This window comes from Argopecten irradians, chromosome 14 (genome assembly GCF_041381155.1).
Source record: "Argopecten irradians isolate NY chromosome 14, Ai_NY, whole genome shotgun sequence".
NCBI classification, from domain to species: Eukaryota; Metazoa; Mollusca; class Bivalvia; order Pectinida; family Pectinidae; genus Argopecten; species Argopecten irradians.
Window position 1 is genome coordinate 18,198,076 of NC_091147.1, and position 144,179 is coordinate 18,342,254.

The window sequence follows — 144,179 nt, forward strand, 5'->3', positions numbered from 1 at the left end:
TGTTGTTCGGCATCAATTAAAACCCCTATAGACCAATTTTCATTGAGATCGGAGACTGAAACCTTAAAACAGGAAGTGGGACAGCGACCATCTTGGAATACCAAAATCTTTACGAAAATGTTTGCATGTTGTTCGGCATCAATTAAAACCATTATAGACCAATTTTCATTGAGATCGGAGACTGAAACCTTAAAACAGGAAGTGGGCCAGCTGCCATCTTGGAATACCAAAATCTTTACGAAAATGTTTGCATGTTGTTCGGCATCAATTAAAACCCCTATAGACCAATTTTCATTGTGATCGGAGACTGATACCTTAAAACAGGAAGTGAGCCAGCTAAAATTAAGAAAATTTGCCCTTTTGGGGCCCCACCCCTCAGTTCCTAGGGTTCAGACCAGACTCATTTATATAAAATATAATTGTGTTTCCCCAATGATGTTTCACACCAAGTATGGATAAAATTCATCCAAGGATGGAGGAGGAGTAGGATTTTAAAGCTAAAATTAAGAAAATTTCCCCATTTGGGGCCCCACCCCTCAGCCCCTAGGGGTCGGACCAGGCTCATTTGTAATATGATTGTCCGTCTCAAATAATGTTTCACACCAAATATGGATGAAATCCATCCAAGGATGAAGGAGAAGTAGGATTTTAAAGCTAAAATTAAGAAAATTTGCCTTTTTGGGGCCCTACTCCTCAGCCCCTAGGGGTCGGACCAGGCTCATTTATACAAAATATTATTGTCCTTCATCAATAATGTTTCACACCAAATATGGATGAAATCCATCCAAGGATGAAGGAGGAGTAGGATTTTAAAGCTAAAAAAAAGAAAATTCCGCCCTTTTGGGGCCCTACCCCTCAGCCCCTAGGGGTCTGACCAGGCTCATTTATATAAAATATGATTGTCCTCCCCCAATGATGTTACAAACCAAATATGGATGAAATCCATCCAAGGATGAAGGAGGAGTAGGATTTTAAAGCTAAAATTAAGAAAATTTGCTCTTTTGTGGCCCCGCCCCTCTGACCCTAGGGGTCGGACCAGGCTCATTTATATAAAATATGATTGTCCTTCCCTAATGAAGTTTCACACCAAATATGGATGAAATCCATCCAAGGATGAAGGAGGAGTAGGATTTTAAAGCTTAAAATAAGAAAATTTGCCCTTTTGGTGCCCCACCCCTCAGCCCCTAGGGGTGGGACCAGGCTCATTTATATAAAATATGATTGTCCTTCCCTAATGATGCTTCAAACCAAATATGGATGAAATTCATCAAAGGATGAAGGAGGAGTAGGCTTTTGTATAAATAGTCTTACGCACGACGCACGGCGCACGGCGCACGGCGGACGGCGGACGGCGGACGGCGCACGGCGCGCGACGACGGACGAAACACGATGACAATAGGTCATCCTGACCTTCGGTCAGATGACCTAAAAAGAATGTGGATTAAGAAGTAGGTGTATTACGACTTCATTATTTTCTATTGTTGATCGAGGTCACCTTTGAAAGGCAATTGTATCATATTTTTATTCGAGCTATGTATTTAGATATGTATCAGGTTTTAATTGTAAATAGTAATACGGTTGCAATCTAGATTCGAGCTACGAGAAACTTCCCTTTAGCTCAGCTGGTAGAGTGGCGGACCAGTAAGTTCAGTGGCCTGTTTTACTAAGCTTCGTAGGTTACGATAACAACTTACGATTGGTTCTCGGGTTCGAGCGCAACTTGCGGCACACTACTCTAGCCCTTATACAGATAGTATATCACGAATTTTAGTTTATTAAGGGACGGCTATATGTTTGCACAGCGTTCGTCCGACCTTGTCCGGGTTGTATCTCCTATATGCTATATTTGAACTCCATACTAGGTATGAGGGTCCATCAAGCTTTGAGACTATTTGTCGCGTACCAAAAATACGCATCACGTCACTGTGACTTTTAAGTTACCCTTTGACGTTAGTCAACGACACATCTTGTCCGGGCTGTGTCTCATATATACTAAACGGCAATGGAACTTTATAACTGGCATTTAGGCCCTCAGGTAAGATCGATATCGTGTACTAAGACTAGGTCATTGTGACCCACGCTTTGACCTCACTTTAAAAACAAACAACTTGTGCAGTTTTATGACAATGACAATTATTTTATTCTCGTAAACACACAAACAGGTACACTCGTAACTCATTTTTCAATTTTCCGTGTGATTTCAAAAAGTCTTCCAATTCGTTATGTGAACCACGGTGTGAGACTCGTCAAGTAGCCTGTGTTGGATTAGGTAATAATTTGAGTAACTCTAGTAGGTAAAAATGGCTAAGTATTGTATCTGCGTTGATCTTTTTATAATTAAGAAACGTTTTGCAGAAAACAAAACCCGGCTGTTAATCATACAGAAATAACTTGCATTTACTTTGTTGATTTTTTAAAAGTTCAGTTTTACGTCCTATTAAACACCAAAGTCATTTAAGGACGGCCTCCCAAGTCTTCCGTCCTGCAACAGTGAAACTATTTGGTATAATGATACTATTTTTGATGCATGCCGTCGATTTGTTTGTTTTATTAATTAACGTCCTATTAACAGCCATAGTCATGTAAGGACGGTCTCCCATGTTGCAGTGTGTATAGTGTGTTAATAGCAGGATGCGTGTTTTGGGAGACTGCGGTATGATCGTGTTGTGCCTTCTTGTATAGTGGAACTGCTGCCCTCTTTATAGTGCTATATCACTGAAACATGCTATCGATGATACCAAGTAACACATCCCATCCTGTCACATTATACTGACAACGGACGAACCAGTCATTCCGTCGAAGACGTGAAGAAACCGAACAAGTGCTTCATTTACACAAGCTGTAAACGGCATAAGGGGTTAGTAGTACAGTTTACATATATATTACAATACCTACAGGTAAGCAATTTTGGCTTGGAGGACACGACGTGACACAAGAGGGTAAATGGATATGGGAAGACGATGAACCTATAGATAGTGACGTCATGGACTGGGCCCCGGGAGAACCAAATAATTATGGCGGAGGGCAGGATTGTCTCGGAATAGGACACGGTAGACGTCTTCAGTGGGACGACAAATCGTGCAGTAGCAAGTTGGAGTTTGTCTGCCAAACTGCAGCCGTGAGGAATTAGTAATTAGATGTATGTATGTTTGGCTTGTACCCTGAAGGTAAAACTCATATTCTCAAGGTTATCAGACCGGAAGGTATGTATGGTAAGGTTTCCATATTGTTTTGATATGGATGCGATTACTTAAGTGCTGGTACCACTGATTATTACCCAATATGCCTGAGCTGATTTTGCTCCGTGAGTCACATATGTTTACAAAGGATCATGAATTTTCATACTGTTCACCGTTTTATAGCACGAGATACATTTGTTATCGTTTAATCTCTTATATTATTATTCTATTTCATTGTTCAAATCTTAGTCCAAGTGTTTTGTTGTAAAAACGCAATTTGGACCGTCTACAGAACAGTATTAAAAATAAACTTATCGCAATACAGGTAGTTTTACAACGTGTTTAAAAAAAACCAATTGAACAAGCAAGAAGATGTTATTTAAATGTGAAATTACCGCAATCGTGATAAAAGCAGTAGCAAATAACATACATATGTATTTGGAATGAGTTTTATTCATAAAGCGATGATCCTTTTCTTTTTAGGTTGCTAATTCCATGAGATAGACCAATGGATTGATTCTGCTGTTCCTTGAATGGTCCGACACCGTTACCAATACTACGATTCCACAAAGGATCGTTCATTCATTAGCATACACAGACATTTCTATCTATATATATATGTTAATGTTAAACATGTTTACTTAACGATGCTCCACCTCCGACAGAGCATAAATGATATTCCTCAGTTGAACAATAATTGGTGTTTGATCGTGTATATATATGTCTAATTAACACAAAAAATAATATAAAATAATTTATTTCGCCTTTGGTGCATGCGCAATCAGTACTTCCTTCCATATAGGATATAGTGACACGGAATTTTTTCGGGATGCAATTAATTATTTGTCATATTTTTAACTTGAAGTAAAATTAGAAGCTCAAACTTTTCAATGGTGGTAATGGTGTAAAGTAAGTAACTTTTGTAACTGAAGAAAAATACTAAATCGCCTGCTCCTGTTTTTGATAGTGAAAAAATACCATTTGTCAGCGGTGGAGCATCTTTAATAAAATGCATTATCACTGTTTTTGCAAAAGAGGAAAAATTCTGTCAAACCCTTTTATCATTTCAATCACAAAAAGCATAGCTGTGAATAAAATATACTAGTATATGAAGTATTAGTATGTAACCTATATTTTGACTTGTACAATTGGATAATAATCAGGTATCTAAGAGAAAAGTTTTAGATATTTTATTATCAGTGTATTTTCATAGTGGCTGTTGTTGCAAAATAACGGTAGTGAATACGCCATATGATAAATGTGTATATACAATTGAAGTAGAATGAGAAATTATGATTTTAGATATTTAGAACCTACGATAGCAGTGTTTAATTTTGCTGTACGCTCTGTAAAAACACATCTTGTTTATTTTATTTTGAAACAAATATTGCCGAAAAAAACATTTGTACTTAGGTCTATAAAGCATTCCTCCTTCACGTATAGATTCTCATCTTATACAAAAGCATGGTGTTATCACCCTGATACCAACAAAGACAGGACAATGTATGGTTTGGACCGCCTTTGGCCCCCAAATTTGTCAAATTTTTAAACCTCTTATTTAGGGATTAAATTATTACTTTTAATATGAGAACATCTCTCTTAAAGAATTATTACGATAGTTGTGTATTATTGCAGATGCCGTTACCATGGTAACCATCCAAATTATGCATAAGGTAGCAAATTAGAAACTTTTTTTTTGTCTACATTTTTTCTTCTAGAGCACATTCTTGAACATTTCTTTTGTATTTTAGTGCCTACATATTCTTAAAAAATATTACGTTTGTTCATTATTTATCTTAAGAAAAAAACCTATCGAAAATGGACCAAAAAGACCAAATTGTTAAAATTCGATTAATTTATGCAAAGTTTGGATGGTTAACATGGCAAGTGGACTTGCAATAAAAAGAAACAAGCACCAGAGATGTATCAGGGGTGTACTAAATACTTCAAATACAACAGCTTAATTCCGTGACACTTAGTTAGAAAATTGATGGATTTGGGTGACAATAAAGGCCTAAACCATACAACGTCCTTTGTTGATAAGCTGAAGGCAGATATCTCTCCGGAACATTAAGCGGTATACGTAACTGGATGTATAACAAACAAAATAAAACGTTCCTTGCATAATGCATGAAAATCAAACCGGATTCCTAAAGAATAAATTTATAGGGGAAGGACTATGGGACAAGAAAATAAGAAATTCGGTCCTGCACTGTATGGATTTTGAACAGGTAATTTGAATCGGTATTATGGAGGTTTACTTTGAGCCTAACATACAATGTACATATTTCAAATTATGTGTCATTTAAAGCCACACTATACGTAACTATCAACAAAAATTTCAAGTTAAATTCGACTCCGATATTTTTAGTATTTGTAGATGTAGTTGAAATTTAGGTATATTAAAAAATATTTATAATGTATTTTTAATAACTTTGGTACAGCAGTTGTTGAAAGTGATACATGTAAACATGCCTTCATTTTAAACTGGTCGCCATAGAAGTTACGATTATTGTCGAACGGAAGTCGGAAAGTTCATGACCCGTTTTCGGAAGAGTTCGGACAGACGTTACGTAGTTACGGTATTCACATGACATTCTCTGCAACGAAAGTGACCCTGGCTATTTACATATGATTGAAAGTTTACTCTCTCTGTAGATATGTATAAATGCATTATATGTATTAATTAGTTATTATGTGTTTTCACATATATATAATACTCGACTGGATTATATCAAATCTGAAAAGGAAAAAAAAAACATTTGCCGTGTAGACAAAGTGGTTTACAGTACCAGGTATTCTCTATACAATATATTAATTTTCTTGAGTTTCAATTGAACGATTAATGACAGAATTTGCAAGTTGCATCCTTTTAGAAAAGCAAAAGAAGAGATTAAGAAAAAAAGAAGAATAGTAGAAAGAACTGAGAGAAGGAAGAAGTGGCAATGGACTGACAAGGCTCATTATTCTCAATGAGATTTATAAAATCATATGTAAAAAGATTAGATACCACACCAAGATCATGCAAAAAAGAAATTAAAGTATATTAAGAGAAAAAGTTTAAAAAGTGACATCATTCTAAATTTTTTTTCCATTTTCTCCATTCATTGACAAATTTCATAATATGTGTTTCACCTTGGTGGTTACAATGTATTTTTCAATCCTGTACATATCCTTCAAAAGATTTTTAAACGCATTCATTGATAAACCAATTTGGAGACATCTAGCACTATAAATATATTGCTTTAGTACTAAAATGACAACATTATCTGTAGAATTTTTACAATTAGAGAGTCCAAAAATGAAAGATTCCTTATTAAACGAAAATGGAATTAAAAGCATCTCTAATATGGATTCAAAATTTGATAGGAATAACTGAATATTTTCACAGTCCCATAATGTATGAACTATAGTCTCAATTTCAGTTTTACACTGATGACAGTAAGGAGTGTCTACAAGGTCTATTTTAAACAGATATGGATTTGTGGTTAAAATATACTGATTAATTCTAAACTGAAGCCACTGCAATTTTGTGCTTCTGGTACTGATAAAAGGAATAATGTATTTTTGTCTCCATTTTTTATTGTCAAAACCAAAAATATCATCTGTGGCTATCAATTAATAGGACGTTAAACAAACAAATATTTTGAATATGTGCCTTTAAGATCATAAGCTGGTCTACAGACACATGAATTATTTAATTATTTTGCATCCATCTTTTTTCCACTGTATGTTAAATTGTACCTGATGCCACTACTGCAAAATATCATCAAATGCGACTAAATATAGGATATCCCCGCCACTTGCTTGTTTCTGACGGGTCTTGAGTTCAGCGCTCGCCCTGGTAAGGCATGGTGTGGGTTCTGTCCCCTGGCCAAGACACACCATAGTCTATAAAGGTGATGGTATCTGATTTGACCATCGTCGGTATATAATGCAACCGGGTGTGGTGTGCTTGTTTCTTGGTGTCTTCGACGGCAAAGTTCGGTCAGATAGCAATGTGAAAGAGTCAGACACAGCAGCCTCCGAGAACATAGACATATACACACCGGTACACATGGAAGGAAGTCTTTAAATGGCACAGGTTGTTAATGGGACGTTTATTTAATAAACTTATTAGATCCAAACCAAGTCGTAATAATGATAGTATGCCAAAAACATGCCCTTGATGCGGATCACACCTAGGTCACTGTGTTCAACACGATTTCTCGCTGCGGCGTCTATTTCCGTAATTCGTATAGCGCAGTTCGACCACTATATGGATGAGAATCACAAAATGTTTATCAAATATCAATAAATACAAAATATCACAATGTTCCTTGGTTCAATGGCTTCCAATCAAAACATTTCAATAAAGAGGCTTTACAAGCCGATTTTTTATAAAACTGCGAGACTCATGCGAACTGGTAGACTGCGGTATGTTCGTGTTGTGTCCGTCTTGTATAGTGGGACTCTTATCCTTTTTACCTTTTTCAAAGACACGAAGAGAAGACACCAAGCAACACATCTCATCTGGTCACATTATACTGAAAACGGACAAACCAGTTGTCCCACTCCTTTTATGCTGAACACTATTTGATAGTGGTATTTCACCAAAGCTAATGATACTGACGACCATAGACCTCACAATTACATTGCACACCCAAAAGGGGGAGCAGATACCTATATAGACTATGACGGGTTTCAACTGAGATAGAAACCATGCAAAACCTTAATAACAATTGTAAATGTTGAGCTCAGTGTAAAAATAATGTCATTGGTTGGTTGGTTGTTTTTTTTAGTCCTATTAACAGCAAGGGCATCGACACGGAGAATATCCTGTGTAATCTCTAACCATACCATGGGGACAATGCGCAACTTCAATCATATTTCTTTAAATAATCTTACCTAATATTTCGAACTCTTCACATTCATGCATTACGTACATGTAGTCAAAAATACCTGTATGACACTTTTTTTAAGAAAATCCAGAATCTAATAAAAAAAAATCCTCGGTTTAGTTGACCTGTCTTTATTCAAATAATTATGTGATATGAAAACAAACTATCTTTTTAAATGCACTCTTTCTCTGAAAAGAGGTATTGAATGTTTTAAATGGTGGTCAGTTTGAGGTACATTTAGAGGTTTAGATGATACATTTATGGACATTTGGAGTTTTAACATTAAAAGCTGGATAAAAAAGTCAAATTGTATTATCAATAACGACTATCAAGTTAGTTTAACTTAAGGATATATAATATTCCAATGAAGTGTGTTAATTGCCTGTTATTTTTTTTTAAATACCTATATATCATTTATATAAAGTAATTTCACATGTCACATATTTATGTATTTTTGTATGCTTTTGTCATGCGTGTTATAATTTTATTGTTTATGTAATTTATTCAGTTAAATCTTTGTATTTTTGGAAACATAGTAATAATAATGATTCGCATAATGTCAAACCTCTTCTATGCTTCAGTGCTATTTGTAGGTATGCCTTTGAGGACTGCATCGCAGTCCAGCAAATGGTAAAAATAAATATTTGTACAAATTACGCAGACATAACGCTATCAGCCATTTGATTCTCAATCAGCAACAGACCAGAGCGCATTCGAACTAAGCGCATTAAAGACCTATTTAGCCAAACATGCCTTCGAACTATTTAAAGCGCACTGACGACCTAGATAGGCCTAACACACACAGACAAAACAAACACATACATTAGTACACACGTGTGGTATAGACTGCCCTGTACAGAAGATAAACACGCCGGGACATTGTCTACTGGTCGGTAAGAACGCCTAGGTTGTATGAAAATATGTATGTCTATTTGTGTGTTGTGCTCTTCTAAATTAGCTTGGTTTACTGTCCTAATGTAGCCTGATTGTACATTATTGAGGTCAAAGTGAGAGTGTTACAATGTAGTGATATAAACAGCTGATATTTCACACGTGTACGTACACCATGTATGTAGTAGTTCTATTGTAGATGATATACAGAAGCCTGGACTATATTTTATCTATATATGATCAGCTACTGTACATAAAAAATATACAGTATCATTACGTTTGATACATCATGTGTACATAATGTATGTCAACGTGCGGATATATGTGCAAAGGACTGGATCAGCGCTACATGTTTTGCCACCACAGATGCTATTTCAAACATGACCCACATACGAATGCACTTACATGAATAGGTGTATTATGACAATTGTCAATGACTCAGGTAATCACACGTACATCACTCACTTGCTAGTTGGACATTATTGCAGTCTCCGTCAAACTTGATACCCCTTTAAGAAAATATAGTTCTTTGTTATGAATCGAAAAGTTCTAATTTCCTCACTAATTCAAATGATGAACACATATACAAACAGTAAATCATCGCGTATGTCAAACACTTTCAATCACATTAATAATGGAATTCATTACTATCAAATGCCGAATCATCATATTATGAAATGAATTATTGCTTAATACGGTCGCTCTAAATCAGATATATAAATATATATTATAAATGATTGGCTTGATCGAGAAACCGTACACACGTTAAGTGTCCCCGTGCACGTGATTGAAGCGTAAATACAGTCATTGATTTTGTCCTGAAATACCACATACATTTGTTCAGAGAGGACATTTATTGAAACAGAGAATATCGATCCCATCCATGGGTGTTGACATTGAGAAATGACCGAAAGATGAATTATTTAGTTGGTGTCCAGCGATATGTAGATATGGCTGAATCTTACATTATATATAATTAATTAGGACATGGAAACATGTCAAATGTCTCGGTATAAATATGCTTGGTCACTAGTCTCGACTGAGGTATATCTCGATGTGTTCTCTTGTGGTAGCGGAGACGATAGAGCTAGTCTAATATCTAAATGTAATTACAATGTACGGCCGATGGGAAAGTAATATGAGCCGTCCTGGTTGTTTGGGATCTAGATCCGTACATTTTGATAAACATTGTACCAACAACTCAGGTTATTCAGTGATGATATGTAAGCTAAATCGTATATGAAAATACCACATTCGCCGTAATTACCGCCCGTCCCCTCTTCTAGAGAAACAATTGAAGATATGAAACGCACTATCCCATTGACCAAGCGATGCTTTTCATCTAGGTGATGTTTATAACATTGACATTGTATCCCATATTACCTGAAATATATACATAGAGATTGGAAACTCCTTATTTGTCTTCGTTGTCAGGCTGCGGGACCTCCGGTTTATAGGCATTTTTCCTTCGTTAACTACTTTTACATGTATTCTTTTAAACATGTTATATCTGCATTGATACAACGTTTAAACATCATATCATGGTTTGATGTGACCAATCGATTAAAACGATTAATTATGATTTTTGAAAGCATTAAAATCACCAATTTTATCTGTTTTTTCGAAAATCTGACATTTAAAAAACGGAAGTCCATTTTGTTTTATGAAGTTAAAAATTATCTATTCTTTCCAAAATCGTACTCAAACCATCTGAAAATTACTGAACTTTTATAACATATCAATGCTATAATCCTGTATTAACTGTATCAACTACAGTTGTGTTTAAGAGTACATCTAAAAAAACCAAACCACATTCAGAAGTACATCTGCCGATAATAAAAATGGCGGAGTTGCCAATCTTTCTAATACATACATGTAATTCATGTTATTGCATGTATTGTTACATGTGAATCATGACGTAATGATGTGTTTCAAAGGAAATAAGGCATATACTATGTATATTTACGATGACATATTGCGATTAATGTGTCATGCGTAAAAGTTCAAATATACATGTAGTGTTTCAATTTTTAAACGCCCTGGGCCTTTACTACGATGAACATGGTAGCATGTGTCATGTCTGTTGCTTTACTGTGACGTCACTTTGTTGTTTTCGTTCATTTTGGAAGGTCATTTAGTGTTTTTGCCAGTTCGCTTTAGACTAATTTCATAATGGTTGTTTGGAATAAGTATAATAGCTTTAATGTAAATCGATCTCTTCGTTAGCCACAAGAGTTAGAATTATACCTGCAGCATTCTTGCGTATTGTGGAAGACTGGTATACAAATTAGTGTTGTGTCCTCTTGTATAGAGGACTCTTGGCCTTTTATAGTGCAACATCACTGAAGCAATCTGCCGAAGACACCAAACAACACAACCTACCACTTTACACCATTATACTGACAACGGGCGAACCAGTCGCCCTACTCCCTTTATGCCGAGTGCTAAGCAGGAGCAGAAACTACCACTTTTATAGACTTTGGTGTGTCTCGGCCAAAGAACAGAACCCAGAGCCTACCTCACAGGGATGCATGCTCAACAGAGGGCCAAAAGTGAGGTGGTGTCAAGGGAGACGTTAGAAAGAAAAGGAAAGATAAGATCCCAAATGCCGCATCCTCTCAAATTATACAAACACTCACACATACACAACATATACAGATGAAACCGTCCATAAATTATCCTAGCTGATAATATGAACAAAGAAAAGAAATGTACAGCATTCGGTTTGTTTGGATTGGTTTCTCAGGACCGACTTATTATTCTTGAAAAAAACCCATAAAAAACAGCCAGGTGCATACTTTTAAAACTCTAAAACTCTAGAGTGTCATATAATTTGAAATATTGAAATAAAACGATTTCCAATGGTATTTAAAACCTAAATGATAAATTTTAGATAAAAAGGAGTAACGCTATGAATATATGCAATATATTCGTATTGTATCGTATTCGTATTGCAAGCTCCGACAAACCGTTTCTACATGGCATGATCAATTGATGAGTTAGAGAGAAGAACAGTAGAATTGAAAATCCACCACTAACGCATCCTTTATAAAACAGTTTTTATCACATAACTGGCCCGTCCAGCTGTTATAAATATAGCAAGACGCATACGTAATAGCACTATTATGACGTCACATGTAGTTTTGAGGTCATAATCTATATATGACGTCGCATGATTGTCTCAGTAGATGGAAACATCGCATCCGAGCTTGATTTCTGCTGTTTTATATAGAGACGAAATTTAAATAATATTTTCTATTAATAAAAGTTATGTGATTAATAGAATCTTAAACTCGTGACTATGTGATATGAAATTCGTCAAACTCAATGGTTTTTTACTTGGTGAGTATAATCTATACATGTATCTGAACATATAAAATTTCATTATCTATTTGATCGACACGTTATTATACATTGTATTTTGATGAAATATAAAATAAGTTTGCATTGAAGTCTATATTCGTTTTAATGCACCAATAATATATACGACAAATAAAACAAAGGACGCCAGATGTACATTTTTTAAATATCATGCATTGACTTCATTACCGAAACACTTTTGATCTTTTGCAGTGACATGCCTTTCTTCCCGCGACATGACATTATGAAATACTAGAAGGGGCGACAGCGATATGGAAGAAGGATCCACACAAAGGCAGCCCCCGCCAGACGGTGGTTGGGGATGGATCGTGGTACTAGGTTAGTAAAGTTGTTGGCTGACCCCGGATAACGGGGTCTGGGATGGATCATGGTACTAGGTTAGTAAAGTTGTTGGCTGACCCCGGGTAACGGAGTCTGGGGTGGATCGTGGTACTAGGTTTGTAAAGTTTTTGGCTGATCCGGGTAACGGGGGGAGGGGTGGATCGTGGTACTAGGTTAGTAAATTTGTTGGCTGACCCTGGGTAACGGGGGCTAGGGTGGATCGTGGTACTAAGTTTGTAACGATGTGGGCTAATTGAGGCTGGGATGGGTCGTGTTACTAGGTTTGCAACGTTGTGGGCTGACCCCGGGCAACGGGGGCTAGGGTGGATCGTGGTACTAGGTTGCAATGTTGTGGGCTGACGGGGGCTGGGGTGGATCGTGGTACTAGCTTTGCAACGTTGTGGGCTGCCCTCCCCTGACGGTGCTTTGGATGGATCGTTGCACTAGGTTTGTAACGTTATTTGTAGGCTGTCGTCGCCTCACAGGGGCTGGAGGCGGATCGTGGTACGTTTTAAGCTGCCCCAGCTTGACGGGTCGTAAGAATTTTTGGTTGGTTAGTTGATTATATCTACGCCCTATTAACAAATAGGGTCACTGGTCGTGGTACCAGGTTTGTTACGCAAACTGATTGAAATACAGATCCTTATTATCACTACGTTGGATAATAGGATCTGAGAACATCCCATTAGGGGTCACGTCAAGATGACCTTCATAAATTGCCAATCAAATTGGCACTGACAGAATCTTGACTTGGGACAAAATAGTTTGAAAAAGCTGTCCAAATTATTTCGTTTATGTAGTCATCTCGCTCGAAATGGACAACAAAGCTAATTGTATATGTAAACTGGGGCGACAAGACGTTTTCAATTGATATTGTAAGGTGTAGAAACTACATTTGCTCTGAATTACACGTGGTATAAAGGTCATCTGGACGTGACCCCTTATGGGATATTGTCAGATCCTCTATTCAACGGAGTTGTTATAAGGGTCTGTGTTTTAATCAGATTGGTTTGTTACCTTAACTATCCAAGCTAACGGTGGCTGGGATGGATAATGGTACTATACTAGCAGTCTAGGCTGCTCCCAGCTAAGATGAATGGACGTAGATATTGGTACATTCTAACCCGACGGTAGCCAAGGTTGGATATTGATACTATTGATTAACGTTACATTAACAGTCAAACTCATTTAAGGAAGGTGTTCCGTGTGTGCCATGCGTGGTTTGGGTAACAGTAGTCTGTTCGTGTTTTGATTTGTTTGTAATACTGGAACTTTTCCCCTTTTTATTGTGCTATCTCGGTGAAGTATGCCTCAAAGACAATGATTTTTTAACAGCCAGAGTCGTTTAAGGACAGCCTCTCATACGTACAAAGAGTTTTTATACTATTATCTCAATGAAGTATGCCACACACCACCCAGTTACACCATACCGACAAAAGACAAACTAGAGCGTTAAATAGGAGCAAAAACTACCACTTTTATAGACTATGGTTTGTCTCAGCCAGGGGACAAAACGCAAAGTGAAATAGGAGGAGAAAAGAATAGATACTAAAGTAAGTCGTTTTTTACAATAATGTACTATGGGCAGCAGGCACAATTCTAATATTTTACCTGTAAAGCAGGCGTGTTTATTTATAAAGAATTCTCGCTTGACAAAACACTTGAAAGAGTAGTGATTTCGATTATTTCAAAGACGGTTTTCTTTTGATTCTATTGTGCTATCAACAACTAAATTTTATGTGATAAAGAATTGTGCCAACAGAATTTTGATATGTGAAAACATCCCATAGTCGTGTTTCAGCTACCAATAATTTTGTCTGACAAACTATAAGGTAAAATCCATATGTAAAATCAGAGAACCTATCAGATACAACGTACCTATAAATATAATATAATGAATACTTTTATGTACCATAGGTGTATGACAGGGTGACTGTTTGATCCACAACTAGTATACATATACATGTAGTGTTTGCTTCGAAAACCTATGTAGTATACTCATTATTATCATTTATTTGTTACACGCTTCCAGTCAAAACTTGCAAAACACATATCTATGAGTTTAATGTTTTAAATGATATCGAGAAATAGTAATCAAGAAGATTGAAAATGGGTTTTAAGGTAATATTTTTAAGTTCGAAATGTTTGATTTTAATAATTCTTATTTCGGTATGTAATATGATTGTTAAAACAATACAGATGTACAATAAAACAGTCGTACGGAATCCTCATCGTGCAAAACGACAAATTGTGAAATATATATATTTTAAGAGAGTAGAGTGTTAATTATAGTTTTGATATAAGATAAGATAAGTTTTATTATAGTGTCACAGATATTAAACAGTAATACATCACATTAAATATGTACATATGAAATAATTTCAAATGTCCAGCCTAAAAAGACTTACGAGACACTGATTAAAAAAGTGCATTAAATAAGACAACATACCAATATTGCTATAAGTATCATCATTATCATAAAAAGGAACTGTCGGTATAATCTGGTCATTTATAATCTAAAATTAACACATATATAATTTCAAGTTACACTGTAATCAAATTCATAATAAACATGTCCTTCTACGACTGACCATATCAAAAATGACTACAATTTTTCATCATTGATATCAATTTATCGATATTACCTAAAGTGTTATTTTTTTGTAGAAATTTTGCGTAAGATAAAACAATTTATGACGTAGGTCAGAATAAAAGTCACATTCGATTAAAAGGTGAGTCTCATCTTCTATTTGGTGCGTAGTATTTATACAATATTTACATGTTCTGTCTGCCAGTAGTGGAAGCGACGATTTGGCGATTTCCCTGTCTCAATGGCGAGGGGAATAGGGACAATATACGTGATTTGTACATTACCTTCGTTTAATCTGTGTTCCAGGGTTTTTTGGTAGTACCTTTGTGATGGTAGGGATAGCCAAGTCCTTTGGTATCCTTCTTCAGGAACTCGTGGTGTACTTCGACACAAACGTTGCCATGGTAGCCTTAATAATGGGGGTAGAAGGCATCGTCTTTACGATAACAGGTAAATAAGTGAGCTGTCTAAGAGAACAATAAATTTACAATATTTAATTTTGTGTCAGAGAAATGTGAATTCTCTCACTTGCACATTTTTGCAATAATTGCTATCGCGAATTAATGCACTTGCATAAGTTCATGTTGCCATAGTAAACATCGTATTTTTCGGTTAACAAGTGAGCTACACGTTCTATGTTTCCTATTGGTATGTGTGAAAGTTAAACATACTTTATATTTGCTAATATACTTTATATTTGCTAATATTCGCTAGGAAGTTTTTGATTTCGCAAAACTGGCGGATTGTTCCAAATTCGCGAAAATTTATTTCGCAAAATTTATCAAAATCATTGTTTTTCGTGTTAATGACGATTTCAAAGCTTATAAATATGATGCCTGAAAAAGTTCTTACTTACAGTAAATCGCGAATTTTCCACACTCGGCATTTAACAATTACACAGTCGTCATTAAAACATCATAAATTCATAATTATCTTCAAAGCAGCGGACGGAACCGCATTTTGTCATTATCGATCTTGAGTGTGTCTTGATAAGTGAAAGACTGTCTTGAAAATTTGACTATATATTTTATCTACGCGAATGGGATTACTTCCTTGTCCATTTGAATTTGCCTTGCCCCAATAGTACTTTATAGAAAGACTGTTTATACACATAAGAATCTTACAAAGTATGCTTATTCAGCGATTCATAAACTTTCATTTCCATCAGCTCCTTTTTGTCTGGCGTTCGGACAGCACTTCTCACAGAGGTTGGTAGTGATGGTGGGCGGAGTCGTAGGAGGAGTGGGCGTGGCTCTGTGCTACTTCATGGTCAGCATAGAGTACATCATATGTATGTTTGGCATCACTGTTGGTAGGTTACCTGATATATTCTGTATTAACATATTATAGTTATATGTACTTACGGTCAGGTATTGATTGTGATATCGTGTGTTTACAAGCGTATCGTCGTATTTGAAAGCAACGCGAATTTCCCTCACAAAATACATGTAATGACGCCACAATGGATAAATACCCGCAAGAGAGGTAATTGTAATATACCATTACCGTATATATGAAAAACAAAACAGGATGAAATAATATAAAATAGAGTTGTGAAAATGCTGACAAGGTGCAGTACTGCCAACTAACTCGATGTCTTCGGGTTGACCCGTTCTAAAGACATTTTAGAATATTCAAATAACCCTGTTTTCAGCACCAGTACCAAATTGTCAAATTAGTATTCCTTGCAAGTGAAATCAGTTGTTGTTTATATAATTTTTATCATCTCAGCTTATTACACCGATTTGATAATTTTTATAGTAGAATTGTTTTCGTTCGGATAAAACGAGAAAATCATATTAGCCATATCGCTTGATCAGATAATTAAATAACGACATGTTGCTTATTTCAGGTTTTGCTAACGCTTGTCTTTTCGGCAATGGTCTAGTGATTGTAGGATTGTACTTTGAGAAGCGTCGGTCGCTGGCCACCGCTCTAGCTCTGACAGGAGCCAGTGTTGGCCACTTCGCCATCCCTCCAATCCTACAAATACTACTGGACAATTACGGACTACATGGGGCATTTCTTCTTCAGGGCGGATTCTACCTAAATATCGCATTCTTTGGCTCGCTGTACAGACCAATTACAGACATACATAGAGGCAGTGCGCCACAGAATGATGGGTCAGAAGAAGAGACGATGTTATCAAACAAGTCACCAGATTCTCCTCGTAAAAGATTCCTTAAAGACCCGGCCGATTTTTCTCAGTCACATCATATGTTAAATACCTTACCTGAAACATTAAAGAAGCCGAGGATGTCTTTAAGTACGAATGATATTAGACTTGACCTCAAACTGGACGTTAGCAAGAAAGCGAACCGGTTCGCCTACCTATCGTCAGCAGGAAGTCAGATGATGGGCTCCGTTGATAGTTTGGCAGTCGTGTTGATGGCACAACCTACCGAACCGGTTCAAAGTGACAACGATACTCAGGGAAGCAAGAAACCGGCTAGGAAATTCGTGTTTCCGAAGGTGTTTCATTGGACAGTGTTTAAGATGCCCGTGGTAATCATGTATACTGTTGTGATGTTTGTGACGTTTTATGGATACTTTAGTTTTGTTATATTTATGCCGGCGGATGCAGTGTCACGTGGCGTGTCGAAATTTGAGAAAACCTGGTTGGTGTCTTTTTCCGGCATAGGGGACTTTCTTGGTCGGGTTCTAATAGGGTTGATCGGTGATCTCGGCATAATGAAGAGGTACAAAATGATGTCTTTAGTATGTGCCTTGTGCGGAGTGAACATCATCCTGTTTGATTTTGCCACTTCGTTCTGGTGGATGGGAACCCACGTGTTTCTGTATGGTGTATTTGGAGGAGCATACGTGGCCATTAATGCTGTGGTGCTAATAGATTTGGTGGGTCTGGAGACGCTACCCAAGGCTCTGTCGACTGTACTCTTGTTCCAGGGAGCAGGAGCAGCGGTCGGCCAACCGATTGAAGGTACGGAGATAGATGATATGAAATTGCATGCATCTTCAATCTCCAGAGATTTATACTATTTACTGTCGTTATATCTATCCCTCGTATCAAAACTGGAAGCTCTGAGTGCGATACCTTATCTATAATATGAGACGCAGTAAATGTGTACATACGAAATTTGTGCATTGAATAACGGGATTGAAGCTGGCCTTTTACATGTATGTTATCTCTTTAAAAGAAGTATCTGTAGGTCTGTAATTGGTCATTTTTTTATTCTCCTGAAATGCCTTCAATGCTACTTTGTCGTACATATATATTCCAGAGATGAATATTATGACAGTGATAGTAACTATATGGTCATATAGTTTCATATTTTTCTTTGTCTCTAATCAATTCACACAACTAATCAGAGTTAGTTCCCTTTTTTCTGTTCACATGGCTTACTGTAAAGAACATCGCAGTACATGTATCACGGTACTTGTTTACATTTGTCATATAAAGAGACGTAACTGTTAATTACTGATACTATGATTTTTTGTTTAATTCAGGTGTCATCCGGGATTGGACTCTGTCCTACCACGCTATAAACTACATGAATGGTGCATTCCTACTGATGGGAGGCCTTCTTCTCATCAGCCATACTTTACTCCTCAAGGCGTGCAACTCATCTAAATCCTCACAGAACGGCAACATTCCAATGATAGATGTAACTGTTACTAAGGGGGATGAATGACGACATATACCTCCGATAAAGGAGTGGGGAGGATTGCATCAGTTCCTAACTGAAAAACAAGGGATGCCAGCCGAGTTCAACAGCTGAAGAATGGTGTTAGTCATGACAATGGCAAAAGGGTAACAGCAGACATCACCTTAAAAAGATAAGATAACTTAAGACAACATCTGTAAAAGGCGGCGAATAGGGACAAACAATCAAAAAGGAAAGGAAACTTGAAACAATGTGAACAAATTAGGAAGGCGGACACATGACAAAGGATGACGAGGAAAAAGAAGATTTATGACGGGGAGAAAGTAGTGCGAGAAGGAGTGATATTTTATAACTAAGCATGGCGAATGATGTAAATTGGTTTATTGGGGAACATGTTATGCTATTGTTTTTAAGAAAATAATTGTATTTTCTTTCATACCTACACGTGTAATACTGGCTGGTCTAGGGCAATACACTCATGTCGCCTGAGGCTGTATTGCATGGCTACCCATGCAATAAAGCCTCGTGACGTCACGGCGTCAACAAAATCTCTATTTCCTCGGTAAAATTTTAACATTTTTTTCACAAAATTGACTGGTTTTACTATAAAAGATGCAAGCAACGGAATTTGTGTTGAAAATATCACGTAATTTTTCATGTATGGAAATTGACTTCCAGTCGTGGATTTCTTCGAATTTATTTCAAAATGGCGGGATATTATAGTTGTAAAATTGCAGTAAAACGTCGTGGTTAAAAGAAAAATACTCTTTCATAAGTGGATATGAAGGATAGGGATATTCTACCCTCGGGATCACAAAATGTTGCAAAACCCTCGGCAAGCCTCGGGTTTTACTACATTTTGTGACCCTCGGGTAGAATATCCCTATCCTTCATATCCACATATGAAAGAGTCTTATAGTATGTTATACTTTGAAGATATGTAATAATGTGAAAACAATATGTATGACACATGTGTAATTGAGGATAATTATTACTACCTTTAGTACACGATGTTAAAATCATATTATGTCATTGCAATATAAATTGAGAGTTGATTCTCTAAAGTACCAAAACTGCCAAGGAATATATTTATTTTTCAATGTTTTAGTTACTAGAAATATAATGAATGCATTTTATTGTATCTAGTATTACGGATATAGTTGTTTAAATTACTACATTTTTTTTTCATCTATTTCGTTATAATTATAACATATTGTTAAGCCAACTTACTTTCAATTGCAATTAAGTTTGGTGTATTACGCGTACGCTTAAAATCCGTGAAAATGAAATCCGCTTCAAGTGCAAAAGAGAGTTTTACATCTAAATCGCCGTGAAAAAAGTTTTTGGAAACGACAACCCGAAATCAAGTTGGTTTGCATTAGTCTAATACAATTTAAGTTCATATTGTATATTGTTTATATTCATATAGGTTAACGATGTGATAAGTCCGTATTTTATGTGATATACTGTATCTGTATGCATATGCGACTTTATAGAATAATTTCAACATAGGATATGTGAGAGACATATGTTTCTTATGGCGTAATATCCATAAGTGATGCATTGTGGTATTTGATTACAAAACATGCTTTGTAAGTCCAATGTATAACAATATATCAGGGTAAAATGTAATTTTTATATGAGAAAATGACAATTCCTTTACCTTATGCTTTGTTCACATGAATAATGGTGCTTTAAGTAATTTATTGTACTTGATTATCGTTGTTTTAAAATAATGCAGTATTCATCTATTTGTCCCTAAACCTTTTTCAGAGTATTCCGCTATTAGAAATGTTTAACTTTTTAACGTTTTTCTTGGTTATGTTTGGAATACCCATTAGGGATTTCTGTTGTTACCTGTTAGTGTCATCATTGTTTTATATGACTTACCTTCCAAATACTTGTTCCATCATCCCTGATACTCCAGAGGTTATTATCACTTTCGTTGTACCCAACCCCGGATGATGTCAGCAAAACTGAAGATAGTTGGGAGGAGGTTTAAAAAGAATAAAAAAAGAGACAGTCTGATTTGATGTAGCACGCAGGGCCTTCAGTTTTAAAATGCTTTAGCATAGTCTAGGTGTGGATATAATGACAGTGATAGTAACCCCTGGAAAATAGAGTTTGGATCGCTATTTCCCGGTTTTCTACGATGCTGATATGCACATCACTATTTCATTGTTTCGTTGTATGCTGGTTCTTCATGTTTACATCACAAAAGGATGTTAATTGTATTATCTTCATGATGCTAGTCCAATATCCTCTGTTCAGGTACGATACTAGACAATCTTATTAAACCACTGGCTCATGTTATTACTTTTAACCAATATGTTGATCATTTCACGATATCTCTATTCACGTTACAAATTTTCAATTTCACAGTTTAATCTTACCATGACGTTAGTTATTTCTTAACGATGCGTCAGTCCAGTATGTCTTGCATAAATACATGCTTATAAGTAATTCCTTTTGACATTTTCTATGGGCTTTCTCTTCAATGTTTTATTCATGTTACCTCCTTTATATGACAATATATTCTATTGTATATTATTTATGATTTTGAGTTTTCTTTTTATTATGCATATTATTAGCCATACTTTTATAATTTACCAGTAATTTTCATACCAGTAGGAAATCGAAGGTTTGCTCAGCTGTATCTCTTATTTTCCGTTTTTCAATTTTGTACAGCTAGTCACACATCTGTCGTATCGCGATAAATACTGCTGTGTTCAAAGAATATTTTTACTTAGTCTTATATTTTGTCATTAAGGTAATATTCTTAATTCTGTTTAGCAAATAGCCACCATATAGGTCCCTCTTATATTACACTTAAAATACCAACTACATGTTCTACTATTTCCATGCCTTCTAATAACTGGTTTTGTTTCATTGGTTTATAAGCCAATTCAATAGATACGCATTCTCTCCTCACAACTGATTTTATTCATTTTCCACACATCCTTATCTTTAAATGTCAAAATACACTTTATTAAACTCATTTCCCTCATGCTTTACTATTCATTACGTTCCTCAACATCCTATATATTCCAGGGGTTACTCTCACTGACTTTATATCCCACCCTGGACTAACTCATAGTAAAACTGAAGGTGCATCAAAGGAATTGTATAACGGTACACTATGGTTTACTGTATACGTGGTGCTTTGAAGTTGGACGTCGCTCGCTCTCTCTGTAGTCTTCAGCTGAAGTCATTGTAGGCCTGTAATTGTTAGTTTTCCACTGAACTTACTCCACTTTTAGTGTAAGATAGCCCAGGGGTGGAGATAACATCAGTGATACTTACCCTTGGAGTATCGAGGACGGTTCTTCAAATGCTCTGTATTTAATCTGATTAAAATACAGATCCTTATAACCACTCCGTTCAATATAGGATCTGACAATATCCCATATGGGGTCAAGCTCGGATGACCTTTTACCACGTGTACTTTTCTTCGTCAATTGATAACGCTATTTCGTCCCAGTAAGCATATACATTTAGCATTGTTATGCACTTTGGGCGAGATGACTACGTGCACGAAAATAATTCGGACAGCTTTTTCAAACTAGTTCGTCCCCAGTCAAGATTCTGACAGTGCCAATTTGATTGGTCATTTCCAAAGGTCATCCTGACGTGACCCCTAATGGGATGTTGTCAGATCCTCATATCAAACGTAGTGATAATAAGGATCTGTATTTTAATCAGATTGCTTTTTATTGGTATTATATTTTTGATAGTTTGCATAATTGTCTCTCTTTATAGGGCAAAAACTTCATTCTTATCATATAATACTTTAAAGTCGTGTCATAATATACAAACTGACTTTCTATTAAGATGTAGAAAGTATCTGTTTAAGGCCTAAGTATTAATAACAAATTGTTCTTGTTCGTTTTGTTGCTATATGAAATATACAAATAAATATATATTCGTGACAAAATGTTTTTTGTTCTTTATTTATCATAAAGTAAGATAGGAAATAATCGCCGTGGTCGATTGAGAGGCACGTATAATCGCTTTCATTACTTAACTACCATCTAATATTGTTTAACGTAGACCGTCCCTTCTGTGACATCATACGTTTGTAACGTCGCTATCCGGATCCTGGCAAACGTATTTTATTTATCCGTACTCATCTATTATAACTCGTTATTCTGACATTCGAGCAAATACTCCGTCTGGAACCTTTCTACGTGTTTACATGAAGTGTATCAATCTAAAGGTGTGGCAATTGGTAAAAATAGTACAATTTTGAAGATTCCGTGCATGAACTAAAATCCAAGAATCACAATAGTCGCTAAACAGTCAGATGGAATACTGTACACATGGACTTACGGGACCCAAAATGAAAAACTTCACGTCATTAGTAACAAATGAATGACCGTTATCGTTATAACTGTATACCTATCTTTTTTGCAGAACAGAAATAAATTTACACAGTAGATGGATGCCGAAGGAGTTAAGGAATAGTGTGGTGTTGAATGGAAACATAAGAGTTTCGAGCTTCAATAGGCACTCTTCGTAAGATACCGGTATGCTAATTATCGTCCGGAAACGGACAAACAAAATACGGAAATAAATTGCTTGAAAATATTTTCATTTCATTTTATCAAAATATTCACTTATAATTTGAAAGAGCTAGTAGCTTGAAAACTGGTTTGTTATATTTTGTATACTAAATAAATAAAATCATTAAGATATGTAATTATTGTTTTATCTTGTATTCTCCAATAACATAATAAATATAGAAAATTAACCAGGGTAAATGAATAACATAAAACATTGAACATTGCTACGGATTTGCCTATGCTAAGGTTTTCAGGCCAAAAATTAAGGGTATTAGAAAGCAAATCGGTCATATTTTGAAAAATAATACGGTGAGTTATACTTTTTATTGGTTTTTGTTATTGCAATAAGTCAATCTTCATGGAAATTATAAAAAAAAAACGATTTTTCCTGAGATCATTCTTTCAGAAAAAAAGAAAACATGACTATTTTGAAGCAATTTTTCACTAAAATTGGGCCCGGATCTTATTTTAAAATAATGATATATCACCTACTGAAGGTATGAAAATGTTACGGGCATATTCTTTATGTGTTAAGGGATGTTACAGGGAGGGAATATTATTTATTTTGAAATCCGGAATTTTGTGTCATTAGTACATATCTTTAAGCAGCCCTGGAAGAAAAAATAACCCGGTGACATATGATTTTTATGTGTTTTTTGTGATCAGGATATACCTAAAATCAAAAGATAAAAAAATAAACGAAATCCCTGAGAGGAAGCCAGAAGGGACTGTCTATCTTAAGTTACATGTACATTGTACTTAAAATATATAATTTCGATTCAGTTTAGCACAAAGTTTAACCATGGTGTTTTTAGATTTCGTTTAGGTACATGTAGCTGTCAATCGAAAGACACGTATCCCTTGTAAATACCTGATCCATCCATGTACATAGAGAAATATAGAGGATATACACTCATTGCTAAGTAATATTAAATTTATTAAATGACGTCAATATGTTTGTTCAAAATATTAAAAAAATAATAATTACGTACTCGTAGTTAAGAGTGTAAGATTCTGTTGCTTATATAACTACTAATTAAATTTTGCTTGCTACGGGCATTTTCATTGGCTTAAAATTTTAATTTATCAGCCCATAAAGGAAAAAATATGGCATCGCTGTTTGTAACGACGCTTCTGACTGGCTGAGATTACGGTGTGATGATTTCATTGACAAAAGAGTCCCGAAATGAATTTTGAATATTGAAGAGGTTATCTTTAGTAAATTGACTTATAAGGATTAATTTTGAATATATTTTTATGTTATGGAGATTTAACACAAACATCTGAGTGTACTCGCATCATAAGTTAACCCGCTTCGCGGTTAATTTAGAGTACACTCAATTTTTGTGTTATATCTCCATAACATAAAAATGTATTCAAGATAATCCTTAAATATGTATGTAAATGCAGAGAATCATTCTATATTGTATATATGAATGGCGATATTTGGTTTAGATGTGACGTTACCGTGTTCTTTTAGAGACGTACTATTTTGATCATGGTATCATTATTACCTTATATGACGTCACAATAGTGTTATTACACGCATGGACTTACAATAGTTATAACCTGGCGGAACAGGGCAGATATGAAATAATCTATTGTTACTGACAATATTACTTCCGTAGTTCATAATTAAGAAGTATATATCGTCTACTTGTGCGGTGAAGATAAAGCTCTGACTCCAATTTGTAATTAGTGACCGGACCACACCGCTGCTTCCTTGTTAAAACACAAAGGCTGCATTATATTGTCTCTTTATCGATTTCACGATACTACATCTAGACACAAGACCTGGTCTCGTAGAAACAACATTTAATTGTAGTATGCATAATCTATGAACGGCAGTTAATAGCCGCCATTACAGCTGTACCAGTATCTATATATTAAATCTTTCACACGTCCTCACACAGTCATTACTTAAATTTCTGGTAATTATCTATTACAAAAAATAACAAATGAAATAACCCAAAACCAAAATTGTTAATAAATATAAACTTATCGCTAACATTAAATAGTCTTGTGACGAACATAACTTAAATTAATTCGTGCATAAAAAGAATAAAACTATCTCAGTTATTGCTCGCATAATCGCGATAAAATAAAAACATTTCAGTCACAGCTACATTTATGTGTGTAACTATGTAGTACTTGGTAGAACAACTACAGTTATTTCAACTGATGGAATTATTGAAATATAAGTTATACACTAATCATACTATGGACTCTTCATCAACGTATACATCATAATCGAAAATAGGAATTTAAATATATTACATAGCGCTTCATTTCATGGCGAAATGCTCATTTGTGAGGACTGGACTAGGAAAATTGCATCACTTTAAAATAAACTATGATGATGCAAGTCTTCTATTCGTAATAAGATAACAACTGATTTATTTGATGAACGGAAACATGAAGTAATTTCCTATAAAATGACTGAAGATTGCCTTGGAATCTTCGCCCTCTAAAATATCGACTTAATATCTTAAATATTGCACACAAGTATTGATTAGAGTCCAGAGTCTGCCTCACATAGCGTGCCAGGATCTTGTTTATAAGTCGGGACCTGTCACCAGACACGAAGATAAAATGTGTAGTAAACAACTCCAAGCATGTATTGTTCGACAAGCAGGACTGCCGAGTACAATGGCTGTTAAGGCTACCGGTGGCTTTAAAACTTAATTTAATTTTTTCCCCCAAATATAACTACAGTAATGAATCTACAGCTATAAAGTAGATATAAATGCTTTGTCGTAATCTTTCCTCCATCACATACTCCTACATGCGATAGATTAAGTATATATGATTGCTTTGTCGTAATCTGTCACCATCACATACTCCTATTTACAATAGATTCCACACCCCATTACACGATCTTACATGTACACGACAAATGTGTTTCAATGCTGATTTGATATAATTGTATTCAATAGTTTAAAATAACAATAACCAAAACCAATTATGAAATCATAGAAATCTTGCACATATCACTTAAAAAATTGTAGATATCCCTTTCGCCATGCATGATTAATATTTTGTGTTTTTTTATACAAACGACATTCTTTATTTCAATTAAAGACAAACAAAAACAATATTTCTGTATTTTGAAACTATTTTACTCGCCGAGGCTACGACCATGAAAGTCCACTGGTACATGTATGTACAGTACATCATTCAGACCACTCATTTCCCGGCGTCGACGATACATCACCGCAATTGGTTCTGTCATTCAGAATTAAAATAGAACCATTTCACATTTAAAACCAATTAGGTTGTTGTCAAAATGTCGCAACAAAATATTTAAATAACATTTATACGGATAGAAAGTTTAAAGTTCGCATAGCATGCCTGTTTGAACGGCCATTCATACGTAGTTCACCTATTAAATACAGCGAATTACGTATAGGGTAATTGTCAATTACAGTTACTCGGGATAATTCAGAAACACAGAACCTTTATTTATCGGTGAACTAACTACCACTGACGACTCAGCAAGGTTTCATCAAAAGGCGAAAACAACTTTAATTTCAGGCGACTGGGTTTTAATGGGAACAACTTTAATTTCCTTCAAACGTTTTACTTGACAACATCACAGTGCTGATAACAAGAATCTAGATTGGCATGCTTTCTTTGCGTTCTAAATAACTCAGAAGCCATTTTGTTCAAATTAGATTCGAAAGAAAATAACGTCTTAAACATGTAATTTACCAAACACGCAAACATTCAGCGGAGAACAACAATACAAATCATTACTTTCAGCTGGTCGTGTTGTCCTCAAAAGCCTTTTCTGATAAATGTTTTTTTTATATATATTTCAAAGAAGAATAGTTTTCCTATCTCGACTTATCCATCATTTTAACGTAATATAAAATATATCAACACATCCACGTCAAGCAAATGCAGATTGTATCATATAAGAAAATAAAACCACAATCTCCAGGGACATCTTACAGAAGTCTTCTGTAGATCAAAGAGTTCCGCTGAACTGGATAGTCATATATATCTACCGATAGTAGATAAAGTTTTCGCATGCGTTCACTTAGATTTATTGCACTGCACGACGCGTCTTTATATATACAATGCGCTATATGATACATGTATATATGTTTAACGTTATCGAAGGTCTAGAATATTAAACTATGACTTTGGATACATAATCAGCTATGCTAGGTAACCTCAGATATCAAAATGTCTCCGACTTTTTCAAGATATGTCAAGATGGTGATAATATTACTGAGTATGTTCTTGTCTTTTACTGGATATAATTAGTTAATGCGTTGTGTGATCTGATCTGACCATGACCTTCCACGAGCAGGACGAAGTACCGTGTATCCTAGACAACCGACACAGGAGGACCAGTGACCTGATCTTTATTGACCTTTTGTCTCACGCATCGTGCTGTGCACAATCCCAAATCTCTGGCCTCTATGACAAGGGTTATACATCACAGAAGTTGTAATTGATATAGGACCGAACAAACAAAGCCGAAATGGACGCCGATACTTTACCAACCAGACGAGTAATTAAAAGTCGGGAGGTAATTTTCCCAAACAAAGGAAAATCAATACGCTCGCTGTACTGGGATGACTTGGTTTAGGTATCTGTGTCCGTACCGCGGCCCTGCTTCACACTGTCCATGACGGACTGTCACATCTAACTTCCATCCCACAGACATTGGATTTCGACATGATGAATCCTGCCCTACTGTAACACCAGTAACCTCTCCGTAGCACCAATGTAGTACAAACACTGCTCACCAGTGGCGTCATTGTTCTGATGAACAAGATAATTTCTCTAATTTGAACGAGACGATAACTTTTACATGTCGATGTTGTTGATCCTAATTGGCACTCGGGAGAAGCTTCCGCTCACCATGGTAACAGAAAGAACGCCCTCCTTTAAATTGTCATGAACAAGAACTTACTCACTCTTATATTTTTTACTCTGGAATCTTGATACGCGTCTGTGCCACAATATGATAAAGTTTAAAGTAAGCCTAAGATGTATTGCTCCCCATGGTCAGAGAGGAGGCACAATTTTATATTTCCATTCTTATAGGAAGGAAAATGTGATCCATGTAAGCCTCCTTATAAACGAATATATATATTGTACCACATGTGACAATTACATTTGATTTAATATCACATCATTTTACGCAAAACATTTCAGGTCCACTTGGTCCCATATAGCACAAAAGCTAATGCCTGAGCGATTGGCAATGCAGGGGGAAACGGGTTGTGCTGCAAAGGTTTCGATATCGCACTATATGATCGGTGGGCACTGTATCATGAGTTGTAAGATTGTGTTAGAGTGCTAGTGCAGATCGGGTTGATCACATATCAGCATAAGAAGTATGACCAAATTTCCGTTTACTGGCGTGGCAAGACATCGCCGACCCAATCAACGTTACGGCTGCTCCAGCGGCTGTTAGGTAAAACGACCAGAACAGAGTGCAGTCCCCTGAAACATAAATCGAATGAATTAGTGTCATTCAACAAATATTGTATCATCTTTAGTATAACAGTATGGGGCAAAGCAGTAATATCAATGGCAATGCCAATATAATTTGTCAAAATGAAAGAGCAGTCATCTTATCATAATCGAGGCATAAAAGTATGGGATTAAGAATTGTTGTTATTTTCACAGTAAACTCATCTCCTTTTACTTCTGATAGTGTTTATAATGCACATTTTGTATGAATATACTTGTTTGTTTGTTTGATTAATTAACGTCCTATTAACAGCTATGGTCATGTAAGGACGGCCTCCCATGTACGCGGTGTGTTGTGTGTATGTTGTGCGAGGTGAGTGTTTTGAGAGACTGCGGTATATTCATGTTGTGTCTTCTTGTATAGTGGAACTGTTGCCGTTTTTATAGTGCTATATCACTGAAACATGTCACCGAAGACACGTGTGTTTTGCCTGATCATAGAAGCGCATAGTTTTGCAAACTTTGGTTTGGTTTGATTTAAGGACGGCCTCTCATATGAGCATGTGTGGACGTCTGTATGGTTTGGGAGGCTGAGGTATATTGTGTTGTGTCCACTTGTAATAGAGGAACTGTTGACCTTTGTATTGTGTTATCTCATATAAGCATGCCACAGAAAACACTGATCAATCACACTCCTCTTGGTCACATATCGACAACGGATAAAATGACAAATAAGAAAGTCTGTTGGAACGACGTTTCGCCATTTTTCATTTCTAAACTTTGAATCATAATCACAATCAAACGTTTGTAAGTATCAGTTTGTTGTTTTTACAAGTTACACAATACAAGTAATCATTAAAAGTCTTCAAATATACTTTGTGCATGTACACTGTTATCGACATTGAAAATCGCCTACAAATGTATGAATTCTTCGAAATATCAAAATGTTTGAGTCAATTTCAGAGTATACCAATAACGCCTTAAATCCTATGTTCCTGACTGACATTTTCTCATAAGATGTATCATACATGTACATGTTTGATGTTATAATACTGTATCTAATGTAACGGCCTGGTCTCGCAGACACTGTAGCCCTGTTACACTGTACAAACCCTAGATTAACACTACATACAACATCCTGTGGATCGCACAAGATAAACCCGACAGTAATACCTACACATTAACCAGGACTACAATAATCATTACAGATGTTAGGCAAAACCTATTAAAATCTCGTTTAATCGCGTTCCAGGTCACGTATTACGCCATTACTAGTTACATTGTGATACTAACTAGCTGGTTTACGATACAACATTTTGAACAAACTGACCATTCTCTAAATTGTACACACTCTATACATGTAGTTTTATTTCCTCCCTTATTTGGTCATTTACTGGGTCAAATCATGGTAAACAGTACGTTAGGCAAAACAATTCAATAGTATCACGCATTTCATTAAAACAGCGATCGCCAGGAAAAGAGTTAGGTAAGGGGAAGTTTGAAGAGGTATTTTACTAATATCAAAATCAATCTGATTAAAATACATATCCTTTTATATAATGACACCGTTCGAAAACGATGTGATTATAAGGATCAGGGTTTAAATCAGAATCAAGATGGTATGTTGTACCAATATGTCATTTGGCAGATATAATGAACTAAACCATGATACTTTAATCCTGAATTAATTTTCAGTTTAGGCTGTGTTAGTTTCCTCTGTGAAGTTGAACGTCATTTCATTGGTGTGTATACCTATTTATATAACATAAGCATAGAGATGTCTGGTACATAGCCGGAATATCTACAGGTGGTTAGATACAAACGATTCTGAGATATACCAGGTTCATCTACGTGATATGACGTGACAGGCATGTGAGCAACGTTGCTGAGAGTCTGATGAACGCTTGTCAGTATGCTACTTCCTGTATTAGCACAGCCTGTCACCGAAATGTTTGTAACATGGACCGATAAATCGGATTGGGAAATCAGTCAGAAAAGTCGTGTTTTTGCAATTCTCATGAATTCTCAAATCAGGCTAGATAGTGAAGTGCAAGTATTGTTCCAAATTTGACTTTGAAGTACGCAGATTTGTCTACAGATAGTTATGCCGAATGCATTCCACGCCTATGTTGCGTCTCGGAGGATACGTGGTATCGAGGGAGTGACTTCAGATAGCAGGCGAAGATAGGAAGCCTTGTATCTGCAGGGAAACTCCATAACATTGGCTCATAAAAGTAATGTATCGGATTCCTTCACATAGATACTTTTTTCCGCATTGAGCATCTGTGTTTCAACTTCCCAAGTAAACATACTGCTCATAGTGTCGAACTCGTCCTTTCAGAAAAGGATACCGGGATATGCGAAATACATGGCGTTGACGTTTATTTATGCTTTGAACGCGGAAACGTTTATGTTTGAATCAGGAAGGGTTAAGCAATGAATCAAGCGGTACGCCAAAACCATATGGTGGAAAGTGAAAAACCAACACTGCTAAGGTTATCATAGTGGACAAGCTCTGAAAGTGTTTCACATTCGTCTACTACACATCTGGGTTGCGAAACCGATGATTTTGGCTTGGACATGGCCTTGATGTTGTTGAGGAAATCCGACTTTCCTTCAAACCAAAATATAATTCTTTTGATTAATAATAGATATCTAAAATAAATAAAAGCGAAACTTTACAATATCTCATTATCGACAATTTTGTAAGTATGTTCGTTGTATAGAGAATGTTTTTATCACGATACTTCCTTTCATGTCGTTCCTTATGACGGAATTTCACAAGTTTCATCGATAGATCGTGCAATGCAAGTCATGTGTATTTAAAAAAGCGTCAAACTGTGAACATTTATTGGAAATCGGGGTACGTTTATCATTATTCATTACTTATAATCCTGCACTGATTCGTTCTATTTATTTTGTGGTAGATATTTACTCGCTGATCCTAGGACAGTAAACTGGGGTGATTAGAGGGTGAAATATAGTCGGTTACACGGTGGCTGGTTTTTTAGTCCATATCGATCTTCCATGTATCCTCTACGACCGAACTGTTAGAACGCCGATGCGAGTATTCGGTGGCACGTTACGACGCCATTACCTAATCTGCACGGACACTGGGCCAGGATGATTTGTTAGGCGGACGGAATATCGATTTCGGTTTCGGAGGACTATAATTGTACAACAGTACATCATTACGTCAGAACAGACCAATTCCCCCTAGTACATATATCTTTCCACGTTACAAAAGGTCAAATGGTCCTGCGTTATAAGTCGCCAAATGGTAATTGCCTGCGTGAACAGTCTGGCCAACAAAATTACATTTGTATGTTTACCATAAGCTTACTGAATGCCATCTCGGAGATTACGTAGCCACAGTGGTAGTTATACCTTACATTAACTCAGAGAAAGCAATGGTAGTCAATATAATTTATATCACAGTCTAACACGAGATCTACACAACGGGGAAAAACGCTGACTAATTGGTAGGTATATTCTGCATGGTACTGATTTCTTGAAGCAAAAAACCCGCTGACTTATTAGGTTAAGACTTACGTGATCTCCTTAATTATTTATGTCTAAGGTTTGACTTGAGTCTGTTTTGAAATACATTATGTCGGGGCATTTGAACTAGTCGTCGTTTATATGGGGCAAATGCTGTTTAACAGAGTATATTATGAAGCTTACCCATGTAATAAGGTTGTGACGTATATCCACACGCTTGTTGTACCTCGGAACTGTCCCATCCGTTCGGGTAGATCCCCACGCCGGCTCCAATCAGAAGGCCTGTAACGAAAAATAAACGTATTTAACTTAATAATCGTCTAAGCAGGTACAGAGCGTTGACACATTAATACTGTGGCAGCTGATTCAATTTCATCTATGAAACGCAGATGGAATAGGGATACGTACTATATTTCATTAATATTTTTCATGGTTTGTTGCCTGTCGATGATAGCGGCTAATGACTGATATGTAGGCAGGGACGAGATTACGTTTCTTTACCTTAGATATGTCAATAACATTAAGAAGATAGTGGAAATGCCTTAAAAATAGTACCCCGATGTGCCCCTGGAGTATCGAGGATGACTTACAGATTGAGGTCGCCAACAACTTCACATTACTTTCATGAACGCTTAATATAAAGATTTATATTTTGGATTTATTGTTGACTAAATGGAAAAACTACATATTATAGCTCCAAATAATTCCAAAGGGATGGCCTTCAATAGCATCAAAAACGGAACTATTTTGGTCCTTTTCAAACAATATTTCCAATGAGGGACTTCAATGCTTTTAAAAAAATATCACACTTTGTTTGGATCAAGTAGAAGTTGTCTTCATAAATATCGGAACATTTCAAGTAGTCCAATAAGAATATTGTAACAGTGTATTCGACCATTACTTATCTTCTCTAGCTCCTGTTTTTAAAGTCATAACAATACCGATACGGATACTTAAAACGGCACCGCCAACCGCCTACAGATATATTTACAGTGGACATTTACTGTCAGTTGTTTTGTTTTTATTGCATATAAACAAAGATGTAACGTTCGCGTTACGATATACAAACATACCATTGAATCACTTCACAGCGAACTTTAACGATTATAAGACTACTCAAACCCTTGTTTAAATATCGGAAGCCACTATTCGCCACGACTGGGAGAGTTGATCGAGCTCTCCAAGACAGGTAGGGTTTCACGCAAATGTGTCTCGTGGCGAATGTTAAAACATAAAACGGAAGCTTATCGAAGACATTTATTGCATCTAGTGTAAAAATTTAAAATTATTGTATAAATTTTGTGAAATTTCTGGATAAACTAGTTTTAGATCTAATACTTAATGACCAATGATGGATCCCACTTGCTTCCACAATCTTCTTAGGTAGCCTTTCTATATGGACACAGATTAAAAACAATTTTTGGAAGAAACAGAATTTCATTAATAACTGTAACACCGGATATATGGTAACTTTCACACCGGTGATAGTTTCACGATATCGCGGAACATCAACTTGAGTCCGATAATTCGGCGAAATATTCAATCTGGGTAAATTATATTTGTAAGTAGGTTTGTAGTAGAATTGCGAAGGTTTAATTCGTCAAAATAGAATGCTCGTTTTCAGACAATATCGCGAAGTTTTTGACCCGCGAGACATTTGTGTATTAGGTTCATATTTATATGGCGGGTTGCTGGGTGTCAACCTAATAGTTTTCGCCCAAATCAATGGTCAACCTAATAGTTTTCGCCCAAATCAATGGTCATCGTAGTTATGACCCTTGACCATTACCTAAACACCGTAACAACATACCCTACATGGATGTCTGACCACACATAATAATCCTTTAAGCCTAGGGTTTATCTCCCTATCTCTTGGACAAATCTCCTAACAGATAACAGGTTTGGTAAAATGTGACGTCAGATTCCTGCTATGAAATCTCCGAGATATTACATAGACCGCTATTCTTACCATATATATATAGACCCTTCACAAACACCGAAAACTTAATATCACAATCCAAACGAGTGGGGGTGTTGTTATTGTTTTTGAAAACGTTATTTACTTGCACGTATTTGGTATACCGAAACATTATACCGGACATCATATCGGAACTAGAAATGGGTATAAAACACATGTCACGTGAAAACACTAAAAAAAGTGCCTGTACACCAAACAGGACCCTGGTAAGGTGTTACAACGATCGGGGAATGCCAACTTTCTCAGAACCTCAAAATATGATATCAACCTATGCTTTATGTAAGGCACCGACTTCGCTTCCTAGAGAATATTACAGTGAGAACATAGCAAGGATAACAACTAGCTGAAAATATTGGTACATGTAGATATTGGTTGGTTTATCTTATATAATTGTCACGGTTAACAATCACAAAGATATAGGGAACAGAGTCTACATAAACAGTGTAATAAAATGAAGTGTTATGCTTGTCAGAATCTAAACTAAAGAATCACCCATTTTCACAAAACGCTTTACATTGGCCTTGTCGCTTTATAAACAGTTTGGGTGTGTCAAATATACTAACACAAAACAAATTGGGCGTTTGTTAAGATTTAAACACCGATTGACCTCCGAACATGTATTGAACTTTATATATTCCAACATTCTTTACAATTATATACGGTGCCGACGATCACCTCCTGTTTTGGTAGCTCGTCCATCAAGTTAAAAGTTGTCAGTCATATTTGACATGTTTAATGTGGTAGAATTAAACAGTTAACATAAACGTCAGTAAAACGGTTATGTGTATACAGGAGATCGCTGAGTCAGATGAACCATTAGATGACAAATCGTAACCATATAGATTACATTTTATATAGAAAAACATCGTTTAGTATAAATGACTTTCGAATCATAATTTATATAGAAAATACATTTTAGCTTGAATGCTTTTAGATTCGTAATTATATAGAAAATACATTTTAGTTTGATTTTAGTGTAAATGACTTTTGATTCGTAATCATATAGAAAATACATTTTAGTATGAAAAACTTTCGATTCAAAATTATATAGAAAACACATTTTATAATGAATTACGTTCGATTCGTAATTTGATATAAATTATATATTATATCAAGGAAACTGTTGAAGTAGAACATTCATATTTATAAATGAACTTATTACAGCTTCGTCGTGTTTTAGCAGTTGAAATGGATGTGATTTAACATTGCTATGCAAGAATGTGTGCCGGCTGTTGTTAATGGAAGTCTGGTTTATGAAACTAGCAGATATATACCACATTTTTCAAGAATTTTAGATTACGGGCATATCTGTCTGATTAACCTGGTCTATGCTTTCCAGCATTGAAATCCAACTCTGGAATACAATAATCATAGCTAAGTATATCGCAGTATTATTTGATTCGCTTTCTAACCATCTAAGAGTGTTTCACTGTTTGATAATAGTTCTCGATATACTGTTAGTGTTGTATAATTTCACAAACATTTGATTGGTTGATATTTTTAGCCTTGATTCAAACTTTATTTCTCTATCGGTCATTTCTTTAATATCACAATGACAAGTGGCTTTGGAAATAATGTCATAAATGTCACTCTTTCCGTATAACAAATTACAGGTATTAGTGACTTTTATGCTAAATCTGATAAGATATATTTAATATGTAAACTCGCGGTTTCAAGATGCATGCCACCCTTGAGAAAAGAAACAAAGGCGTCACGGGTTTTTGAATTGAACCCTTAGCTATTTCTTCCTCAAATGTTGTAACTTAGCAATTTCTTCCTCAAATGTTGTAACTCATAACGCATTTAAATTAAATATATCAAGATACTACTCGCATTTTGCTTAAATCGTGACACGTGCATTTGTTGATATTACAAAATGAAGACAAAATCCTTGCTAGTTTATTTGGCAGCCAACTTTTAATTCCCTAGCTGTCGAAACTTGGATTAGGAAGGTAGAGATGTTTAGATGAGATGCAAGCACAAGGCTAATGCAGACACAGAAAAAAAGGTGTGCGAAGTGTGTATGAGTCATTTTAATCTACTCGTATGATGCTAAATCGATTAAAATCATCTTAACAGAAATAGACATAAAGCGAGAAGTTGGCATCCGACTTCACAACGAGGTTGTAATGTTAATAGTGTTATTATGAGAGAATGTTTATATGTCGAGCATTCATAATTGACTACCAGGTCTGTTCAGTGAAATGTGTCATATCAACGTTATACAACACTATACAAGCACTGTAGGTAAATGTTATAACAGGAAGGTTAATTCAATGCATCAAGTTTAACGTTCAATCTAAAAGTACACTGTAACATGACAATTAAGTTAATTTAAGTCCACATATAATATACACAGTTCATCAGAAAAGTCATGATCGTAAATTCATAAGGATATCAAATAATATTTCTTTTGTGACATGTGTTCTTTTCTTTGATGTGAATGATATGATATACAGTTGCACAAATGTTTCGATTTATCTGTCAAATTTTGACAACTAAATCTGCACTTGCATCATATGTAATGGTGTACTGGCAATCTATAGTAGCACCTGCTGCTCTCGCCACCTGTCTATCAATGTAAATACAGTCCAGAAATCCATAACTTTGAATTGAATAAAATCTGGATATGTCTATTTGGGAACCCATGTAGCTAGTGATCACAGCGTCGATGGTTGGGTGACCGGTTGATTTTAAAAGCGTTAAGGTCATATAAGGACGGCCTCCCCTGTGTGTGTTGCGTGTGTCGAAGTCTACAAGTTATTGGTGGCTGGTTTAAAAATAGGAATCCTTTTATGTTTATAATGCTATCTCACTGAACTATACCTAACAGCACACAACCAACCCGGTCACATTTCACTGACAACAGTTAAACCAGTCGTCCATCTCCATTTATGCTGTGCGCTAAGCAGAAACTACTACTTTCACAGACTATCGCGTGTCTCCGTCAGGGGACGTTGTAAAGCAGCCAGTGTAGGCGAATTATTCTTGTTTAATTTGCTCTATGTTGTAATGTTTCTCAAGTATTCTATTCTTGCAAACGGACTTTTGACTTTGTGTTATTCCAGCGATAATATTATCTTCAAACGAGACTGTAATAATCTTTTGTACACGATGCATATTATTTTAAAAACTGATGTACTTTTTACATCAATGAAACAACAATGGATTTTCATTTTTAATAATCACTCAAATACCATAATGATAATGATCACACATTGTTGTTGTTCTCTATTGTATAAACGAAAATACGAGTTTGTGTTTTTCTCTCTTCTTTCTAAATATTTCAATCTGTTTGGGTTATGTTGTTCGATACCTTTTGTAGAATGCTTCACGGAGATATTACAATACATGTATCCTCTATTACACGGGGAAACACTATGACATACAACAGCCTTCTAAAACAGACGACCCCAGCACTCACTACGTGCTTAGACCGTCCTAAACTGACCAAACATGTTGGAAGGCAATATAAAAGCAAATCATTCAAACTATTTTGGTAGAGCATAACTAAGTATTGGTGAAAACATGACAGACTATCATCGATAGCCTTGCAATATATGTATAAAACTAACTATATTTTGAGGAAGTAGAGGCCAATTTATGTCACATCAAAGGTTCGTGTGCACTGCATGATAAATCCCATGGTTTTACTAATGAACTACAATGAAATTTTCACGAATTTAAATCAACTAATATGCACAAAACAAAGACTTTAACTTATGCACATGACCACACAAGAAAACGTAGAAGCTTGTTAAGGAAGTCTTGTCGGCAAGAATCCATACATTTTCTATCGTGGCGTTGTGTAAGAGGTATCGATTTTGTGGAAGTGAATGTTGAGGACATCTGTTACATTTTTATTAAAAGCTAAATTAAATACGTTTTCACAGAAAGTTTGCCTGATCAGATTGTATATATGGCCATGCCCGCACTCAATCTCCTCGTTGTTTGATGAATCACATCGCCCTGGGCAGGATGAGCCCTCATAGAAATAAGGAAATGTTGTCTTTCCAAATATAGAGAATCCGACAATGTTACGGAGAGTTGCATATATATAGGACGCTTTAAAAGATGTAAAATTTTATTGTATTAGTATTTGTCTTAGGACGGTCATGTTTTCAAAATGCTGTCAATGCCTCCTGCATTATCTGTCGAAGCCTACTCTCATTATTTCACACACACAAGTGGATAAGTTGTATAACTTAAAACTGTGGTTGTGAAGAAATGTTCGTTGTTTAAAGCAACTACAAACAGTAAATAACGAATACTGATTTCTACATTAATGTAAGCATTGTTACTAGACTACCAACAAATATCTATACATGTTTTAAAACATCATACTATGAAATAATATGCAGAATATTTCACGACATAGTATGTGTTTTGCGATCAAACGCGGTATATCCAAACACGGTAAAATTCTCACACTTCTTTCCTATGGAAATTTTGGCGATGTCGTCTATTCAATTATTAACCAACGGTTTTTATTCCATTAAGTCTATTCCATTAAGATTTCCTTTATTTTGTATCTACTCTACGTATCCTACAGACACACGAGTAAATGATAGCGGACAGTATACCTGTACTGACCTACATACACAAACATAGGCCTACAACAAACTCCCTGTAATCACAATTCTAATCAATGCCTTCAACCCAAATCAATTAACTTAAAAACGCAATGAATATTAAATGTTATTTACTGATTTTATCAGATCTATCTGTCCAATTCGATGATAAATATATATTAAATGACATGGTTTTTTTTCTCGGGAGTGAATATTCCATTAGTTTACTAACGTATAATCATTGGCAGTTTAATGGCAAATCTATGTTTACTGCCTATGAATTCGGTGGGTTTTTTTCTGGAACACTCCCGTCCGTTTGTGTTACATACATACAAGTAACATTACGTGGCAATATAGTTTGGTTGAATACGAAATTCACATAATGGTTACAGCTAATATCAGGCCTGTTCATGCTTGTATGTTGTTGTAAAGTACTTGTTTTGAATGCACATGCATCTTACATTTATTAACAGTAATTACTCTTGTTCAGAGCATTAAGGGATTTGGACGACTGGTTCGCCCGTTGTCAGTATAATTAGTGTTTTAGCGGAATGGTACAGTGATAAGAAGGGCAAGAGTTTTACTATACAAGAAGACATAACATGAATATACCGCTGTCTCCTACATGTAAAATACGCACTACGCGCTTCATACAAACTATACACCGCATACATGGGAGGCCGTCCTTAAAAAACAAAGTCTTGGAGAGTATGATACAGATAATACCAAAAATGGGCTAGAATTTCCACCATTCCACTATACGTAATACATTGAATATAAGAAACATCCATGTTGTTAATAGCATGTATAATAAATTAACCAACCAAAACATCATAACCATTTAGACCTATATATTTTGTATTAGTCCCTTGCGTTATGTCTGTTCATCCGGTTTAATCTTATACCAATAGTAGACTTAAATAGATGTCTTCTTTTTCAGTAAAGTAGTAATTTTTTAAAAATATATTTAAGGGGAATCGGTCTGTTACACGTACCGTACACACAATTATTATTATTTCATAGCAGAAATGACAATATATGATATATCTATATGTATATGTTTCATCTAGAGAATGAAAGAAATTATAAATATATTCAGACCTTAGATGTACAAATGTATGTTCATACACCATACACTTAAAGTCGCCATTCACTTTGAAGCTACCTTATATACAATCTTACACATATGAGGACTTATAAAAGTAGACTATACCGGCAATATATTGAGAAAGTTTACCGTAATCCAACCGTAGATATATCTTGTTAGTGGTAACAGAGACCTTGGGTTACCTGGGAATTGTTTACGACCTAGTTTTACCTGTAAGGTATGTGACATGTACAACTTCTCTGACAAGATGAAACTGACGATAAACAATACCGGGATCACAGGTGGGCAAGCCTAAGTGACAAAGTGTCGCTTCAATTGCCTGGTTACTTTGTACTGGTGATAAGACAGTGTGGTCGGATACCACCGGGGTCCTACATGTCATGTACCAATACACATTATTACATTTTCTGGGGTGGTGACTGGGGACAGAGGGGCTAGAACTACATTGATCCCTTTAATACAGAGTTGAGACGGGACTTCCTCGACATACCACGGATGTTGGTGGGGGATATTTGTCCCACAAATGTATGGGTGAATCAGGCATAGACGGGACCACCAGACCTTACTAATTAAGTTATTGATGAATTTTTCTCAGCAGAATTCTTATACCCCTAATTTGAAACTAATTAGAATCGGATATGCCAAAGAGACAAACATATTATTCCAATTTCATAATGTTTTTGAATATTCTAGAGACTGATGGCTAGTCGAATTGATGTTCTTAGATGAAATTTCAGAGCAGATATCGATGCTTCATCGCATGTAAAACTGTCATTGAAAACACTGAAAATGAGGTTGTATTCGATATTTGATACGTATACAATTATAACAAGTTTGGTGGGGATGACATACATGTCGCCCCACCCTGATCACGGATATCACGACATGTAGAACTTGATACCCTGATCTGTTTGTAGTCGGTACATTGCACTATTATGACCATGGTCGGGTACCCGTAAATTACATTAACGAATCTAAAAACGAGACTCGGATAAGATGATACTTCCGGTCACGTTTGTTTGTTCGTTATACAATATATAGTAACATAGAACATATTTAATTAACAGAAATACACAATGTTAATCTTGGATTTCACGTATTAGTGTTGTGAAGAAGAAAGGCTGTTCACAAAAATGAAACAATGTGAATTAAAAATGAATAAAACAAAAAACAAATCCATTTTTGAGATACATGTACATTTTGACTGTAGAAGCGACTGGTCACCAATAACAGAATACCCAGTTAAATCAGGATTATGTCAACAGCATGAGTAAGTAGTCCAAATTAGTAGGAGAAGTGATCAAGCTATCTCCGGACAAAATCCAATTACCGGGAATCCGAGATTACCTTAATTTTCTTGGTGGCTTGAAAAGAAATCAGTCTTGTCGATAATTTGTACTCGGCGTATATAATCTTATTAGCAACATATACGACCCAATTGGGACTTCTCGCGGAATGACCAGCGCGTCAGATTCAGACAGACAATATTCCGCTCCAGCAACATTGCTCAATAGAATTCTCTAGGTAGCAATGTCAATATGTAATAGCATATGTGGACAAAGACCACAGACTAATTGCTTTTTTAGCGATAACTCAGAAATCCACATACGATTCTATCATTTCCTTAAAACTTTTTTAGAAAAAAAAAAAAAAATACAATGCATTTGAACATGGATATGGTGATGCATACAGAACGTTATGATTGTAAGTAGTGGAATGTTTTGTCTCCCGTCATGACGCCATGCGCAATGACTGGAGCTGCAATCAACTCCACGCAAATCGAAATAAGTGTGAAAGAAGATGATTAAAAATATCGATCTAACATATTAAAATCGATATTTTAATCATACGTTATGAAACCGCAATGTTTCTTAACGTCTTGCAATGTGAGCATACGGTATTGCATATGATAAGTTAACATCCATCCCTTTTACAGATATTACGTTTTCTTTCTATCCATTGAAGATTTCTCTGACACTGTCTGCGATAATTTAGTATCCGTTCCCATACCTCTAAGTTGCAATTAAGCCACATTTATGGAGTATGTTGTTGGCATGTATAATCATAAGTTTATTCTTACTTTGCGAAAACTGAAGCTTGGTTTTAAGAGATTAAAGTCATCTCGAAGTATTATCAAGGAAATATGATTACAATGACTTCTATAGGCTATGTCGATATCCGAATTCGTGTGCTTAAGATTAGTGTATTATGGTATTAAAACATAAACAGTTTGATAGTATTTGTACATTAACTTTCGGATTCCCTATCATGATGTGAAAGTCCTCGAGCGTGTGAAAAAAACTCAAATCGAGAAGAATTCAGACGGAATGAATAAAAACTTGAATTGTTTTATCAAATATAGCTAATTTAGGGAAACACAAGCACGTGTACCACGATACGGTAGATAGTCGTTACCATGCGGCGTCCAGCCAGAGAAACCGAACACGTGTTACTAATTAGAGTTTTATTGACCTATATATCTACTTACCAGACAAAAGTAAAAACACGTGTGTTAAGTTTTAATGGGGACACGGAAATAACTGGGAAATGTCCAATAACAACAGAGCAGTGCCAACAACCGATCGAGTGGAATTAACGAATACCTGTCATATCGGCAAAGCATATATATATATATGCATTACACAGTTCCACACGCCATCTGCAATAATTAACGGCAAAGTCGGCAATGCAATTGCCACTCAGTCGGATTATTCATCGTTTCGAAAAAGAAAACAGTACAATCTGGTTGAGGATTTCGACAATATCACTCTAAACTGTTCAAAAACAACTTCAATTTCCGGAATGTGTCCTTTATACCGATAAAGGGAGAGTAGTTGAGACGTTACAGCAATTAGAAGTCATTTTCTGAAGTTCAAATGTTGATATATATGTACAGTTATCAGGTTGAAAAAATGTAACAATTTAGATTATATAAATATCTTCCCGGCTACATAATCCTACCTCCGCTCCCCCTTTTCTCAATTTTGGGCGGGCTAGCAGTGCTTATGATGAATGAGACAGGTGTAACTATATTCTGGCAGGTCGGCAGGTATGAAGAGCCGTTAATCTGCTAGTTTCCGCGGTGAGAGTACGCGAACCTTATGAAAACATGGAAAGCCTAACCTCCTGAGCGGAGGAACAGGTGTGAGGCTGGTATAGAACTGGTGTATCGTAATTATCATCATCGACTGTCGGAGTGTAATATCGTGGAAAGTCTGGAATCAGTTCCTGTTGGCAATGTGTCGGATGCTCATTACAGTAGACTGAAAAGGTGTTTAGTTATTGGATTTTAGGCCATGGGCTAGGAGGGTCCCACATGCACCCCCCCCCAAACCTCCGAACCAATATTTTTCTGAACCCTTATGACCCACTGATCACAAATCCAAATGTTAACATTGCATAAGTTGGGATGAACTTCCGGTTATGACGTCATCAAGATGGCCGCCATCTCGAATTTCACTAAAAATTGAAAAATAGTCATAACATTAACATTTTTCAACCGAAGTAGACAAATGAGGTATCAAAAAAAAAAAAATACAATATATGTAGTGATTTCTACGCAGGAAATGAAAAAAAACGGATTTAAAGCTCAAAAATGGTGATTTTTCAGCAAATTTTTCATATTTTGTTTGACGCAGCAAAAATGTTTCCCAACAACAATCTATTATTTCTAATAAGTTTTTTGACCACTTATCAATCAGTTTAAACAACAACAACAACAAAAACCAATGTTAACATTGTATAGGTTCCGGTTATGACGTTATCAAGATGGCCACCATCTCGAATTTCACTAAAAAATGAAGAATAGTCCTAACACTGATATTTTTCAACTAAAGTAGACAAATGTGGTATCAAAATGACCACAATAGAACGACAAATACATATCAGGACCAAATAATCCAATATGTGTAGTGATTTGTGCGGAAGAAATAAATAAAATAATCTTTTAAGCTCAAAAATGGTGATTTTTCAGCAAATTTTTCATACTTGGCTTGACGCAGCAGAAATGTTTCCCAACAACAAATTATTACTCGTAATCAGTTATTTAAACTCCTATCAATCAGTAAATTCAAAAACAACATCAAAAATATATAGAAATGCAAAAAAAAAGAATTATTGTTATACCCTCAATTTTGTAGATTAGCATCGTCTCAAAAATAACACAACACCTACTGATAGCGTAACAAATGTAACCTAAGCTAAGCCTGTGTTTCCGTTAATATCATTAACAGTTCCCAAAGTGTTTGTGTTTTTGATAATGAGCACATTCATTGTTTATTTCCTGTGCATAGCATAAGCAAAATGTCAGATGGTTACTACAATGTCACTAAATAATATGTCTTTCACTGGTTCTTAATGATAACCATTATCATTGTGCGTGCTTTCTCGCCTCACTGACCTATCCACTGAAGAGACTCGGCATATCTGGTAGCTGGTACATGCAGTCCGAATCAGAGTACTCGAGATATCAGTATCCAATTCGTCGAAAGCCAGATCGACGTTTTCGATACCGATGAGCTTATGTGACACTGCATTACCAGTGTTGTTCTAGCCTTTTATGACCCATCCATGACCAGAGTTCATATCAGAAACAACAGGTTCAGAGATGTGGGATCTCTTTCAGATTCTAACATATCGTATGTATATGCTGTTTCAGACTTCTCCGGCATAATGGAAATTACACCAGATGCACATTCTTCCAATGGTGGAATTGGTTCTCCTTAGCACATAACTCCATAATTTGTATGAAGTACTATTCATCAATCTTGTGGACACTCGTGCAACCATAAATGGCACAGGTGATATCATTGAGGTCATTAATGAGGGCATAAATGTTAAATGTTTTTCATTGGTCTGACTTTCCCCACTCCGTGTAAGGTGCTGGTTGTGTCACATCTGGTATATGCGCAAAGAGACCATTGAAGACTCTCCAGTAAAAAGTTCTCTAAAGTGCTTTCCAGACTTGGCAAAGAGTGAAACTTCACTGCAGACCTCATTTATGACCTCAAAGAATCCGCCTGTGCCACCTATGGTCACTGAGGTTCACAAGAATGAGGAATTGTGCTTCATACGAATTAAGGAGAACCAACTCAACCCCCCGCAGAATGTTGATCTGGTGTCTTTTCCATCATGCCGGGGAAGTCTGGAACATAATATAAGATATGTGAATCTAGGTGAAACTAGGTTGGAAACAGGAAGAGCTCCCACATCACTGAAGCCGATGTTTCTGATCTTAACTCTGACCATGGACAGTTGACAAGTTAGAACCACGATGGTAACCCGGTAATGTAATGTCACATCAGGTCACCGAGGTCGAAGACGACACTCTGGCGAGAAAGCACGCACAACGAAAATGATTAGCATTAAGAACTAGTGAAAGAAATATGTGACACTGTAGTAACCATCTTATATTTCCTTGCGTTATACACAGGAAATAAACAATGGATGTGCTCATTCTAAAAGACACCATATGTTTCGAAAAGTGTCATGGTATTTACGGAACTTTAATTTGATACCCTATAGCTATTAGTTAGCGTTTTGCTGTAATAATTCAGTTTGAGAGGCTACTAGTCTACAAAATTTCGAACATGAAAATGGATTATTTTGAAGTCCCACTTAGATATTCAGCCAACTTTAAATTCAAATTTGTTAAGATATAAATCGTCAATAGCCAATGTTATATTCAGGAAATTCCAAGACACCAGGAAACTGTAGTGTTAGCGGTTTGGAAAAAATAACAATCATGTGCCGCATCCGGTGATGTTTTGTAAACCAAATGATGGTATAACATTTCTCTTTTGCATTTCTATATATTTTTGTTGTTGTTGTTTTAACAGATTGATAAGAGGTCAAATAACTGATTGTGAATAATAATTTGTTGTTGGGAAACAATTTTGCTGCGTCAAGCCAAATATGAAAAAATGCTGAAAAATTACCATTTTTGAGCTTAAAATATTTTTTTTTTTTTCATTTCCTGCGTTCAAATCACTATATATATTGGATTATTTGGTCCTGACATGTATTTGTTGTTCTATTGTGGTCATTTTGATACCTCATTTGTCTACTTCGGTTGAAAAATGTCAATGTTATGACTATTTTTGATTTTTCAGTGAAATTCGAGATGGTGGCCATCTTGATGACGTCATAACCGGACCTTATACGATGTTAACATTGGTTTTGGTTGTTTTTGTTGCTTAAACTGATTGACAAGTGGTCAAAAAACTTATTAGAAATAATAGATTGCTGTTGGGAAACATTTTTGCTGCGTCAAACAAAATATGAAAAATTTGCTGAAAAATCACCATTTTTGAGCTTTAAATCCGATTTTTTCATTTCCTGCATAAAAATCATCACATATATTCGATTTTTTGGTCCTGATATGTATTTTTGTTGTTCTATTGTGGTCATTTTGATACCTCATTTGTCTACTTCGGTTGAAAAATGTCAATGTTATGACTATTTTTCAATTTTTAGTGAAATTCGAGATGGCGGCCATCTTGATGACGTCATAACCGGAAGTTCATCCCAACTTATGCAATGTTAACATTTGGATTTGTGATCAGTGGGTCATAAGGGTTCAGAAAAATATTGGTTCGGAGGTTTGGGGGGGGGGGGGGGGGGTGCATGTGGGACCCTCCTAGCCCATGGCCTATTTAGAATGGCACAAATTAAAGTACTAGTATACTTTTATCGTATGTAACGTGGGTAATAGGTACAATGTACGATGAAGTTGTCCGAAAACATGGACCATCCATTTACATAGGATATTTTTATTCATTTATTTGTTTCGTAAATTTCAGCATTGCTCATGAATCATGTACTTGATCTAGATTTGACTTTAATTGTACAACACGTTACGTCGTTACAGCAGTGAACGCTCACTGCTCCGGACTGCCTGGTGATATTCGTCTTGTCTGTATACTTTCTGATTTTATCAATTTGTCTATCAATAATCCAAATCATTTTACTGCTGTGTCCGTATTCGTTATAATTAGACCAATGACGCTTCTACGGCCAATCAATACCACCTCCAGAATGCTTGAATGATTATGATAAAGTGATGATATTGAGTCTCTGTGATACGACGTGATGAGGTAATACAGGGATCGCCATGGTAACCTTGTTATATACCCGACAACAATAGTTGACCGCATAGTTGCGGATATGGCGAAGTGAAACCGGGTGTGCCTAATAGCATCATTTCCGGCAGGAAGGCATTCGAACATGCCGTCACATAATTTGTGACATAAACACCTGGGACATTATCTACCGCAGCTTGTGTTACGTTGAAAATCCTCTAATATGGCAATGTATCGTCATTTAAAACAAGGGAAAGACACTGAAGCCGTATAAATTGTACAATGTAACCATTCCTCGCGTGAGCCCCGGCCAAACCAACCACAGTCCTCACGCGAGGTCTGGTCAAATTGCAGTCTCAGCACGAAGTTTGGTCGGTCCGAGACCAATTATGGCGTGTAACGTCTACATTAGAGGACGATTCGGCTACATCCGTAATAGTTCGCACGCGATACACACTCATGACCACAGTATAAAATCTCCTTCTGTATGTGTGAGGATACCAATTATACCAGTCCAACATGTATCTTTATTTCTAATGCACAATAAAATTTGAACTTTTCATTATGTGTCTGTTGTTGGAGGCTAATCGTGCTCATTTTACACCAGGATACCTCCCATGTTAGACTCGAGCTCCGATATCATTTTAAAGACATGCGATATCAGTCATTATATCACATATCACAAAGCATGTCGCCTGTCGACGGTTGTCTCAGAAAAAATTCATATTATTATTTACAAAGTGAAACCGTAATCTACACCCGGTTCGCGTGTTGTAACAAGGAAAATGACAGGCTGTCTATCAAATTAATAGTCATGGTGGCCAAGTAAACAATACCGAGAAAGGCAATAATTTCCGGATATACGTGTACGAAGAAGAAATCTGATATCAACGACAGGCAACTTATTACAAAAAACAAGCTCCAGATGTTGTCGAATGTCAGTCAGTACATATATATCGATTGTATGATATATATACGGAGATCTATTGATGTTGCTGATGTTTGAAGCATTCTCCGTTATTCCCAATAATTACATTAGCACGTCCATATAAAGCGATGCACATGTAGATATCACTGACCTACATTGACACCCCAACAGACACAGCCTTTCAGGAGAGTACGATCTGAAGTTCCACTGTAGAGGCCTTGTCTAATCAAAATACAAAGGTTAGCATGACCATACGTTTCTTTGTAAAGCGTTAAAACATAATAATCTTTTGCCTAGATTATCATTAATTCCTTAGCCTCTTTGAATCTACAACTAAAAGACACTTATCATATTAAGTTTGGGTGTGTATACAGAAGGCTAGCCTCTGTAACTCATGTCGCCATCTTAATGACGTCATTACTGGCAACTATTGAGTGAACAAATTTTATGAAGAATTATACGTCATTTAAAGTAGAACGAAAACATAAAGCTTAGTTAAACGAAATTTATCGGTTTTCAGTATCCCCAGGATAATCAACAATGGTTCAGTTTGTACATTTAGATGGATTTGTTTTATTAAGAACTAAGGTATGTGATTCTGGTTCACCAGGTCCTCGTGATTCACGTTCAAGTTTAAATTGTTATAACCATGCGGAGACAGATTGATGACTTGTTTTATCCAATGATTGCCTTATAAACGCCGGTCTCTACCATTACCGGGATACCGAGTGACATAATTACTGGGTAAGGTGAAGTTTATAGGAAAGTGCTCGCAAAGGTGCTTTCCGTATTCTTACATGTAATAATTTCCTACATAGGAAGGCGTTCGCCAAGGGGCCGTTCGTAATCTTACCATCTCCAAGTTATACATGTAAATACAAAATAGATTCTGATAGAGTATAAACAGGTGTCGGAAAGCAGGGTGTATATATTTTCAGTTTATATGTATACTTTTACGATGAATCAATTTATTGAACATTATGTTTTAACTGAGTTAATTTCGCTGAACTGTTCTTTATAATTTTCGTCATATTTGAAACTAAATCTATATATACCAGCTAATACAACACAGTGAATCCAACGGCTAAAGTACATTGTAATAAAACCATCATATTTACTGCTCTGAATTGTGACGCCTTTATGTTCGTAGAACTGTAGATAAAGCAGTAAATCGGAGGATAAACGGCTTGTATACAGAAAATGCGACTCAATGAGATAACGTATACGTAGTCATGAAAAAAGAAAGTTTAAAATGAATTCGATCAAGTTTCAGAAGAATAACATCAAAGCGAATATCGTGTGCGAATCAAGCGATCGACTTAGGATTGTTTTTTTTTCCTGAGATCGAGCATCTTTTTTAAGACTTTCTCATTGATCAGACAGGTTTTTTTTTATATGCGTGCATTGGTTAAGACTGTGTGACTGTACATGTTTATCTCGAAGTAATATCGTTCTGCCTGCCTTGTTTATGTGTATGTCGTAAACTCTCAGTGTATTTAAATGTTTTGGTGAAGGAACATAAATATTTAACAAGTGATATCTACACAATGGGGAAAGGTTTGTGCCACCTTATCAGTTCTATTGTACTATTCACTATCCCGTTCAGACAAATGACGATTTTCCTGTACAATTCATAATAGGTTTGTATGCGAGAATAGGCCATACAATGGCGCTATACCTCACTGTATTCATCCGCGCACGGCCACCACTAAACACCAATTATATCAACATTCAATAAAACAGTTTATCACAAATCAGCGACAATTTCAGTCATTTCTCACCGTGGAGGGATATTATGGCCTTCAAGGAATTCATTTCACCAAATAGAGCGAAAATGTGACTGTTATAACACGGCTATGTAAACCATGACTTGGCAGTTACACATCGATATACATACTGGTACAAATACATCTGCTGTATCTGATCAGTCCAGGTTCGTGCACATAACTTGAAATAGGGATTTCTGAAATACCTCAAGCGAATATGCCGCAGTGTCTTATCAATGCAAATAGAAAGGGACATCCTTAATATAAATGACGTTAGCTGTTGATAGGAGGTTAAGCATTACAAAACCAAACCAAAGTTAGCATTCATTGTACAATGTACATTGTATTAAGCATAGTAGCGAAATGTACTTTTCAACTGGGTAGACATAATGTTTTAAAATGAGATTAGGCTAACTACACTGATAATGTATGATGATGTTGCCTTACGTGTAACAATAACTACCTTTCCATTTATGGTATGCTGTTCGGTCTTTGACGATGTATTTCAGTGATACAGCAGTGGTAAAGTCCCATTATTTAAAAGAAACACAAAACGGATTACCACAGCGTCCCAAAACATACAAATATTCTCACAAGCAACGCTTTCACACAGAGGAAAACTTTCTTAAAATGACTATGGCTGTTATGAGATGCATCACAACATAGGAATGGTGATATTTGTTTATTCTATATATAAAGCGTTACAACAGTGGCGAAATTTCCCTTCTACAAAATCGTTGCTTTATCCATCGAAACGTATATAGTGATCATGGTATAAAATACCAAACGGCCATACACATGTATAACAAGCAGCATTTAGTTCGGACGTACATTATCAGTTCATTTAACCGTAGTCGAATGGCAATGATTACTGACATCTGACATTTAACAATTACTCTTCATAATTTGTCATGGGACAATGGTTTCATTATTTACGGTAGAAAAGTGACGGTGCTTTGCCCGACTCTGGGTTAAATATACACAAAGGCGATCGCTAAGCACCCTATATACAAAACGTTGGTAAAATCTGGACTTAAAAAACATTTGTTTGTGTATCCGATAAACGATATAAAGTCTATCAACACTCTAACATTTACATAAACCAACAGCCCCTTGGGTCTAGATCTCATACGGCGATGAGTGTTTTTTTGTCGCTTTATCTGATATATCGTTAATAGCTTAGAATGAAAGAATTTTAGGTCACATAATTATCACTTCCGGTTGAGAAGACAAGCCAAAATCTTATCCTGGATTTAGATATTATCGATGATCATGAGGATCAAGACTACATAGTTAATATACGGTACTGTAGAGATGTTCTCTCTCGGTGTTATTATTCTATGTCGCCCTGAAATGAGCTTGGTTCAGATAATAATATTCCTAAAACGATTTGAGGCTCGCTTCAAAATTGAACGAAAATGAGGACAACTCATTAGGGACTAGCTGAATACGTTATCTCTAGGGGAGTTCGAACGATGTCTGTGTTATTGTAGCTATTATATCTCTAATGTGCTATTCATTTTTTTATGTCCAACGAGACTTTGCACTTCATGAATACTTTTGGTAAAGTTATTTGGACTTCATCGAATATCTTTATAAAGTGATGAGGTAATCTGCAAGCTTAATCAAGAGTTACAGTTTAACTCAGAGACACAGGGTTTTGTTAGTTTAACATCCTATTTACAGCCAGGGCCAGGTTTGTTGGTGGAGAAAAAACACCGACCAGTACCTGGCAAGCGCCCCACTTGGGATTGGAACCCGCGACCAAGAGGTAGAGGGTTTGTGGTCATATGTCTAAACTCGTCCACCGTGGCCCCACTCAGGCACAACACGAATATACCACAGCATCTCCCGATATAATCTTCACTTTGCATACATGAGAGGCCGTCATTAGATGGTCCATGTTATCATTAGGACGTTTATCCAGTAAACAAACAACCTAAATAAGGTTTTAAAAGTGAAAGGACCAACAGAAACCCACTACATCTGGTACTAAGATTGCCGCCATTCTGACGAAATATCGTTCGGTCTCCGTACACAGACGGTGAAGACGATAAGGGCCATAATAAAAGACATGTGAAGCAGAAAGAGACACGCGAATCAATTTTGTCACAAGCTCGGGTCCTCCAGCTGTGTGGTTTCACAGCTTGACTGTCAGTCGTCGAGCGCCAGTATGGTGTGCTCTTTTGATTTAGTTCGATATGTCCCGGTGATTGGTAATGATGCCATTTTAATTCAATTTTTCTGGATGAGTCAGTACCATCACACGTGTTCCGATATAAACGGGTCTGCTGTAACGGTATGACTGATGACTAGGCAGGAAGGACAAAAATAATCTCGAACCATTATCGTAGAAGGAATGTTGTGTGGCATGATTTCTGAATAGTTCACTTTTACTCCCAATGGATATCGAGTCATTGTATTTCTGTCACTGAAAGTCATATATTGTTGCCACCAGATATATCGATTCGGACGCTACAACAATAAAATAACATATGCAGCGTTGTAAATTGAGCAAATTCACTACAGAGTACAATATGATACAAACTAAACATTGGAATAATTTCGTTTATTTATTTTTATTGCATTCTAAACTATTAGTCTATCAAAGTGTTGCGCTCACGCCAATATTGTTCACTGATTGGTTGGCCAATCTAAAAAGTTTTTCAAACTGATCGTCGCCGAGCTGTGTGGGATATCAAATGAATCCAAACTATTTACCGTTACAAGTTTTGCTAAATAATAAGCGGTATCGCTCTATCAGGGTACATGTGGTATGAAAACCAGTTTGACACGACTACTTTTATACCCGTCTATTCATCCAATACTGATAACTGAGTACACTTAAAAAATGACCACTAACTTCCTTTGAAACGATAGCCGACATATAGGAGGCATCTGCAGAACCATTTAAAAGACAACATTTTATCTCTTAATTAATCTTGTATTGTCAGCTGAGCTTTATATTGTGATTTCTCAGAAGGTGAGGTTGCTGTTGGATCTGATCAAAGGGTTGTGATGAGCATGTTATTATATGTACATTGTGTACATACATGTTTAAATACTGTACTGAAACTTACTAATGAGGAACGCGGTTTTCCTTGACATACATGAGAGGGCGGGCGGTCAGGCGACAAATCTAATTTTGTAGACGGACATCGCGCGGTCAGTCTGACCAAATCGATTGGAGTCTGGATTATACAATTGTTTGAACAAATGTCGCAGAAACAGTGATAATATCTATAAGCTGAAACATTCGTGAGCTGGAGTAGATACCGAGCTCAATTTTAATGAGATATTATAAATGTTAATTTCTACAACAACACGCAACTCGGAAGATGACGTTAAGTATATCTCGATCCTATTTTCAGTTATGTTGGGTGACGTCCAATGGAAAAGCGTACATTTTGTACATGGACTATATAGAGTCCTTAACCTGGAGCGAAATCGATTCGGCGTCTCAGAATATAACCAAAGTCATACTCATTAAGTTCCGAATGTCATCTTAACTCAACAGTCCTATTATTCTTTGGAGAGTGTTTCGGTTCGCATTTAGATCCCTTTGCTTAAGTAACATAATGTTCAGGTTTTCTTGTTTTGTTGTAACGATTTCGTCTAAAAAAACGGGAATTACTTAACTTTATTTTGTTTGTATTAAATCAAGGTACTCTGCTGTTCCGGGAGATGCTATGCTTGCTTATGCCCATGGAGTATTTCGTCTGATTTATGATGTCAAGTGGATATGTGTTATCTTTCACTAACCATAAACCACAGGTTCTTATTTCCCATGTTCCGTTTTACTGATAGTAAATTCTTATTTAGATATACCCACATGCCTGGAATGGCGATATAGAACCATGGAGACAGCTGTAATAACCCCTGATACTCAGAGGAATGTCCGACTAACTGATATACACTAGATTTGGCTAATTATTTTACAGGTCAGTTATCATGGTTTGATATCAGCCGGTCATGTTGCCATTAATGATAGGAATATCGTCTTATTAAAGCCGTGAGAGGGAACTAATTAGAGGATAGTCGATCTTGTGGCATGGTATAAAGGATGTATACAGTTCCGAGAGTATAGCGCTGGGCACGTACACGCAAATATAAACCCCTTTTTATACAATACCCCGACTCCCCCGGACTCAAGAAATATAAGTTCTATGCACCTTGTTACAATATCTCACTCCCCCGGACTCAAGAAATATAAGTTCTATGCACCTTGTTACAATATCTCAACCCCCGGACGGGAAAATATTATAAAGCATATAGTATATATAATGCCAACTATGTGTACAATATTCCGATCTAGCGGAATGTCCTACGGCAATGTACCCCGTGAATCAACCCCGGACCGGGGATGTCATTATTATGCATATACTATATGGATACAATATCCCGGCCCCCGGATCACGAGACGACGTAACTTACCTGCGCACAGCTGCAGTATCCCGGCCACCCGGGCTATTGTCGGAGATACGATCCCTTGGATACACACAGCTAATATTGCAGTAAGGGACACTAGCATAGCCAGACCACACCCCACTCCGATCGTCAGGGTCCCGATCTGCCAGGACAAACTAGGAATGTCTCCAAAAGTCGAGTAACGTCCGCACTGTTCGACCATCACTAGAGATCCAAACTCGTTCATTTTAGGGTAATTACATCTCCGAAACACTCCAAAGTACACAGGGGTTTCTCCCATATAGCCCCTCAACCAGAATGGCATGTAAAATCCCACACTACCCGCTAGGGCGGCTAATAGAGAGGAAAACGCCCAGAACACCCCCACCCCGGAGAGACCCGCCATCTTCGTTACGGACGCTACACCCTATGTAACACTCGTCCTTAACAGAAAGTAAAACACGAGTAACGGCTATGCTCGGACGCTATTAGGTACGTCCGGATGGAACCTCACATATGAAAAACAGAAATATTACTTCAGTGATTTCGTACAAATATTATTGTCAATTTACACAAGTATGCTACTAATTCTTTGTATCGTGTAATACATTGTCTATTTCCTCCACAAAATCCTGCATTAAAACTTCATTATAGTATTTCACTAGCTAGTGGATTAACGAAGGCTCTCGCATACAAATATCGACGGTCGCACATTCTGACCGAGTTCTCACTAATAACAACAGTATATGTATTGTAAATACGACCACTATCGATGATTTCTTAACACTGATCTGTATAGCTGTGTAGATCCTCTCCAGAACGCGTGTACAGGGGAAATCTGTCAATGTAGCAGTAATCCAGAGGAAATGACGAAGAAAGTAAAAAAGACAAAGCGTGTTAGCCGACTAACCACCTTATACTGAGAACAACCAGTCTCCCTTTACACTAAGGAACAACCAGTCTCCGCAACTAAATCCACAACCGTCACGGTCCCTTGTCGCGCGAGGATATAACCCGCTCGGTCTTCGCTCTGTTTACATACTGGCACTTAGCTTTAGCCATGAATGAAGTCTTACAACTCAACCACGCTTACTCAATAGCGTTTGTGACTGATCACTCAAGCGAATAGAGGTCAAACGGGGTCAGAGGTTACGTCAAAATCCAGGTCAAATGGCTCTGCAGTTGAAGCGAAAACACTAACATTAACTACCACATGGCGTGTATGAGATAAATAAACTGACTCTAAGGTTTACATTTTATACAAAGAAGAAGCCACGGTATCAAGATAGTTCACATTTATTTGTAAACATGCTAGCGAGGAACAATCTGTATATTAGGTATTTGCGTGGAATAAGTACGCACGAGTTATTTCCCTTGCACGTAAAACAACCCAGCTGTGAAACACGTACTTTTTGTTATTTCTATGCGAACATATATATCTTAAGACAGATTTTCTAATTCCAACGCTAGTGTTTTTGATAAATAATCCACAGGTTAACTGACACCTCCGATACTGCTAATAAAACACTCGCTTTTGTTAAGTGCGCCTGGCGGATTTTACATGTAGTATCAATCCACTGAAGTTAATTGAAGTACCTGTAATATTACAGTTAATACACTAAATTACTACTTTGTTTCCATTTCTACTATTGATAAGACGGACAGTAATATATCTGACATACAGTTTCAACTTACCCTTAATATTAAGTTCTCCTTTGGACAGAAGAATCTTCCAAAAACGATAGAAAATTCGGACGACTAGTTATGAATTATTTACATGAAAATCAATAAATGTATAAGTATAAATCTGGTCTACCAACTGAGTTAAAGAAAGTATGCTCCGTCAGGTCCAGCAGAGACAAACGGTATTGCACACTACATGCATGTATAGGCCACACCGATCTGCTCCATTTAGTAATTTATGTAATAGAATGTCGTCACGTCCAGTGACGTTCTACACGATAAATTTCCATTTTGTTTTTTTTTAATTCTATAAGATTGAAGTAGATGTACCTGGGGAATGTTACAGGCACAGTAATAAACAACAGAATAATACAGGCAGCAGATTGAAATTTTAAAGATGCGTATGTAAATATTTTTGAACGATATAAAAACAACTCTGATTTATTCAATTTATTTTAATGGTTATCTATGTCTTATCCTTATAATTAAAGTCTCAGTAAGGAATAAACAAGACCCGAAAGCTGAAACACAAGCTCCTAGAGTGACCGCTCCAATCCAGGATCCAGTGATGTCATGAATCACACCTGCAACACATACATCAATAACTTCATGGGTCCAATACGTCATTGCCAAGTTATATCTTTTATTAAATGACAACAAGTTTCCACCATCGTAAGGTCTATGATAAATGTCCCTATCAAGCTGATTTTAGGCATACGGCTACATGTACATGTTACATATATGTACCAAGTAGGACCGAGGCTTTGTATTATGTAGGGAATCTGTTAAATTGTGTGTTGAAATTAGGTTAACTTTGTAAAAGTGTCTGAATTCCGTTAAAACATTAATTGTTGTTAACAGACAGGACTAGATTCGTCAATGTGACGTTCAGTTACAACTCAACACAAAGAATGTGACGAAGGGAAGTAACTCTCGGTCACATTCATACTTTTCTCGTGTATTGAGGGAAATATATATCTGCCTTCTCTGGCACGTATAACTTAAGTGCGTCTTAACGTGGGTCGGATTGGGTGTGTACAAGGGGATAACACTGTAGTATATAATTGTCGACCATGCCGTTTAGAAATGCGATTCAGTTTTTTTTTTCACTCTTCGGCTAATCAACGAATCTCAAAATGAAATTCTGTGTCAATTGGTAAATTTTTCTAAAAAATTCTTTCGATAGTGGATTTTTGGATCTTCTGTCTTCCTTGAGTAACTTTCAGAACGTGATTCCAGCTGATAATTAATTCTCGATTAACTCAAGAATTATTAGTTAAATGAGATACAAAGTATTATGATCAGTTATTTTAACTACAGTTGCTATAGCTATATCGTGGTTGATACAAATTTAGGAATTCAATTTTATTGAGTAAACAAGCGAAACGATGATGGAGTTTTATTTCTACTGTATTAAAGACAATGTGATATATAAAAGATATCCATTAAATAATAACTATGTATTTGTTTTGTTTACTTGACAATTTATATACTTGGGGCTGCTAAACAGTCTTCTGTACCGGCTAATTATAATTAGACCTTTACAATGTTGGTTTTAAATATCTTAAGACTTTGTTTTTTTCTATCATTACAATATTTCAGTTTTTAAATTTGATTGTATATAAATTTATGATTAAAACAAAAAAATATTTTTGAAGCAAGACAGCTTTGTCAATTAAAACTATTGTCATGTGGTCTCATTAAGAAATTACATGTATCTTTAGATATTCAAACTTAACTATACGCAAAACCGTTTGAAAGATACAGTGTACATATGTAGCTACATTTATTCTAGCTAGATTATAAAGTTTACCTGAAATTTACATAGTACAACGAATGTATATTATATAAATATCTGGTTTTACGTACGTTCATCCAGGTATTCACATCCTTTTCTATACTAGGTCTTTTGGACTAGTATATATGTATACCTGAGCCAGGATATTAGTTAAATTGTCAGAGCGGCGAATTACACATACAATATATATATACTGTAGGTATATATACTCTACGTACATGTTATATGATGTATTTTATGTGTATGGATAAATACTTAAACAGATCTACAATTCATATTGTCAAGAGACATTTTAATCATACATATATATGACACTTTCCATTATTTTATGTTCATGCTATCACTTTTAGTTAACAAATTTATTTAATCTTCTAATAAATGTACACAACTTAATATAGATTTCATGTTTATATACTGTATAATATATATATAGAGATCGCCCAAACTGTCAATACAATGAATAAATCAAAATTAAATATATATATCAATCAAAATATATTTCAAATGTTATGATGAAATATTACATGTGTTGAAACATATGTTTAAACAGAAATTAATTATTAGATTTAGATATCGCTAAATTGACAGTACAAGCCAATTAGACTCATCAACACGGCCCGTGTATGGATCGATTTCGCAAATTTGATTTACCAATCGTCCCGATCGCACAGCTGTGCGGTGTGCGATACGAACTGCACAGATGTGCGCACTCAGTTTTTGTAACGCTGTGCGGTCACACAACTGTAGTTTGACACCCTACAGGACAGATACGTGTTTATTACTTACAATACGGAGGTACGCAACTTACCTGCTAATACTGGATTTATCAGGAGAGCGAATGAGACGAAGATTGCGGCGAATCCCCAGGAACTGGACAGCTTTTCGGGTCCGAATTTATCAGATAGCACAGCTAACTGACAACCCGTGTAGCCCCCGGTAAATATTCCAAGTAACACGACAACCAAACACAATCCTACAAATGAGCCCACGTGAGGGACGATAAACCCAATCAGTGCAAACAAAGTTAGATTAATATGATAAACTGTTTGGCGTTTGACGAATCCAAAGTCGGCTAGCCAACCGAATAGGATCCGGCCAATGAGATCAGTTATACCTAGGATTGACACTACAATTGCGCCTTGTTCATCACTCACACCCCTTTCGTTGGCTACAGACGGCAATATGTTGTACAGTGTATGTTGTCCCATTACTCCGGTAAACAACACAATCACAAATATAATGTAACTTGGGGTTTTCAATAAACTCCACTCTAGAACTGATTTTATCCTTGTATTACCAGAATCCATAGATACAGGGGTATGCGTTTGTAAAACGTCGTGAACATGGAGAGAAGGGAATGATTCCAAACTACTAAACAATAGATCCTTTTTGTTCGATGTAAAATGTTTATTACTTTGTGTAAGTGATACCGATCTTGATCTCATGTCACCATCGACCAATGTATTTCCTGTACACGGCAGGGAAGTAGTTGACCGGTGTTGATCCTCATCATTTCGTTTTAAATCAATCAGAAATTTGTTCCGAACATTTTTTGAATGCATATATACCTGCTTGTACAAAGAATTTTGTTCATTTTCCAAACAATATTCAATCGAACCACTGTCCCTTGTTACCATACCATTACTTTTCTCATCTTTTACACTGGTGTGGGTATCCTCGGCGTTGTTCAGTAATGGACATGCTTTATCATTGTCTATATTGCCTATCCGTTCCTCCTCAACGTTTCTATGCTTTCTACCCTTACTTGTGTTGAACAACCTCCAGTAGGACGGTGGACGATATAGAGAACAAAAAATACATGTGTGTAACATGAAGGCTCCAAGAAGGAGAAGACAACCTCCAAGACCGTAATAGTTGATGAGATATCTGATAATGGGCGGTAATGCAAATGACCCTGCTCCTGACCCGGATACGGAAAGTCCACTAGCAAGTGCACGCCGCTTCCGGAAATGAAATCCTTGGAAAGTGAGGGACGGCGACAAACACAATCCCAACCCAATGCCTGAAATAAAGAAATCCCAGAAAATGTACATGGGTTTTCAGTAAAATAAATCAAACAACTTTTTCTAAAATTATGTTGACATCAGGTCAGGGTTGATTCGATTATTTTCATAATCTAATAATCTCCGCTAATCTCCCCGGCCTCAATATTTCAGATCGAGACGACATTAGCAGTTCTGAATTCCAAATGTAATGTCAACAAAGTAATTGCAAATCAGTTGAAACCGATTACAGGTAAGCCTCATAAATGGTAAGCCTTTCTGTCAGATTTTTTTTTTCATTTCGGAATATTTTATTGTGATTTCTATCAGATGTTCAATATAGTTCTATCGATTGACGAATCGGGCACTGGTAGAAAAATAGTGACCGATCGTGATTTTGACAATGTAACTGTCTTACTGACGGGTCGTCATGGAATTTCCCTATATTTTATTTGTTTGTTTGTTTATTAACGTCCTATTAACAGCTATGGTCATGTAAGGACGGCCTCCCATGTATGCGGTGTGTTGCGTGTATGTTGTGCCAGGTGAGTGTACTGGGAGACTGCGGTATGTTCGTGTTGTGTCTTCTTGTATAGTGGAACTGTTGCCCTTTTTATAGTGCTATATCACTGAAGCATGCCGCTGAAGACACCAAGCAACATACCCCACCCGGTCACATTATACTGACAACGGGCGAACCAGTCGTCCCACTCCCTGTATGCTGAACGCTAAGCAGGAGCAGAAACTACCACTTTTATAGACTTTGGTGCGTCTCGGCCAGGGGACAGAACCCAGAGCCTTCCTCACAGGGGCGAACGCTCAACTCAAGGCCAAAAGTGAAGCGGTGCCAAGGTAGGCATTAGGAAAGATAAAGTCAGTTAGGAAGAAGAGAAAAGATAAGATCCTAAATTTAGTCGCCTTCTACGATCATGCATTATGGGCAGCAGGTACAATTCTAACGCTCTACCTGCAGGGCCATATTTTATAGTTACTTAAGAAAACAATACATATATCCCCATATATCCGGTGCGTTGCGTCTGTGTTGCATGTTATAGGAAATTGTGTTTTATTTGTGTTGTCATCTTGTATAGAGAAAATTTTGTAGTGCTACTCCACTGAATCATGCTACTGAAGATATCAAACAAGCACACCCCAACCGGCCACAATTATACAGACAACGGGCAAACCAGTCGTCCCACTCCCCTGATACAGAACGCTAAGTATGAGCAGAAACTTTCACTTTTATAGACTATGGTGTGTCTTGGCAATGGACAGAACCCATATCCTGCCTCATAGGGGCGAACATTCAATAGAAGGCCAAGAAGAGAACAGATAAGAGCCTAAATTTAGTCACCTTATACGATCATGCAATAGGGGCAGCAGGTAAAATTCTAATGCCCGCGTCACACTGACCCGATTTTGTTGTCCGATGGCTATATAAGGATTGGATTTCGTTTTTATATTAACCATGCTTGTATGGAGCAATTCCTCTAAGAGTATTTTCAATATGGGGCGCGTTACGAAATCCAATCCCTATATTTACACTCACACGACTTTTTATTTATATTCTATGCAATAAAATAGGCATTTGAAAGTGACGTAATTATTCAATAAAAGTTGGTCAAAAGTGGGAGGAGCTTACTCAATTGAACAGCTTGATGACGCTTCGCGTAAGGTAGAATTATTCATCCGCGACGACAAAAAAGTTCAATATTTTAGTGTAAAATAAACATGACAAACAAAGTAAATTTCAGAGATAATTTTATTTAGTCAGATCAGAACTTTAAATATGTATTCATTTTTTCTGAAAGTAAATATATAGCGTAATAACATAAAGAATTTGAACACGGCCACATGTGTGAACTCGGTGACCGTTATTGTGCAGCGAGGCGAAGCTGACGCACGCTTACACACTTGAGTTTGCCGAAGTTGTCAAAACACCGATTTTCAAGTAGCTCAATGTGTTTGAGATGTCGTCTGACTTGACGATATTACATCCTTTGGAGCCATGTGATTATATAATCTACGCTTAGATCCATATCGCCATCGATAGATGAAACAAATTCACTTGTGTTCGATGGATACAATGTATTTGTGGTGACGCGTAACTGTCAACACGTGGATTATTAGCGGTGCATGTTTTATAATACACATGATTAAATTCTCAAAGAACAAAGACAAGAGGATATGTTTATAACCGACCAATCGTAGGACGAACATAGGCACAGAGGTAATGTTTACATATAACACCCATCATTTAAAAAAAAAATGAAAGCACGTCCCCCTGTCGGGATATTTTTCCGTTTCTTTATACAACTGTTAATTTAAAAATTGTTTGAATCATATATAAATATAAAACATGTATATATTGTTTACATTTTCCCAAAATTCTATGAAAAACAACAATATACACGTAATGTTGCGTCAAAATGTAAACAAAGCCATGTGTTTCTTTTTGAAAAAGTAGTCCTTTTACGTTGCACAGAACATTTTCATACGCAAGTTCAAAGTTCAATGTTACAATGCAGTTATGGTAAACAAAATCGGCTAGTATTAGCGTATAGTGACCAAGCCTAGCTAGTGTAAATATATGAATATAGAATTTTTTATTCTGGGGGAAATTGTCCTGAACATGAACTTATCCGACGTTTTCACCGAAGTGATAGGCGTAGTGGATGAAAATACGATGTCTAAAGAAGGCCACACGATTATATCTGAACCAAACATGAACTCAACGCGAAATGTGTTTTTATAAGAATATAGATACGAAGACTAAACAAATGGCACACGAATGCTGCGTGATGGCGACGTGCTTACGAAGGCAACACGATGCCCTCCGTCCTGGAAAGTAAAAGCAAACATTATAGTAAAATGTAATAAAATATCATTAAAGTTCAACCGAATAGATTGTTGTTGCAGATTTCCACGACGCCTTAAAATTAAAGTTGGTATAATTTGAAATTATATTAAATTCATATGTTTCTTGATTGAGTACTGACAATGAATAGATCACAATTTTGCTTCAGAAATGGTATTTGATATTACTGATCCATGCAAATTGTTTTTAGGTAGACATTCTCCAACTGGCTGGTCTGGGAGAATTATATCGACACCGATTTTCAGATAGTCTCCAAGGTTCACAAATGCAGGGATCAATGGAGGCGTGAATGTCATACGAAGGACAAGATCAACACTCGAAATCCACACAAAAATGAACTATTGCTACGATTTTGGCGTAACGTACGAAACCTTAAAAACTTCCTCGTCGGTCATACGATGGCTAAAGATGCCCTCACGAATGGCCCGATATGCTTGATTGCTTGTGTTTTTTGTTTGTTTGTTTGTTTGATTAATTAACGTCCTATTAACAGCTATGGTCATGTAAGGACGGCCTCCCATGTATGCGGTGTGTTGCGTGTATGTTGTGCGAGGTGCGTGTTTCGGGAGACTGCGGTATATTCATGTTGTGTCTTCTTGTATAGTGGAACTGTTGCCCTTTTTATAGTGCTATATCACTGAAGCATGCCGCTGAAGACACCAAGCAACACACCCCACCCGGTCACATTATACTGACAACGGGTGAACCAGTCGTCCCACTCCCTTTTTGCTGAGCGCTAAGCAGGAGCAGAAACTACCACTTTTACAGACTTTGGTGTGTCTCGGCCAGGGGACAGAACCCAGAGCCTTCCTCACAGGGGCGAACGCTCAACTCAAGGCCAAAAGTGAGGCGGTGCCAAGGGAGGCATTAGGAAGGATAAAGTCAGTTAGGAAGAAGAGAAAAGATAAGATCCTAAATTTAGTCGCCTTTTACGATCTAACGCCCTACCTACGGTCCATCGACAACTACGGTCATTTAGGGCCTCACGATCAGCGCCGACTTGAACATTATCGTTTTCGTTTGTCCATTATGTTAATATCGGGATAGTGTGACGCCAGCATAACACCCTACCTGTAGGACAGTTCTTTTTATAGTTCTATCCCACTGACGCCGAAGATACCAAACAAACCCAATCTGAAATACAGATTCTTATTAACACTGCGTTGGATAAGAGGATCTGACTACAACGAATTAAGGGTCATATTCAGGTGACCTTTGGAAATCGCCAATCAAATTGCTACTGCCAGAATCTTGAATGTGACTGTAAGGGAACGAAATGTTTTGAAAAAGCTGTCAAAATATTTCCGTGTACGAAGTCATATCGCCCAGACAGCACAACAAACCTTATTGTATATGTATACTGGGACGAAATGGCGTTGTCAATTGATGTTGTAATGTGTAGAAAATGCAATGGATCTGAAGCACATTTGGTACAAAGGTCATCCGAACATGACCCCTTATGGGATGTTGTCAGATCCTTTATTGGACGGAGTGGCTATAAGGATCTGTATTTTAAATCAGATTAAAACAAACCCCACCCGGATCACATTATACTGACAACGGGCAAAACCTGTCGTGCCATACCCCTTATGCTGAGCGCTAAGCAGGAGCAGAACCCAGAGCCTTCTTAATATGGGTAAGCGCTCAACAGAATGTAAGGAGCAATCTAATCGGATAAATGAAAGAAGAATGGCGATCTCAAATACCGGGATTTTTTATGTTAAAGAGGAAACGACATGTATGTACCATTACGTTTTGAATAGTTTTAAAATGGAAATTAAATGTAGTTGTTCGTAAATATACTGGATATTACCTTCGCTTAGTGTTTAAACTAGAATAAATAATTTTATCTCCAGTGGATTAATAAAAATGACATTATTTCCACAAAAATATATTAAATGATGACACTCTTCCTACAACTACAAGAGGATTACTGTTGGATATATGCATGTTTTTATGTAATGAAAATTAATATTTATGAAATACATAACTGTATTATATGGACAATATTGATAAATGCTTGTGCTGTATGCACATAATTCACGACTTCTATTTAGGAGGTACTGTAATATATATACTGTGCAGCCCGCTTATGATCGTACTATTTGTTTTGTTTGTTTATTCTCACGTCCTATTAACAACCAGGGTCATGTAAGGATGGCCTGCCTTGTATGCAGTTTGAGGTGCGTGTGTGAAGTGTGAGATGTGTGTTTTGGGATACTGCGGTATGTTCGTGTTATGTCTTCTTGTATAGTGGAACTGTTGTCCTTTTTATAGTGCTACATCACTGAAGCATGCCGCCGAAGACACTAAGCAACACATCCCACCCGGTCACATTATACTGACAACGGGAGAACCAGTCGTCCAACTCCCTGTACGCTGAGCGCTAAGCAGGAGCAGAAACTACCACTTTTTTAGACTATGCCTCATAGTGGCGAACGCTCAACACAAGACTAAAAGTGAGGCGGTGCCAAGGGAGGCTTTAGGAAGGATAAAGTCAGTTAGGAAGATGAGAAAAGATAAGATCCTAAATTTAGTCGCCTTTTACGATCATGCAATGGGGTCAGCAGGTACAATTCTAACGCCCTACCTGCAGGGCAGGTTTTGATCGTACTGGGGCTCTGATAATGTATAGAAAATACTTACCACACATTACTCCGTACGTTACATATAACGCTGGCACTGATTGGATAAATGAGGTGCAAACAAGACCAATGGCAGCCAACACCCCACCCACAAACACCACCAGTCTATGTGTGAACCGCTCACTAAGAGCATTCGCCACTGGACCTGTAATAGATAGTACCAATCAAATCAGTTCAGATTCAAAAATAACGCAATTAGATGCATTGTTATTTTCACTTCAGTAATACATTGAAAACTATCAGGTTTAATGAATTCAGTTATGACAAGTCACAGTCACGGTCAAATTAAAATAAGTTTGATACCTTACAATGTATGGTTACAACACACAAGTGTGTTAATATGATTTTCTATTGTGTCATTTGTTCAAAGTCTATGGTTTGGTTTTATTATATTGATGTCCAATTAACAGCCAGGATCATTTTAGCAAGGCCTCCCGTGGATGTGGTGTCAAAAATCATGTTTAAAAGTGAAAGATTGATATAAGTAGGAATAGATAAGCTTGTATGGGTAATATATAGACCTATAAAACGTTTATGTATTATCAGCTTCTGTTCATGCTGCTCAGTTTTCAATTGAAACCTATCAGAATGGTAGATAACATAATAACATGCACTAACACAATGGGATTGCGAAGAAAGTTCCTGTAAAGTAGTATTACCCCGTAAAAGTACACCGATGTGGTTGATGTAGTGCCCTATTCTTAATTCTAACGCAATCTGGATATTACAAAAAGTACACGTACATATTAGTAGGGCTTGTTTGTAGGGTGGGCGAACTTTTCTTTGTAGGTATTACTTTTGATTTGAGGTACTGAAGATTTAGCGCGGTAAGATTGATAACCTTAGCAACAAAGACCTGCCACAAAATAGCTTTTAGTCTACAAATGTTCATAACATAAATTACAAAAACGTACGGTCATACGAAAATTACAGAAAAGAATTAGATTTTGATTCGTTGACAATTCGTCAAGTTAACAGCGTGCCTGACCTAATACCTCTAACACCAACGGCTCCGTCTGGGAAGTTCAAATTCAAGACACTAAGATCACGAAAAAATCAAATAAATTGTCCAATCTGATTAATAACCACTCTGCATTGTATCGTGTGTTCCGCAATATAGACGTTATTGCAGTATCATTTACATATAGCAACTGGTCCTATTTATTTGTCTATATTTTGTCTTATTTTTGCCACCGATTAATAAATATAAAATCGAAATATTCCACATTGCAGGACAGTGAGAGTTTATTTTAGTTTTAGGCATTCCTACCCATCGACAGATGAAAGAATCCTGCGAGACATTGTGGACCAATCAGAACGCTCGCTGGTACATTGAACCGACGGGAAAGTTCCACCAAAATGACTCCAAAGGATTTCAAAGTCCCAACCACCAAGGCACAAACACCAAAACAACCTGGAATATATGATATTCTTCTTTCTGATAGGAATTCAATTTTGTATCCATTTTACAGTGGCACATTGAGCTGTTGTGAAAACACAGAAAAAAATGCCGAATCAATAAAAAATATTTTTGTTAACCATTGCTTTTTACATAATGGTATACACGATGTATGTAGGTCAACCATTTCCTGCAGCATCTGTACGATTTGTTTGTTTGATTAAATTAACATCATATTAACAGTCAGGGGCAGTTAAGGACGGACTCCTATTTGCACGGCATGTTGCGTGTTTAACGTGCGCGAAAGTTGTTATTTATCAACTTAAGCGAATCGATTACAGAGCTCCATTAATTTGTTTCGGTACATTAAGGTTGAAAAAAAGTATTAGCTTTGCTGCATATTAATAAATATTGGTTCCGCTTCGCGTATCAGTAAATAAGTAACAACGTAAATACAGAATTAAAAGTATTTGCTTAGATATATGACCCAGTTATCTACATTACAACAAGCAATTTATGCCGGCTTTAAATTACCGCCCCTGGTGGCAAAATCATGTGAAGATTTATTTATCCTTAGATGTATATTTTCGTCAAGAAATGAACTCATTTTGCTAATTATGTTAGTTACATTTTGTGAGTGACCGAATACTGAACAAATATTTGGTATCAAAACATCGGACTCGGCTTCGCCACTCTCGATGCAATTAGACCTACTATTTTTTAGTATTAGGTCGCTAACAAATGCATAACGACTGTATCTGGGTCAGGCAATGTTTTTTTTATTAATTAAGTTTTCTATTAACAGCCAGGGTCACGAGACCAGGCAATGAGCACCTCAGGTTAGACAAAAATGTTAAAAGTTTCTCAACTGTTTGGGATACAGTAAAGGTACACCAAACCCACTAAAAAGTCCACCGAATCCCACTATGGCAAACCTCGTTTTCGATTCAAATCCAAAATCGCCGCCATAACCATACGTTCAATGTTGGTAAAAGGCGTATTGTTGGAACTGATTGGCCATGGAATATACTTGAGACATCAATTTCAGGATAGGCAATCATTTGGTAGCAACTGTAAAGCCGTTTGATTCCATTATTAGGTCATCTTCCTACTAAAGTATAGGATAGTCCTTGTTCGTTCGTAGTTGTGCGTTGTGAATTATCTTTTCCTTGTAAAATGATAACATATATACATGTAATATGACTGAAGATAATGCCTTAAAGGGCGCAGCCAGATGTATTAATAACTATTAATTATGCAATGTGAAAAGAGTGCATTTCATGGAAATAACGGAGCCAAATGTTTATTTTATTTTCATTCATTTATTCATACTGTTTCCGTTGCCCTGATCCCCTTGTGAGAGATTGCATTTTAGGAACATATGTTCCATTTCTGGTCAGCTGATAGGGATAGTCTATTATTTGAACACCACACTATACTAATAAATAGCTGAACATAACAATGCTTTGTATTTGACTTGAGTTTTCTTAACGAATGCACTTTCAGTGTGATTGTTTCGTATTGTCCAATGTCAATCTGATTAAAATAAAGATTCTTACAACCACTCCGTTCAATAAAGAATCTGACAACATCCCATGAGGGGTCATGTTCGGATGACCTTTGTACCACGTGTACTTCAGATCCAGTGCATTTTTTACATATTTTCTTAGAAATAAATAAATACACGGCAATATCTGTAAATGAATATATATCCAAATTATTTAAATCTCCTAAATCGATAGCAATTTTCACATCATCGAATGACCTAATATGTTGTTACATTGTCAATTTATATTAAATAATGGGATATGTATTTCTTTTCGATTCTGGTATGTGATAGTGTCACCAGCGATAATGTTCACATTTTTTGTTTACATATGTATGAGTGTTACTACGCGAAATGTTTGTAGGTTGCCATCTTGTTACTGATGATGTTAAGGATAGGAACGATGACTCTTTCGTCTAAATCATGTAAGAATATATTCTACAAACGGAATGGTTCATATAAGATTATGTATTGTGTGTATAACTAACTATGCTTATAACGAAGTAATGTTTTTGGTGCACAGAGTTTCGAGTCTTACTGTACAACTATATTTAGATATCACATGAATAAGAATACAAGATTCTTGTCCGAAGTAGAATAAACATCCATAAAAAACCATCATAAATGTTTAAAATTAACCTAGTACAATACAACACCAAATACAATTACAAAAAAGGGTGGTACATTACTGAACACAGCAACGAACAATGTGACACATTACCGAACATGATTGAAATGTCATACGTTACCAAATACGGTGGCGAAGGCCCAGCCATGATCTATTGGCAGATGGCTATAGTCGGTTATATTTTCCTGATCCTCTCCCGGCACCTCATCCGCCACGTGACTGTCACGGTCCGATTTGTATGTATCCCTCATTTTAACAGTAGTATAAGAAAACAAATTGCAACGATTAAGTTGAAAATGACATTGACGCTACGTTCGCTTGTAGGTCGTCTTATCTCGAATTTATCTGTGAAGGTAAATTCCGTATATTAGAAACAAAAGCTCGTGTCGTTTATGAAGAGAACATGCCATACAAATGTTTGTATGCAATAATTGTACACTACACAGCTAGGCACATCTGGTTATGTGAAATATTTCTGTTGTAATTGTAATTTTAATGTAGATAACTGCCGACTTAAGTGAGTGTCGTATATGATTAAGCTTCTGTCCTGCTTACAGTATGTAATAAAACAGTATTTATTACAACTGTGTACTGCAACGCATAAGTCTGGCTTAACAGCTAAGCATTCAATGTTCATATCTCGATCAAGATATTTAGATTTTTCATATTTTTGACATCATATATTAATTGGATTGGCAACAGAAGGTCATTTAAATATTCGATTCCACGGTAATAAAACAGCGACCAACTGGTGTACACGACAACTAATTAACACAGCCCTGGCGGAAGTAGTCTAGTTTCAGTAGGTTGTCAGATGCTATATAAAAAAAAATATTTTTACTACGCTACGTGATCTCGTCAACATAGTAAAGTTTGCAACGGTAAAAGGAAGTGGAAGCAAACAGGAATATTGGTTTGATTATTTACGTCCTATTGACAGTTAGGGTCATTTCTAAGACGGCCTTCCGTTTGTGCTGTGTTGCTGTGGTATATCCGTTTTGTGTCTCATGTGTAGTGGAACTCTTGTCCCTTTTATTGCGCTATCTTACTGAGCATGCCGCAAAAATACCCTACTAGTCACATTATACTGACAACGAGTAAAACAGTCGTCCCACTCCCTTTATGTTAAGCGCTATCGGGGATAAATCGCATCAACCCAATAACGTTAAAACCTGTTTAAGTTACTCAAAATCGCATATATGCGTATGTATCAACAGCAATTTATTTTTCACCATACCTGACAGGGTTATCCCGCGGTTGCTAGGGAGATCACTATATATCTTGTTCACTTTTCATGAATAGTTTTGATCCATCAAACTTGATTAAAGGTGACACAAACTCGCCTCTGGGTGTATGTATAACATACCAGTATTGCTTGTTTTATTCCAACCGAATTGAAGTAAGTCACTGACAAAATTGTTGACTTGGTATTGATTGTTCCATGTCCGGATTTATCATAAATTAATATCTATGTTTGATATAAGATTGATACAAAAGTCAAACGTTCAAAGCTTCAATGATTTTAATAGGGTTTGTTTTATGATAGAATCAAAACCAGCTTGTATTTAAATACGTGTCAGGTTAATACATATAACACACGTGCCATATAGTATAGTTTTAGTCTAAATGTTCTGAAATAGCGTAATAAAGTCGCAAATAATTATGAAATAAGATCTAGATAATACAAATGGTTGACAGTTTCTGATTTATTATAAAGTTATATAGAAAAGATATATGGGGAATGGGTTTTCGAGGATTGGAAGGGATTTTGGGGGAAAGGAAGGGTATAGGGGGATTGGTTTTTGGGGGAATGGGAGGGATTTTTGTTTTTGGGGGTGGGGGAGGAAGGGAGGGAAGAGATTTTGGGGAAAGGGGAGGGGACGTGTTTTACCCTGCGAATATTATCATTGTAGAGGCTTAGCTCTGTTTGCAACTAGATATGTGTGTAAAATATGAGGTCTCTGCAATTAATGCTCTTATTGATACAATTTAAATTCGCATGGCAAACATGGGCTTTGTTGTATGTAGTTACCTTCATGTATATGTTAACTGGTTAATAGCTATACTTGTATATGGTATATAGATGTTCAAACCGTGTACCTATATATGAAGAAAAAAATATCAGACTCGTTCATATTACTGAACATTACAGTATCAAAAAAATTGTTTTAATTTGTGTCATATACATGTTATCTACGTTTGTACTTAATTATCGAAGGTTAGTAGACCAAATAGTTGCGCTTCAGTACACAGAAGATACGACCATACCAGTCTCCTAAATCACGCACCATGCACTTCACACATGCATGCAAGACACAACATACACGGGAGGCCGTCCTTAAATTACCTTGGCTGTTATCAGGACGTAAATAGAGTAAACCAATCCTTAAAAAGATAGCTCATAAGGTAAATTAATTACATTTAGATATCTTTAATCACTGATACTTTATATGATTGCTAATTTAGAATATTCTTGTACATTTGTGAAATACAACGCATTTGCACTTTTTGTATACATTTTTACTGAAAACAAACAAGGAAAGTTTCGATTTGTCGGTTCTTTTCGTGAAAAGACACTTAAGACATTTTGGAATGATGTGTTCATGAAATATGGCAACGGAAGGAGGCCATATTGTTGTTGGCGAGTAACACCGCTTTAGGGAATGGAGAAAAAAGAAAGAATATACCTGTGTTATGTATGACACGCAACACACCGCATACATGGGAGGCCGTCCTTACATGACCATAGCTGTTAATAGGACGTAAATAAATCAAACAAACAAACAAACAAACAAGTATGACACTAAATACATGTAGTTATGAGATAAGGGAGATAACTCCTATAGCTTTTTTATCAATACATCCTATAAAGGTCATATCATTAATCTAGGTTATAGAACTTTCTAGAATATAATCATGTATAAACAAATATGTTTGTAAACATGTTGATTTTAAGTAGAGATCTAGAATGATCTATTTCCAGAAAGTTATGTGTGTTTACTTGTTTACTGTTTTTAGTTAGATATTTCTAGAAGTAGAAGGTTCTCCAGTATTCTTGAATTAGGATTTAGCTATATATACTCCAGCTGCCCAAGGCTAATCAGAACTGTAATGAGACCTGTAATAAGACATATCAAGAATTGTACAGCGCCATATAAGATTCTATTGGGAGAGCTATTGTGACTTTATCTGTGGATTATTACAACACTTTGTGTGGATTTATTCATATTGCCTGGAACTTTACAAATCATCGGTGGACATTCAATTTCCTTGTGGATTTGTGATTATTGTGAATTTGAAACCTGGAAGGATCAAGGATTATACCAGGACATTCGCATACAGATAAGTTACACTTTAAATCATCGTATTACTCTTGTATCACCACCAATTACTTTAGATATCGTAAACCATCTCTGTATAATATTGTATATATAATTAAATTGTGTTTTGAATTTAGCTGCTGGTTTCTCCTTTCTGTTATTCGTTAATGTAACAGAATTGGGGGCTTGTCCGGGATCGATATTCAATTTGTGAAATCTAACTTTGAAAAATTAATTAAGAAATTTTCAAAATTTGTGTACAAACTTTGAGTTTACATTTGAAACCAACAGCTAGATGAATATGACTACTATGCAGGTAGATATAGAGGATGCCGGGAGCAAGTGTGATCTTTTGAGCAATCCTGTAGACTTTGATAGTGATGGAGTTGTTCCTAACAAGGGTACTTCTTTGTCTGACATGATGAGTAAATCATCTTTGTCTAGAGAGGAGCTTATAGTAGAACAGAAGAAAGATCCTGAAATCTCCTTATTGTGTAATCGGGCTTTGAGTGAGGAAGAGGCTGAGAAAGTCCCGGTTTGTTACTTCCGTCAGTCAGGTGTGTTGATGCGCAAGTGGCGCCCCCCTGATGTGTCTCCCGAGGAAGACCGGAAGGTTGTCAATCAAATAGTTGTCCCACCGAGGTATAGGCAAGATATTGTCTCATGACGTATCTATGGCAGGGCATTTAGGTGTGACCAAGACTTATAACAGGATCTTAGATCACTTCTTTTGGCCCAAGTTGAAACGGGATGTGGCTGATTTTTGTAGGTCTTGTCATACTTGTCAGGTGGTAGGGAAACCTAATCAGAAAATCCCTGTTGCACCTTTGCACCCCATTCCAGCATTTGAGGAACCATTTAGTAGAGTTATTATAGACTGTGTAGGTCCTCTACCCAAAACTAAGTCTGGGAATGAGTATCTTTTAACTATTATGTGTGCTTCCACACGCTTTCCTGAAGCCATTCCACTAAGAAATATTAAAGCCCCTAACATAGTCAAGGCTTTGGTTAAATTCTTTACATTGGTTGGTCTTCCAAAAGCTGTCCAATCGGACCAAGGTTCGAATTTCATGTCTGGTATTTTTCAACAAGTCATGTACCAGCTCCAGATCAAGCAATATAAGTCTAGTGCTTATCATCCAGAGTCTCAGGGTGCTTTAGAACGTTTTCATCAGACATTGAAGAATATGATGAGATCTTATTGTTTTGAAAACAAAAGAGATTGGAACGAAGGTATACACATGTTGTTGTTTGGCGTTAGAGAATCTATACAAGAATCTCTTGGCTTCAGTCCCTTTGAACTTGTGTTTGGACATACTGTACGTGGTCCTTTGAAAATTTTGAAAGACAAAATTTTGGACGAAGATTCTAAAGTGAATCTCTTAGAGTATGTGTCTAACTTTAAGCAAAGGTTGACAAGGGCATGTGAACTGGCAAAAGAAAATTTGGCCGTTTCCTCAAACCAAAATGAAAACATGGTATGATAAAGATGCCCGTGCAAGAAGTTTTGATCCAGGTGACAAAATTTTGGCTCTATTACCAATACCGGGTCAGCCTTTGCAAGCTAGATATTTTGGACCTTATGTTGTTGAGAAAAAGGTTGACGATGTTAACTACATTGTACAAACTCCAGGGAGGCGCAAGAAAACTCAATTATGTCATGTTAATATGCTTAAGAAATGTGTAGATAGAGAAAAGAGCAAGACCTCTTAACCTATTTCTACTTTGGCCTCTGTACCATCACAAAGTGAAAGTACAGCTGATATTTGTAAATTAGACTTAGATGGTGGTGTACAAGATGTAGGTTTAGACTGTGGTCTTAAGTTACGGAACTCAGATGTGCTCGCGAACTTGGACAAGAAACTAAGTCATCTATCGGAAAAAGAACGCAATGAACTTAAAGATTTGATACTTGAGTATGAACATTTGTTTCCGGATACACCAGACAAAACAGATGCTATCTATCACGACGTGGATGTAGGCGATGCGCCACCTGTCAAGCAACATCCTTACCGTGTCAATCCTTTGAAAGAAGAACACTTAAAGAAAGAAATTCAATACATGTTGGACAATGATATTATTGAACCAAGCAAAAGTGAATGGAGCTCTCCATGTGTTCTGGTACCAAAGCCAGACAAGACATACCGGTTCTGTACTGACTTCAGAAAAGTAAACTCTGTCAGTAAAACAGACTCTTATCCAATTCCAAGGATTGACTCGTGTATTGACAAAGATGGCAAAGCCAAGTACGTAAGCAAGTTTGACCTGTTGAAAGGATATTGGCAGGTGCCATTAACAGAAAGAGCTAAAGAAGTGTCGGCATTTGTAACTTCACAAGGTTTATACCAGTACAAAGTTATGCCGTTTGGTATGAAGAATGCCCCGGCAACATTTCAACGTCTTCTTAACAGCGTGATATCAGACCTGGAAGGCTGCGATGGATACATTGATGACGTCATCAACTACCACGACACGTGGGAAGACCATCTACGCGGGATTCGTGATTTCTTCGAAAGACTCACTACCATGAAATTGACTGTAAACTTATTGAAATGTGAATTTTGTCATGCAACTGTTGAATTCTTAGGCCATGTTGTAGGACAGGGGCAGGTTAAACCTGTTCAGGCCAAAGTAGAATCAATTATAGATTTTCCAGCTCCTGGAGGCAAGAGAGAGCTGATGAGGTTTCTTGGTATGGCTGGATACTACAGAAAATTTTGTCCAAATTTCTCTGTTATAGCAGCTCCACTAACTGCTTTGTTAAAGAAAAATGTCAAATTTGTCTGGTCAGACGAATGTAAGTCTGCCTTTGAGAAATTGAAAGCCATACTATCAAACTCACCAGTTCTGACTGCTCCAGATTTTAATAAACAGTTTAAACTGTTTGTTGACGCCAGTGATGTAGGTGTTGGTGCTGTTTTGATGCAAGAAGGTACTGAACAAATTGACCATCCAATTTGTTATTTCTCGAAAAAGTTTGACAAACACCAGAGAAATTATTCCACCATTGAGAAAGAATGTTTAGCATTGATTTTGGCCTTAAACCAATTTGATGTGTATCTATGCACTACAGTTGTGCCTGTGTTGGTCTTCACCGACCACAACCCTTTGACATTCATTGGGAAAATGAAAAACAAAAATCAAAGAATTCTCAGGTGGAGTTTGACTTTGCAAGAGTACAATCTTGACATCAAACATATCAAAGGGAAAGACAATATTCTAGCTGATGCTTTATCAAGGATTTAAATATTACTTGATATGTCAAGAAAGTTTCCTTTTCAAGAAAACTTTCTTTTCTTTAAGGGGGGTGTGTTATGTATGACACTAAATACATGTAGTTATGAGATAAGGGAGATAACTCCTATAGCTTTTTTATCAATACATCCTATAAAGGTCATATCATTAATCTAGGTTATAGAACTTTCTAGAATATAATCATGTATAAACAAATATGTTTGTAAACATGTTGATTTTAAGTAGAGATCTAGAATGATCTATTTCCAGAAAGTTATGTGTGTTTACTTGTTTACTGTTTTAGTTAGATATTTCTAGAAGTAGAAGGTTCTCCAGTATTCTTGAATTAGGATTTAGCTATACTCCAGCTGCCCAAGGCTAATCAGAACTGTAATGAGACCTGTAATAAGACATATCAAGAATTGTACAGCGCCATATAAGATTCTATTGGGAGAGCTATTGTGACTTTATCTGTGGATTATTACAACACTTTGTGTGGATTTATTCATATTGCCTGGAACTTTACAAATCATCGGTGGACATTCAATTTCCTTGTGGATTTGTGATTATTGTGAATTTGAAACCTGGAAGGATCAAGGATTATACCAGGACATTCGCATACAGATAAGTTACACTTTAAATCATCGTATTACTCTTGTATCACCACCAATTACTTTAGATATCGTAAACCATCTCTGTATAATATTGTATATATAATTAAATTGTGTTTTGAATTTAGCTGCTGGTTTCTCCTTTCTGTTATTCGTTAATGTAACACCTGTCTTGGCATTGAATGAGACATTGATCAAGCTGCTAAAACGAGACATTTTGACATATACATACGTCAGATCACGATGCCAAAATTATATTAAAATCACAGACAGAACTAATAGGGATTGAACAGTGGTTTGAATGCGTTAAAGGTGGTATGAACGCAACTTGATACGGAGATATTCAACGTAAGCGCTATATGTAGAATCATTGATGCCATGAAAGTATGTTATTATTTCTCATCCATATAACAGTGTAGATGAAGACACAACATAAAAAATATACCACAGTCTCCCAAAACACGCACCTCGCACAACATACACGCAACACACCGCATGCATGGGAGGCCGTCCTTACATGACCATAGCTGTTTTTAGGTCATCTGACCCGAAGGGTCAGGATGACCTATAGTCGTCATGTTTCGTCCGTCGTCGTCCGCCGTCCGCCGTGCGCCGTGCGCTAACTTTTCACATTTTGAACTTCTTCTCAAGTTCTACCGGTGCGATTTAGCTGAAACTTGCATGAAATGATCCTGACATGGTCCCGACAAAGTGTTGTTATATTTCGGGTCGATCTGAAATCCAAGATGGCCGCCACAGCCGCCATCTTGAAAACACATTTTGAACTTCTTCTCAAGTTCTACCGGTGCGATTTGGCTGAAACTTGCATGAAATGATCCTGACATGGTCCCGACAAAGTGTTGTTATTTTTCGGGTCGATCCGAAATCCAAGATGGCCGCCACAGCCGCCATCTTGAAAACACATTTTGAACTTCTTCTCAAGTTCTACTGGTGCGATTTGGCTGAAACTTGCATGAAATGATCCTGACATGGTCCCGACAAAGTGTTGTTATATTTCGGGTCAATCCGAAATCCAAGATGGCCGCCACAGCCGCCATCTTGAAAACACATTTTGAACTTCTTCTCAAGTTCTACTGGTGCGATTTGGCTGAAACTTGCATGAAATGATCCTGACACGGTCCCAACAAAGTGTTGTTATTTTTCGGGTCAATCCGAAATCCAAGATGGCCGCCACAGCCGCCATCTTGAAAATACATTTTGAACTTCTTCTCAAGTTCTACCGGTGCGATTTGGCTGAAACTTGCATGAAATGATCCTGACATGGTCCCGACAAAGTGTTGTTATTTTTCGGGTCGATCCGAAATCCAAGATGGCCGCCACAGCCGCCATCTTGAAAACACATTTTGAACTTCTTCTCAAGTTCTACTGGTGCGATTTGGCTGAAACTTGCATGAAATGATCCTGACATGGTCCTGACAAAGTGTTGTTATTTTTTGGGTCGATCCGAAATCCAAGATGGCCGCCACAGCCGCCATCTTGAAAATACATTTTGAACTTCTTCTCAAGTTCTACCGGTGCGATTTGGCTGAAACTTGCATGAAATGATCCTGACATGGTCCTGACAAAGTGTTGTTATTTTTTGGGTCGATCCGAAATCCAAGATGGCCGCCACAGCCGCCATCTTGAAAATACATTTTGAACTTCTTCTCAAGTTCTACCGGTGCGATTTGGCTGAAACTTGCATGAAATGATCCTGACATGGTCCCGACAAAGTGTTGTTATATTTCGGGTCGATCCGAAATCCAAGATGGCCGCCAAAGCCGCCATCTTGAAAACACATTTTGAACTTCTTCGCAAGTTCTACCGGTGCGATTTGGCTGAAACTTGCATGAGATGATCCTGACATGGTCCCGACAATGTGTTGTTACATCTCTGGTTGATCCCAAATCGAAGATGGCTACCATGACACTATATCTAATTAATTTCCTATATGTTAAGGCCCTTGGGCCTCTTGTTTGAAATTAAATTTGTTGAAAGAAATTGAAAAATGATCCTAACATGGTCCTGACAAAGTGACACCATATACAATTAATTTTACTATTGCCAAGGTAGTCAGATGACCGTTAAGGCCCTTTGGGCCTCTTGTTTTTTATCTTACCATTTGTTCTGATTTAATGAATAGTAAACATCAATAAAAAGGGAATTTAATTACAACATAAATTATCTTAAAATGTTAATGACATTTGATTTGATATTATATAGCATGGCCAAGGCATAAAATGATATTTTTGTGATCGCCAAATACGACGTCTGGTGGATGGAGTCATTGAACCGTACCGTGCCTGTTACTGTAGACATCTGGAGATCGTGTCACTGACTTCCATGTTGTGGTTTACCGATAACCAAAAGTACACAAACAATACTGGTAGTGTTATTTTTCGATTATACCTGCTCAACACCGGAAATATCACTATCTCAAGCGTGTCGACTTGTTGTTATCTATAAATAAACATTCAACTTGTGTTTATCCTTTGTTTCAAAACTGTTCACAGATCTATGCTGTGACGTCATATTTTCTTTTAATAGAAGTGTCAATTTACCAAAGCTATAAAAAATGAGCAAAAGTTTCAACATGCTTGCGGTTGCAGTTGTATCCGCCTGTGCATATTACATATCTGTAGCGGGACGGTATGGATTTTTTTTTTTTTTTTTTTTTTTACAAAAAAATGTTTTATTCAACAGCACATTTTATACAATCTATATTCCTTTCTTAGAAGGACTTTCACACAATTTTCATATTTTATAATATTATTTTAAAACAAAATTATATCTCTCTCTCTCTCTTTATTACAACCATACATCCAACATCCTTATATTATAAACAATCACAATAAATATCCACACAACCAACTTTCTTAACGTGACTACAACCGTATTCTTTTATACAACAGAAAATAATAACAGGGGAGACAACTCCTTATGGTAAAAAAATAGAAGGGAAACAACTCTCTTCCAATTTACTTTAGTTGTTAAAAGCACATTAATTAATCAAACAAACAAACAAATCCAACATTTTACCATCTCCAGTCGCATTTAAATTTTTTTTTTTTAACTTATCGTCTCATTGTTTGACAGTCTCCTTTATATTCGTATGTAAACGTCGCAATTTCTTTACATTTTCCTGAGTCTTCAATTCAAATTAATTTCGCTTCAGCTGGTAGTGAAACTTCTGTAACAAAATGTACAGAATTTTTGCACCAAATACACTGCCTCAAAATAAACTAAAAATGTTCGGATCTCGAGTACAAATGTACTTAGGTACACTTACAGTAGACTACATAAAACGACCAATATCATGTATTTTTGTCAAGTATAATTTGATTCAAAACAAATTACCGGTACAATCTTTTACATTTGTTTGTTTTATAAACGTCCTATTAACAGCTATGGTCATGTAAGGACGGCCTCCCATGTATGCAGTGAGTTAGTTGCACGTATGTTGTGCGAGGTGTGTGTTTTGGGAGACTGCGGTATATTCATGTTGTGTCTTCTTGTACAGTGGAACTGATGCACTTTTTATAGTGCTATAACACTGAAGCATGCCGCCGAAGTCACCAAGCAACACACCCCACCCGGTCACATTATACTGAAAGCGGGCGAACAAGTCATCCCACTCCCCGTATGCTGAGCGCTATGCAGGAGCAGAAACTACCACTTTTATAGACTTTGGTGTGTCTCGGCCAGAGGACAGAACCCAGAGCCTTCCTCACAGGGGCGAACGCTCAACGCAAGACCAAAATTGAGGCGGTGCCAAGGAAGGCATTATGAAAGATAAAGTCAGTTAGGAAGAAAAGAAAAAATAAGATCCTAAATTTAGTCGCCTTTTACGATCATGCAATAGGGGCAGCAGGTACAATTCTAACGCCCTACCTATCGACGGGATTTGATGCTTTGTGGTCAAGTGGAAGTGAAACATCTGTTACATGTAGCAATATCATTTTCATATGAGATAAGTATCAAACTGGTTTATACTGCATTTCATCTATTTTTGCAAGTTGAAATTTATAGGTTTTTTTTTCCTTATAAAGACTTTAGTACAGAGACCGGACAGAAGTATTCGGACAAAATGGCCGCCGTAACGTCATGTGTACATCTCGCTAGGAAAATAAAACTCTTTATAAAAAATATATGTGCTTTGATACTGACCTAATATTTGGTGATCTGACCCTTGGACTTTCGTACTTCCTTCAGACGATCGGGAATCGATTGGTATAAACCTTGAATGTATTCTACATCAATGCCTTGCCAGATGATTTGTATTGCGTCAAAAAGTTCTGCTTGATTAGTGATGTTGTTGACCACTGTTTTTAGTCGTATTTTAAGTTTTAACCACACATTTTCGATGATATTTAAATCAGGACTTTGTGGGGGCCATTCTAAAACGGGAATACCATGGTTTGTAAAATATTCAGACACAACACGAGCTTTGTGAACCGGAGCATTGTCCTGTTGAAAAATGTAGTTTTGGTTTGCGAAGTGTCTCGCTAAAACTGGCCACAAATTCTCTTCCAAAATTTCAATATATTTTAGTGAATTGATGGTTCCATTTACACTGCAAACAGCACCAACTCCATGATGGGTAATACACCCCCAAATCATCACGGAAAGTTTCCGGTGCGACCGCGGACAGATGCAGGCTGGCCGGTATGCCTCGTCTTTTCGCCTCCATATAAAAATTCTGTTGTCATTACCGATCACGATTTGACTTTCATCAGAAAAAATAACATCTTTCCAATAGTTTTCTACAGTCAGATTTCTTTTATCAAAGCAAAATGTCACACGTTTCCTCAAATTGACTTCACGCACGACCATGGTTTACTTCACTACCCTTCTACGGTATCCCTGATTTTTTAAATTCCGGTCAATCGTTTTACTACAAACCTGTACATAATTTACAGTGTTCCTGTAGTCATTTAATTCGGCTGTTACTTCATCCAACGTTTTTCTCCTATTTCCGCGCACAACTTTTAAGAGCCTTCTCTGGTCCCGATCTGTCAAATATGGCGCCCTTCCACATCGATGTGTATTTTCAATGTTTCCTCGTCTCGCATATCGTTTCCAAATATCAGAAATTGTAGATTTTGGTATGCCTAACCTATCTGCAACAATTGTTTGTTTTATCCCACCTTCTATCATCGCTACGACCGCTTTTCTTAAGCCTGATGTCACTTCTTTACCACGACGACCCATGTTATTTCCGTGAATTCCTGCGATTCCGTCAGCAGACGACGTAATTTATTTTTACCGCCACAACATTAGGCATGACGTCATCTTTCCGATGACGTATACGATGACGCGAACCAAGCCGCCAAACTGGATTTATTTCGATTTTGACGCGCCGCGCGAAATTTAGCGGTATATATCACGACTCGTTTGTCCGAATACTTCTGTCCGGTCTCTGGGTTCTGTCCCCTGGCCGAGACATACAGAGCCTTCCTCACAGGGGCGAACGCACAACCGCTGACAAGGGGCATAAGAAAACATAAAGTCAGTTAAGAAGAAGAGAAAAGATAAAATGCTAAATTTAGTCGCCTTATATGATAGTACAATACTAACTGAATTGCTGGTGGTGCTAGTAATAGTTTAAAGTGCTTTATACTGATCGATCTATTATTATTTCTGATCAACGCTTCATTTCATCCAATCTGATTGAGAAACAGATCCTTATAACAAATAGCAGTAATAAAGGATCTGCATTTTAATTAGATTAGATATCATACATGGAAGCCTGAAGCTCATCTTTTGATTTCTTGTTGCTCCCAGAAAAAAATGCAGTGTACCTTGTGCTGCACTTGTCTCGCATCAAGTGAGGAAAGCTTGATTTCCCTAACAGTTTGGCGGTATACCAAACGGAATGCTGTTTGGGTTTGTAATGGCATCTTTCACTCAACTATCAAACGGAGAACTATCATTCCCAAAAAAGTATCTTCCAACATTTTACATCTCCAGTCGCATTTAAAAACCTTTTTTTTAGCCCACCATCATCAGATGGTGGGCTATTCAAATCGCCTTTCGTCCGTGGTCCGTCCGTCCGTCCGTCCGTCCGTTAACAATTCTTGTTACCGCTAATTCTCAGAAAGTGCTGAAGGGATCTTTCTCAAATTTCATATGTAGGTTCCCCTAGGACTCTAGTTGTGCATATTGCATTTTGGGACCGATCGGTCAACAAGATGGCCGACAGGCGGCCATCTTGGATTTTGATAGTTAAAGTTTGTTACCGCTATTTCTCAAAAAGTGCTGAAGGGATCTTTCTCAAATTTTATGTACAGGTTTCCCTAGGACTCTAGTTGTGCATATTGCATTTTGGGACCGATCGGTCAACAAGATGGCCGACAGGCGGCCATCTTGGATTTTGATAGTTAAAGTTTGTTACCGCTATTTCTCAAAAAGTGCTGAAGGGATCTTTCTCAAATTTTATGTACAGGTTTCCCTAGGACTCTAGTTGTGCATATTGCATTTTGGGACTGATCGGTCAACAAGATGGCCGACAGGCAGCCATCTTGGATTTTGATAGTTAAAGTTTGTTACCGCTATTTCTCAAAAAGTGCTGAAGGGATCTTTCTCAAATTTTATGTACAGGTTTCCCTAGGACTCTAGTTGTGCATATTGCATTTTGGGACCGATCGGTCAACAAGATGGCCGACAGGCGGCCATCTTGGATTTTGATAGTTAAAGTTTGTTACCGCTATTTCTCAAAAAGTGCTGAAGGGATCTTTCTCAAATTTCATATACAGGTTCCCCTAGGACCCTAGTTGTGCATATTGCATTTTGGGACCGATCGGTCAACAAGATGGCCGACAGGTGGCCATCTTGGATTTTGACAGTTAAAGTTTGTTACCGCTATTACTCAAAAAGTACTGAAGGGATCTTTCTCAAATTTCATATATAGGTTTCCCTAGGGCCCTAGTTGTGCATATTGCATTTTGGAACCGATCGGTCAACAAGATGGCTTGGATTTTGATAGTTAAAGTTTGTTACCGCTATTTCTCAAAAAGTACTGAAGGTATCGTTTACAAATTTCATATGAAGGTTCCCCAAGGACCCTAGTTGTGCATATTGTTAATTGGGACCGATCGGTAAACAAGATGGCCGACCGACGGCCATATTGGATTTTGATTGTTAAAGTTTGTTACGGCTATTTCTCAGAAAGTACTGAAGGGATCTTTCTCAAATTTTATGTGTAGGTTCCCCTTGTACCCTAGTTGTGCATAGTACCTTTTAGGACTGATGCATAATGCCTTTCGGGACTGATCGGTAAACAAGATGGCCAACCGGCCGCCATCTTAGATTTCATTGTTGAAGTTTGTTACCACTATTTCTTAGAAAGTACTATAGCGATCTGTCTCAAATTTTATATGTCATGTGTTTGAAAAAGTTTGAAAAGCAGGGAAAAGACCCCTCTTTCCATTGTCAGACATAGATCATTCTTTGGTGGGCGCCAAGATCCCTCTGGGATCTCTTGTTTTAACTTATCGTCTCATTGTTTGACAGTCTCCTTTATATTCGTGTGTAAACGTCGCAATTTCTTTACATTTTCGTGAGTCTTAAATTCAAATTAATTTCGCTTCAGCTGGTAGCGAAACTTTTGTAACAAAATGTACAGAATTTTTGCACCAAATACACTGCCTCAAAATAAACTAAAAATGTTCGGATCTCGAGTACAAATGTACTTAGGTACACTTACAGTAGCCTGCATAAAACGACCAATATCATGTATCATGTATAATTTGATTAAAAACAAATTACCGGTACAATCTTTTACATTTGTTTGTTTGTTTTATAAACGTCCTATTAACAGCTATGGTCATGCAAGGACGGCCTCCCATGTATGCAGTGAGTTGCACGTATGTTGTGCGAGGTGTGTGTTTTGGGAGACTGCGGTATATTCATGTTGTGTCTTCTTGTATAGTGGAACTGTTGCCCTTTTTATAGTGCTATAACACTGAAGCATGCCGCCGAAGTCACCAAGCAACACACCCCACCCGGTCACATTATACTGACAACGGGCGAACCAGTCGTCCCACTCCCTGTATGCTGAACGTTAAGCAGGAGCAGAAACTACCACTTTTATAGACTTTGGTGTGTCTCGGCCAGGGGACAGAACCCAGAGCCTTCCTCACAGGAGCGAACGCTCAAGCCAAGGGAAAAAAAAGTCAGTTAGGAAGAAGAGAAAATATAAGATCCTAAATTTAGTCGCCTCTTACGATCATGCAATAGGGGCAGCAGGTACAATTCTAACGCCCTACCTGCAGGGCCGACAATCTTTTACAATTAGTTGAGTTTTAAACACATTTTTTTTGCGGCAGGTTATGAAAGTTTTCAAGCGACTCTTTTGAAAGTGCGTCAGTAGTGTCACCGGATAATCACAGAGGGTTACTTGCAAAAATTGAAGTTAAAAGAACAGCTTGAGAAAGACGAGTTGGTAAGCATTCCTGATGAAACAGATGACATCACCGTTGATTGTGCAAACGATTCTATGCCGGTCTCTGTACTTTGTGATGTCATAGCGACAACTGTACCTGTCGTACTAGGAAAGCGTGATGAAATGACAGCTGGTCTAGAGGGAACGTCAACAAGGATAGCGATGTAACTGATTCCGATCCCCCGGAAATTAGAGCAGACAACGTAGAACTTATGGCTTGCTTTTGATGCGTCGCCATATTTTTGGAATAATTTGATGGTGGCCCGTAAACTATGTGTAGTGTATCTTCTCGAACACCCTGCCTGTTTACAGTATGTGGTAGCTAATTTGTAAAAGGATGTTAACCGAACCAACAAACACTCCTCACTTTTCATCACTGTATATTTACTACACAAAGGAACACCTTGTATACTATTTTGAGTGTTACACATGGTACAACCTACTCTCTTTTCTGTTACAACCGTTACCGGTAAACACGAACATCTTTGTTTCGTAAAGGTGAACATCTTTGTTTCGTAAAGGGCTACAGTTCCACTCACAGGGACCTGGAAAGTAAATATTTTAACCAACACTATGCATATACATATTATATAGTATCAAGGGTATGAACTCGGCGGTCGAGAAAAACGGACCTATATTTTTAAAAACCGTGATTATTTTAATAAATGGTCTATTTCCAGCATTGACTTAGGGCGCTAGAATTGTACCTGCTGCCCCTATTGCATGATCGTAAAAGGCGACTAAATTTAGGATATTATCTTTTCTCTTCTTCCTGACTTACTTTATCTTTCCTTATGCCTCTCTTGGCACCGCCTCACTTTTGGCCTGGAGTTGAGCGTTCGCCCCTGTGGGGAAGGCTCTGGGTTTTGTCCGCTGGCCGAGACACATTAAAGTCTATAATAGTGGTAGTTTCTGCTTCTGCTTAGCGCTCAGCATACAGGGAGTGGTACGACTGGTTCGCCCGTTGTTAGTATAATGTAACCGGGTGGGGTGTAAAGCTTGGTGTCTTCAGCGGTACGCTTCAGTGATATGCAATACAAAAATGGCAACAGTTCCATTATACAAGAAGACACAACATGAATATACCGCAGTCTCCCAAAACATGCACCTCGCACAACATACACGCAACACACTACATACATGGGAGGCCGTCCTTACATGACCATAGCTGTTGATAGGACGTTAATAAATCAAACAAACAAACAAATCGTTTGTTCACTAATTGTCGTTGAAGATTACATAAAAAGCAAAGACTTTCAACATCTGGTTGGCAACTGGCGTGCAGCTTAAAGGCATTGTGGTTGACAAATTCTGATTTTTTTAATCGTTCAATTGCTCTTTCTACATGAATTCTAAGTTTTGCTATATTACGAGTTTTCTTTATTTCATTAGCATTAAGACGTTTAGCTTTACCCCTGGAACATTTTCTAATGAAAGGTGGGCTAATTCAAAGAAGCGAAGTTCTAATAACATATCTCGTATTAAGAAACCTATATCAGCCATTACTTCGTCTCCAGATTTGATATTTTCTAAAATTCAAAACACGCACCTCGCACAACATACACGCAACACACCACATATATGGGAGGCCGTCTTTACATGACCATAGCTGTTAAAAGCTGTTGTTTTCGTAAACATAAGTTTGAAACATCTTGGCATAAACTCTTTTAACCTGCTTAGATGTCGGCCACTTAAGTAATGGAGTAAAGTTACAAATAAAGTTTATCCATGGATATTTTTTAAACCCTGCTCTTTGATATTCCAAAAATAAAAACAAAAACGAATGTCTGTAATGCCAGCTGGAGCTTTACCAAAGTCGTGATTAACTCCTCATAGCGTGATAGATTCCTTTTCGGACAACTCTTCTGTTTCTGGCCAATCTTTAGCTGCTCCTTGTCCACTCCAGCTATAAGAGTTGGTGATGTTCTATTCAATATTCATAAAACAAAATATACATCATTAAAGTTTAAAACAATGAAAATGTAAACTATGGCCTTAACATGCATACCTATAGGCTCTGGTTCAAGTTCATGTGGTCCGATCCTAGAGGTTAATAGAATCTTACATGGGTCTGTCAAGTGAACAAGGATATCTCAACCCGAGTGAAAAAATGTTGGCATGTCAACCCGAGTGAAATTTGATTCTTTTTCTCCCATACTTATTTGAAAAAAATATGAAATTCAGTTGCTTTCCAGTCTTTTCATCGCGTCATGATATGCGAGAAATTAAAATTCTGTGAGATTTGCTGTAATAATATCAGATAAAATTGACAAGTTAAATTTTACAATTGATTCAAAGAGTTACAATAGTAAAAATGATTCTTAACCTAGCATTCGAAAATATTCAAACCAAATAATCCATATAGCAGGTTCTTGGATGGTATCGCTGTATATTGCATGATACTTTTATCTGTCAATGTAACTTTTTCTTTTCCCTAGCAACCACGGCATATCCCTGTGAAGTATGTGAGAAATTCAATCTGATAACGATATTTTGTCCCAGTATACTTATACAATAAGCTTTATTGTGCTCTTTAGGCGAGATGACTACGTAAACCAAAATAATACTGAAAGTTTTTGCAAAATATTTTGTCCCTGAAATTCACTGTCAAAGTTTTGCAAGTAGCAATTTGATTGGCTATTTTTCAAAGGTCACCTGGACATGACCCCTAATGGGGTTTTCTCAGATCCTCTTATCAAACGTAGTAATAATAAGGATCTGTATTTTAATCAGATTGGTGAGAAATTAAAAATTTGTGAGGTTTGCTGTAATAATATAAGATAGAATTGAAAAGTTAAATTTTACAATTAATTCTTTGTCTAGAAACAAATTTCTTAAAAGAGTGCCCTTGTTTTGCAGCTTCTGTTCCAGATCTTCCAGCTTCTGTGAGGTGGCTTGTATATCTGCCATAGAAAGGTCAGTCTGGACAGCAGAATTTCTAACATCAGCAGATGATATGGCATGTCGGTCAGTTACTGCTACTGACAATCATCGTCAGAGAAGAGTTCTTTAGGATACTGCCATTATCTAAACAAGAGATCCCAGATGATCTTGGCGCCCACCAAAGAATGATCTACGTCTGACAATTCAAAGGGGATCTTTTCTCTCTTTTTCAAACTTTAACTACCGGCTACATATTACTACATATGAAATATGAGAAAGATCCTTTCAGTACTTTCTGAGATATATAACACAAACTTCAATTATCAAATCCAAGACGGCTCCCTGTCGGCCATCTTAATGACCGATCGGTCCTAAAATGCAATATGCACATAAGACCCCTAGGGGAACCTACATAAGAAATTTGAAAGAGATCCCTTCTGTACTTTCTGAGAAATTGTGAAAGCAAACTTTAAACTATCAAAATCCAAGATGGCTACCTGGCGGCCGTCTTAGTTCACCGATTAGTCCAAAAATGCAAATGCATAACTAGGGCCCTTGCGGGAACCTATGAATTTTGAAGGCTCTGGATTCTGTCACCTGGCCGATACACCAAGGCCTATAAAAGTGGTAGTTTCTGTTCCTGCTTGGCGCTCGGCATAAAGGGATTGGGGATTAATGGTTCGCCCGTTGTCAGTATGTGACCGGGTGGGGTGTGTAGCTTGGTGTCTTCGGCGGCATGCTTCAGTGCTATAGCACTATAAAAAGGGCAACAGTTCCAATATACAAGTCTAAGACACAACACTAACAAACCGCAGTCTCGGGCAAGGGACAGAACCCAGAGCCTCCCTCACAGGGGTGAACCAACAAACAACTCAAAGCCAAAAGTGAGGCGGTCGGTGCCATGGGAGGCATTAGGAAAGATAAAGTCAGTTCGGAAGAAGAGAAAAGATGATGGGCAGGAGGTACAATTCTAACGCCCTACCTGCAGGGCACTCAGATTTGATGTTTCCATCTACCGAAACAATTGTCATATTTTGAGCATGTCATATTATTAGTTATCACATTGCATGGTGGAATTCATGTAGAAAGTTGTAGCTTATATATAATTACTGCTGCAGGAAAGTGTAGTTTTTTGCAATTTTCACTATCATTGGTTCTTGGAAATTGAGCAGTATTGAGCAAACCAGAAAGACCTTAGTACTGATATGGCGAAACTGTAGGGGGATGTGTGAGAGGATTTCAAAATTCTTAATGCTTTCATTTACTCTCTCAACATGTATCCTAAATCTTGCTATTTTCCTCTACATTTGAACCTCTGCAGGGGTGTACTGGCCTTTGTCTTTATCTGCAAGTATCGTATCAACTGGAGATAACTCAGATAGCATATTGCTATGCTGTACAATGGCAATATCTGAGGTACTTCCAGGTATAGTTTACTGACATATACAACAGCACCATTTGGAGCAACACCTATGACAGACTTCACTGTGTGCCTCTTCTTATATGCACTGTATGTCATGTCCTTTCCTGGTTTTGTTTGTTTGTTTGATTAATTAACGTCCTATAGGAGATTTCAGAAAAGATGGCGATGACGTCACACAAAGGTACATCCGGGCGCTCAAAGGTACAACTCCGTATATCTGTACACATAAACATGTGGGAACACAGCCGCTTGAGATGTTTGTTTACATTTTATTGTAATAAATAGTACGGCAATCCGAGAACTATTGCTTTATTTTAATTTTTAAAAGTGTAAATAATAATATTTAACAATATTATATAAATATAAACATCTGGCATTCATATATTTTACTCTGTTTATACTCCATTTTCGACCGCCACGAGAAAAAAACAAGGTCGCCATTAGACCTACGTATAAACATTGACAGAATATTAAAAATATCAGCTTGAAATTATAAATTTAATTCCAAGTTTCCCGAAATATCATACTGACATTTTAATAAGCGATTACTGTTGTCTAAGTCTTACTTGGTAAACACCTTACGATGTGTGATTATGACCAAACTAAAATTTACCCCAAGCGCACGGCAGCCATTACGTACAGTACTGCCGAGATCCCGAATTTCGTCATTTTTCAGAGTCACAAAATTACGTATTCTGGATAACTTTTTCGTCAGAAATTTTGGAATTTAGTTAATGACATACAAATGAGTCAGTTTATAGTTACTTTTTATAATATTTTAAAACAAAACTTCGAGTAATTTAGGATTCTCGAAGCCGTGCGCAATGTGTCCTGGTCGGCATTTACAGTACTACGATCTAGCTATATTGTAGTCTATCTAACATGTATTCAAACATCACTTCAATGTGGGACTTCACATAGCAGCCCATGGAATAAAAGTGACCAAGAAATTAAAAAAACAACTCTCTACAGCATGAAATTGAACGATTTCACCATTTTATTTTTTTGAGATATCGGCAGCCATACTGTACATGTACATGTACGTGCACGTACATGTACATATAGATCTGCATTTACGTGTAACACAGTGGCTTATACCATTCCTTTAAAACAAGATATACATGGAAAATAACGAAATATATATATTTTACAAGTACTTATTGAGATATGTGTTGGTAATTACGTATTAATATTATTAATTTCCCAACTATGGGCTGTGGCCCGAGGTGATCTACCAGCGAAGCCATGCATGAGCGGCCGTGGTCTGGCCAGGTGGTTCACATTCGTTATATTTATATTAAATAGTATTGTGAACAGCTTTTTCATGTATAACAGAAACAAAATACATTGAAATCAGTTATCTATTCATAACTTTTTTCACTACCTGGATTTCTACGTGTGAACAAAACACGGGTACTTGTGACGGCCCGGCACCGCTTCGCAAGCTGGCTTCAACACTAAATCTACAGATATATTTAGCAATAAACAATTGTAAATATAAAAATATAAATGTCTGTCAACCTCTGAAACAATAAAAAAACATTCTAAAATCAGAATTTGCAAGTATGAAAGTGTATACTTTTGTCAACGTATCGATTGCATAGCAGGGATGTACGTATCTGTTATTGTTTTTATTAGTCGCCATACTGTGTTTGTACCTTTGAGGACCCGGATGTAAACTTTCTGTGACGTCACGCCATCTTTTCTGAAATCTCCTATTAACAGCTATCCTTTCCTGGCATGGTACATCCACTTCTGTAGCATCGATGACCAGTCGACAGGAACTGAAGTCCCCAAAGCTAGCAGACATAGAGGCTTTACACTTAGATGGGATGTTATTTTCCATCATTCCCCAAAAAACAAACATCATATAGTGCAAATATGTGTGTAATTATAATGTTGTGTACAGTAGCTTTGCTTGTGCAAAAACCCTCAGCTAGGTCAAGAAGGGGGCTGTTCATCTTTTAGCTTCATGAGGCACATGAGTAGCTGGTCGGCCCTTAAAATCAAACTTGGTGTCCATCCATCGACATAGTTCAGGGGGAACCTTTTGAGGATGGCGTCAATAATAAAAAAATGCTTTGAGGGATGTATACATCAGCATCTATAGATAACATGCAAAAACCTTGTAAGAATTTCGACTTTATTTTTTTATGAAATTTAAATTTTTCAATATTTCACTTCCAAAATTAATTCAGTTCAAGGAAGTTAATTGTTTTTTAATTACCTTGTTTTCAGATTCAATGATCTGCTTAACAGTTAAAGGGTGTTTCTTGGCCTTTAACTCTGTAATTTCACTCTCCAAATTCCCAATATGAAGTTTGAGTTTCTGAATCAAAACCACATCAAAACTTCAAATAAATTATGTGATATAATAATGCACAATGTTTTTACAAATAAATAATCCAAGACGGTAGTTATTATCGTGTGATATTTGTACATACCTTTTTTTTCAACTATACCTTAGATATTTTTTTACTATACATAGTTATATCTTATGCTTGCAAAGCTGATAAAGTGAAGAATAAAGTTCTTTAAAGTTCCCTGCTTGAGATTTCTTTTCGCTGTTTATATTTCCTCGCTAACATTTCTATAATATTATCATAACAAATTGTCACTAAGTTTTCATTAAGAACCTGCTTCTGAACTGAAAACTAAAAAGATATATTGATCGACATGATATTATAGCCAAGGAAAAATGTTTGATTGATAAACATTTTATCAAAAATGTTTGATAAATAAACAATTTATCAAACTGTTTACATGGATGTCTTTGATGAGGGATGAATAAGATCTGTGGTACCCATGATCCTCAGAAACACACCCTTCAAGCTCAGTATTATCTGAGCTGAAGGGATATAAGCTGCCTGAGTCACTTTGAGTCTCGGCAGGAGCAGTGCAAGCATATCTAGATTGTGTGGAGATTGTTGGGTAAGCATCTCTTTTTCGTGATTTCCTATAGGGAACAACCAACTAAATAAAAAAGACCTTCGAAATGACCCCTGTGTATACAAGATTGAGCCCAGGATAGAATTTTAACCCGGCCGCTGATTGGCTGGCTAATTATGAATTTCAAAAGTAAAAATGTTTTCTGACAGGTGATTATTCCTAGATAACCATGATATGAATTTGGAAATTCATATTGAGATTTAGGTTCAAAATATCAATTTTGATAATGAATAGGTAAAAATATTAGAATTTCAGGATTTTTTAGTGCAAAATGCGCCTAATTTCAATAAAGCTACCCTGGTTGGAGTTTGAGCAGAAGGACCAAACTTTTTTTCTGTCTAGTGTTATATGAGAACCTAGACTTTAATTATAGAACACAATAGCTAACTAATATTCCTTTGTTTTAATAATACAGTACAAAAACTTCAACAAAGTTTACACTGTGGTCTATGTAAAATTATTTAGTTGGTTGCTTGCTCTCTTTATGACAGACACATGTAATATTGATTTAATACCTTTAATGCCTTTTTTATTTACTTGGAATCAAATAATCTTTTTCCAAATAAAACTTTTGACACTTTTCATTCATTTTTGTGCTTTTAAGGCAATAATTATGTTAGTGATCCCTTGTACATTAGTAGATTACCGGTAGAATCTACTTGCATAAAATCTAATTACATTTAGATTTTGATTTCTATTTTTATTTTTTATTAACATGAAGCTTATGTATAAAACCATATTTTGACATGTCTTGACACCTTGAAATAGTGTTAGGATCACCAAAGTCGAAATATTCTCCTTGATTCCAAGGAAATATTGTTGGCCCATTTTCCTTTTTACCGTCTTTGAAGTGACAACTACATAATCTGTCCAATGCTGTCACGTTTCTATCTTTCCTTCTGAATGAGTTTTAACATTCATCATGGTTTAAATACCTGTTTTTAGGTCATCTGACCGAAGGTCATGATGACCTATTGTCATCGTGTTTCGTCCGTCGTCGTGTGCCGTGCGTAAGACTATACAAAAGCCTACTCCTCCTTAACCCTTGGGCGGATTACATTCATATTTGATGTGAAACATTGTTGGGGAAGGACAATCATATTTTATATAAATGAGCCTGGTCCGATCCATAGGTGCTGAGGGATGGGGCCCCAAAAGGGCAAATTTTCTTAATTGAAGCTTCAAAATCCTACTCCTCTTTCACCATTGGATGGATTTCATCCATATTTAGTGTGAAACATCATCGGGGAAGGGCAATTATATTTTATATAAATGAGCTTGGTCCGACCCCTAGGGGCTGAGGGGTGGTGCCCCAAAAGAGAAAATTTTCTTAATTTTAGCTTAAAAAACCTACTCCTCATCATCCTTGAATGGATTTCATCCATATTTGGTGTGAAACATCATCGGGGAAGGGCAATCATATTTTGTATAAATGAGTTTGGTCCGACCCCTAGGGGCTGAGGGGTGGGGCCCCAAAAGGGCAAATTTTCTTAATTTAAGATTTAAAATCCTACTCCTCTTTCACCATTGGATGGATTTCATCCCTATTTGGTGTGAAACATCATCGGGGAAGGACAATCATATTTTATATAAATGAGCTTGGTCCGACCCCTAGGGGCTAAGGGATGGGGCCCCAAAAGTGCAATTTTTCTTAATTTTAGCTTTAAAATCCTACTCCTCCTTCATACTTCGATGGATTTCATCCATATTTTGTGTGAAACATCATTTGGTATGGACATTTAAATTTTATATAAATGAGCCTGGTCCGACCCCTAGGGGCTGAGGGGTGGGGCCCCAAAAGGGTAATTTTTCTTAATTTTAGCTTTAAAATCCTACTCCTCTTTCATCCTTGAATTGATTTCATCTATATTTGGTGTATAATATCATTAGGGAAAGACAATCATATTTTATATGAATGAGATAGATCCGACCCCTAGGGGCTGAGGGATTGGGCCCAAAAAAGGGCAAATTTTCTTAATTTTAGCTTTAAAATCCTACTCCTCCTTCATACTTCGATGGATTTCATCCATATTTGGTGTGAAACATCATTTGGTATGGACATTCAAATTTTATATAAATGAGCCTGGTCCGACCCCTAGGGGCTGAGAAGTGGGGCCCCAAAAGGGCAAATTTTCTTAATTTTAGCTTTAAAATCCTACTCCTCTTTCATCCTTGAATTGATTTCATCTATATTTGGTGTAAAATATCATTGGGGAAGGACAGTAATATTTTATATAAATGAGCCTGGTCAGACCCCTAGGGGCTGAGGGATGGGTCCCAAAAAAGGGCAAATTTTCTTAATTTTAGCTTTAAAATCCTACTCCTCCTTCATACTTCGATGGATTTCATCCATATTTGGTGTAAAATATCATGCGAGAAGCACAAGCATATTTTATATGAATGAGATAGACCCGACCCCAAGGGGCTGAGGGGTGGGGCCCCAAAAGGGCAAGTTTTCTTTATTTTAGCTGGCCCACTTCCTGTTTTCAGGTTTCGGTCTCCCATCTCAATGAAAATTGGTCTATAGGGTTTAGATTGATGCCGAACAACATGCAAACATTTTTGTAAAGATTTCGGTATTCCAAGATGGCCGCTGGCCATCTTCCTGTTTTCAGGTTTCAGTCTCCGATCTCAAGGGAAATTGGTCTATAGGGGTTTTAAATGATTCAGAAGGGGGAACTTTAGAGGAGGATAATCATATTTAATGATGGGGATAGTACGGCAGAGGTCCAAAATGGGAACTTTGCTAAAATTTGGCTTTAAAATCAGACTCCTCCTTATATCAATCCGTGAATGTGTTACAACCATATATGGATGAAGGGCTACCAAGATTGTTCAACAAATGACATTTACCTATTTCAGAAACTTACATATTCAACTAAGGAGTTCCTTTTATTGTATATATTAATATTTAACCAATACTTTATATTGTGACTTTGTTGTTTTGTGCAATGAGTCAGATGACCGTTAAGGCCCATGGGCCTTTTGTTTTTATTTCAAATATGCCAGTTGGAGTGTAAGTTTGATTTTAGCAACAACTGCCTACTAAAAACTATATGGATTCCTATAAATACGACCTAATGCTACTCTAATGTCTTACACCACTAGCTATATCTGTCACATGCATGCAGGAACAAACAACTGTACGTAACAACGCTAAATATATTCATTCTGTATATGATTTAATTAAATTAGCCACTGAATCGATTGGAAATAGTGTCGTGCCGGCGGAGTAACATTACGTACGTTAGCTTGAGACAATGTATGTTTACACGTAAAGCTTCATGTACTATGTAGGTCAACTGATTAAAAATGTAACTAACCTGCATAATTTCTCCCATTGTTTTGTTAATTTTGTTGAAAATCGAAAAAAAAATATGAATGTTTCTTTCAGACTTTGGTGATTGCAATCGAAAACAAAACGCAGCATGACATATAATAAACGTCGTACACTCAACGTGTCTAAGGTATAGTAAAGGGGATAAGTCACGTGTTTTGTTTGTTTGTATCCAGTGCGTGACACGGAAGAGACGCCATTACTGGATTTTCCAGCCCTATACCATTAAAAGTTATCTGATAATTGTCATCAGCCTTGACATCGCCCAATTATGAATCGGGGCAAGAAACCCTGTCCATATTTGTAATGCGGAAGCTTCCACTCTGTGGATTAAAGGGACAATTCAGCTAGGCTAATTATGATATATAATCACGAAGTAAAATATGACATTATGTATTGTTATACATTCCTTATGGATTATATAACAAGAAACATTATGCACTTTCACCACGACTGGTTCGCCCGTTGTCAATATAATGTGACCGGGTGGGATGTGTTGCTTGGTGTCTTCGGCGGCATGCTTCAGTGATATAGCACTATAAAAAGGGCAACAGTTTCACTATACAAGAAGACACAACATGAATATATCGCAGTCTCCCGAGGCACGCACCTCGCACAACATACACGCAACGCACCTCATACATGGGAGGCCGTCCTTACATGACCATAGCTGTTAATAGGACGTTAATTAATCAAACTAACAAACAAACAAAAAATCACGAAATTGTATAGTAGTTTGATTGATACCGTTGATCATTACGATTTAAAGGCAAAACAAAAAAATGTTTGTTTAGGGTTATCCGACTGACCCCCATTTTTTATCCTCCCGACCGACCGACCCTATGTATTTACCAGTGTAACCCTAAACACACTTATTTTTTGCCTAATAAGCAGATACAACATATACGGTGTACCCATACCCAAGCACCCAAAGTCACGCACCTTAAACAAATGAATTGCATAACCACTGGGGAGTTGATGGAATTATTTTAAATTAGAACATGCATATAATAAGGTTAACACACTAATGTAATAGCGATTTGAATAGTTCTAGACAAAAAAAATCTTTACTACACAGGCAATGGCCAGGTTTTGGCATACAAGACATCCGACTCCTATGTATATATGGAATGTAATATGGGTCACAATTCTAAGCATTAAGGTAGATACATACTTTTGAAAACCGCGACAATTCGAATGACACTATACCAGAAGCTTCGGTGATTGTTTTTATATCCAGAGTAGTTTCCGATATACTACGACATTCTATTTGACAATTTTTTCAACAAGTGAAAATTACCAAAATACAATAACAAATGAAGTAAATAATTCACTTCTGTAACTTAAAACAATAATTTTAAAATCAGATCTCGTCTTATGTTTTTGCTTTTCTATCGTAAATGGGATTAGATTTGAATTGTTTACACCGAAAGTGGCGTTGTCGCACCGGACGAAATAGGTCAAACGATCAGCTGTTTTTACTCCCAGCTGTTTCTTATATTCGACGTGAAATGTGTGATGGCACCCTTTCCAGTTGGCACACGACGTCAAGACAACATTGCTGCAACGTGGTATTTTGGTTGCGACGTTGTGACTTGAATAATATAAGGGCGACGTTGTATCCCTGACATCAGTACCACGTCCGTATCAGACGTCCCTACGATGTCAGGTCGCAACATACACATTATTAAAATTCGTATTTATAAGCAGATTATTATGAAAACAAGTTCGTTTAAAGTTTTATGTGTATGAAAATAATGAATTTACAGCAACAAATCGACAATAAAGTGTTTCGTTTTTTCTTATGTTAATGGATCTTTCCCAAATTTCATATGTAGGTTGCCCTAGGGCCCTAGTTGTGAATATTGCAATTTTGGACCGATCAGACAACAAGATGGCCACCAGGCCGCCATCTTGGATTTTGACAATTGAAGTTTGTTACCGCTATTTCTCCGAAAGTTATGAAGGGATCTGTCTCAAATTTCGTGTGCAGGTTCCCCTAGGTCCCTAGTTGTGCACATTGCATTTTGGGACCGATCGGCCAACAAGATGGCCGCCACGCAGCCATCTTGGATTTTGATAGTTAAAGTTTGTTACCGCTATTTCTCAGAAAGTAATGAAGGGGATATGTCTCAAATTTCATGTGCATGTTCCGATATATCTCAAATTTCATGTGCATGTTCCTCTAGAGGTTTTGTTGTGCATACAGCATTTTCGGACTGATCGGTGAACAAGATGGCTGACAGGCCGCCATCTTGGATTTTGATAGTTGAAATTTGTTACCGCTATTTCTTAGAAAGTACTGAAAGGATCTGTCTCAAATTGTATTTGTAGGTTCCTCTAGGTCCCTAGTTGTGCATATTGCATATTGGGACCGATCGGTGGACAAGATGGCCGACAGGCAGCCATCTTGGATTTTGGTAATTGAAGTTTTATTACCTCTATTTCTCAGAAAGTACTGAAATAATCTGTCTCAAATTTCATGTGCAGGTTCCCCTAGGTCCCTAGTTGTGCATATTGCATTTTCAGACCATTCGGTGGAAAAGATGGCCGATAGGCCGCCATCTTGGAATTTGATTATTGAAGTTTGTTACTGCTATTTCTCTGAAAGTACTGAAACGATCTGTCTCAAATTTCCCCTAGGACCTTAGTTGTGCATATATATTGCATTTTGGGGCCAATTGCTGAACAAGATGGCCAACAGGTAGCCATCTTGGATTTTGATAATTGAAGTTTGTTACTGCCATATATCTCATTAAGTAATGAAAGGATCTTTCTCAAATTTTATATAAGTTTGTAGTAAAAGTTTTAAAAGGAGCCCTGGAGGTAGGGCGTAAGAATTGTACCTGCTGCCCCTATTGCATGATCGTAAAAGGCGACTAAATTTAGGATCTTATCTTTTCTTTCTCCCTAAATTACTTTGTTCTTCCTAGAGTCTCCCTTGACACCAACCTCACTTTTGGCCTTTGGTTGAGCGCTCGCCCCTGTGAGGAAAGCTTTGGGTTCTGTCCCCTGGCCGAGACACACCAAGTCTATAAAAGTGGTAGTTTCTGCTCCTGCTTAGCGCTCAGCATAACGGGAGTGGTACACTGGTTTGCCCGTTGTCAGTATAATGTGACCGGGTGGGGTGGGGTGCCTGGTGTCTTCGGCGGCCTGCTTCAGTGATATAGCACAATAAAAAGGGCAACAGTTCCACTACACAAGAAGACACAACACGAATATACCGCAGTCTCCCAAAACACGCACCTCGCACAACATACACGCGACACACCGCATACATGAGAGGCCGTCCTTACATGACCATACCTGTTAATAGGACGTTAATTAATCAAACAAACAGAGAAAAGACCCATCTTTCCATTGTCAGACGTAGATCATTCTTTGGTGGGCGCCAGATCCCTCTGGGATCTCTTGTTAGTCTTCACTTCTCCACCTGATAAATCAAAGGGAACTTGCATGGTTTTTTTTTCTTATCAAATATCTTCAGAAAAAGTTGTCTTAAAAGGCTTTTATTGCCAAAACCAAACTAAGATGTTAGCCTGTATGTCATTTTAAGTTTCAATCTCTCTAAAATGTAACGTGCATAACTAAATCTCAAAGTTTTCATTTATAACATGTTTTTAGCCCACCATCATCAGATGGTGGGCTATTCAAATCGCCCTGCGTCCGTGGTCCGTCGTCCGCCGTCTGTCCGTAAACAATGCTTGTTATCACTATTTTAAAAACTTCACATGGAGGGTCCCCTTGGTCCATATTTGTGCAATACAGATTTTGAGGCTGATCGGAAAAACAAGATGGCCGCCAGGCAGCCATCTTTGATTTTGGCAGTTGAAGTTTGTTATCGATATTTCTTGAGAACTACTGAAGGGATTTTGTTCAAACTTCACATGGAGGGTACCCTTGGTCCCTAGTTGTGCCATACAGATCCTAGTTGTGCCATACAGATTGGCCCTGCAGGTAGGGCGTTAGAATTGTACCTGCTGCCCCTATTGCATGATCGTAAAAGGGCGACTAAATTTAGGATATTATCTTTTCTCTTCTTCCTAACTGGACTTTATCTTTTCTAATCGCCTTCCCTGGCATGGCCTCACTTTTTGGCCTTGAGTTGAGCCGTATTTTTTTTTTCGCCTCTGTCAGGAAGGCTCTGGGTTTCTTGTCCCCTGGCCGAGAGACACACACCAAAGTCTATAAAAGTGGTAGTTTTTCTGATCCTTGCCTAGCGCCTCAGTCAGACAAATGATATGGGACGACTGGTTACGCCCGATGTCATTAAAATGTGACCGTGTGGGGTTGTGAATGCTAGGTGTCTTCGGCGGCAATGCTTCAGTGATATAGCACTATAAAATAGGGTCAAATAGTTCCCAGCAATAACCACGAGATAGCCAGGACACGGAAATGACCGACCCTCGTATTACCGCAGGCCTCCCAAGAACACGCACCTCGCACAACATACATCGCAACACTACGCATACATGGGAGGCCGTCCTTACATGACCATAGCTGTTAATGGGACGTTAATAAATCAAACAAACAAACAAACAAACAAAAAAGCCATACAGATTTTGAAGCTGATCGGAAAAACAAGATGGCCGCCAGGCAGCCATCTTTGATTTTGGCAGTTGAAGTTTGTTATCGATATTTCTTGAGAAACTACTGAAGGGATTGTGTTCAAACTTCACATGGAGGTTACCCTTGGTCCCTTTTTGTGCCATACAGATTTTGAGGCTGATCGGAAAAAACAAGATGGCCGCCAGGCAGCCATCTTTGATTTTGGCAGTTGAAGTTTGTTATCGATATTTCTTGAGAACTACTGAAGGAATTTTGTTCAAACTTCACATGGAGGTTACCTTTGATCCCTTTTTGTGCCATACAGATTTTGAGGCTGATTGGAAAAGCAAGATGGCCGCCAGGCAGCCATCTTTGATTTTAGCAGTTGAGGTTTGTTATCGATATTTCTTGAGAACTACTGAAGGAATTGTGTTCAAACTTCACATGGAGGTTACCCTTGGTCCCTTTTTGTGCCATACAGATTTTGAGGCTGATCGGAAAAACAAGATGGCCGCCAGGCGGCCATCTTGGATTTTGATAGTTAAGGTTTGATATCCCTATTTCTCAAAAAGTGCTGAAGGGATCTTTCTCAAATTTAATATGTAGGTTCCCCTAGGGCCCTTGTTGTGCATAATGCATTTTTGGACCAATCGGTGAACAAGATGGCCGCCAGGCCGCCATCTTGGATTTTGATAGTTAAAGTTTGTTATGGCTGTTTCTCAGATAGTACTGAAGGGATATGTTTCAGATATCATATGTAGGTTCCCCTAGGGACCTAGTTGTGCGTATTGCATTTTGGGACCGATCTGTCAACAAGATAGCCGCCAGGTAGCCATCTTGGATTTTGTTATTCAAAGTTTGTTATCACTATTTCTCAAAGTTTTGAAGGGATCTGTCTCAAAAATTCATATGTAGGTTCCCCTAGGGCCCTAGTTGTGCATATTGTGATTTGGGACCGATTGATCAACAAGATGGCTGCCAAGGAGTCATCTGGGATTTTGATAGTTGAAGTTTGTTACCGCTATTTCTCAAAAGGTACTGAAGCGATATGTCTCAAATTTTATATGTAGAATGTTTGAAAAAGTTTAAAAAGCAGAGAAAATATCCATCTTTCCGTTGTCAGATATAGATAATTCTTTGGTGGGCGCCAAGATCCCTCTGGGATCTCTTGTTAATAATGTAAAAGGGAGCGGTTTCTGTCCTAGAAACATAACCCAGGTTCTGAGATCTCGGACCATTAGGTCTTAGATTCTGGAACCATAAAGCTGAAGAATGCAATTGGCGAATGAACACAGACTCAGAAATATACGTTCAATATAATTTTTATTGTTGATAACAAGTGTAGAAATTTCTAACGACGCAATAATACAAGACAATGGTGAAAAACAACTCGACTCGCACCGACTCTCGTACGCCCTGCCTACATAATATATACACCCTGTTAGGATAAACCAGCTATTTATCACTGTTATTAATACTATTTAAGAGGTACTGAAATATACCGCCCCGATACCCAATATATACGTTAATCTAGTGGATACATGGCTTACTCCTATGTACACGAAAGTATATAGACGACGGACAGCTACATCTACATGTATACCCTACTATATGACACTACATTATAAACTTCATAGCGTTACCTAGTACTAGTGGCTACCTATATCCTATAGCTAGGTATAGAACTAGAAAGAGTCTTAGCCCTGCAGGTAGGGCGTTAGAATTGTACTGCTGCCCCTAGTGCATGATCGTAAAAGGCGACTAAATTTAGGATAGACTTATATCTTTTCTTTTCTTCCTAACTGACTTGATCTAATGCCTCACTTTTGGCCTTGCGTTGAGCGTTCGCCCCTGTGAGGAAGGCTCTGGGTTCTGTCCCCTGGCCGAGACACACCAAAGTCTATAAAAGTGGTAGTTTCTGCTCCTGCTTAGCGCTCAGCAAACGGGGAGTGGGACGACTGGTTCGCCCGTTGTCAGTATAATGTGACCGGGTGGGGTGTGTTGCTTGGTGTCTTCGGCGGCATGCTTCAGTGATATAGCACTATAAAAAGGGCAATAGTTCCACTATACAAGAAGACATAACATGAATTTACCGCAGTCTCCCAAAACACGCACAACATACACGCAACACACCGCATACATGGGAGGCCGTTCTTACAATGACCACAGCTGTTAATAGGAAACGTTAATTAATCAAACAAACAAACAAATAAATAAAACAAACAAACAAATCTACTGTTTCAGACCATCTACATATCTGTATATTTGGGCATGTTCAAAGATGATTTGTGACGTCACTAATGCAATGACCAAATCGATACTGACATGTTATATAGTGATGAACATCTCTTTTTCAAAACACAAGTATTTAGTCTTCGAGGGTCTCAGCGGGGCTCCAGAAGGGTGCATGAAACTGGGCAAATGCATAAATACGTTACGGTCGTCCAAAGGATATAGAATATAGTGCCATGGATTTTTTTTCGGAATGCAGATAATTGTTTTTTTTTTGTGTTATTTTAGCTCACCTGGCCCGAAGGGCCGGTGACCTTATGTCATGGCGCGGCGTCCGTCGTCCGTCCGTCAACATTTCCTTTAAATCGCTACTAGCCATAGAGTTCTGCATGGATTGTAACCAAATTTGGCCACAAACATCCTTGGGGGAAGGGGAACAGAACTTGTATAAAGTTTGGCTCTGACCCCCCGGGAGCAGGAGGGGCGGGGCCCAATAGGGGAAAATAGAGGTAAATCCTATAAATCGCTACTTGTCCTAGAGTTCTGCATGGATTGTAACCAAATTTGGCCACAAACATCCTTGGGGGAAGGGGAACCGTAAACTTGTCTATACACTCTGGCGTTACTGACCTCGCCGTGGGCATAGGAGGGGCGTGCCCTCAATCTGAAAGATAGAGGCTGAAAATCTATAAGATCAGGCTACTTACTGTACCTAGAGATTTGCATTGGAAATTGCAAACAAAATTGGCTTTTGGCCACACACATTCCTGGGGGGTAGTGAGGAGACAGCACTTGTATAAAGTTTAGTGGCGTCGGACCTCGCCGGTGGCATGAGTGGCTAGGGGCCCAAAATAGGGAGAAATAAAGGGTAAATCCCTATAAATCCGCTACTTGTCCTAGAACTTTCTGCAATGGATTGTAACCAATTTAGGACACAAACACTATGCTGGGGGGAAGGGGGAAGCCTCGGAACTTGTAAAAAGTTAGCCCACTGACACCCCCGGTGGCAGGAGGTGCGGGGCCCAATAGGGGAAATAGAGGTAAATCCTATAAATCGCTACTTTTCCTAGAGTTCTGCATGGATTGTAACCAAATTTGGCCACAAACATTCTTGGGGGAAGGGGAACAGAACTTGTATAAAGTTAGGCTCTGACCCCCCGGGGGCAGGAGGGGCGGGGCCCAATAGGGGAAATAGAGGTAAATCCTATAAATCGCTACTTGTCCTAGAGTTCTGCATGGATTCTAATCAAATTTGGCCACAAACATCCTTGGGGGAAGGGGAACAGAACTTGTATAAAGTTTGGCTCTGACCCCCTGGGGGCAGGAGGGGCGGGGCCCAATAGGGGAAATAGAGGTAAACCCTATAAATCGCTACTTGTCCTAGAGTTCTGCATGGATTGTGACCAAATTTGGCCACAAACATCCTTGGGGGAAGGGGAACAGGACTTCTATAAATGTTTGCTCTGACCCCCCGGGGGCAGGAGGGGTGGAGCCCAATAGGGGAAATAGAGGTAAATCCTATAAATCGCTACTTGTTCTAGAGTTCTGCATGGATTGTGACCAAATTTGGCCACAAACATCCATGGGGGAAGGGGAAGAGAACTTCTATAAATGTTGGCTCTGACCCCCCGAGGCAGGATGGGTAGGGCCCAGTAGGTGAATTAGAGGTAAATATTCGAATTCCTTCAGAAAAGAAACAATGAACCTGTATTTAGAACATTACTTGGCATTACAAACCAGGTGAGCGATACAGGCCCTCTGGGCCTCTTGTTTTATATATATATGTTTAACTTGAACTAAAATTAGAAGCTCAAACATTTCAATGGAGAAAAATACTAAATCGTCTACTCCTGTTTTGGCCGAAACTGAAAGAAAGCTGTATATTATTTTCAATATGTGGAGTAGGAGGGGGTGATAATACATTATGTATGAAACTGCTCTAGCTGTTGCTAATAATCATATATTTACATTCCGAGTCTTGTTTCTTTGTTGCTCCCATTTTATGGGAACAATAAATATTTCACCATGAACACACTATGAATGCAGTATGAAAAGCGAATTTCACGTGACGATTTTTTTACACAATACCACTGCGCTCTTTTACAAGTTCGGAATATGAAAACACAATAACTTAAAATATATACTTATTTTCCAAAAAGAATGTATTGTGGAAAAAAGAAATCGCGTGCGTTTGTAAAAATATTTCGACTGCTAATATAAGTCTAAAAATGTCTGACGAAGAGGAAAGCCCTATAGAAACCTTCGGATGTTTGCACATTCCGGATCTGACTGAGTTTTCATCAGACGAACTAATAAAATACTAAGAATGGTATTAAGCGAGAATACTGCGATTTCTACTGAAGATATTGAAGTTAATGCAGTTGCATGCCTACAAGAGACAACCCCTGCCCCAAGGGAAATGAAACTAACGGCACCGACGACCTAATGTTGAAAACACACTTAAGGTAAATTAACAGAAAAATTTTACATTATACAAATCTCAAATGGAAAGTCTTGTTAAAGTATTTAGCTTAAACTTGTGTTTAATTTTACACCCTAAACTCACATATTTTTTTTCTTTACATAATTTAATAGGCTACCATGTAAACAATCATGTAATGTAGCCTGCCCTACTGTAATGTATAGATCATAGATACAGATAAAGTAGTTCCTGTATTATTATTGAAAAAACATGATTACAAAAAAGAAACAAACAGAACATCATGAACCAGCAGCCAAAAGGTTTTAAACCGTTTCAAACGAAGTATTTGAATTTTTTTCAGAATTCGTTATGAATTCCATATAGGTTAACTTCGAAAAAATCAGTTTAAAAAGCAATAGTACCTTGTCAAAATATAGTCAATAGTTTTCGGAGGTGTTTTATTTTTCAGAATTATCGTGTATCGTAACACATAATACTATCAATCCAAATGGCTTTAAAGTTATTTACAAGAATTTATTTATACTTTATACATATTCCAATACCTAAATTAGTCGTAATATGGACCCAAGGCGGGATCATTTTTTAATAGTTGCAATTGTTGTATGTTGCAGGATGTTCGGTTATGTAGAATGTCAGAAGAGATGTCCGACAATGAAGGCACGTAATCAACATGTGCGGGATAACCACAGGGAAAAGAAGCGTTACCCACACGGGAGATGTCACTACACTTATCCAAAGAGCCGCTCTTTATATTTGCAGTCCCACATGTACCGGATTCACAGTGTTAAGAACTCCCGATCGGACACCTGGAAGAGGCGGAACCCATTGCAGCAACCCTTCCTTCTGGCCAGGAAGAGGCGGTACTGGAGGCTGCAACCCTTCCTGCTAGCCAGAAAAAGGCGGAACCGGCGGCTGCAACCCTTCCTGCGGGACAAGATGAATAGAAGGGATCACTGGACGATCTGAAAGAGCGAGCCACTCATTTGTTAAGGATGGTAGGAATTACAGCATTCCCTCCTGCTCCACGGATCTGGACTGACATTGATGATGAAGAGGTGACAGTCGCTCCTGGACTATTGTGGCCTCCCAAAGACTGGCGGAGATCATCAGCAGACCAATGGCTGTTGATGTGGAAAACTGCAGCAGTCCAGTTGTGCGGTGTGTCTCTAGCATCAGACAATTCCTGGCCGGACCCAGTTTTTAGGCCTGCTAGGAGGACTGTCACCCCGTATGAAAGATGGGGAGCGGAGGTAGTGCCAGCACGATATTATAATTATATGGCCATCCCCAGGGTTGTTTTACAAGAATGTTTGTTCTGACGACAAGAATTATACATGACACACAGCTGGGGCAACATACCGTAGATGTGTTTCACTGCATCAAATGACTTCAAATTTAATCGGACACTCATTTTTAGCTCACCTGGTCCGAAGGACCAAGGTGAGCTTATGCCATACCGTGGCGTCCGTCGTCCGTCCGTCCGTCAACAATCGACTTCTCCATAACCGCTGGTCGGATTTCAACAAAATTTGACTGGTAGCATCCTTATGGGCTACTAACTGAAAATTGTACAAATGATGCGGCTGACCCCTAAGTGGCGGGGCCAAAAGGGGTCAATTTGGCTATTTCCATTTAAACGACTTCTCTCTGAAACTAAGCATGGGAGAGCACCCAAAATGCAATTGTAGCATCTTTAAAGGGTGGGGATTCAAAATTGTACAATTGATGTGGCTGACCCCCTAGGGGCCTGAGGGGCGGGGTCAATTTGGCTATTTCCATTTAAACGACTTCTTCTCTGAAACTAAGCATGGGATAGCACCCAAAATGCATCCTTATAGGGTGGGGATTCAAAATTCAAATTCGGGTTAAAATTCTATCCTGGGCTCAATCTTGTATACACAGGGGCCATTTCGAAGCAGAAATTAAAATTCCAATACTCACCTATGATGTAATGTGTATTTCGGCTGTATGTCAAATCTGTAATATGAACTTAATCGGTCAAGTGGTTTGTCCAGGACAGGGCTTCACCTTCGGACAGTCACCCCCGGAGTAATTCTGAAAACATGAAATATTGAACTTACACACTGTTTATTAATTGTAAATTATGTATTAAATATTGAAATAGTATTAATGTTGTTTAAGTTAATTATTGGTTACATCATTAAACTTTCTGAATATAATGAAAAAATAGGAAAAGTCCCCAGCGAAGGGGAGATAATCCATTACATAATCAGGTACCCCTTAATTTTGTTTGTTTGTTTGTTAGTAATTAACTCCTATAATATTAGAAAATGTCAAGATTTTGGAGCGGTGCAGAAACATGTTGTGTCTTCTGTATATGGAACTGTTGCCCATATATACCTGAGCATGTTGCCGAGAACCTTTTACATTATATTCAAATGTTACTAAGCAAGGGGCAGGTACCACATGGTCTCCAGAAAAGTCAAGATTTTTATCTGTTTAAAATAAAGCATTCTGTTTAAATAAACAAATAACACAAAGATCAAACCTGTAATGAGCACAAAAGATGCATGTCTTTGTCCGTGACTGGAATCTGTGCAACCAACATATATTTCCGGAAATCTTGAATGACCCTGAAACACCATTAATATGTTTCATTAACAGAAAAAATATTCACAAAATGGTATTTTTCATCATTATAACATAAAATGCATACTTTTAATAAACTTATTAGCCCTAATATTACAATTAATCAGTACAATTAGTTAAATTGGCTTACCTGAGATGAACACCCCCCACACCCCTCCCACCAATTATACCTGGCAGGTATAAATACCACACCCCAAACTAGACATTATGTAATACAATGTAATTGTCTCCCCTTAATGTTACCAATTTCAAATGTATAAGCTGTAACGTATAAGTTTTATACCTTTATGGCTTTCGGCACTCCAATATGGCAGAGACGACTGCCCCCCCCCCCCCCTCCCCCCAATTTCTTGATTTGACCGCTAATTCCGACCATGCATACAGTTCCGTGAACTAAATTCTGACAACTGAGGAGACCATGCACCGTGCACCCATGTGATCGTACCCATCTGATGTTAAACGCACATGTCACACGTTTACAGCCGTGCTAATTACCTGAATCTACGTTATATGTACCATTAACATACTGGCCAATTCTAAATAAACTGCATGCATAGTCACAGTGACACGTATTATTCTAAAACTTGGCGACTTACCTTTGTTTGCAGGTAGGGCGTTAGAATTGTACCTGCTGCCCCTATTGCATGATCGTAAGAGGCGACTAAATTTAGGATCTTATCTTTTCTTTCTTCCTAAATTACTTTATTCTTCCTAACGTCTCCCTTGACACCACCTCACTTTTGGCCTTTAGTTGAGCGCTCGCCCCTGTGAGGAAGGCTCTGGGTTCTGTCCCCTGGCCGAGACACACCAAAACCTATAAAAGTGGTAGTAGCGCTCCAGCATAGCGCTCAGCATAACGGGAGTGTGGGACGACTGGTTCGCCCGATGTCAGTATAATGTGACCGGGTGGGGTGTGTTGCTTGGTGTCTTCGGCGGCATGGTGTCTTCGGCGGCATGCTTCAGTGATATAGCACTATAAAAAGGGCAACAGTTCCACTATACAAGAAGACACAACACGGACATACCGCAGTTTCCCAGTACACTCACATCGCACAACATACACGCAACACACTGCAAACATGGGAGGCCGTCCTTACATGACCATAGCTGTTAATAGGACGTTAATAAATGAAACAAAAGAAACAAACAAACGTTCATAATGCAATGGTAGCATCCTTATAGGGTGAGGATTCAAAATTGTACAAATGATAGGACTTACCCACCCCCCCCATCCCCCCCCCCGGGGCTTAGGGGTGGGGTCAAAAGGGATTAATTTGGCTATTTCCATTTAAACGACTTCTTCTTTGCAACTAAGCATGGGAGAGCACTCATAATGCAATGGTAGCATCCTTATAGGGTGGGGAGGATTCAAAATTGTACAAATGATGGGGCTGACTCCCTGGGGCCTTAGACATAGGTCAATTAGGCTACTATTTTCATATAAATTTATAAATTACTTCCTCTCTGAGCCTTTGTATTGGATAGCATATTTGTATGGTATCTTTAGCATCATTATATGGTTGTGTTTCAAAATTAAAGAAATTTTGGAGTTTATTTTACTAATTTTTTCCAATTGTAAGAGTCTTTGTGATAATTACAAAAAAAAAACCCAGGTGAGCGATACAGGCCATCTGGGCCTCTTGTTTATTTGACTATTTCTCCAAATATCTCTGTGGTTATACTTTATACCCAATGGGTCTTACCCACGGAACTATCTGCGAGGCGGCGCTAGTGTACTAAAGGTGGTTGCGCAAACGTTTTAATCGCTGCGACGCTTGTAACTGAACATAACAAATATGGCGAATCGCTACTTAAAATTTTCAGTGCCGAAATTGAAGGCTGAATTGGCTGCGCGAGGAGCCTCTGTGAGTGGAAGGAAGGCAATACTTATTGAAAGGTGATGATTAATTTTATATTACAATTCATAAATTCATCGTATTTGATACTTTTCATTCAACACTTCTGTATATTATACGATTACCCAGTTGTCACATACATGTATACAAGTGACGGGTCATTTCGCATTCAATCCCGTTCGCCCTTGGTTGCTTCGCTGTGAGTTATTTCACTCTAAATATGTTTTTAGGGCGATACAGTAGTGTTTATTTCTATTACATTTCTAGTAGCTTTGATATATGTCATGAATTTGTACCATTTATGCATGCATCACATCAAGGATTTGTACATGCTTTATCACATATACACATGTAAGCATATAACGGAGTCTGGTTTACTGTCAGTAGATAACTTCTATACACAAGTTCTGAACCAGAAATAAACTATCTTATGTTATAGGAAATGAGTCAAATGTTGTAAGAATTATTCCAATTAAATGAGTTGACCTTTGAATCCTATTAAAAAAAATCCGTGACTAACCCCCGGGGTCTAAGCGGGGCCAAAAGGTGTCAAATAGGCTAAAATTAAAAAAAAAACTTATGAAATTCTGGAAATGGTCTTATTAGCCTGAAATTTTAACGTCATATATCCATATTGACCCTGGCCTACCACCAGGGGCAGAGGGGCAGGGCCAAAAGGTCAAAATGACTTAAAAAAAATTCAAATGTTATTCTGAATTCACTGATGACAGATTTGATGGAACCAAATACTCTTCATAGATTAAAAAGTTAAACTAATAAAATAACTGACTAAACTTCAAGGGCCTGGTTTGAAAAAAAAAAAAAAAAAAAAAGGGGGGGGGGGTGGCAGGTCGGCCAGGAGGATATAAAAAAAACCCAAAACAAACAAACGAGAAACTGAGATCGAAATCCTGACTTTTTAAAAAAAGAATTATCTCCCCTTCACCATTCCATTCCTTTCATCCGTGACACTCGAGCTCCTTCACGCCCACTAGTAAACTATCTTATCGTATGAAACTGGTCTTCGCCAATTATTACAAGTTTAACATATAAATTATCATAATTTTATTAGGTTGGAAGCATACGAGCGAAATAGAGACTTCCGCATAGTGTTAACAACACTACCAGAACCTTTGGCGGTCGGGTGGCCTTCTACTGGCTGTCAGCAGCTGCAGCCTCAGCATAAGATTATTTTACCAAAGATAACTATGGAGCAGATAGAAAGTTACTTCTTATACAGAATGGCAGGTAATTATCAATGTGTTTTACACCTTACAGTTTTAGAAATATTTCAGTTTCTATAGATCTGCATTAATGGTTTAACTTTACTGTTACTGTTTATTACATGGAATTCAACATTCCTACCGGTAATTAGTCATCCTTAATTCTTAAACGCATCACATACTTTTCCGTAATATTATTTTAATTTAATCACAGTAAAACTTATCACTTACATTTATACCAGTTCTGGTTCATTACAGTATATATATGTAATGTACATTTTATAAAGACGACAGTCAATCCATGGGGGACATTAAAGCCCTTGAAAAAGGAAGAGACATGGTTTTGGCCGACAGGGTACAGGCTTGCTCCATGTTCATCAAAGAGCATGTATACATGACCAGCATAGTTGGTGCTGCAATGAAGAACAAGGTACCTGTATATATTTATCATTATTTATGCAAAGTATAAAGTAGTAAGCTGTGTTTTATACTGATAAAGAGAATAATCAAAGTATATTGTATATACATGTATTTGATTCTATGAAATAACATTCCTTTAAACTAGCTATAGTTAGTCTGATTTCAAAATATCAATATACAAAACTAGTGTGAGGATGTCTAACCTTATATTACAATGCACGTTTCATGTATATGTTGCTACTATTAACATATTCATTATCCTATGATTGTAGGTTTCTTACAACTTCAAGCTGAAGCTGGATAAGCTGACAGGGGACCCAATAAATACCCACTGTGAGTGTCCAGCAGGTAAATGGCCACATGGAACATGTAAGCACCTGGCAGCAGTACTGTTGATGTTGCAGCATTTCATCAACACCGGAGTGATACAGGTGGAGAAGTCCTGTACAGAGCACCTACAAACATTCCACAAACCAAAACACGCACACAAAGGTATCACATTGCTCATATTTATTTGATTATTCATTATACATGTATAGTATAGAGACAATAATGTAATACATGTACAAAAAGAATGGGTTAACCCTTTAGAATTTTGGTATATTATTTAGCATTCTTTACTTAAAAGATCCTCGAAATTCTAAATAATACTTGAAGATTGATAGAGGAATGGATATAACCAACATCATTATACTTATTCACACATACACTTATACACAATGATTGCCAGATTAATTAAAATCTGTTTGCATAAATGAAATGCATTTTTGGTGATCTAAATGATATCACAATATTCATTGGACATTGATATAGTTTGAATATACTACATGTATCATAGATATCTGAAAAATGAAAAAAAAAGACCCACAATAAAAAATTCCATGAAATAATGTGCATCTTTACTTCTGTTTTATTAATACCGGTACAATACCACATATTTATATATATATTTGTATTATTTTAATACACAGGTGCCCCTGTAACCGCTGAGGATTTGCCTTCTAAAAGGAAAACTGGCGATGACTTTCTTGAGGACCCTAGACCACCCAAGTATCGTAATACAGAAGGATATAATGACTTCGTAAGACACTGCATCATCAACCACTGTTCTGCAACATCACAGGATATTGCAATGCGATATCTTTATGGAAGAGCAAACATACAGGTGAGACATTTTGCTCGATTGAAATGACAGTAGATTGAAAAAAAAAATTCTAGTAATCCCATCATATACAATAATATTTATTATTCACATTGGCTTTTCAATATTTAAAGGGACAATTCAGTGAGGCTAATTCAGCGAGGCTACTTCTGTTTCATAACCACGAAGCAAAATATGACATAAATGTATTGTTCTATATTCCTTATGAAACATAACACAAAATATTGACAATTTTCACAACATTGTTAAGTATTTTGATTGAGACTGTAGAAATTCCAAATCGTTGATCAATACGATTAAGCAGGTACAACATGTACGCTGTACCCATACCTGAGCCAAAGTCACGCACGTTAAACAAATGCAATACATAACCACTGAAGAGTTGATGAAATTATTTTCAAACAAGAACAGCATCTAATAAGGTTAACACACTACTGTAAGAGCGATTTGAGTAGTTCTAGACAAAAAATTCTTTACTACACTGGCAAGGGCCAGGGTTCGGCATACCACTATGTGTATATAAATGGCGGACAGTTCAAGCGAGTTTGAACATTTCATACATTTTACAGCAGTGGGTTTCTCTGGCATATCACAGTAAAAACAAACTAATCTAATTTCTATCAGAACTGGTTTGTTTCCGAAATATGTGCAAAGTTTAATGTTCTCTTAGACTGAATTGTCCCTTTAATGATATTTATTACCTAAAACGATTTTTTTTATTTAGTAATATAAGAACTTATGACGTTTTCAATTTGAATGTATAATGTTCATAGTTTGTTCTTTTTAGACATTTATTTTACCTGCGCACACCAACATAACATTTTATTATAAAACCTAACAAGTATTTATTCATATATGTTTTTTGATTATTTGCTATATTATTCTACCTTTAATGTATCATCATCAATTCATTAGGTAGCTACATTGGAACATGATTACACATCCCTTCCATTTACAGAATACTGGCTGGAGTCAGCTGTCCAGGTAGCAACTTTAATTTTGATAATATAAACTTTTTACATCATGACCACAGATTCAATCATAGTGATGTATGTCAGATTTCCTCTTAATAATATTCCGTGTCATCTGGAAAATCCTGTTGATATTACTTCTTTGACCCTTAATATTTTTATACAGATATTTTGATTTAAAATGCATATATATTAGTAAAACCATGGTCTATTTATATACATTGTACTTGTTTTGATAGTCATCATCATTATCAGTGTAATATTGATTTAGTGAAGTATCATTATCAGTGTAATATTGATTAAGTCATATATCATTATCAGTGTAATATTGATTTAGTGAAGTATCATTATCAGTGTAATATTGATTTAGTGAAGTATCATTATCAGTGTAATATTGATTTAGTGAAGTATCATTATCAGTGTAATATTGATTTAGTGAAGTATCATTATCAGTGTAATATTCATTTAATGAAGTATCGTTATCAGTGTAATATTGATTAAGTCATATATCATTATCAGTGTAATATTGATTTAGTGAAGTATCATTATCAGTGTAATATTGATTTAGCCTTCTAGAAAAAAGAAGTGGCTGGTTTATTTTGTTTAATATCCAAGGTTAAGGAGATGAAGGAATACCATAGTACCCTATATAAAAACACCCAGCTATGGTGATAACTAGTTAACTGTCTAAGATAGATTTTAAACACAAAACTCTTAGGAAAAAGGCAATGGTGATAAAATATAAGAATATTTTAACCACTAAGCTACCATGAATTCTTATTGTGAAATCATGATAAAGAGGAATATCAACGTTTTTAAAAAAATAAACCATTCATGTACAAAAATTGTCTTTTAGGTCACTGAAAAACAGGCAAAAATAATTGAGGAGAGCACAAGAAACCAGTCCTCATCTAAAGCCTGGCACAGTGAAAGGGCATGGCGTCTCACAGCATCTAGATTTGGGGAAATCCTTAAGATGACACACAGGAGGAGTATAACTAAGCTTTATGTTTCCCTGTTGAAATCAAGACATCTAATGTCTGAAGGGATGGCACACGGAAAGAACTATGAGGCCAAAGCATTGCTAGCTTTTGAAAGCAAAATGCAGATAAAAAAAAAATTGGATTTTTTATCTATGTACCAAAACCATTCTTGGGTGCAACACCTGATGCAATCATTGACAACAATTATATTGTTGAAATCAAATGTCCATACAATGGTCGTAATGAAAAAATAACACCTGAGAAAAATGTTCCTTTCTTGATAAACAATGAACAAGATGATATTGTATTGAAAAGCAACAGTAACTATTTTTATCATGTTCAAGGTCAACTTCTCATAACAAAAAGACAATTCTGCTATTTTGTTGTATACACTTTCTGTGACTTGTCTGTTCAGAAAATAGAATTTGAACATGATTATTGTTATAATTCAATGATTCCAAAACTAGAGTTGTTCTTCACCAAACACTTCAGATCTTTTCATTGCATCAACTCTTTGAACTTGGTAAGTATTTTGTATCAAAGGTGTGTACATTGTACCTGTATGTACAGGGTAGGTTGTAATACCACAGGTTTGAAGTAAACACAATTATAGTATCATGCAAACTTGTTAACAATACAGTTTCTAAAATTTGAGATAGCAAAGCATACAAAGACAATACGTGATCCCAGCTGTAGTTTCCTTTGAGGAAGTTCTTTTTTTAAATTTTGAAGCCTTTGCTTAAACCAATTATACGTTCAATGTGTATTCTCTTTGAAACAACTCTTCTATCGTGAACAACTTCCTGTGGATCTAACTGAGACTTTCCTTTCAACATGGTTGGTGTATTTACATAAACATCATTGGTAGCAAAAAGGTCTTGGACCATTATACCACGGTCAGCCATTATACTGTCACCTTTATTAAACATTGTTTTGTTAAGTAAGGAAGAATTTTCAATAATTTGTCTGTCACTTGCAGAACCACCATAGGCATCATATACAAAACCTACAACACCTCTTGGTGTACAACCTATCATAGCCTTCAGTGTATTTTTATGTTTGTATGAAGACCATGTAGCACTCTGTGCATTAACTTCAGAAGGTTTTTGAATAGGTTATTCAGTAGCATCTAAAATAACTCTAGTGTTTGGGAATTTCTTTTGAAAATCTAAAGGCATATACTCTTCAACAACTTCTTTTGAAGGCCAAATATCTACTTCTTTGAGTTGAAAATATGAAAAATTTATCCAGGTTACAACTATTCTGGAAACTGTAGATTCAGAAACATTAAAAAACAAGGACAATTCAATATCTTCTTTTGCTTGACGAAGTTTCATGAGAACCATGAACAACTGGTCTCTAGGATCTAACAATGACCCTTGGTGACACAGCTCATTAACACAGGGACCCAGACATTGATAGAATAACATAAACTGTGCAAAATCAGTAAACCCAGTGTAATAGTTTATCATTTTGTCATTGTAACGAAAAAAATCAACTGAAAATTTTCAAATGAATTGATTTCACACTGGGTAGAAATAGAATGTGTACTAGTAAAAGGTGTATAGGACCTTAAAATTTCAGGTGACGCACATGAATCAATATCCACCTCATACTGAACATCCTCTGGTGGTTTGGTAGAGTCTTGGTCAGGCTGTAAGGACCTGCTGTCTCGTATTTTCTGCCTCTTTTGTCGAGGGCTCTCCTCCATACTGTCATCTTTGAATGAAAACACTGAAGGCACAGTCTGTTCTTTCAGTCTGCTACGTTCACCTGTTCATTGAGTATAAGACATGCCCATTATCACATTATGTAGGAAGGCTCTGGGTTCTGTCCCCTGGCCGAGACACACCAAAGTCTATAAAAGTGGTAGTTTCTGCTCCTGCTTAGCGTTCAGCATACAGGGAGTGGGACGACTGGTTCGCCCGTTGTCAGTATAATGTGACCGGGTGGGGTGTGTTGCTTGGTGTCTTCGGCGGCATGCTTCAGTGATATAGCACTATAAAAAGGGCAACAGTTCCACTATACAATAAGACACAACACGAACATACCGCAGTCTCCCAGTACACTCACCTCGCACAACATACACGCAAAACACTGCATACATGGGAGGCCGTCCTTACATGACCATAGCTGTTAATAGGACGTTAATAAATCAAACAAACAAACAAACAAAAAGTATATAAAATTGTAACAAGTCAAAGTAGTATAGGGCTGCGGTGGCCAAGTCGCCCAACATATTAAGCCTTCCACCTATGGGGTCAGTGGTCAAGTTTGAATTCCATGTTACGTAGTTGCCAGGTAGTAGGTACTGACCGCTGGTCGGTGGTTTTTCTATAGGTAATCTGACTTTCCTGTACCATCCAAATCTGGCATGTCCTTAAATGACACTGACTTTTAATACACTGTATGATGTTTCACAATAATCCAACCAAATCAAAGTAGTACATGTACATTATCTGTTTTATCATTCAATTGTAACAAGAGAAAGTAAAGCAAGACTACCAGTAATTATTTCTATACTGTATCAATTACGGTAGTAGAATATGACCAGATATTTCAATATGATTTATTTGATAAACTGAAAATTCATTTATTCATTCATCAAATTATGTAAAGTCTATAAAGCTTGTGTCTGTATGTTGTACATGTGAGTGTACAGAAGTTGAATGTGTACATTTATGACTGTTATCATATGGTTGTGTTAATATATATGTGTATGTCAAGTTGTTAAAGATATTTATGTACAGTGTGGAAGAAGAATGCATGCATGTTTACTGGAATTTTATGACTGAAATGAAGATATATTTTTATGTCTGCTATGTATGGGAAAGAATAAATGTGTCAGTGTGACAACATAAATTATTGTATTGTTTAATAAAATATATTGATCCAATATTGTGTATGTCACTTTTATTTTGTACATTGTTTTAATTTTAAAATGAATGAAAGGAAAATTGATGGAAAATTGACTTTTGTCTTTATACATTTGTAAGGGTTGTGAAATGTAAAGTGAACCATATTTCCATACCACCTGGGCTCCATTCAAATGGTCACAAGTGTCCATGTCTAATATTGATGTTGTAGTGTTGCATTAACCTGAAAAGAAAAAAGAAAAAAAACACACAAAGCAACACGAACTTTTATAGAGAGATTTAATATAGCTATATTGAAAATATTTTCACTTTGGTCATTGATAAATTATTTAGATATTTGATACTTATCTTGCCGATGTGTTGTTCCTGGCATAGCGGTGCACATGATTTTACAAAATTTAATCATTATATATACATGTCTTTATGACAATAGCTGTTAATAGGACGTTAATTAATCAAACAAACAAGATTCATTTGAATATTTTGGGCCAATAAAATTCAATAACAACACTCGCCGAATACTGAAATTCCACAATGAACCATTTTCTTCTTGATTTCAGTATTCGCGTTTTTCCTGACCCATGATTCACAAGTCGTTGGCCCTGCAGGTAGGATATTAGAATTGTACCTGCTGCCCCTATTTTATGATCGTAAAAGGCGACTAAATTTAGGATCTTTTCTCTTTCCAATCTGATTAAAATGCAGATCCTTATACTCACTCCGTTATATAAAGGATTTGACAATATCCCATAGGGGGTCACGTCCAGATGATCTTTATACCACGTGGTCTTGATATAAGATACATTTTTACACCTTGTCACATCCATTTCGTCCCAGTAAGCAGTACACTTATACAATAAGCTTTATTGTGCTCTTTGGGCGAGAATACTACGTGAACCAAAATAATTCTTGACAGTTTTTACAAAATATTTCGTCCCTGAAATTCACTGTCGAAAATTTTGCAAGTAACAATTTGATTGGCTATTTTCAAAGGTCACCTGGACATGACCCCTAATGGGGTTTTCTCAGATCCTCTTATCAGACGTAGTGATAATAAGGATCTGTATTTTAATCAGATTCCTTAACTTTCCTAATGCCTCCCTTGGCACCGCCTCACTTTTGGCCTTGAGTTGAGCGTTCGCCCCTGTGAGGAAGGCTCTGGGTTCTGTCCCCTGGCCGAGACACACCAAAGTCTATCAAAGTGGTAGTTTCTGCTCCTGCTTAGCGCTCAGCATACAGGGAGTGGGACGACTGGTTCGCCCGTTGTCAGTATAATGTGACCGGGTGGGGTGTGTTGTTTGGTGTCTTTGGCGGCATGCTCCATTGATATAGCACTATCAAAAGGGCAACAGTATACAGGAAGACACAACAGGGATATACCGCAGTCTCAAAAAACACGCACCTCGCACAACATACACGCAACACGCTGCATACATGGGAGGCCGTCCTTACATGACCATAGCTGTTAATAGGACGTTAATTAATCAAACAAACAAACAAAATCACAAGTCGTCTCAGAGTCCCATCTTCTTTACCTGCATGAATTATGCGAAATTGTTTGTCTTGCTAATAACTTCATCATCTCTCAATGATTTAAGAAAGTTATAACATTATATTATGCATACCAAAAGTGAAAACATCACAGCCAAGTATGATATCATAATGTATCGAACATGCAAAAACAGTCAAGGAAAAATAATTAAGGCTCGAAGACTAGCATGATGTACGAACATCCGTCATATTTGTAGAAGAATCGGAACCCAGTAATCCCTTTCTCTCTCTACTCTACCCGTCCACACTGCTGACAATCTGTCCTTCATAGGGCATCAGAGGTTCCCCTTTACACCTTTTTAGCCCACCATCTGATGATGATGGGCTATTCAAATCGCCTTTCGTCCGTGGTCCTTCCGTCCGTCCGTTAACAATTCTTGTTACCGCTACTTCTCAGAAAGTACTAAAGGGATCTTTTTCAAAATTTGATATGTAGGTTCCCCTAGGGCCCTAGTTGTGCATATTGCATTTTGGGACCAATCGGTCAACAAGATGGCCGTCAGGCAGCCATCTTGGATTTTGATAGTTAAAGTTTCTTACCACAATTTCTCAGAAAATAATGAAGGGATCTTTATCAAATTTCATATGTAGGTGGCCCTGGAGCCCTAGTTGTGCATATTGAATTTTTGGACTGATCGGTCTACAAGATGGCCGCCAGGCAGCTATCTTGGATTTTGATAAAGATTCTTACCACAATTTCTCAGAACATAACGAAGGGATATGTCTCAAATTTCATGTGCTGGTTCCCCTAGGGCCCTTGTTGTGTATATTGCATTTTGGGACTGATCGGTCAACAAGATGGCTGCCAGGCAGCCATCTTGGATTTTGATAGTTAAAGTTGTTACCGCTATTTCTCAGAAAGTACTGAAGGGATCTTTCCCAAATTTCATATGTAGGTTGCCCTAGGGCCCTAGTTGTGAATATTGCAATTTTGGACCGATCAGACAACAAGATGGCCACCAGGCCGCCATCTTGGATTTTGACAATTGAAGTTTGTTACCGCTATTTCTCCGAAAGTTATGAAGGGATCTGTCTCAAATTTCGTGTGCAGGTTCCCCTAGGTCCCTAGTTGTGCACATTGCATTTTGGGACCGATCGGCCAACAAGATGGCCGCCACGCAGCCATCTTGGATTTTGATAGTTAAAGTTTGTTACCGCTATTTCTCAGAAAGTAATGAAGGGGATATGTCTCAAATTTCATGTGCATGTTCCGATATATCTCAAATTTCATGTGCATGTTCCTCTAGAGGTTTTGTTGTGCATACAGCATTTTCGGACTGATCGGTGAACAAGATGGCTGACAGGCCGCCATCTTGGATTTTGATAGTTGAAATTTGTTACCGCTATTTCTTAGAAAGTACTGAAAGGATCTGTATCAAATTGTATTTGTAGGTTCCTCTAGGTCCCTAGTTGTGCATATTGCATATTGGGACCGATCGGTGGACAAGATGGCCGACAGGCAGCCATCTTGGATTTTGGTAATTGAAGTTTTATTACCACTATTTCTCAGAAAGTACTGAAATAATCTGTCTCAAATTTCATGTGCAGGTTCCCCTAGGTCCCTAGTTGTGCATATTGCATTTTCAGACCATTCGGTGGAAAAGATGGCCGATAGGCCGCCATCTTGGAATTTGATTATTGAAGTTTGTTACTGCTATTTCTTTGAAAGTACTGAAACGATCTGTCTCAAATTTCCCCTAGGACCTTAGTTGTGCATATATATTGCATTTTGGGGCCAATTGCTGAACAAGATGGCCAACAGGTAGCCATCTTGGATTTTGATAATTGAAGTTTGTTACTGCCATATATCTCATTAAGTAATGAAAGGATCTTTCTCAAATTTTATATAAGTTTGTAGTAAAAGTTTTAAAAGGAGCCCTGGAGGTAGGGCGTAAGAATTGTACCTGCTGCCCCTATTGCATGATCGTAAAAGGCGACTAAATTTAGGATCTTATCTTTTCTTTCTCCCTAAATTACTTTGTTCTTCCTAGAGTCTCCCTTGACACCACCTCACTTTTGGCCTTTGGTTGAGCGCTCGCCCCTGTGAGGAAAGCTTTGGGTTCTGTCCCCTGGCCGAGACACACCAAAGTCTATAAAAGTGGTAGTTTCTGCTCCTGCTTAGCGCTCAGCATAACGGGAGTGGTACGACTGGATTGCCCGTTGTCAGTATAATGTGACCGGGTGGGGTGGGGTGCCTGGTGTCTTCGGCGGCCTGCTTCAGTGATATAGCACAATAAAAAGGGCAACAGTTCCACTACACAAGAAGACACAACACGAATATACCGCAGTCTCCCAAAACACGCACCTCGCACAACATACACGCGACACACCGCATACATGAGAGGCCGTCCTTACATGACCATACCTGTTAATAGGACGTTAATTAATCAAACAAACAGAGAAAAGACCCATCTTTCCATTGTCAGACGTAGATCATTCTTTGGTGGGCGCCAAGATCCCTCTGGGATCTCTTGTTAGTCTTCACTTCTCCACCTGATAAATCAAAGGGAACTTGCATGGTTTTTTTTCTTATCAAATATCTTCAGAAAAAGTTGTCTTAAAAGGCTTTTATTGCCAAAACCAAACTAAGATGTTAGCCTGTATGTCATTTTAAGTTTCAATCTCTCTAAAATGTAACGTGCATAACTAAATCTCAAAGTTTTCATTTATAACATGTTTTTAGCCCACCATCATCAGATGGTGGGCTATTCAAATCGCCCTGCGTCCGTGGTCCGTCGTCCGCCGTCTGTCCGTAAACAATTTCTTAAAAACTTCACATGGAGGGTCCCCTTGGTCCATATTTGTGCAATACAGATTTTGAGGCTGATCGGAAAAACAAGATGGCCGCCAGGCAGCCATCTTTGATTTTGGCAGTTGAAGTTTGTTATCGATATTTCTTGAGAACTACTGAAGGGATTTTGTTCAAACTTCACATGGAGGGTACCCTTGGTCCCTAGTTGTGCCATACAGATCCTAGTTGTGCCATACAGATTGGCCCTGCAGGTAGGGCGTTAGAATTGTACCTGCTGCCCCTATTGCATGATCGTAAAAGGCGACTAAATTTAGGATATTATCTTTTCTCTTCTTCCTAACTGACTTTATCTTTCCTAATGCCTCCCTTGGCACCGCCTCACTTTTGGCCTTGAGTTGAGCGTTCGCCCCTGTGAGGAAGGCTCTGGGTTCTGTCCCCTGGCCGAGACACACCAAAGTCTATAAAAGTGGTAGTTTCTGCTCCTGCCTAGCGCTCAGCAAAAAATGAGTGGGACGACTGGTTCGCCCGTTGTCAGTATAATGTGACCGGGTGGGGTGTGTTGCTTGGTGTCTTCGGCGGCATGCTTCAGTGATATAGCACTATAAAAAGGGCAATAGTTCCACTATACAAGAAGACACAACACGAATATACCGCAGTCTCCCAAAACACGCACCTCGCACAACATACACGCAACACTACGCATACATGGGAGGCCGTCCTTACATGACCATAGCTGTTAATGGGACGTTAATAAATCAAACAAACAAACAAACAAACAAAAAAGCCATACAGATTTTGAAGCTGATCGGAAAAACAAGATGGCCGCCAGGCAGCCATCTTTGATTTTGGCAGTTGAAGTTTGTTATCGATATTTCTTGAGAACTACTGAAGGGATTGTGTTCAAACTTCACATGGAGGTTACCCTTGGTCCCTTTTTGTGCCATACAGATTTTGAGGCTGATCGGAAAAACAAGATGGCCGCCAGGCAGCCATCTTTGATTTTGGCAGTTGAAGTTTGTTATCGATATTTCTTGAGAACTACTGAAGGAATTTTGTTCAAACTTCACATGGAGGTTACCTTTGATCCCTTTTTGTGCCATACAGATTTTGAGGCTGATTGGAAAAGCAAGATGGCCGCCAGGCAGCCATCTTTGATTTTAGCAGTTGAGGTTTGTTATCGATATTTCTTGAGAACTACTGAAGGAATTGTGTTCAAACTTCACATGGAGGTTACCCTTGGTCCCTTTTTGTACCATACAGATTTTGAGGCTGATCGGAAAAACAAGATGGCCGCCAGGCGGCCATCTTGGATTTTGATAGTTAAGGTTTGATATCCCTATTTCTCAAAAAGTGCTGAAGGGATCTTTCTCAAATTTAATATGTAGGTTCCCCTAGGGCCCTTGTTGTGCATAATGCATTTTTGGACCAATCGGTGAACAAGATGGCCGCCAGGCCGCCATCTTGGATTTTGATAGTTAAAGTTTGTTATGGCTGTTTCTCAGATAGTACTGAAGGGATATGTTTCAGATATCATATGTAGGTTCCCCTAGGGACCTAGTTGTGCGTATTGCATTTTGGGACCGATCTGTCAACAAGATAGCCGCCAGGTAGCCATCTTGGATTTTGTTATTCAAAGTTTGTTATCACTATTTCTCAAAGTTTTGAAGGGATCTGTCTCAAAATTCATATGTAGGTTCCCCTAGGGCCCTAGTTGTGCATATTGTGATTTGGGACCGATTGATCAACAAGATGGCTGCCAAGGAGTCATCTGGGATTTTGATAGTTGAAGTTTGTTACCGCTATTTCTCAAAAGGTACTGAAGCGATATGTCTCAAATTTTATATGTAGAATGTTTGAAAAAGTTTAAAAAGCAGAGAAAATATCCATCTTTCCGTTGTCAGATATAGATAATTCTTTGGTGGGCGCCAAGATCCCTCTGGGATCTCTTGTTAATAATGTAAAAGGGAGCGGTTTCTGTCCTAGAAACATAACCCAGGTTCTGAGATCTCGGGACCATTAGGGTCTTAGATTCTGGAACCATAAGCTGAAGCTTGCAATTGGCGAATGAACACAGACTCAGAAATATACGTTCAATATAATTTATTGTTGATAACAAGTGTAGAAATTTAACGACGCAATAATACAGACAATGGTGAAACAACTCGACTCGCACCGACTCTCGTACGCCCTGCCTACATAATATATACACCCTGTTAGGATAAACCAGCTATTTATCACTGTTATTAATACTATTTATAGGTACTGAAATATACCGCCCCGATACCCAATATATACGTTAATCTAGTGGATACATGGCTTACTCCTATGTACACGAAAGTATATAGACGACGGACAGCTACATCTACATGTATACCCTACTATATGACACTACATTATAAACTTCATAGCGTTACCTAGTACTAGTGGCTACCTATATCCTATAGCTAGGTATAGAACTAGAAAGAGTCTTAGCCCTGCAGGTAGGGCGTTAGAATTGTACCTGCTGCCCCTAGTGCATGATCGTAAAAGGCGACTAAATTTAGGATCTTATCTTTTCTTTTCTTCCTAACTGACTTGATCTAATGCCTCACTTTTGGCCTTGCGTTGAGCGTTCGCCCCTGTGAGGAAGGCTCTGGGTTCTGTCCCCTGGCCGAGACACACCAAAGTCTATAAAAGTGGTAGTTTCTGCTCCTGCTTAGCGCTCAGCAAACGGGGAGTGGGACGACTGGTTCGCCCGTTGTCAGTATAATGTGACCGGGTGGGGTGTGTTGCTTGGTGTCTTCGGCGGCATGCTTCAGTGATATAGCACTATAAAAAGGGCAATAGTTCCACTATACAAGAAGACATAACATGAATTTACCGCAGTCTCCCAAAACACGCACAACATACACGCAACACACCGCATACATGGGAGGCCGTCCTTACATTACCATAGCTGTTAATAGGACGTTAATTAATCAAACAAACAAACAAAGATAGTTTATGTTTATGTAACAGGAGCGAGACGGGCCCAGTTTATTAATAACTACAAACTACACCCGGCTCCCTACCTGTGTGTTTTAACCCAGGTTCGTAGGGTTTTGCTTGATTTTTGCCGGTGAAGGAAAACGAGACAAATACTTTTAACACGTAACAATATTCATTTATAATGACATATTACATATTAAACGATGTTTTACACAAGATGTAGGGCCCAACAACGACGAGACTTAACACATATTTACAATATATCCCCGTCAACCCCTCCATACCCAACCTACAACCCTACCAACCTATACCTATAAACATGCCCCCTTCCTGCTTCCTATTACCCACCTCTATCTCAAACCTATTAGGTTCAGGAACTCAATCCTTCAGTACACCGCAATGAAATGGATAGAACACCCCTATACCCGACTATAACAATACATGTACGATCGACCAATACGAAGACGGAACACAACGCAGGCGCTCGATACAATGGCATATTGTACATGACAGCTACACGTGTACAAGATACACACGCACTCTTACAGCTAGCACAGGACCACGACACCATATATGTTCCCATAAAACACAAATTATTTAAAGCCCTGCTGCATTTAAATAAATTTTCATGAGGGAAAGGCAAATGTTTTAGAAATCAAATGACTATAGGGTAGGCTTCCTGTGATAGACAACAGTTCCACTATACAGGAAGACACAACACGAACATACCGCAGTCTCCCAGTACACTCACCTCGCACAACATACACGCAACACACCGCATACATGGGAGGCCGTCCTTACATGACCATAGCTGTTAATAGGACGTTAATAAATCAAACAAACAAACAAACAAAAAGTATATAAAATTGTAACAAGTCAAAGTAGTATAGGGCTGCGGTGGCCAAGTCGCCCAACATATTAAGCCTTCCACCTATGGGGTCAGTGGTCAAGTTTGAATTCCATGTTACGTAGTTGCCAGGTAGTAGGTACTGACCGCTGGTCGGTGGTTTTTCTATAGGTAATCTGACTTTCCTGTACCATCCAAATCTGGCATGTCCTTAAATGACACTGACTTTTAATACACTGTATGATGTTTCACAATAATCCAACCAAATCAAAGTAGTACGTGTACATTATCTGTTTTATCATTCAATTGTAACAAGAGAAAGTAAAGCAAGACTACCAGTAATTATTTCTATACTGTATCAATTACGGTAGTAGAATATGACCAGATATTTCAATATGATTTATTTGATAAACTGAAAATTCATTTAACTTAATCAAATTATGTAAAGTCTATAAAACATGACCATAGCTGTTAATAGGACGTTAATAAATCAAACAAACAAACAAACAAAAGTGATAGACACATGTGAAATACAAAGACGATGTAACACACTAGGTCTATAGCAGAGTATGGGATGAAAAAAAGGTGGTCTCTAAAAATTAGTTTTCTTGTTATTTGAACAAATATAAAGTTGTTAAGCAAATTTGAGAAATAATGAGGTAGTGAAGTAATATTTTGAGGAGGTAGACTTTTTAATAAGCTCCAATTTTCTTTCCCTAAAATATAAATCCTGCTCTTGGTTCTCTATCTATCACCTTTTAATTGTCTCTTTTCCCCCTTTAGAATTGCTTCAACGTCTTTGAGGAACGTTAACGCTTCAACACCAGACCAGAGTGGGTTTTTTCCTGTTATTTAATATGCACTTACACTAGGCTCTGGGTTCTGTCCCCTGGCCGAGACACACCAAAGTCTATAAAAGTGGTAGTTTCTGCTCCTGCTTAGCGCTCAGCAAAAAGGGAGTGGGACGACTGGTTCGCCCGTTGTCAGTATAATGTGACCGGGTGGGGTGTGTTGCTTGGTGTCTTCGGCGGCATGCTTCAGTGATATAGCACTATAAAAAGGGCAAAAGTTCCACTATACATGAACACACAACATGAATATACCGCAGTCTCCCGAAACACGCACCTCTCACCGCATACATGGGAGGCCGTCCTTACATGACCATAGCTGTTAATAGGACGTTAATTAATCAAACAAACAAACAAACAAGCACTTATACTAATCTGTATCCGTTCAGTATATTTTGTGGGTAGGAAACAAATCCGAGGCTACTTCTAGTAACATGTTACTTACCTGAAGTTTTCGCCAGGGAAGGTTATAAATTCCATAATCATAACAATTTCTCAAGGGCATATATGTTTCGTTTAGCAAACAAAAAAGTGCTTGTGAACCATCTTGCATAATCTTCTTCATATAACAGTTATGGCGCTTCCTGTGGCCAAGGTCATTGATCATTCGTCCCAAACCTTATGCACTGGTGGCATCAACACTTTAAGAAGAATTTTACCACAGTATTAAAAATATATTATACGTGTATGTTGAAATAAGTGTTAAAATAAATATATAACACTTTTAGAGAAGGTTCATCAGCCGAAGCAGATCTAAAATAATAAATATTTGATTTATAATTAGTAATAACTCTTAGACTAGTAATAAGGGATATTGCAGAACCTTATATAGTTTATTCAACTTCCCTTTATGTCAGGGTTCTAATCTGTGTACCAAATTTTATCAGAATCTGTCAAGTAGTTTATATATAACTAGGAGGAATACATTCTTGTAACTTTAAAATGAAATAAAGGATATGTTTTTCAACTAATATCAGATCGCAACAGCTTTTCTGGAACAGTGAGATTTGTTTTTGACATTAAAAATGTCTAGTAAAAGTAATAAAAGCATATCATCGAATTAGCAGCCAAACTTAACAAATATGTGCTATCCAAGTGAATTGTAAAAACACCATGGCCAATAAAGTGTCAAAAAAAAAAAACCGATAAGAGATAAATATGTCTTTTTTCATAATAATTTATACTTTGAATTGTCGCCTCAAACACTTGCAACAGTGCATCACAGTAACATTATAATTATATCGATTATTTGGAGAATCAACTTAAAAAGGGTTTTTTCTGCTTTGGTATTTTAAATCATTTTTTTTTGTTACTGAGCAGCTTCTTCTTGTGTGTTGTCTGATTGAAAATGTGGATTAGAATCTTATGACAATTAATGGATTTTAATGAGTAGCCACTGAACTATGATTATAGCATTAAGCATATGCAATTCTACATACACAATAAACAAATTGTTTTGTTACACAAATATCACTTTAAAAACATTATGAGTCAGTGAATTACCAATGTAGGAGTCGATGAACTTCAAGGTGAAGTCCTCTTCAGTGCAATTCAGTATACTTTGTATACTTTCTGGTTCATCTACAGCTAATCTCAACCACCTTGTTATACTATCCATCATGACATGCTGCAACATGAATACATTGTGTTCCATTTCTATACTGGAGTGGAAAATGATTTCATATTACATCCGAAAGTACAGTAACATTTATAAGTATAGGCTGGTATCGGAAAAATTATAGGTCGGATGAAAAAAAAAAGGTTTGTTAAGCATTTTTTCCCTTCATCTTTTAATTAATAAAAAAATCTTTCTTGCAATTCACAAATAGTCATGATGATCGGCCAATTCCAATTTGCAAAATATTTTTTTTATCCACAATTAGCCCTGACTATTCCCTCAAGAATTCAATAGATGTCCTGGTAAGCAACTCTTAAAAGCACAAATTATATCAAGTTGAACCACATTTCAGGGCTCGAATTTCACTCTTTATTACTTGCTACTTGTTTTTTTAGCAAGTGCCTTTAAGGTGCAAACAGTTACAGTTTAATTACATAAGAAATTAATAGAAGTACTGCGCGTGAACAGAATGTGGTTGTTACTCATATATTTACATGAAAACAAAATATTAATGATGTTATCATTGTATGATAGGGATTTCTTTTTCAGAATTCAAACAGTTTGTCTTCATTTTCCTCATCAAGGTTCACTAATAATTAACATGACAATAATCAATTCATAATCCTTGAATAAACATCATGTTAACAATTTCTTGCATATTTAACATAGTAATTTCATCTGAACTCTCGATTGGTGGTATTGACTATTGATTAAAATAAGTTATCGAAGAAATACTCGGTACATTATATTAGAATGGTTTGAGGATAACTTCTTGAAATATCATGTGTGTGGAAAACATTAATTATTAATTTCAGGAAATAAGTAACAAAAATTTTTAGATAAAAAAAGAAATGAAGGCAATTCAGTACATTTCTTAGATGAACTTGAAGGTTTCTAAATTCGATTGACTATAAATTTTTGACTTGTAATTAAATGTCAATATGCTAGTAGCGATGTTTGTTTCTCGCTATATTAAATGTATATTCCATAATTATTGTACTCATGGGCAGTACGGCGTCGATTTTGACATGGACACCAAGAATTTATTGGTTTTCGCCCTGACAGGAGTAAATTTATGAAGTTCTATATTTTCACTTATTCCAAATGTGGCTGCTGTCCTAGGTTATTTTTAGTTCATTTAAGGCTTTATGTACATGTAACAATGACTTTAGGTGTAATGTCTTACTTAACAGCTAATATATCATTTTTTCAGGAGTCTGGCGCCCTTTTTGTTCTTTCAAATTGAAATGAATTGATTCAAATTTCCTATGGGAAGAATGTGTCATTTGTTTTCTTGTCAATGTCATATTTTCTGATCAAAAACATATATACATGTACAATGTACATACAAATTGGAAACTCCTTCATTGTCTTTTCCGACGACAGAGGTAAACTTCATCTCTGGGTTAAAGGCATTTTCCCTTGGCTTTCTACTTTTAAGTGTCTATTAAATATAGTATTTTTGCATAAATATGAAGTTAAAGGTAGGTTTCATCAACAAAATATACAGTCGAATCCACTTAATTTGAACTGGGATTTATTGAAATACCACTTAATTTGAAATAAAAAATATTCCTCGGCCGCCTTCATTTTCTTTGTTGTCTATTGTCGTTTAATTTGCGATCGGTTAATTTGAAACATCGCTTTATTTGGGCCCCTGGCAACGTCTAGTCATTGGTTTTCATACCGTCACGCTACTGTGCACACCAGGTAAAAATCAATTTCCAATTCAATACTAAAAATTAAATTGTTCTAATCACATGTGTTTGTTATAATATTAACTATGACGATGACATTATTTGCAATATTTGGACTGATTCTTCTGCTGGTGACAGCGATAATGACGATTCACAGGCATTATTTTTAAACCTACACTGAATGCAGTGCGAGAGTGTGCAAACAATTCTCAGCTACCTGGAGATCTAGAGTATACCTGATGTACCTGACCGAAGTCGGCCCACCGACAATCTTTACAAATTTATATCATATTAATCACCATCCCTTAATACCCCTATATACCAATTTCATAACACTTTCATGTGACACATAAAACACCAGGTCTTGGAAGATTTTTTTCAACCAAAAAAGAAATAGCTTTCCTATATCGATTCCATATTGTATATTTATATGGCGTCTGCTTATATTTACATCAAATATAGAGCCTATATACAAGGGCTGATTAAGCTGCATTACCATATTAAAATGTTTCCTGGTTATATTGAAAACCGTTAATTTGAAGCATTATGTCTTTCCCCGAGAATTTCTTATTTGTTTCATTAACGTCCTTTTAACAGCTTATCTTTTCTCTATCTCTCCTAACTAACTTTATCTTTCCTAATGCCTCCTTTGGCACCGCCTCACTTTTGGCCATGAGTTGAGCGTTCGCCCCTGTGAGGAAGGCTCTGGGTTCTGTCCCCTGGCCGAGACACACCAAAGTCTATAAAAGTGGTAGTTTCTGCTCCTGCTTAGCGCTCAGCATACAGGGAGTGGGACGACTGCTTCGCCCATTGTCAGTATAATGTGACCGGGTGGGGTGTGTTGCTTGGTGTCTTAGGCAGCATGCTTCAGTGATATAGTACTATAAAAAGGGCAACAGTTCCACTATACAAGAAGACACAACATGAATACACCGCAGTCTCCCGAAACACGCACCTCCAACAACATACACGCAGGAGGCCGTCCTTACATGACCATAGCTGTTAATAGGACGTTAATTAATCAAACAAACAAACAAAGAGTGGTGCCTTTTCTCGTATGACCTTAATGGGTAGGCACATCCCAACAAGTTCATAGGCCTTCCTCAGCTGTTGTTCCTCCTCGGAAGACCACTCCGCCCGCCTTTCTGCTTACTGTGACTGAAAAAAAGTAACGGAATTTATTTTTTCTTTCTAGATGTAGAAACTGTATTCTGCAAATTGTTGGCCTCTCTGTGATCTAATCAGTCATTGGAAATTGAACTGGATATGGCATAGAATAATAGAGAATGGAAAATTAAATCCAGATACATATCGGTAAGTGGCATCTGTGAATTCATCCTTATCTGACAGTAGTGGAGATATAACAAAAATGATATGCAAAGTACTAATAGGGCAGTGATTATGGAAAGCTTATCTGAAACATTAACAAAATAGACGCTTGAGGAGAATATATTTTTGTTTTGTTTCCTCAGGTTTTGGGGTGAAGTCCTCCTCTACATCACCACCCACTGAATTATCCGGGCTTTCTAGAAACATTTTAAAAATGACATGTTAGTTCCTTAAAAAAAGTACCAACCTTATAGGCATCTTTTTTGCTTATTGCTTTTGTATCTCGATAATCTCGATACATTAATTTCGAGGCTGTGACACCTATTGTCACTTTCCATTTTTCATATAACACTTCTGGCCTTAAGCAATTCTGATTTCTTTTTTACTGATAACGGGGGATCATTTAATGGCAAATTAATGCATTATGCTAAGGTGGGTTACCACTTCAATATTCCATTTTGAGATTATCAGAATACAATAGTTATTCATATGTGAAAATGAGATTTTTTTTATAAGTGTCCTAAATTATAAACAATTTACGTCCTCCTCTGTGACTTTTTGAGCATTCTGTACCGAAGGTTGTGATCTTGCTAGGATATTTTAAAAAATGATATGTTAGTTCCGTAAGAAATGTACCAACCTTATAGGCATTTTGTTTTGCTTATCGCATTAGCATCCCGATACATGAATTTCTTGGCTGTGGTACCTATTGTCACTTTCCATTTGTCATATAACCCTTCTGGCCTTTAGCGATTCTGATTTCTTTTTTTTTAACTGATACCGGGCGACTATATAATGCATTATGCTAAGGGGATTGAACAATCAATATTCTATTGAGGTTATCAGCATACCTTCTCTCAATAGCTGAAAGGCCCGCTGGCTTTCCTCTTTTTTAGCTCACCTGGCCCGAAGGGCCGGTGAGCTTATGTCATGGCGCGGCGTCCGTCGTCCGTCCGTCCGTCAACATTTCCTTTAAATCGCTACTAGTCATAGAGTTCTGCATGGATTGTAACCAAATTTGACCACAAGCATCCTTGGGGGAGGGGGAACAGAACTTGTATAAATTTTGGCTCTAACCCCCCGGGGGCAGGAGGGGCGGGGCCCAATAGGGGAAATAGAGGTAAATCCTTTAAATCGCTACTTGTCCTAGAGTTCTGCATAGAATGTAACCAAATTTGGCCACAAACATCCTTGGGGGAAGGGGAACAGAACTTGTATAAATTTTGGCTCTGACCCCCCGGGGGCAGGAGGGGCGGGGCCCAATAGGGGAAATAGAGGTAAATCCTTTAAATCGCTACTTGTCCTAGAGTTCTGCATGGATTGTAACCAAAATTAGCCACAAACATTCTTGGAGGAGGGGGAACAGAACTTGTATAAATTTTGGCTCTGACCCCCTGGGGACAGGAGGGGCGGGGCCCAATAGGGGAAATAGAGGTAAATTCATTAAATCGCTACTTGTCCTAGAGTTCTGCATAGATTGTAACCAAAATTAGCCACAAACATCATTGGGGGAAGGGGAACAGAACTTGTATAAATTTTGGCTCTGATCCCCCGGGGGCACGAGGGGCGGGGCCCAATAGGGGAAATAGAGGTAAATCCTTTAAATCGCTACTAGTCATAGAGTTCTGAATGGAATGTTACCAAATTTGGCCACAAACATCCTTGGAGGAAGGGGATCAGAACTTGTATAAATTTTGGCTCTGGTCCCCTGGGGGCAGGAGGGGCGGGGCCCAATAGGGGAAATAGAGGTAAATCCTATAAATCGCTACTTGAGGTAAATCCTTTAAATCGCTACTTGTCATAGAGATCTGCACGTATTGTAACTAAATTTGGCCACAAACACCCTGGGTGGAAGGGGAACAGAACTTGTATAAATTTTTGCTCTGACACCCTGGGGGCAGGAGAGGTGGGCCCAATAGAGGAAATAGAGGTAAATCCTTTAAATCGCTACTAGTCATAGATTTCTGCATGGAATGTAACCAAATTTGGCCACAAACATCCTTGGGGGAAGGGGAACAGAACTTGTATAAATTTTGGCTCTGGCCCCCCGGGGGCAGGACGGGTGTGGCCCAATAGGGAAAATAGAGGTAAATTCTATTAATCACTACTTGTCCTAGAGTTCTGCATGGATTGTAACTAAATTTGGCCACAAACATCCTTTGGGGAAGGGGAACAGAACTTGTATAAATTTTGGCTCTGACCCCCCGGGGGCAGGAGGGGCGGGGCCCAATAGGGGAAATAGAGGTAAATCCTTTAAATCGCTACTTGTCATAGAGTTCTGCATGGATTGTAACTAAATTTGGCCACAAACACCCTGGGTGGAAGGGGAACAGACCTTGTATAAATTTTTGCTCTGACACACTGGGGGCAGGAGAGGTGGGCCCAATAGAGGAAATAGAGGTAAATCCTTTGAATCGCTACTAGTCATAGATTTCTGCATGGAATGTAACCAAATTTGGCCACAAACATCCTTGGGGGAAGGGGAACAGAACTTGTATAAATTTTGGCTCTGGCCCCCCCGGGGGCAGGACGGGTGTGGCCCAATAGGGGAAATAAAGGTAAATCCTATAAATCGCTACTTGTCCTAAAGTTTTGCTTGGATTGTGACCAAATTTGGCCATAAACATCCTTGGGGTAAGGAGAACAGAACTTTGGCTCTGACCCCCTGGGGGCAGGAGGGGTGGGGCCCAATAGGGGACTTAGAGGTTAATATTAACATTCCTTCAGAAAAGAAACAATGAACCTGTATTCAGAACATTACTTGGCATTACAAACCAGGTGAGCGATACAGGCCCTCTGGGCCTCTTGTTTAATGATGTATTATTTCTCTTGAGTTGCGGTACAGTGCGTCATATGCCCGCAACTGTTTTGCGGTCCGCATCACTGAGTTTCGAAATCTACAGAGGAAAAAATCCATTATTCGAAATAATATGCTATTATTATAATGTCAGAGATTTATCACTTTGTACAGAATGAGGGAAAAGGTTTCAACTTCTATAAACTTTTTACAGCAATGTAGTTGTCAAGAAAGGTCGACATTATATACACTTGAATATACCTTGGTTCTATAAATGTTAGCATTTCGATTTATAGTGTGTTCATTACATAATTAGTATTGTTAGTAGCTAGCGAAAGTGTAAAAAAAGTTATTCTGTAAAATTGTGTAAAATATTACCAAAATCGCTGATTTTTTTCTGAGTGCAGTCACTGAGCTGTTGTCAGTGTACCCAACCAGTCTAAGGCATCTCCTGACGTCTCCATTTATAGTTGAAGACGTCATCGGTTGCCCTGAAGATGTAGGGACCGCAGAATCAAACCAAAATAGATTCCTGGAAATCCCCTTTTGGGCACAAGATTTCATAGAGAGGTGAATGATTCGGAGCCTGCTGATTGGGTATTCAGGGCGCATCAGTTTCAAATGTTTAATGTGTGGGTTGGGCAATACATATAGATGTAAAATATATATGCCATTCGAGATGCCATTCTTCAAAATTAGTGACAGGTGACCAGACTTGAAAACTCCATTTAACCTGGACAGTGGCAAACGTTAATATATCGTATATAGCGAAATCATTTGGTTCTGCGGTCTCATGTAAGGAGGAAGGCGGTAGTGATGGTTGAAGCTGGCCTAAGCAGGTCGTATGCTTCCATTGCCTTATAGTCCGATATATTGGCTACCAGGATCAAAGATCCGTAGTTCTGCGATGTTTTACGCAGTAGAAAATATCAAATTCGAAGGTGTAAGTGTATTTTGATCAATCCATTATAGTATATATAACAATTTAACAATAGTATTTCTGTTTAAATTCGTTTAGACCGTGTAGACTCTATCTGTTTTATATTTCTGTGATTGCGACTGGTGTGTCAGGCTTTTACAGCATGGTCTGGACTATTTTGAAATGTTTCCAACTTGTCTTTGGTGACCACTGTCATAACCTGGTCAAGTCTGGGATAGTTATATGTAAAATTAGATTCACGTTTTAAGGGCTATTGGACTTTACTATGTCAGTTGTATATGGGTATATGCAGAATATCTGAAAGAAGACTTTCAACTTAAAGATGCTCCACCGCTGACAAATGGCATTTTTTCACTATCAAAAACAGGAGCAGACGATTGGGTATTTTTCTTCAGTTACAAAGGTTACTTACTTTACACCATTACTACCATTGAAAAGTTTGAGCTTCTATTTTTACTTCAAGTTAAAAATATGAAAAATAATTTATTGCATCCCGAAAAAATTCCGTGACACTATATCCTATATGGAATGAAGTACTGATTGCGCATGCACCAAAGGCGAAATGAATTATTTTATATTATTTTTGTGTGTTAATTAGCCATAAATGTACACGATTAAACACCTATTATTGTTCAAATGATGAATATAATTTATGCTCTGTCGGCGGTGGAGCATCTTTAAGAATTCAAATTATTAGAACACTATATGTCTAAAATGAAGTAAAGAACACAATGGTGTTGTCAAAAAATAAATATATATTCCAATTTAATATTTAACTTAATTAAAATCAAATTTCAGAAGTGTACGAAATTCTAAGACACCACTATATGTTATGGTCTAAAATATCAATAATTATCCAATCATATCATATAATTTACTTTTAGAATTAAATGATAACACCATATAATAAAATAACAGGCCTAAAATTGAGCCGAATATCTGTCAAAAATGGCTTCACGAGGCAGACATGTTGTTTCCATTAGAATAGTTCGTATGAGGCCATTTAGGGTAAATTACTTGAAGAAATTATAACAAATAACAATATTTATACTTTCTGAACTAGTAACGATGATGGTATTGATATATTTATTGGGTTAATATATTGCAAAATACGAAAACACCGCTCCCTACATTTTCAACACACAATCATAACCTGTGGTACACCCTTGGAAATGTCAACAACGCACCTGTCACAATTCTGTCATTTTGACGACGAGCTCAACATTTTCTGCTGAATGTTGGGAAGTATGGCTTGCGATTGTTTGCTTAATTTATGCATGACAAGCATATACTTATAAGTCAATTGTCATGTTACATTTCATGTTACATTATGTCTCGCCATTTAAATCCGTTAGACTGAAAAATACAATTTGTAAAAAATTAAAAACCGAAAGTACGTAACCCGGAAATGGTTGCCATATGTCATCGCAAAAATAAGATTATGTTTTATCGGTAAGCTCATATCGGGTTGACATTTGATGCTAAAATAATGTTAAGTATAAATAGATAAAACACGGAAAAAATATTGCTGTGATTAGTCATTTCACTGGATATTTCCCTTCGAAGCTTTGCCGTGGCTTAGTATTTTTAATGACAGTAAAAAGCATGCCAACGACAGAAACGTAATTGTAGATGTCGGCATGTGTTGATTACAAGATATTTACGTTATTTGTTATCGGGAAAACGTCATCCTTTGATTTGGCAAAGGATTTGTTCGAGATTGGCATAGTTTCTGTTGTATTAGGTTTTTACTTCCAGCCACGTGTTCCGTCAAACATTGCTTGTTTGTGTGTCCAAAAAACAAACAAACGTGTAGTTTGCAAGGGCGAAAAAGTAAACAAAACTCTGTAAATACATGTAACCATAATAACACAGTACATGTATGGAAGGGTTTTTGTTTACAAATATGCATTATTATGGTGAATTTCAAACAGTTCTTAACACCGACAAAAGTTGGAATTTTGTTGTTACAAAGTTATTTTTCATAAATGTCGAGTTTCGACGTTTATGTATGTATTTTAAACAAAGTGAAGAAAATGTTAGAACATTCCGTGCAGTTAATAGCTCGTTTGACAAAATACGTTTCACAACCTCCAAAATGGCGATAGTGTCGTCCAATATCCCTTAATAAGATCTCAACTGTGAACAGTTCAACAAAGTCAACATCATTAACGAAATTATTAGTCTGTACAATGAGTAATAATATGATATTTCATTTTTGGTCACGATTTCAAAAATGGAATTCAATACTGATTAGGGATATTTCGAGCAAGTGCACGTGATCCAGAACTAAGCACAGAGACTGTTTCGCACGGTATAATTTGTACATTATGTCATGAAAATGGAAGTTTTTAATGTCATTTGAATGATTTCATGTGTATGCACTAACCTGCGTGCGTACAACCGTGACTGCTTGTCAGATTCATTGTTGAAAAACATTTGCTGCAATTGGCACATTGGTATATTGTGTTTGACGCCATGTTTAATTACGTCACGATTCTGCTCACACCATCTGTCGAAGCGGGACCGATGGAATAATTCCGGAAGTGGAGTCCGGTTCAATCGATTCCGATTCCATTGATTCTGGACAACCTGGACTGTGAATCGAGTACCCGACTTATTCAGAAACACAGGAGATCGCTGTCCCTCTATCCTGTCTGTCACACTTTTTGGCTTAAAATTAACAGCGTTACAAATGTCTAGGTCAATCTACAGAAGGGTCTCTATTTGTGGATGATATTTAGGTCACCTGAGACAAAGTCTGGTAACATGGTAACATTATCCTGACAACGGGCGAACCAGTCGACCCACTCCATGTATGCTGAGCGCTGAGCAGAATCAGAAACTACTAGAGATAGGAATCATGCAATGTGACGTGGAGCAATTGCTGTGACTTCCGATCAGGAGTGATTAAAAGATGTTGTCATGTTGGAGTTCTGTAAAAACTTGTTGGTAATTTGCTTACAATGTTAATACTAGTTACTTATGCAATTGATATTCATAATTATTATATCATAATAGTACCGCCAGTAGTACATGTAGATGTTCAATAATTGACTTACCGGTAAATGTCGAGTTCAATATTTGTGATTCCGTCTAGTTGAATTGTATATGATAGTTTAACTTTGTTGTTTCTTTTCAATATAAAAAAATATGATCTTTCAAAAGTGTTTTGATTTATATATATAATAATGCATGCATTTGAAAGTCAAATCTGAATTTATCGAACAACACTAGATAGAGGATAGCTTAGAACAGAGTTGCAAATAATGGTTTTTTTTCGGCCATTTGTTACAATTGCGTATGATTGGTCTAGAAGTCATAGAACTTTATGATAGAATTATACACTTACTTTGTCAGAATCAATGTCCAACACCGACAATTCAAACAGATTGTATTGAATGAGTGAATATAGAAGCATTCATATTACTCAAGCTTACAGCGGAGAAACCGTACACTTTTTAATTCAATAAAAAAAATAACAATAACACAATTAAAGTGAATAGTCAGGCAAAGAAAACCAGTCTAAATGCGTTCATTGGCCTTCCAAAAGTTCTCGCATATTAATACGACGGTCAAGTTCTGCTTACGTTTCCCAGTTCTGACCATTAAAGTAAAGGAAAGTTGAAAGTATTGAAAGCGAGGCTGCGTGTAAATGTAACCACGGACATAGTCAGCCGGGAGGGCGTTTTAGGATTGCTATAATTTAAATTAATTTTTCGTACGCAGACAGATTTTGGCGAGAAATTTTATTTTTCTATTTCATAAGAAATTATACTGGATACATTCACACCAATTTTACCGACTTTAGCCATCCTTGCCCGACTGTTCACTTTAAACATACTACAATGATGGATTTGAATTTACATTGCAAACTGAGTATTTATGATTTATATAAAAACATTAATGACACAATCACAGAATATGATTAAAATAATAAATTTCATGAATATTTCAAATGCAAATCTGATTAAAATACAGATCCTTATAACCACTCCGTTCAATATAGGATCTGACAATATCCCATATGGGGTCACGTTCGGATGACCTTTTACCACGTGTACTCCAGATCAATTACATTTTCTACACATTTCTACGTCAATTGATAACGCTATTTCGTCCCAGTAAGCGTATACATTTAGCATCGTTATGCACTTTGGGCGAGATGACTACGTGCACGAAAATAATTCGAACAGCTTTTTCAAACTAGTTCGTCCCCAGTCAAGATTCTGGCAGTGCCAATTTGATTGGTCATTTCCAAAGGTCATCCTGACGTGACCCCTAATGGAATGTTGTTAGATCCTCATTTCAAACGTAGTGATAATAAGGATCCGTATTTTAATCAGATTGATGCTTGCAATCGATTAATAATCGTGACTTTGTCACTAGACACTTTAAGGTATCAGCCAAGGTAGAAAATAATTAAGACCAGGGATTGAAACCGCGACAGTGCCAAGCGGTTGTTTGGAGGTTGTTCCCTTGTTTGTTTGTTTGATTAATTAACGTCCTATTAACAGCTATGGTCATGTAAGGACGGCCTCCCATGTATGCGGTGTGTTGCGTGTGTGTTGTGCGAGGTGCGTGTTTTTGTCTTCTTGTATATTGGAACTATTGCTCTTTTTATAGTGCTATATCACTGAAGCATGCCGCCCAAGACACCAAGCAACACACCCCACCCGGTCACATTATACTGACAACGGGCGAACCAGTCGACCCACTCCCTGTGTGCTGAACGCTAAGCAGGAGCAGAAACTACCACTTTTATAGACTTTGGTGTGTCTCGGCCAGGGGACAGAACCCAGAGCCTTCCTCACAGGGGCGAATGCTCAACTCAAGGCCAAAAGTGAGGCGTTGCCAAGGGAGGCATTAGGGAAGATAAAGTCAGTTAGGAAGAAGAGAAAAGATAAGATCCTAAATTTGGTTGTTCCCGCCTGGCCTATCATGTAAATAAGGGAAGGGGTGGACTTGACCCTATAAATTAGTTGAAGTCAAATCAACTCTTACACATCTAATACAGCTCAAGCCTGTTTGTTTGTTTCATTAATTAACGTCCTATTAAAATCTATAGTCATGTAAGGACGGCCTCCCATGTATGTGGTGTGTTGCTTGTATGTTGTTGTAGGTGCGTGTTTAGGGAGACTGCGGTATATTCATGTTGTGTCTTCTTGTATAGTGGAACTGTTGCCCATTTTATAGTGCTATATCACTGAAGCATGCCGCCGAAGACACCAAGCAACACACCCAACCCGGTCACATTAAAGTGACAACGGGCGGACCAGTCGTCCCACTCCAGGTATGCAGAGCGCTAAGCAGGAGCAGAAACTAAAACTCTATAGACTTGTGTTTGCGTGGAAGTATGCTGTGTCTCGGCCATGGGACAGAACCCAGTCTCAAGCCTAGTACTCGCGCAACCACTACTAGTGGATCATCGAAAAACTTATGAAGGGGGGACCATTCTTTGGGCTTGAGTGGGAAAGAGTCTATGGAAGAAAGTATGATGTCTGACATATCTCTACCCTCTGCATCCGGCCATGACATTGACAATGACGAGGACTTTGACAATGACATTAACGATACCTGACTTTAGTGGTATGGAAGTATCCCCTCATACCCCTCCAGTAAATAGCCAATATGGAAGGAGGATCCGGTTAAAGGTCTCATTCAGCTCCACCTGATAGCTTACATATTTGTAGATTGTTTTGTCTTATATTCTTGGTGTAACAGTGTTGACATTTATAAACTCTATGATACAAACCAACGATAGTATTAAAATTACCGGTATATAATTTAGACAAACACTCATTGAGAAGGCTTGTTAGCCTGATAACGCTTGAATAACGTAGTATACTGAGACATTGGACGAAGCCTATGCCAAGACAGTGAAGAGGATAAAGTGCCCTTACTCTACCTTTTATTACGTACGCTGGAACCAGGTGGTGTGGCAATCACCATACTTCTACCAAATGCGTCCAACTGCAGCCACAAAACTGATTGGTACTGGGTACCGAGTTCCGAACACTTAAGTATATCTCCCTTGGAGGCATCAGCATACCAGTAAGGAAGTTAAATGATCCGACCGGAAACAGATTTCACCATTGGAGAAACTGCCGGCATATATAGACGATGAGTGCCAAACCATTTAATGACTGATTAATATTCATGCACATAAGGCTATTGGGCCCGCTCTTTCTGCCCAGGGAGTTAGAGTCACCATTTATATCAAATATATTTCTCTTCCCCCAAGGATTTTTTCTGACCAAATTTGGTTAAATCTATTGAGAACTGTTTGACTAGTAGCAATTTAAAGGAAAAGTTTACGTACGGCGCACGACGACGGACGGTGGACGCTGACAATAGTTCATCTGACCCGAAGGATCAGTATTTCAATCAGATTATTGTTGACATTTTGGTTTTTATATTTTTCAGTCTTATTTAGTCTTCCGTCTGTGAATGATAATTTTGAAAGGAAGTGATGTATCTGTGTCTGTGACCGTATTTAACATATAGTTACTCTGGTTTATGTTATTACTAGATTATATTATAAACCTTGCTGGAACTTGTTGTCTATCTTCCAGTCCATGTTATTTACTGTACGTGTGTATGAATGGAATGACAGCCGAGCGCTGATTGGGCAAGTAGTAGAGACAGATAAGTAGCCGAATTACAGATGGTTGTCTAATGTGGTGATCCATATATGTCTGTCCATCAAAATGTGTTCTTCTTTGGCAAAGCCAAGTAGCTGACCAACTGTATCTATTTGTACCGTCGGTGTGTCCTCCCAACGGTGTCGTGCTAGCGTTAAACGGATTAAATGTTAAATAAAAGTATGAATGTGTTTGATTATTGTCACATGGAAACCAAGACTAGAACCTGGGTAGCTGATGTCACTCCTCCTACAGCCCTAAGGATGTTCCTAGCCGAACATTCATTTCTCTAAGCCTAGTAGCGATTTGATGGATGCAGCTCTATATTATCTATTTGTGCCCTATTCTCCTTCCCCATTGAGAGGCACAGCCAAACGTTACTCAAACATACTATAAAACTGGCAATAGTTCCACAATAGCAAGGCACAACACGAATGAATATACAACAGACATACACACACATCAAGCTAAATAAAATAATCATGTAGAACCTTTATGCACCAAAATAAAAAGGTAGTTTCTGCTCAAACTTACCGCTCAGCATACATAGAATAGGACGACTGGTTGACCCGTTGTCAGTATAATGTGACCAGGTGGGGTGTGTTTTTAGTGCCTTTGGCAGCGTGCGTCAGTAGTTCCACTATACGATAAGTTACAACATGAATATACAAGATACACTCGAATATACCACAGTCTCCAAAAACTCGTAGGGCGTTAGAATTGTACCTGCTGCCCCTATTGCATGATCGTAAAAGGCGACTAAATTTAGGATCTTATCTTTTCTCTTCTTCCTAACCGACTTTATCTTTCCTAATGCCTCCCTTGGCACCGCCTCACTTTTGGCCTTGAGTTGAGCGTTCGCCCCTGTGAGGAAGGCTCTGGGTTCTGTCCCCTGGCCGAGACACACCAAAGTCTATAAAAGTGGTAGTTTCTGCTCCTGCTTAGCGTTCAGCATACAGGGAGTGGGACGACTGGTTCGCCCGTTGTCAGTATAATGTGACCGGGTGGGGTGTGTTGCTTGGTGTCTTCGGCGGCATGCTTCAGTGATATAGCACTATAAAAAGGGCAACAGTTCCACTATACAAGAAGACACAACACGAACATACCACAGTCTCCCAGTACACTACCCACAACATAACGCAACACGTACTGGAGCGTCTCAACATGAAGACGTAAAATCAAACAAACAAACAAACAACATTAAATAACATGGTACACACCGCATACGTGGGAGGCCGTCCTTACATGACCCTGGCCCCAAAAAATATGTGTATTTTCTTTGTTTGATCAATTAACGTCCTTTTAACAGCTATGGTCATTTTAGGACGGCCTCCCATGTATGTGTTGGGTTGCGTGTATGTTGTGCGAGGTGCGTGTGCGTTTTTTGGGAGAATACGGTGTATTCATGTTGTGTCCTCTTATATAGTGGAACTGTTGCCCTTTTTATAGTGCTATATCAATGAAGCATGCCACCGAAGACACCAAGTAACACACCCCATCCGGTCACATTATACCGACAACGGGCGAACCAGTCGTAGTCCCACTGCTTCAGTGATATAGCACTATAAAAAGGGCAACAGTTCCACTATACAAGAAGACACAACATGAATATACCGCAGCCTCCCAAAACACGCACCTCGCACAAAATACATGAAACACGCCGCATTCATGGGAGGCCGTACTTACATGACCATAGCTGTTAATAGGACGTTAATTAATCAAACAAACTATCAAAACTCCCGGTATGCTGAGCGCTAAACAGGAGCAGAACCTACCACTTTTATAGACTTTGGTGTGTCTGGGCCAGGGGACAGAACCCAAAGCCTTCCTCACAGGGGCGAACGCTCAACTCAATGCCAAAAGTGAGGCGGTGACAAGGGAGGCATTAGGAAAGATTAAAGTCGGTTAGGAAGAAGAGAGAAAAAAATTCCTAAATTTAGTCGCCTTTTACGATCATGCAATAGGGACAGCAGGTACAATTTTAACGCCCTACCTGCAGGGAAGTGTTTCCCGATATAGACTACCAAGTAATGTTCACTACAGGGACATAATAACGCCTCTAATATCTAACAGCAACATTAACGTTTCCTATTACTATTTCGTTATGGCACAAAACCTTAACAGCGACAAATTAACCTTATAAACCATAAAAACCTAAATACAACAGACACCATTATTATATTTCGTCCAGTTCTTTATGTATTGTTTAGGTTTTGTTTGTTTGTTTGATTAATTAACGTCCTATAAACAGCTATGGTCATATAAGGACGGCCTCCCATGTATGCGGTGTGTTGCGTGTATGTTGTGCGAGGTGAGTGTACTGAGAGACTGCGGTATGTTCGTGTTGTGTCTTCTTGTATAGTGGAACTGTTGCCCTTTTTATAGTGCTATATCACTGAAGCATGCCGCCGAAGACACCAAGCAACACACCCCACCCGGTCATCTTTCAAAAGGTTGAATTAAGTCTTTGTGTAATTCCTTTCAAAATATCATCGCTGGCTATTAAGACAATCATCGAAAACAATACCCATATCGTATGTTTCGGTATGTATATATGTATAAAAAACTTTTTTTTTCATGTTTGCGCAATTAGAGGCGACGAACAGCCCATGGAAATCAAGTCAATATGACGGATATTTAAACTGAACTTCACAAACAGCAAGAGCGATATCCAGCCCATTACAATTTTTGTCATACCAAACGATGTTGGACAGTTCCCATACTAATGCGACACAGTCTTCGTTGTTTTGAAAGTTGTTAGGTTGTCCTGGTAACCACCCTGCATCAAGCACCTCATCCCCAGGTCCCCGAAACAAAGGCTCCCTCGACTGCTCTATCATTAGCCGAAATCCACATATTAGGTTTTCCTAAAAGCAGAATACCTGGAGTAATTGATTCGTATTGTAGAAGTATCTATATAATCACCTTTAATATTGTATTCGTTTGAAATGAATTGCAAGATTGTAAATATCACTCCACATTTTTGGAAAGGGAGAACACTGCAAAACCAGAATAAAAAACAACAGAATCCCTGTCAAGTCAGATAAAATAATATCACTGTGAAAATTGCCAAAGAGGGCTGAAGTCATCACTTGTACACGTTTTATATTAATGATAATTTTGACATTTTTCGTTAAAATTAATTTATGTTGTAACGTTATCAATTTCAATGAAATGATGACGGCCAACATACATGTATGACAAAATACCTCTTTTTGTTAGCTCCAACTTGAGAAAAGCTTCTACCTCAGCATTGTCGATCCTCACAAGTTTGTAATTCCCACAAATGTCCTTAAATAAAAAATATCAGCATTAGCGTGCGACTATTCTTGTTTGTTAATATGCTTGGTTTAGTTAATTATAGTTATCGGCCATTTAAGGACGGGTTCTCCTGTCTGTAACGTTCCCGTGTGAATGCCTTTATATTTTTGGAGGCTGTGGTATGTTTGTGTTGTGTTTGTAATAGTGGAACACTTCCATTTTATGGTGCTAATTCACTGAAACATACAACAAAAGACACCGAGTCATTTGTTTGTTTGATTTATTAACGTCCTATTAACAGCTATGGTCATGTAAGGACGGCCTCCCATGCATGCGGTGCGCTGCGTGTTTGTTGTGCGAGGTGAGTGTACCGCGAGACTGCGGTATGTTCGTGTTGTGTCTTCTTGTATAGTGGAACTGTTGCCCTTTTTATAGTGCTATATCACTGAAGCATGCCGCCGAAGACACCAAGCAACACACCCCACCCGGTCACATTATACTGACAACGGGCGAACCAGTCGTCCCACTCCCTGTATGCTGAGCGCTAAGCAGGAGCAGAAACTACCACTTTTATAGACTTTGGTGTGTCTCGGCCAGGAGACAGAACCCAGAGCCTTCCTCAC

General features: G+C 37.5%; 5 protein-coding genes and 2 pseudogenes across 5 annotated transcripts in view; 3 read left to right on the plus strand and 4 right to left on the minus strand.

Annotated features, from left to right (window-relative positions):
- LOC138307589 (lithostathine-like) overlaps positions 1-4,310 on the plus strand; it is a 6,620-nt gene extending 2,310 nt beyond the window's left edge. The window contains exons 4-6 of the mRNA XM_069248391.1: positions 1,428-1,448; positions 2,898-3,139; positions 3,663-4,310. Of these exons, the coding sequence (XP_069104492.1) occupies positions 1,428-1,448; positions 2,898-3,130 (254 nt within the window). The 3' untranslated portion in view covers positions 3,131-3,139; positions 3,663-4,310. The remainder of the gene's footprint in view (positions 1-1,427; positions 1,449-2,897; positions 3,140-3,662) is intronic.
- A 3,855-nt stretch (positions 4,311-8,165) lies between these two features.
- Positions 8,166-22,792, plus strand: LOC138307458 (monocarboxylate transporter 12-like). Its single transcript, XM_069248217.1, has 6 exons — positions 8,166-8,952; positions 12,524-12,649; positions 15,549-15,692; positions 16,411-16,554; positions 17,095-18,183; positions 18,711-22,792. Exons 2-6 carry the CDS (start codon positions 12,583-12,585, stop codon positions 18,893-18,895), a joined length of 1,629 nt encoding a protein of 542 aa, XP_069104318.1. The 5' UTR covers positions 8,166-8,952; positions 12,524-12,582; the 3' UTR covers positions 18,896-22,792.
- A 3,735-nt stretch (positions 22,793-26,527) lies between these two features.
- Positions 26,528-55,391, minus strand: LOC138308341 (LHFPL tetraspan subfamily member 6 protein-like). The gene is made up of 3 exons (XM_069249335.1): positions 54,229-55,391; positions 32,548-32,646; positions 26,528-28,893 (listed from the first exon to the last, which is right to left on the minus strand). The coding sequence occupies exons 1-3, from the start codon at positions 54,605-54,607 to the stop codon at positions 28,766-28,768; spliced, it is 606 nt and encodes a 201-aa protein (XP_069105436.1). The 5' UTR covers positions 54,608-55,391; the 3' UTR covers positions 26,528-28,765.
- Positions 55,392-56,346: 955 nt separating this feature from the next.
- LOC138307074 (monocarboxylate transporter 12-like) lies at positions 56,347-69,032 on the minus strand. The gene is made up of 5 exons (XM_069247704.1): positions 68,903-69,032; positions 66,479-66,622; positions 65,210-65,353; positions 58,491-59,705; positions 56,347-56,468 (listed from the first exon to the last, which is right to left on the minus strand). The coding sequence occupies exons 1-5, from the start codon at positions 69,030-69,032 to the stop codon at positions 56,347-56,349; spliced, it is 1,755 nt and encodes a 584-aa protein (XP_069103805.1).
- Positions 69,033-88,378: 19,346 nt separating this feature from the next.
- LOC138307075 (uncharacterized) lies at positions 88,379-90,997 on the minus strand (annotated as a pseudogene).
- A 19,106-nt stretch (positions 90,998-110,103) lies between these two features.
- LOC138307076 (uncharacterized) lies at positions 110,104-113,858 on the plus strand. Its single transcript, XM_069247705.1, has 6 exons — positions 110,104-110,323; positions 110,586-110,805; positions 111,285-111,478; positions 112,391-112,459; positions 113,303-113,438; positions 113,845-113,858. Exons 1-6 carry the CDS (start codon positions 110,195-110,197, stop codon positions 113,856-113,858), a joined length of 762 nt encoding a protein of 253 aa, XP_069103806.1. The 5' UTR covers positions 110,104-110,194.
- A 117-nt stretch (positions 113,859-113,975) lies between these two features.
- Positions 113,976-115,140, minus strand: LOC138307077 (uncharacterized; annotated as a pseudogene).
- Between the last annotated feature and the right edge of the window lie 29,039 nt (positions 115,141-144,179).

Excerpts from the sequence above, each read along its gene's own strand:
- LOC138307076 (XM_069247705.1), top strand. The coding sequence starts at position 110,195 with ATGGGGGACATTAAAGCCCTTGAAAAAGGAAGAGACATGGTTTTGGCC. Across the intron at positions 110,806-111,284 it reads ACCAAAACACGCACACAAAG|GTGCCCCTGTAACCGCTGAG; the intron begins GTATCACATTGC and ends TTTAATACACAG. Across the intron at positions 111,479-112,390 it reads ATGGAAGAGCAAACATACAG|GTAGCTACATTGGAACATGA; the intron begins GTGAGACATTTT and ends TCAATTCATTAG.
- LOC138307074 (XM_069247704.1), bottom strand. The coding sequence starts at position 69,032 with ATGAGGGATACATACAAATCGGACCGTGACAGTCACGTGGCGGATGAG. Across the intron at positions 66,623-68,902 it reads GGCCTTCGCCACCGTATTTG|GTTGTTTTGGTGTTTGTGCC; the intron begins GTAACGTATGAC and ends CATATATTCCAG. Across the intron at positions 56,469-58,490 it reads GATAAATCCAGTATTAGCAG|GTGTGATTCATGACATCACT; the intron begins GTAAGTTGCGTA and ends TATGTGTTGCAG.
- LOC138308341 (XM_069249335.1), bottom strand. The coding sequence starts at position 54,607 with ATGGCGGGTCTCTCCGGGGTGGGGGTGTTCTGGGCGTTTTCCTCTCTA. Across the intron at positions 32,647-54,228 it reads GATACTGCAGCTGTGCGCAG|GCCTTCTGATTGGAGCCGGC; the intron begins GTAAGTTACGTC and ends TTTTCGTTACAG. Across the intron at positions 28,894-32,547 it reads GTCACAACCTTATTACATGG|GGGACTGCACTCTGTTCTGG; the intron begins GTAAGCTTCATA and ends TTTATGTTTCAG.
- LOC138307458 (XM_069248217.1), top strand. The coding sequence starts at position 12,583 with ATGGAAGAAGGATCCACACAAAGGCAGCCCCCGCCAGACGGTGGTTGG. Across the intron at positions 12,650-15,548 it reads GGGATGGATCGTGGTACTAG|GGTTTTTTGGTAGTACCTTT; the intron begins GTTAGTAAAGTT and ends TCTGTGTTCCAG. Across the intron at positions 18,184-18,710 it reads GGTCGGCCAACCGATTGAAG|GTGTCATCCGGGATTGGACT; the intron begins GTACGGAGATAG and ends TGTTTAATTCAG.